This window comes from Rhamphochromis sp. 'chilingali', assembly GCF_963969265.1.
Source record: "Rhamphochromis sp. 'chilingali' genome assembly, chromosome: 11".
Taxonomy (NCBI): Eukaryota; Metazoa; Chordata; class Actinopteri; order Cichliformes; family Cichlidae; genus Rhamphochromis; species Rhamphochromis sp. 'chilingali'.
Genome location: NC_137938.1, coordinates 23,220,108 through 23,343,216, shown reverse-complemented (window position 1 = coordinate 23,343,216; position 123,109 = coordinate 23,220,108). Strand labels below are relative to the sequence as shown.

General features: G+C 41.2%; 4 protein-coding genes across 8 annotated transcripts; all 4 read right to left on the bottom strand.

The window, feature by feature from the left end:
• Positions 1–3,702: 3,702 nt before the first annotated feature.
• arnt (aryl hydrocarbon receptor nuclear translocator) lies at positions 3,703–18,023 on the bottom strand. Of its 5 annotated transcripts, none has more exons than XM_080895469.1 (20): positions 17,662–18,023; positions 16,984–17,077; positions 16,766–16,804; positions 16,626–16,676; positions 15,513–15,726; positions 13,797–14,010; positions 13,599–13,701; positions 13,438–13,503; positions 13,228–13,313; positions 13,001–13,077; positions 12,456–12,590; positions 12,271–12,345; positions 10,389–10,540; positions 10,056–10,181; positions 9,521–9,596; positions 7,100–7,284; positions 5,303–5,498; positions 4,932–5,127; positions 4,696–4,817; positions 3,703–4,603 (listed from the first exon to the last, which is right to left on the bottom strand). In XM_080895469.1, exons 1-20 carry the CDS (start codon positions 17,696–17,698, stop codon positions 4,520–4,522), a joined length of 2,328 nt encoding a protein of 775 aa, XP_080751595.1. In that variant the 5' UTR covers positions 17,699–18,023; the 3' UTR covers positions 3,703–4,519. The 5 variants fall into 5 exon arrangements, with proteins under 5 accessions (XP_080751595.1, XP_080751596.1, XP_080751593.1 ...); XM_080895470.1 differs by having other exon boundaries at positions 10,056–10,178; XM_080895467.1 differs by having other exon boundaries at positions 4,932–5,130; positions 17,662–18,022.
• A 2,723-nt stretch (positions 18,024–20,746) lies between these two features.
• cers2b (ceramide synthase 2b) lies at positions 20,747–45,011 on the bottom strand. The gene is made up of 11 exons (XM_080897317.1): positions 44,581–45,011; positions 30,758–30,931; positions 29,862–29,979; positions 29,637–29,755; positions 26,483–26,540; positions 26,218–26,268; positions 25,385–25,477; positions 23,490–23,618; positions 22,353–22,459; positions 22,087–22,240; positions 20,747–21,836 (listed from the first exon to the last, which is right to left on the bottom strand). Exons 2-11 carry the CDS (start codon positions 30,928–30,930, stop codon positions 21,681–21,683), a joined length of 1,158 nt encoding a protein of 385 aa, XP_080753443.1. The 5' UTR covers position 30,931; positions 44,581–45,011; the 3' UTR covers positions 20,747–21,680.
• Positions 45,012–46,780: 1,769 nt separating this feature from the next.
• Positions 46,781–79,939, bottom strand: celf3b (cugbp, Elav-like family member 3b). Its single transcript, XM_080895685.1, has 15 exons — positions 79,246–79,939; positions 78,939–78,969; positions 78,238–78,481; positions 76,179–76,261; positions 55,711–55,759; positions 55,039–55,167; positions 54,872–54,951; positions 54,390–54,545; positions 53,805–53,949; positions 53,003–53,149; positions 52,654–52,719; positions 51,828–51,932; positions 51,531–51,674; positions 51,196–51,359; positions 46,781–47,815 (listed from the first exon to the last, which is right to left on the bottom strand). The coding sequence occupies exons 3-14, from the start codon at positions 78,380–78,382 to the stop codon at positions 51,232–51,234; spliced, it is 1,377 nt and encodes a 458-aa protein (XP_080751811.1). The 5' UTR covers positions 78,383–78,481; positions 78,939–78,969; positions 79,246–79,939; the 3' UTR covers positions 46,781–47,815; positions 51,196–51,231.
• A 4,209-nt stretch (positions 79,940–84,148) lies between these two features.
• On the bottom strand, positions 84,149–120,067 carry adamtsl4 (ADAMTS-like 4). The gene is made up of 17 exons (XM_080896681.1): positions 119,779–120,067; positions 118,213–118,276; positions 112,508–113,094; positions 111,026–111,716; positions 98,952–99,054; positions 91,779–91,918; positions 91,116–91,320; positions 90,499–90,683; positions 88,352–88,517; positions 87,563–87,829; positions 87,287–87,416; positions 86,689–86,893; positions 86,275–86,448; positions 85,854–86,033; positions 85,538–85,717; positions 85,292–85,439; positions 84,149–85,209 (listed from the first exon to the last, which is right to left on the bottom strand). The coding sequence occupies exons 1-17, from the start codon at positions 119,799–119,801 to the stop codon at positions 85,079–85,081; spliced, it is 3,579 nt and encodes a 1,192-aa protein (XP_080752807.1). The 5' UTR covers positions 119,802–120,067; the 3' UTR covers positions 84,149–85,078.
• Between the last annotated feature and the right edge of the window lie 3,042 nt (positions 120,068–123,109).

Sequence of the window (123,109 nt, the reverse complement as noted above, 5' to 3'; positions counted from 1 at the left end):
TACAGCACATGCTGTCACTCAAGTGCAACCCAAAGACTGAAGAGGTGACACAGTAAACCTCTCTTAGAAGAGTTGTAGCATTGCTACCATCCGTTTTCACCCCCAGCCTGTGAAAGAGAGGAGGGAAGGACGAAGGTGGAAACTGATCCCAGGAGATACCTGCAGATATCTCAGTCTTCACTCATAAACAGAAAGGCGAAAGAAACGGGATACAATCCGGGCAAACGTGGTTTTTGTTTTTCCTGCAAATACGAACACAAAATTGTTTAAAGGAAGCTCAAGCAAGGATGGATGTAACTACAACAGGGACTGCTGTGTGAATAGACCAATGCCATAAACTGTGGAAATACAGTAACCCCCGGGATTATTTGGACAGTCACATAGTACTTTTGCCTCTGTGCAGCATCACGGTACATTTTAAATCAAGTGATGTACTTGCAGACATCAACAAATGAAATAAAAAATAAAAAAAAAAATGACAAAGGATGAACTGAAGCTCTGCCATCACGTAATGTCGCATACTGCTGTTTCTGATGTCATTTAAAAAAAAACAAAAAAACAAATGAAATAGCATTACATTAAATATTTTGGAATTACAGTCCTTTTTATACACAATCCCCCATTTTCAGAGGCTCAAAAGTAATTGGATAACTGACTGATACACAGTTTCATGATCAGGTGAGGCCTGTTTCCATGACAAATGAAGCAGATAGAAAGATCAAAGTGATGATCTTGCATTTGGTTGCTTTTTACAATAACCCTCAATATGAGGTTTAAAGAAATGGAAAATGGTTCTTATATGGCACCTTTCTACTCAAGCACTTGAGCAAGTGTTTTATACAACATGCCTCATTCACCTATTCATAAAAGCACTTTTTCCCCTACCTAAGTAGGTGATTTCTAGCTAACAAGCACACTCCAATGCACCCATTGTACCGCAAGTTGGGTTTCAGTATCTTGCTCAGGAATACTTTGGCATGCACACCTGGATTGAACCACCAACCAACCTCAGGCCGACTAATAAATGACCTTCTGAGCTACAGACACTACTAGATGTGGGTGCAAATGAAGGATAACAAGAGGCTGAAAACCCCAAATAAACCTACCTGAGAGACAGCAAAAACTTTAGGAGTGGCCAAATCAGCATCATCTGGTTAAAAAGAAGGAATGTTATAGGCATGTTATATTGTAAGTTAAAGACCCTACAGTAATACAGAGAAAACAGAGACGATCCCCACCATCAGATGAGCATGCACTTGGTGAAAGTGGGAAGGAAAAACTCCCTTTTAACAGGAAGAAACATCCAGCAGAACCAGGCTCAGGGAGGGGCGGCCATCTGCCTTGACCAGTTTCAGGTGAGGGAAGGAAGACAACATAAAGACATGCTGTGGATGACAGCATGAGATTAATGATAACTAAATGCAGACTGATGTATAAACACAGTGGTTGAAGAATGAGGTGAGCGAAGAAGAAGTACTACCTGATCTAGTCCCAACTATATGCTTTATCAAAAAGTAACGTTTTAAGCCTGATCTTAAAAGTAGACGCTGTCTCCCAAATCCAAACTGGGAGCTGGTTCCACAGAAGAGGGTCCTGAAAGCTGAAGGCTCTGACTCCCATTCTACTTTTAAATATTCTAGGAAAATATTCTACTTGTAGTAGGCCTGCAGTCTTAGAGTGAAGTGCTCTAAAGGAGTGATACGGTACTATGAGGTCATTAGGATAAGATGGGGCTGATTATTCAAAACCTTGTATGCGAGGAGAAATATTTTAAATGTCATGGGTTTAACAGGGAGCCAATAAAGAGAAGCCAATATGGGAAAAATATTTTAGTAGTACTCTTGTAGAAACATTTTACATCAACTAAAGGCTTTTCCTGGAGTTTTGAGCACATCTGATAAAATTAATTAATTGCACAGATTAAAGAAAGCAGTGATAAATATTTATAAAGACATCCTGGTCAAAAAATGGGAAATCAAGGTGTGTCCTATCTGGCATTGTGGATAGACAGAATCGGGCCACATACGTGTTTATTGATGATGTGACTGCTGATGGAAGTGGAAAGATGAATTCTGAAGTGCTGCTCGGACTCATCCAAATGCTGCAAAACTGAACAGACAGCATTGCACAGGTAAAATGACTCAAAGAAAACTGCAAAAGGAACCCAAGAGATTCTCAAAACAAAGAAATTAGATATTCTTCAAAGGCCAAGTCAGTCACCTGATCTCAACCTAACACAGTAGCTTTTAGTTACTGAACTCAAAGCTAAAGGCAGAGAGACCCACAAAAAAGCAGCACCTGAAGGCTAGTTAGCATCTTCAAAGACTGCAAATGAATTTCATCACATTAAAATACTAAAACAATCCACCAAGTTAAAATTATGGTTTGCTCGTGCAATTAAAATGCCTGCAAATGCAAACTTGAGTCTGCACAATCCTGAATAATACATTTAACATTGACTGTGGCAGTACACAGATGCAAAATTTACTACAGTATATCTTTTTATAATAAGAAAATACTGCTAATTAACAAAAAATTAAGCAAGAGAGAGCTTATCTCATGCAGTGAACTTATATAAAATAAAGATTATACTGAACTATGAATAAGGATAAGTCACTTTAGTAAAGTGAAAAACATAATAAAATCCAAACCCAGTACAATAAAACACTTTCATTTTGGACATTGTAACAATTTAATACAAAAACCAAAACATATCTCTCTCATTTAAAATTTCATATACCTCTACAGTATATTTATATATGTGTGTTTCTATGAGTGAGGGAAGAAAAAGAAAGAAACAAAACTGGATACAGAGTAACCAATGAGATTTTCATCAATAACGAAGACAACACAGTCACCAACAGCATAGCATCCTCTGGAAGATGAAGCCTGGGCGTTATCTACATGAGTTTACATACATTGACATAATCTGTTATCATGAATGTGTGTATGCTACACACAGAAAAGAGAAGATAACATCAGGGGTCAACTTTAAACTCCACATCTTAAAACTTAAATCATCTTAGAAGCACAGCCGTTCATTGTGAGACATTCTGCTAGAATGCAAAATCGCCAAAAAACAGACTCAGTCCAAGTCTAACAAACAACAGGACAGGACAAAACACTGTTAAAAAAATACACATACATGGACATTCTCACTGAATATCATACCAGTTTTGTCTCTGTTGATTCCATTTTAATCCTGAATACCCTGATTAAACCATTAGTAAAATACCAGTCAGAGAACGGTTAATGGATAGATCAAGAGTTCAAACAATATAATACTTTGGAGACATTTCAATAAAAAAAATAAAAAATAAAAAAAAAAGTCACACGTCTCCATTTCAAAACATTTAGAGGAAACATTTATAACAATGATAAAGAATGGCTTGAAAATTACACAATTCCTGCTTGTTAATTATTGCTGTGTGATTTTTTTTATTTAATATTTCTCTTATAAAATACGTACAAAAGCCTGTAATTAAAGGGTAATCAGGGTAGCAGAAAGAAGCAAATTAAGCAAGGCAGAAACCCAATAAGCTTGAGTTGATTATGATACTGTATGCATCCATTTTACAAACATTAACACATGTATATTGTATTTATGTCTATGTATGCAACAAAAAATAGATTGTTTACATTTCAAATGGACACCTTATAGGAAAAGAAAATGTATATAAGTCATTTTAAGGTGTGTTGAAGTACATCACAAAAAAAAAAATGCTTGCATGTTTCACAAAAAGGGGGAAAACAAATGAATTCACAGGGGAGGCCACCTTTGTACATGGAAAACTACTTGATAAAAATCTGTGCTATGGACAGTTCAGTCATGCAGAGACATGCTGTGGATAGGAAACAGAGTGTGGTTAGCGTGCAACAGCTGAGAATTGAGAAAGAAAGGAGAAAAAAAAAAAGGGGAAAAAAATTAATAAAATCACCAAAGCTGTATATCCCTGCAATTTCCCAAGAGTTTAAATCAGTGACTGGAGTGATTAGTCTACATGCCAAAGGCTAAAACAGCAAAACACACTCTTAAAAAATGCCTGAGAAAAACATGAATATATTAGAATAAAAGGCCTTTGTGTGCAAGTGTGTGCTTACTTCCGTTTTCATTTCCATTTACCAGAGTTAGGAGGGTGTTTTGTGCAGTCTATTCAAGTGTGGTTGTGGGATTGTGCGTTTTTATATTTATATATATATTTTTTATATATATATATATATATGAACATATATACTGTATATCACATATCTACAACATGGGTTGTTGAGCTTTGGGCAGTGCTAGCTAGAAAATTCTCTTACAATGGCGGTATATTGTTAAAATAATCTTTTAGTCAGTAGCAAATTCTTGATTTTTCTCCCATTCCCCTGCATTCAACTTTATCCCTCCATCCTTAACTGTCTTGTAGCTGTGCAGTTGAAGCCATGCAAAGAAGGGGAAGAGCAGAAAGAACAGACGAGGAGAAGAGCTAAATATAAGAAACCGTGATTTAGGCAAGACGACAGAAGTATTTCCAGGTCACTCGTTAAATGGCGTGTACATAGGAATCTCAAAGTCCTCGTTGCTGAAGTTGGCAGGCTGGTCCAACATAGACAACACATCCTGAGTCAAATAAAAGAAACAGATTTATTTAATGTGACATAGAATAGAAAAGTAAAACAACATCTAAAACTGAATGAGCTTGTGTCACTCACAGGAAAGATGTCTTGCTGGTTGCCCTGCTCTGAATTACTCTGTGAATGCTGCTGGCCTTGCCACTGGGGCCACACTGCCTCTGCTGCTCGAGGAGGGAACTGTGCCCCAGACTGAGAGCCATCTGGGACAGGAGTGCAGAAGAGATTGAGACTACAGACCAGTACAACTAACGACAAAGAAGAAGACGAAAAAAAGAAGAAGAAAAAACCCCACACACAATATACACACAACCTACCAAAACCGTTGTTGTTGAGGCTTGCACGAGCATTCATTTGCGAGTAGTTTGTGCCGCTGGTGGCGGTGGGAGCAGCACCTGTAGGCATGGGAGCAGCACCTGTTGGCATCTGGCCAAAAGTGTTGGTAGGGCCGCCTACAAACCCTCCCATGGGAGTAAATTGTGGCGACATGGTCTTTGCCGCCTGGGGAGCCACCTGCTGGGTAGAAAAGTAACAGAGATTTCTTAATTTACTAGCCCTTAGGTAGTATGATGTGATCAATAACCAAGCAGGCATGTAAACATATTCCTTATAGTGTCTTTTTTTGTGAATATAAAATGACTAAAAATGCCATCAAACACAATCACACAATTTGGTTATACTAGTTTACCTGGTTATTAAATTGCGGTCTGGCTGCAGGTCCAGCCCCAGGCCACCCGCCTGTTGGGCCTCCATGGAGGGGGCTTGTCGTACTGGATTGGTTAACTTGCTGTGGGGCTACGTTCTGACGAGAAATCTGAGCCAAGATCTGTCCTGCTGAGGCTGAGTGGGTGGGCTGCGGTATCTGTGGATTCATATTGACTGGTCTATGGAGAAAAGTGACAACATGCATAGGGATAAAATCAGATCAGAGCCCAACATTCTGTCATAATCTCTGTGGAGACAGGTTTCAGATGTGTAAGTGTTTTGGTGGCATTGTCTCGCCAATATTGTGATGGAAATACATTTGATGGACAATAATTCCTGACAACATCACTGCATGTCAACATTTCACTGCTTCATTTCCACTTTTTGCCAGTGTTGGATTTGGCAAACAATTTTTTTAAAAGCTTCTAAAAGGGAAAGAAAACGTATTTGCTGAGAGTCTGCAAAGGTTAGTGGCAAACATAAGAAGGCGTGCTAACCACAGAGGTTGCTGTTAAGGCTCTTTTCCACTAGCACCTGCTTGGCTCGATATAATTCCAATTGATTTTTAGGATTTTTTTTCCATTAGGGGGTAGTATCCGGTACCAGGTATGATGCCATTGGATGGGGCATGAGAGTGGAACAAGAATAAAACTGGGCATTTAAAAAAACAAAAAACAAAACAACCAGCAGCGAGGGACATGGCCACACATGCTTTTTGGCTCTCTTCTTTTACCCGGAGACTGACAAAAAGCCACAGACCGAGCAGCATTTATACCATTGCCTCCATGCCGTCCATTGTTGTGTTGCGTCTCATATGAATGACATGACAGGACTTTCAGGTTCCCTTGCTATAACAACCACAATTGTAATGTGGTACTCAACTGTATTGGAAAACGACTAAAACGGAGAAGAGAAGAGTCGAGTAGGTGCAAAGGGAAAAGACGCATTAGTGACATCTTCTTGCATCTACTGCCGGTCATAAGCATTCCTTTTACTGTTTATGACACTCCCAACTCTCGGGAATACAATGAGTGATAACGGAGTTGCACTAAAGGTAATTTTGCTAATTTGATGGTGGGATGAAACTAAAAATGTTAGAAAAGCTTTTAATGGTATTCCATCATCTGACTTTCTGATTGTAGTTCAGTTCGGTCTTGCTGTTGCAGGTGCTGTATTCGTGCTGACCCGCTTCTAAGGCCACACACAGTACTTTGTTAGGACATGATATACAAGTTATCTTTTATGTTATGATTGATTCAATGTGATTGGAAATCTACTAAATAAGACATGACAAACATTTACAACAACAAAAAAGTATAGCAAATTTTAAAGTCAGGAGAACAGGGAGTATAGCTACTTCAGTCTGTGCTTTGAAGAGCAGATTTTGAAGGGACCTATAATCTTTGCCAGGCATCTTCTGCATCAACTTAAAGCTTTTATTACCTGATTTCCAGACACAGTGGAAGATTTACAACTTAGTAACTGGGAGTTTTTCTCCTTGCCTCCAGTTGGTAGATAATAAACATTTCTAAATTTTTACTACAGTAAGGTTCACAGCATTAACTTTACATCATCCCAAGGTGATAATAAAACCTAATTTAGTCCTATATCAACTAAACGAAGCTACAAAAGTGCTTGTTTATGGGGGAAATAGCTATGCACTTCTAAGTAACTGAAATTAAATGTCTAAGAGTAAATATATTCACAAGCAACAGCACACAAACACTGAGCAGCCCTCACAATGACTAAGGTACACATACGGACACAGAACACTTGCTACCTGTATGCATCGCTGGAACGACCAGCAGCAAAGTTGTTGTTTGGGGCGTAGATCTGGGTGGATGGAGTAGGGGTGGAGGAAGGAAGGCCTTTGGTCTGATCTTGCCCTTGGAAAAGCGAAGGGTAGAGTTCTGGTTTCTCAATGCTCTTGCTGTGGTCCGGCCCTGCTGCAGTGACTGGCTGCATCTGAAGCCAACCCAAAAAAAAGAAAAAAAGGCGTGAGTCTAGAGTTACACTAAAGAAGAGCAGGCTCAAAACATAAACTGTAAACATTCTGGTGATCAATAATGAAAATAACTGATGCCTGCAGTGCTGGGCAAGTTAAAGGTCTGGTTTGTAACAGACCAGCCTCTGTTCACAGTAGCATGAGGACAACAAAAAACATTAAGGACATTAAAACTAGCAAAAATGTCCCACACAATACAAACGGTATCAGTAAAACCAACTAAAATGTTATGACTGAACTGTTTTTCTTTTATATGTTCATATGTTGTTAATCTACACATGTTCAGTAAGTGAGGTGAACGACTGGCCCGTGCTGCAAGTCTGCAAGTCTGTAAAACTGCACACTGAGGGTGATGTAAAAACTGCTGCTGCCAACACAAAAACAGCTGCTTGTGAACGTGGACCATCTAATAAACATTTGTGTGTACCACTGTCGGTTGTGAATACTCTGTTGCCCTAGTAACCGCTACTGGCAGCTTTCCATGGCAGTTACAGTTTAACTGACGCCACTGCTTCCACCATTTGGTCAGATCTAAGAATAAGCAAATATTGACATGTTCTCGCTGCTCCCTGTGGATACTTTACTTCTAATTGCAATTGTGCATCTGCTGCGCCATTTTTCTATCCTGCAGTCAGTTTAGCTTTCACAGCTTTGGCACTAAATTGACTGAAAAGCCTAAAAGTTATGAGGGACCCAGAGTTGGAATCCAGTTTATTGCTAATAGTTGCTTTACCACCATTGGCTATCTTGCTTGTAGTTCACCTTATTTCTGATTCATAAATTGTGTTATGTTTTACCTATTGCCGTTTTCATAACCAAAGATTAAGAGGTTACATGATAACTAAATTAATTCCTTTTAGTTGTGAGTTTGAATGAAAACTGATCTAATGTATAAACAGAGGTATGAATTGCTAATGAAAAAATAAGGAAACTGCACTGTAAAGAGCAGCAAACTTCCTCATATCTCACATGTCAATTAGACAACACTCCCTGGTTTAGAAATGGCTTAGAAAAAAAAAGAAAAAGTGCAAAGCTTTTGTTTGGCGTATACAGAAAATCCAGCGCTTTTTGGGTGATTTCTGCCACTGGTGTTTTATGATGTAGCCCATCTAATAAGAATGTCCCGAGGTTTACTATCAATGCAATTCTTAATGGTTTCTGTGATCAATTATTTCCACTTGTCAGACACTGAAAATACGCACAAACTTACTGAGACATATAGAAACTACACGCCCATCACCACATGCTGATGTGCTGCTTATATAGGTGGCTAGCTGATGATGGCTGTCGTAAGTCCAAGAACAGCACAAGCAAATATAAACACTTAAAAGACTAATCGTAAATATGGGATAAATAAATATTTTCTTTATCGGAAAAATATATTAGATGTAGCAGACTAAATGCTGTGCCTCTCTTCAAACTCACTCCTACATGCTGCAGGTATCACAGCTAGAATGGCAAACTTTACAAGAAAACCTTCCAAATTTACAGATATAGCAGGTGATCTGCCTACAGACAGCTTTGACGTTTGCTTATTATTGAGTCAGTTGTGCTCTTGTTTTGAAAACCAGATGGCAGTGGATGGAAGCAGCTGCAAAACATTTTCTTATCACACCGTTGGTTAGATTAAGGAATTTGACTTTTACTTTAATGTCACGTTCCACATATAGTTTCACAGGTGAAATTGTTGATGCGGTTTTCACCAATCAACTTGTCCAGCTATGTTTTGCTGGACTATCTATGGCACTGTCCTGCTCACTGCTGTCTTTTTGCAACTAGGAGGTTAAAGCTCAAGATAAATGCAAACAAACATCCTTGTAGCTTCTCAAAAAACAACAACAACAAAGAATGCAGCACAAAACTGTGCTCAGACCTACACCATTTCATTTGAGAAGTTGATATTCTCCCACTGCCCTCAATATTTTCTCTGTAACATATCTGCACAATTCACATGAGTCATGATTAAAAAAAAATTTCTGCTGAAAATGACTAAGTGCTACAGCAGAAAGCACTGCAGTTGACTCAAGCAAGAATAGCAGGCAGTTGTAAGGAAGTTGTGATGATTCTACCAACATCCGGATGTGCTTTCCTGGAAAGCAAACAATCTACATCCTGCCACTGTTTCTATAAAAAGAAACTCAAAAGAAACAGGAAATGTGTATGCTTCAGTCAAGTGGTACAGTCGTGTTCCCTGACCTGTGGGTGGGTCATTGATCCTGGTTCATATGGACCATCTCGTCCTTCCAGGTCAGCCTGCTGTTGTTGTAGCTGTCTGAAAAAGTAGAAGAGAGGGTTTGTTATTTGAAGTTGGCCTAATATACCATAACTTCCACAAACCCATGCTCTTAACTGTTGCATTAGAAATCCCAAACACCTGCTGACAAACTAGCACTCAGCCCACCACCGTCAACCACCGTGGGAACACAAAAGGTGTCAGGAGAAGAATGTGAGAGTACATACAGCTAACATGCCACACCACCTATGCCAAAAGCTCACCTCTTTAAAGTATATTTAATACTCAGAATAATAAAATAAGACATGCTCCATTTTACCACTTCTATTCCATTACTACAGAAATGAAGAAAGGAAGAATCACCCAGAGTGGGAAAAACACAAAAAAAACAAAAACAGAAGAACTATAGTTTGCTAGAAACAGCAGAAGTCTCCCATGAAGAAGCAGCCCCTGTTCTCCCAAGCAGGGAGAGGATAGGGAGGTCAGGTCTGGTCTCACCTGGTGGCCATCTGGCCCGGACTGAGCACTACAGGAGGACCACTTGGGCTGCTCTGACCCAGGGAAGGGGGCATCGAAGCCCCAGGGGAGGAGATGGGAGTGAGGGGGTCCTGAGCTGAGTTTCTACTGCCCCACAATCATTGGTGGGTGCAGAGGAGAAGTATTGGGAGAGAGTGATGAGTCTGTGGTTTATTAAAAGTGGCTGTGGTAGTTGTGGATGTAAGAGGAACTGTAAGCATTCACACAGAGGAATGTCTCACAGACACGGTGAAAAACATCAATGCTTTCGTTCTTTGCTGGATCTGATTGTGTAATCATGTCTGCTTGACTCACTTGACATTGACATTGGTGCAGATGATGTACTCGATCTCCTCCGAGAACGGGTTCTGGAAAGTGAAGGAGCTGGTTCGCATCCAGATAAATTCTCTCGACTTGGTGCGAAATCGAAACATCACTGACAGAACCTGACCCTTCAGCTTAACCACCTGTGGACACACACATCCAACAAGCCAAACATTCATACTGTGGTGTTTTCATAAGCAATGAGCGGAGGATTGCATGCACACATAGAAACTGAGTGACTGGAAGATATCGGGTTACAAAGGTAATGGGACAACAGTGTCTACTGCTGAATCTGGTGTTGCAGAAAGAACATTTTCTCTTGCAGCAAATACAATCAGACAAGTGCTCTTCAGTGGAAAATGGACAGTTTATACTTGTATGGTCAGTTTCAGTTTTAGTCTGACTTTGCACCATTAACTTTGAATGTTCTGAGATCTTATCTTCCATTTTTGCTACATTGCTCTTGCAGCAATGCTTTCCCCCATTTTGAGCCTCTGTCATCCACACACAGACATGTAAATTAAAATTTATGTAGTTAAGGAAATAAATTACCAAAATGCAAATAAACTTTCAAGAGAAATCTCTCTCAAACATCATCCAGGTTAAATAACCTGTGTTTCTCATATACAACAAAAGAAAACAAGGATCCAACTATTTAAAGTTAACATCCAAGTGGTTTTGGACAGGGCTAAAAGTTCTATGAAGTTTTCTGTTGCTCAAGATCATGCTGATAGCAGTTCATTTATACTATAAGATACTTTTATTAGCCTCATTAGTGACTTTTGATTTGTACAGTTTTACGCCGGATTGCTTTCCTGATGTAAACCCAAAGGTATCTGTGTCTCCAGCTGGAATTAAACCAGCAACCTTTTGCTTGCCAAGCAAATATCTAAACCAGTATGCAACAGAACCGTAGCCATTTATTCACACCACAAATCTGAAAATAAACAACATTATCAAACCATTTGGCATTACAAAGAATTATTGTTAAGCTATTCCTCAGCCTCATGTAGACATTCATCATGTCCACTTCCATGATGAAAGTCCAGGTGCAGCTTTTCTTTATGTGGTTAAAAAAGTTTTGTTTTTTTTACTTAACTACAAACTGTATTAGCGTGACTAAACACAGCTGAAAGCCTCAGACTGCAGCTCTTTTTCTTTCTCGCTAAGGAGCTGTCATCAGATCCATTGAAATTACGACACTTTTAATGGCAAGCCAAACGTGAAGTGTGTGTGTGCATGTGTGCGTGTGTGTGTGTGCGAGAGAGAGAGGGAGAGAGCAGGTGAAAGTAGGGAAAGGGAAAAAACAAGCAGTGACAACAGAATTCAGCAAATGAATGACTGACACTGCACTGAAGATGGCAACCACGTAGCAGCCACTGGTAGCTGAAGGGAAAAAAATATGTATTCCTTGACTGGTTGACAAGTGATTGCTTGTTACAGCTTGAGTGAAATTGGTTGTAAAGAGGTATACATCATTGCACGGACAACCTCCTTGCAATTATTTTGGTCACTAGCAGGCTGCAATAGCTAGACTAATAGTGGTGTGCATGGAAAACACCAAGATGTTTGCAAACACTGTGGTGGCAAAACTGTCCTCCATGCAAACTAGGGGCAACCACGACAATCTGCTAGTGACAAAGCAATTACAGCCAGGTTCTTGGTGTAACACCCTTTTTCACCCATCTAACATAATATGATTCCCAATCTCCTTCTCAAAGTCAGGAGTACAGTTTATAAATCTAACAGTGATACCCCATTGAGCTGGTATTCTGTATGAGCAGACACCCAAAGGCAAAGTGTGTTTCATATTTGAATTGGAAAATGGTGGATCAATGCAACCACAAATATATTAATAGAGTTTTTAATTCACCTGTTGAAAGCTGTCTCTTAGTAAGCCCTGGTCTTCAGGGTGGGCGAAGTCTAGGATACTCTTCCCCAATAAATCCTGCAACAAAAGAAAATGTGGTTACTCTACAGGACATGAAAACTAACTTCTGATAAAGACTTTCAGAGGAAATGCAATGCAACCCTGGCACTTTAGCCAGCTATGTTCACCTGGGGTTGATATCCGATAGCGGGCAAGCAGCGATGATCTACAAAAGTGAACATGCCCTGACAGTTGTGTCGGGAGATGAACTCCACAGGAACACTGATACTGTTCACATCTGTGTCACCAGGACAACAAGTAACCTGCAGAAGAGTCAAAAATAAAAGGCAATAAAAACCCAGACACAAAAACTTAGATAATGTCAAAGTTGCAATGAGCATGAGTAAGATTAGATTTTTTACATTTTCAGTTTCAGATCAGTTTTTGTTCTAGCAAGAACAGAACAAAACGCAGAAGTTCTTAATTATATCAGTGTTTCACAATGACTTCAACTAACTAGTGCAAAATCACCTTCAGATAACACACTAATAAAAAAATAAAATGCAGCTTTTTCCACCTCATAAATCTATCTTCCACCACTCGCACAGTTAATTTTATTTATGTTCTGATGATTTGAGGATCAAAGGTTACTGCACTTTGATATCAACGAAACATTTGCCCGTTTACTTGACCTCACAGCAAAAGACATGGGACCACAAGACATCCACTGTACCTGCAATCTCCCAATAGCAACTAGACAGTAGCGACTCCCCTGAGTATTGTCTGCTTCATCATCTGTTAATGATACTCCTGAAAGACAAAAGACAAAATATAAAGGATTAAAGTTTTTTTTTCAATCTAGCTCTGTGCTTTTAAGCATTGTAAAGAGGTCTTCTGCATATAAGTAAGCAAATATAACAGATGCTCATGTATCTAAAGACTGAGAAGGACTAGTTTTACCTGCAGGGGGCCAGGACTTGATGTATCCTGTGCAGTGCACCACTACATACTGTGGTTCCCCTTCCTTGGCTGCACCCAAACCATTTCTTAGGTTGAAGAAGTAAAGACAATGAAAATAAGAATTTACAGCTGGTATATGTTAGGTATGCTTGTTCTCTGCACAGTAAGTTCAATAAGATTGTAAAAGAAGATCTTTTTGTTTTTGGTCACCTGTTTCTGTTCCTAAGAAACTGCAGTCTGTTCATTGACATTGGTTCCACTGGACACGTGCCACACCTGCAAACACAAACAGTCCAACACACCACATGAAACTGTGCATTCTGCTACACATTTCAATACAATCATAAACTATATTATTAACTGTTAATCACCTCATTCTGCAGATGAATGATCGACGAGCTCCCATACTCATCCTCGCTGATGACTGCTGACTTTCCTTCTTCACTGTTCCTGTCTTTAAGTCCAACATCCTCCCTTTTGAGGACAAAGACAACACTGAACTGTGCTCACAAAATGAAACACACATGTTCCCTCATGACTGTGAAACTGCTCCTAGAATGTGTTTATACCTGTGTTGTTATTCTCTGCAGTGGAGAGCTGCTCCTGAAGCTTGTCTTTGTCGTCTGGGTGGAGCTGATCATACAGGGAGGATCCGAGCCAGTCAGACTGTGACTGGTTGAGGACCGGGGTCAGGGAGTCAGAGACATAAACAATGCGCCCCGTCTCGCATGACACCACAAACAGGAAGCCATCAGCAGCCTCCAGAATAAGATGCTTAAGCTCCTACAGACAGACAGTGAGCAGTGAAGGTCAAAGATCAGTTGTGGAGGTATCAATCTAAAGTATTTGTAAAAATGCAGAAAAGTGTTAGAAGTGTAAACATTTCTATGGGAAGAGTATATAGAAACATTGGCTACCTGGCTATTGGCTTGGTAGAGTAGAAATCTGATGGTTTCATTTACGCATTTACAGCCAATAAGTTTAAAAGTAAGAAAACATAAGGCAAGAGAAACTGTTGAGCAGAAATCTAGTGGATGAGGTTAAACAATGTTCATACTACCACTATATACGCATTTTAAAGCCATCAGAAACTATCAAACCATGATTGGCTTGCACTTCTGTTTTACTTTTTGTTGCTTGAAAAATACTGAAAAATCTTGACTTGTGTCACATTCAGGTGAAAAATTACTGCTGCTGGATATGAGCCCTGCAACCAGAACACAGCTGCCTAACCCCTGGAGCGTTTGTCCCTCAGATAATATCAGCCATTTGTTTCACGTGTATATATCTTAGTCTTTCATCTTGTCACCCCATTGTTGTATTCCAAACCTTTGATGTTTCTGTCTCTGTTTAACCTTTACATGTAAATCTTAAACCCCACTGATTGTTGTGTCTTCCTATCCCCTTGCATATCAGTATTAATGCCATGCTTTTTCAGTGGTTCAGGGTCAGATTTCTAGTCCCACTCTCCGGGTTGGTAAGCCCACCAAATTCAGAAAACTTAAATAAAACACCACACAACTCTTGAAATCATTTCTTCAACTATAATGATATCAGCAATATTTAAACATCTAGTCATCTAATTGTGCACATCCCTAGTTTCATCACTTGCATGCATTTCAGATGTGAACTTTCATATTTCTAATTCACCTTTGATGAGATGACATAATGCACTGCAAAACAGTATTGTGAGTCTGTTGGTTTGCTTGCAGCGCAGAGGTGACAAAAGTTTTACTTTTCAACCGACAGCCAATCAAATCCGATTCTACCACTGACAGCAGTGTGGAAGCTGATGCAGCATGCAACTAAGCTTTACAATGTAACAGATACATACACAACACACACAAGTTCTGCATAATATACAAGTGTACACGGCTCACTTGAACACAAGGCATATTAATAGTTGGGTTTTTGAACAATTAACAAATTAAACAAGTGTCTAAATGAACGATGGTTAAAATAAAAATGAACATAACCTTTGACATTACTAATTTAAACTTTACCGACTACCTAATAAGGAAAGTTACTGAAAGTAAAAGCTAACCAACAGCCACAACGTGAGAAAACAAGCATGTTTAAAAAGGTGTTACTTTCAGTATCCTTTACTTCTATTGATTTCAGTGTTACACAGTGTGAGGTTAACTGTGACTGTGAAACCTTTATATTAACAACTCTTACATAAGTAATACTGTCACATAGTCACAGGTATTGCCTTCCCTGAATAGTAAGGGTTTTTTAAATTTTAGCAGGCATTTCAAATCTGAACTTCCTTCCGTTTCTCATACCTGGTCGGTGAGAAATGAAGGTTTGTACGACCCATCTGCATTGGTATTGCCGCTTCCTCTAAGTGACTTCATATGAGAAACTGCCATTCGCAGGATGGTTAGTTTGTCTGGTTTCCGCGCTAGTGCACTGCAGGTGGGTACCATGTCAGATAATTCTGTGATGTAAGCAGTCATCTTATTACGCCTCCGCCTTTCAATCTCACTGTGGTTCTCCCTGGAGTGAGGAAATGAATGAGACAGAGGTGGAGAGGAGGGATCGAGATGGGGGAAACAGATGGGCGGGTGGACAACGAGTATAGTTTAGAGTTTGTCGCAATGTAAAGATGCCAATCAGGAAGAAGAAGTGGGAGTGCAAGAAGGTGAGACGTGTAATGAACGTATCAAACAATAATGTGAAGTCAATGATCTAAAAAGAAATTTAAAAAATGAACGTGAGAAAGCAAAAGAGTTTGGTCTTTCAAGGCCAGTTTGTGTGATAAAAGAGAGCAAGTGCCGAAAGAGAAAGACCCTTCAGTTAACCTGAGAAGGGAGAGGGGGACAAAACAGACAGAAAGGATAGTTGCTGAAGAGGAAGGGGTTATTGAAGTGAAAAAAATCCTTAACTTGCACAGTGTAGCAGTTAGTGACACATAAAATAGTGGTGGGTTGAAAGGGGAAACCAGCCTCTTTGGGAAAATAAGCAAAACATTCTGAAGGCACCAAAACAGACGCAAAGCAGCAAAATATACGGGTAATTTTGTGCTGTTGAAACAATAATGCGCTGGTATCCCAGCAGGATAGGAAAGTATTTGATCACTGCATTCAATATCAATATGAATACAAGCAGGAGAGAGAGCCTTCCACAGTGGTACAGGCCATACCTGGCTAGTTTTTCCTTATCTGCAAAACTCTGATCGTCTTCCAAAAACCTGGAAATGAAACCAACCCACTAAAAAAAAAACAGGCCCAAAGTCACTACCGAAACGAAAGAAGTGCAAGATGACCTCTCCCCTCCAAAAAAAAAAAAAAAAACCTGAAGTGGGGAGACAGGCATAGGGGTTGCTCCTGCATCTATATTAATGTTCTGCTATATTCCCTTGCTATATGTCCATTCCTCTAAATTCATCCTCCTACCTGGCAAAGCGCTCTTTATCATTGCTGGAGCCTCCTGTGTCATCATCAAACCTGAAGAGAAAGAAGAGAACCAGATTGATTTTTACTATAATGCAGCCAGTTTAAACCCTCGATGCCCAGCTTAACTCACACAAACATACCTGCTTATCTTGTCTCCATCAACATCATCAAAGTCTGGCCTGTGAGAGAGGAGAAACAAGACAATCTGACACAGTTTCACACATTTTTTTCCCACCAGAATTTTCAACCACGACGATCAGAAACAAAAGTCAGCCAGTCAGCAAATGTGCATAGCACAATATGGATACATCAGCACAAAAATTAACAGTATCTCTCTCACACCCACACACACACTTACGCAGCTCGTCTTTTGTTGCTCCCTTTTGGTACAACAGCCCCACCACTTGTTTGGGTCCCACTGGCCCCCATACCCAGATCTGGGTCTTGTAACTCTATTAATAACACAGGGCAACACAGAGGCGCAATAAACAAGATGACAAGTGATTTCCTATTATGCCTGAAGCACTGAAAAACAAACTCAACCACCGCCAGGAGCCTGTAATCGGAGCTCAAAATAACATCAGCGTACATGTGTCTGATTTCAAGGCCACATTATAGAAAATTAACCTCATCTGCTCTTGGTTCGTGTTCGTTACGATTCGGGGCTAACCTCAAAGCTACACGTAGCATACAGATACAATCTTGTGCACAGAATTGTCTAAAAACGAAACATTTGAACAGCGTCAGCCTATTGCAACTTGACAGTTTGCTCAACTCAGATTTGGCTTTTCAGCCTAACTCTTTTAGTGGTGCAAAATATGAAAGGAGAGCCACAATAACCGTTAATGTGCGCTAGTTAGCATGTTTGTGCAATAACAAGTCTAGCCATGCTACGGAGCTAAGTTAGCCGACGCTGTCACGCTATCATTGGGAAAGTGTCAGCTTAAAGCTCCGCTCAAGAAATCCCTCATAACTGGTTAACAGCTGCAGTGTGGGGTGTGACTACAACGTCCCTGTGGCTTAAAGTTGACCTTACCTGCATTTGAAGAAGACATCTCCGCGTGGAATAACATAAACAAAAACTTCAGCTTCACCCGAAAAAAAAAAAAAAATCCTCAACTACCCCGGCCCTCCCCCTTGCCTGTTCGCTAGGTAGCTAAATGGGTAGCTAGTATCTTGCTGATTTCCTCACTTTCTCGCCCTTTTTCCTTTTGCGTTTATGCAGGCCCTCAAACCATGACTAACACTAGTCCGGGTGACTCAGATAATTTTAATCATAAAAAAATAACAGGTTCACCTCCTCAGTGCCTGTCTCCCTGTTTTCACTCCGTTTAAACCCCCCGTCAACTTAAGATGGCGTTTTTCTCGCTAGCAGGGCTAAAGCTACCGTGTAAACGACACCAATGACGTCACTACCTCAAACCCTGCTGGCAGCAGAGGGAACTGCAGCTCCACCGCTTTCCAGACAGAGGTGCATGATGCAAATGTGACGGGGTTTTGATGCATAACCAGTTCGACTGAAACTTGTGGTTCACACTAACGCCTACAATATTTTAACTGCACGGCTGTGAATAGGAATCATCTCTCCTGCTCCTCAAGGTGGCAAATTTTACAACTCGAAGGACGTGAAATAGTCCAGAAATGCTTAGATCAAAGAATTAAACGGCGATTTAATAAATTTTGTGTTTATACCCTGCTACCTGTTTCTAAATGTTGGATTGTTTGTTTAGTGCTTCAACTTGTCCTTCTTTTTGCTTCCTTAAGGGGGGTCACCACAGAAGATGATCTGCCTCCCTCTCACCTTTTTCCAGGTATACTCTGTCTTACCAGACATCTTCATCTCCTCCATCACTACATCCACGAATCTTCTCCATAGTCTTCCTCTTTTTCTCAGCCTTTCTTAACCTGAGCAGTCCCTTTGGTACTACTGTTTTATGTGTGACACAATAATGTAAAATATGGATACATTGCTAATGAAATGAAAGTTGATTAGTTATAGTTATACATAAGCTCCAATACCCCACAATTAAAACCATCCATTGCACATAAAGTTTTATACATGCAGTGGATACAACTACTTTATTCATTAGCAAAGTCACAGTGCTCAACAATGCACAGTAAAAAATGTCTCAATTTCTTAATATTAAACTGCATAAACCCTTGAGGATGTCATTATGAGGTGACAGCGCCACCTAGTGCACGACTTTATCACCCATTTTATTATATCATTTTAGTTTGTACAGTGTTTGCACTGCAAAAACAGAACATTTCTGCAAATAATCAGAAAATGCAAGCTTTTAAATTATAGGACAAAGTTCAGGTAGTTCAGTTAGCTGATGGTGCATTTTCTTTAAATGTTTACATCTTTGGGCAAATTGGTCACAGAGCAGTGGTGGATTTCTTCGATTTTCTAAACGCAGCACTTATTTTTAATGTGTAAAAGTGAGTCTATTGCACTAACTTTTTTTTTTTTTTTTTTTACCTCAGGGACTAACTGTAGTAGCTTTATTATGCTCAAAGCTTTTTCTTGTGTGTGTAAATATAGATTATTAGGTGAAAGTTTGACTGGTCCAGCCCACTTAAAATGAATTTATATTGTCCACGATGTAATTAAAAATGAGTGTGACCCCCTTGTATATATAATATACTCTTATTATAAAAGGACTGATTTACTTAGGATTAGCCGTGATGAATGCGAAAATAACCACAAATTCAACTTGGTTTCATTGTGATTCATGATCTTTGATTTTACCATTAATAACAATACTTAGGCATCATTAAACAAAAAAACAGACAAAAAATAATAATAACACTGTAATTAGGACACAGCTGTTTCTTCTGTATCACTGGGGAAGAGAGGCTGCTGGTTGGTTGGGGGTTAGTTAAAAAGAACGTGGTAGTGGAATGAGGGTGAGTTTGAAAGGAAGGCATTTTATAAAGAAGAGAAGACGTGAGAGCATGTAGCAGGTTGGATCTATGATGTGAGGTGGAAACAGGAAAGAAAAGGAGAGGGCATGAAGACAAGGAGAGCTTCCCATACATTACAGATAAGGCACTTGACATACAAAGCTTTAGAGCAACAAAACTCTGTAACACTCATTTCATGATTTCATCTAAAAACTAAAACAAAATAAAAGTTTCAAAGAACATACCTGTAAACACATTTAATACCCAGAATGATACTTAAAAAATTTACTCAGATCAACACTTTAAATTTGCAGCCGGGTTAACAATCAGAACCCAGACTATTGGGCAGTGACCTCGGGAAATCTGAAATTGCGAAACCGTCCTGCTCCACTGTACTTAATGAAACTCCAGCATTTCAACAGAGCAACGCCCATTCGCATTGAGTCATCGCTCTTCAGTGGGTGGCATCGTCAATGCAAAACTGCTTGAGCTGAAGAAGAGAGGAAAAAGTTATTTAGCAGTTAGTTCAAGTTTTCTATCGGAGTTTATATTCATTTCTGGCTCTTTTATAGCCTAAACACCAAAGAACTGTTGAACTCTGGAGATGACTCTACTGGAAGCAGGAATTGTACAAAGTGAGCCTTAGTGGATTAGGAATGAACAGAAGTTAAAAGGGGACATATTATGCTCTTTTCCATCACCATATTTTTATTCTTGGGACTCTGCTAGAGGAGCTTTGCATGATTCACAGTTCAGAATAATCATGGGTTATCTTGAAAGAAGCGGTTTTAGCTCCCTGCCAGGTCCCTTTGAAGCATGGTTTATAGTACTGCGCTGAATCTCCACTGCAGCGGGTGATGCTCGCGTTCATACTCGGGCACTGTCACTGTCAACATGAGTAAAACCGAGCTAATAAATCTGGCACAATACTAGATATTTGTAATAGTATAAGGGACAAGCTAGATACAATTAAGGCCTATTAGATGCTGTTCAACTAATGCTTTATCCTTGTGCTAACAGCATGCTAAGTTTACACTGCGTATCACTGCCAAACAGATGTGTTGCAGTTTCTGAGGTTTTTGGCTAGGTCACACTTTTAACACAGTGCCATAAATCAGGTATGAGCCAGCTTTCTTCTGATTGGCTGCCTCTTGTAAACAAAAGATTTTAACACTAAGTGGGTAGAGCTGTGTGCCCAAGATTACCATATTAGGGATAGCCTCTCTTTGTGACATCACACAGATGCAGGGGTAGAAAAAACTACCTGAAATAGAGCATTTAGAGTAACGCAAAGTCTGAGCTTTTGGCTCACAGGGAATGCCTGCACATGCACAGACCTCATTATCTGAAACTTGTTTAATGTTTAATGTGAACATCCATTATTAAAAGTTTATGACAGAAAATATGGACCAGCACGATAGGCCCCCCCTTTAAAAAAAAATCTTGCTGATTACTAAACTCAAACCAGAACACTTTACAAATGGCACAAACCACACCGGAGAGCAGAGGAGCACAGTCCTACTGCAGGTTATTACTTTATATGAGAGACTCTGTACTTTTGTGCAAAGACATTGCAATAGCTGAACGGATAGTTGCATAGACAGAAACCTAGGGAAATAAATGCCCTATTGTGTCACCTTCACATAACCCACTTTCAGTTGTTTTGTTCTGTTAGTAAAAAGCAAACAAAGAATAAAGCAACTCAATTTCAAAGCAGAAGGCTTTAAAATGGCTTTTTCGTAGCCGTCAGCTGGCTCTAAGGCACACAGTCAGAACATGAAAGCTAAAGTAGAAGCAGCATCACCTCCTCCGCCCCCTCATCTGTCTTCTCCAAACTTTGCTCTTCTCCATTTTTTCTTCCCCGTCTCATTGAAAACGTTTGGGACTAACATCAAACAAAAGGCAGTGATACATTTTTTTCCTCTGATGACAAAGCGAAGAGCCGTGCCACTTAATGTAGTGTATGTCATCTGCTGGATCTCTGTGCCCTCTAAAAAAACATGAATGTGTGTTGTGTAAAAGTAACAGTGCCAAATTTCCTCAGATACCCGCTGTTCTGGGTTTTAGGGAATCACTGGTCCCTCCCTCCTGCTCCTCTACTGAGGGATATAAGTCCTTCTCATGTTTCTCCATCCCGTGACTTTAATTTCACTGCCTCTTGCGGTGGTTGTTGTTGTGGACTGTGTGACCATTCTGCACCGGGCCATTTTTCTTCATATGCTTTTTCTCTCCTGCCTCCTCGTCGCCCTCCTCTTCTGATTCGTCTGTTTCATCTTTGTCGCTTCTTTCATCATCCACTTTTTCCTGAAGAACACGAGGAAAAGCTCATGAAAATATATAAACATCATCATTAATCGGGGAGACCTCCTGCTCATGCTCTCCTGGAGCTCTGCAGAGTGTCAGAACAAACTCAGACTTTCAAACGCCTTATTCATTTTTGATTTGCAGCTTTTCAGAAGAGAGTATGTGCAAATTTGACTCACAGAAATAAATGTTTTGCAGCATTATTTAGTTTTTCCTGTTTGACCTAATTGATCTCTTTTGGTTTGCTTACATTGTTGGTGAGGAATCGGATTGCTATGCGTATAATGAGAATGGCCCAGAAGATATGTAGACACTGCAGAGTCATCAGCAGCCCATTGAAAAAGTAGTAGCCGAAGAATGGCTTATAGATGGTGACTGGATACACCCACGTGCAGTAAATAATCCTGCAAGAGAAACGGCGAGGATTAAGGAGAGTGAAGCACGACAAACAGTGGTATACTGCAGCAGTCAAAATGACTGTCTCAAATCTGTGTATATGTATGTGTGTGTGCTTACCAGAAGGGGAAGATAACAAGGCGGGTGACAATGAAGACTGCAGCAAATACAATGAAAATGTAGTTACAGGCATTTCTCCACCCAGCATAGTTGAACATCTTTGCAGACTGTTAGTGGAAAAGATAAAAATAAATTATCAAAAGGGGAAAGTTTCTGGGGGAAAAAAAGCATTTAAACTTCATTCATAGCTTTTTCTGTTTGTAAATGGGTCCTCTTGGGCTTGACTGCATGAATGACCCGCATGTAATAAAACCAAAGAGTATTCGTGGTATAAAGGAGGAACTTAGCCAATGCATCTGTAAAAGATTCAGAGGCTAAAGTGAAAGCGCTTTAAACACGCATTCTCTTTAAAGGCCAGCAGGGGGCGATCCTGTGATTACAAAAAGACTTCTGGTCTTCAGATTTCTTCCTCTGTGACCTCAGTGACACTTTTCTGGTGGTTTTATGGTCTCGGCCAGTAACTTCAAACCATGCTGAATAAAGCATGAAGTTCATTTTATAAATTATGTGTCAGATTATTGGCTAATGATTTTTGTGCTTTGTCCCCCATTTTCACAGTAAGCTCCACCCCTCGCTCGTTGCGTCTGGCAAACACTCAGATAAAATCTTCCTAACTTTTAACTGGACTTTGCTAACAGTGGGTGACTTCATGGCATCTATGTTCACCACTTATACAGTCTTTGGCAAAGAGTCAGTATCACATTCCTGCTATTTATGGTCCTTTGACAAACTAAAATACATTTAATGCTTAAGGGAATGACCCGAATAAAAAAACAGAAAAAGAAAAAAAAGCAACAGGTTACAAATATTTCTATTACCTGATAAAAACCATGCTAATTAATGAAAGTCTAAAGTGTTTATATCCCACAAATAATACTTAAATTGCACTTTCCTCCACAGGGGGCAGTATGTGATCAGTGTAAAAACATCAGAATACTCAAAGGCCAAAACATCCTGCTTAGTGGTGGTAGGGATAAATGACATCAGTGCAAACTGTGCAACATTCAAACACAGTTCTCACACCTCACGGAGTAAAATATCTCCAGGATGACAGGATGTAAATATATGTCGAGCTACAGGTTAGTTGATTTTGGGCACGTGCTTTCCATCAGTGTATAAAATGAGGTGAGGCTTTACCTCGAGGAGGTAATCGGAGGAGTCGTGCACCAGCATGATGAGAGTTCCACAACGGATGTAGTTAACACACCAGGAGAAGCTGATGAGGAGGATTGTTGCTACATGGTGAACTATCTGCTCCTTGAAGTCCTGGAGAGGGGGAGATAGATGGTGGTGGTGGTGGTGGGGGGGGTAAAGATGCTTTTGAATTAATGCCGTGTACATGAAACAGAACACATATATATATAACCGTGCACTATTTTTTAACCAGGTACATGAGAATGCAAGTACATCCAGCTTAACATTATCTGGGTTAGACTTTGTGCTGCTGAAACACACTGTGAAAGAGTTTGGCAAAAGTTTTTACCCCACTGTGCTCAGCTGACCAGGCTGAGCAAAGTCCAAGCCAAACACACTCAAAGGCGCACAATACACACGCACACATGTCACACAAAGGCACACTGAAACACACACACACGTGTCACAGCAGCCTAATGTCCACTCACAGTCCATGCCAGATGTGAAACTGATCAGAGAAGAGTGACGAAAGACTCTTTGTCAGCCTTGTGTGCAGAATTATGATGCTATATCCACACAGATTCAATAGTGGCTGTGTCTGCACAAATGACATACTCATTTTGCATGCCCCCTCTCCTTGAACCACCACCTTATCATGGTAAAGGGGTTTGTCTGCCCTAATAATCCTAAATGCCACGTTGTCAAAATTTGTCCCCAGTAGGGTCTGCCAAGGCAAATTGGTTCTAGGTGAAAGTTCAGGCCAAGTGTGATTCACAAGACGCTTATGGAGCCACATTACCTCACCTGCATTGGGGTTACTGGAGCCCCGGAGGCAGGACTGGTCGATGGGCTCACCCTTAGCCCTTAGATCATAGGGCTTAGCTGGGTTCAGTATGACTTAGTCTCATGGACCACGGGATGAGATTCTCTCTGAGTTTCTCAAGGTTCTAACTGTTGTGGAAATGTTGTCGCTGATACGTCTCTGCACTGTATGGAAGTTGGGGACATTGATTTGGGACTGTCTTACTGTCTTACCCCCTCTTTAAGAAGGGGGACTGGAGAGTGTTCCAACTTCAGGGGAGTCACACTCCACTAAACTAACAGACTAACTGACAGAGGAGAGTCTGTCTGTCAGTCAACCTTAGGATTCTGGAGGAATGTTTGAGCGTGAGTGTGAAGCATATGGGATGAGAATTAGCACTTCAAAGTCTGATGTGTTCCCAAAGTTCTCAATTGGAAAAGCGTGGAGCACCCACTCCAGGACAGGACTGAGTTACTGCCTCAGATAGAGGAGTTTAAGTGTATCAGGGTCTTGTTCACAAGTGAGGGAAGAGTGGTGCAGGAGATTGCAGTGATGTGCGAATGCTGTACACAGCAGAAGGAGCTGAACATGAACACGAAGCTGTGTATTTACTAGTCAGTCACCAATGGTCACGACCTCTGGGTAGTGACCAAAATAATGAGAATGAGCTCCCTCCGAAGGGTGGCTGGGCTCTCCCTTAAAGGTAGGGTAAGGAGCTCAAAGAACAGTCGCTACTCCCCCATACTGAAAAGCGCCAGTTGAGGTGGTTCCATCTGAATAGGATACCTCCTGGGCACCATCTATGTGAGGTATTCTGGTCATGTCCCACCTGGAGGGGGCTCCAGGGCAAACCTTGGCTCGCTTAGCAATGTCTTTGTGCTCCACTGGAAGAACTGGAGGAGGTGGCTGGGGGGCAAACGGTCTGGATATCTCTGCTTAGGCTGCTGACTCTGTCATCCAGACTGGACAAACAGCAAAAAATTGATGGATGAATGGTTGGGAGGAAAGACAAATGTCTTTTCCTCCTTTTCCTGTTCAAATCCTTTGTACTCCTAAATAAAGAAAATCTTTGTGTTCTTGAGATAAATTCACTTACTTTGCGTTTGACATCAGAGGCGACGCTGAAGAGTAGAGATCCATAGAAACCCAGTTCAATCATATAGTACCAATATTGGGACGGCAAGAGAGTCTGAAGGGGAGGATACAGATCGTTAATTTTAAAGTCAATATAACAGTTTGTGCAAATCACTACTGGGAAGTGGGGCTGTACTTTTTCCTATATTACAGATTAACCTTCTAAATGTTCTCTGATGAAATTGATTTTGGTGTAAATTTAAAAATGACTAATGTCTGGTTTAACTTCAGAGAGTGCCAGTTAACACATCCAAGCTGCATGATTGTCACAGCAACTGTGTGAAGATATTATGTCAATATAGACCAAAATCTCTGAGGAATGCCTCCAGCATCTTGGTGAATTCAGGCTAAGAAAAATTAAGGCAATTCTAAAGACAAAAGAGGCTCCAATCCAGTATCAGCTGAATCTATATGTGTCACGCATCCCAACCGAGGGAGTATAGTTTACTAAACCAAAATAAAAAGCCTGAGGATCTTTTGGCACAGATATTCACAGAGTCTGGGATCGTCAGTGAGACTGTGAGAGAAGTGTTTATGTTAAAACACCTGCTTTAAAGTCCTTAAATCTGACCTTGACAAATGTCACCCATTAAAGACACTAAAACTAACACTATAACTAATCAAATCTAAAGTGAAACCGAAACGAAGAAAAGCCACTCTAGACATGTTGCTTCCATCATTTCAGGACAGGCAGGGAGAAACTTTATTACCTTCCAGGACCTTTTTGTTCTGGAGCTTAATTTAATGAACAGATACGCAGTGCATTTATTGTACTTAGTGATTCTAGAGACGTACCAGCACAGGAAAGCCTTGCCACATCTCCTTCAGGTCATACAGCCAAGGTTTCTGGAAGGACATGCAGGATGGGAATGAGACAGCAAAACACGACAGGTGTATTTATAACAACTGACTCAGCACAAGGATGAGTCAATGCTTCCCCCTCTGACAGCGCGAGAGGTGAGGTTATCACGGCAAAGGAAAAGGCTGGACAGGTCATGAATATACATAAAAGCATGAGAGGAGGAAGAGGAGTGGTCGAGGTTAACATGGCAGTACTCACATCGATGAGGGCGGCCAGGCCAGCAATGAAAGCAAGAAGGTAAAAGGTAAATCTCCAACTGCAAGAGAACACACACACATACAAACACACTTTCTACTCAGTCAATGAGGAAAGACAGTAGGCACATTTTCTACCAGCAGACACATAAATGCATCTCACTCACACACACACAAATTCTCGCTTACAGTCACAAACACACAAGTTAAAGAGAGATGCCAGGCTGCGTGAACTGCCTGGAAAATCTGCTGATAATGTCAAACACAACACACACACGCGGGAACACACAAATGCACACACAGAGACACAGACACAGTCAAATATGTGATAACAGACAATGAGAGCCACTAGACAACACCCTGTACTGGAGACAGTGATAAGTCATTGTCACTGCTCATACAGGTGTAATGAGAAGACGCTACAGAAAACGCTGCAGCAGAGACACAGATACAGAGAAGGAGTGGGAGTGTGGGAGATACCCCAGTGGGGGGAATAAGGGAGAGATACAGAAAGCCTGTTGTGTGCACATCCACAATACATCGATTCACAAGAAAAATGCCTTTACGCTGTAGCCCGCATAGTGAAAGACACACCATGACCAGAGAGCGACAAGCATGCAGTCACATGCACGCCTGCACACACCCACACATACACACCCACACATCACATATGCACACACATCACTGTAAATTGGCTGAAATAATGTAAATGCTTGGCCCATACCTGACAATAAATATTATTTGCTTTATTTGTTTGGTTTTTGTAGTTATTTTTCCCATCATGTGTACCAGGAAAACAAAATCACTTCAAAAGCTATTTTAAGCTATTTTTGAGCATTTAGCCCACTTAAAGCTGTTGTGACACACACAAATTCAGCATCACATCACAGTTACTAATCGAATTTGTGTTACAAAAGCTCTTTAATGATGTGTGTGATAGGCAGACACAAAGAAAAAAAATCATAAAACATGCTGTTTTCTGCACTTCCACTTAAATCAGATCACTTCAGTTCATGTGAAGGGAGGTGGGATACAGAAAACTATTATTTTCATTTTTCTGGCACCAAAGGACAAAAATGTGCCGCTAAAGTGTAAAGCACAGCCCGCCCAGAAACAACTGCTCTTAACGTGACATCAACTCCTGAAAACATGTGCAATAAGCTAAACCAAAGCTAAAGCGGCAAAGAAAGAGTGAGGTTAAAGCTGAGTGTATGGTGACTCCAGCCAAGCAGCCAAAGCCTGATTTTGAACAAGTAACAAAAATGCTGATGAGCAGTCAGGCTTAAAGCACTGCAGACTCCATTTCCAGCGGCTTCAGGCAGGTGTTCTATTGTTTCTTTGAGCTAATACTTAAAACAGTAAAATACAGATCATGCGTGTGACTTCATTAAAGATTTGAGTGGAAGAGACTTTGACTACAGCTTAAGCTTTATGTTGCTAACGCATGACGTACGGCTAAGTAATGCAAATGTAATGAAACAAATGAGTTTCTTCAGGGAACAAACAGGTTCAACTTCAACCCATCCGAATACTTGGCAAACATATCGGTTAGGGCTGTTCGATATAACGATATATATCGCATGACGATATAAAAACGTCTATCGTTTCATTTTACGCTGTCGTTTGTTTCGTGGTGTCGCAAAATAAACTGTTTACGCCAATATTTTTTCATCGTTTTGATGGTCACTGTAGTGGCTATATTAATTTCTTAAAGTTCTCTCTTTCTCTTATATTTTATATAATCACACTACTGACGGACAAGCGCCTGTTTTTATGCGTTGTGGTTAGCAACAACGACGGTAACAGCATCGCGTGTCTGCTTGTTTATGTTCCACATAAACCTTTCACAATAAAGCTCAAGATCCTGTTGAGACTTTTCAAAATAAACTGAATCACGTGAAAGAGCAGATTATTTACGGATGAGAATTTAAAAAAAGAGCCGCCAGGTGCTAAAAAATAAACGTTAGAACAGGCTTTTCCCAGCAGCACGCCGTGTAATAAATACTCATAAAGAAAACGGCAGCGGCAACTTATGTCTAAAAATGTATAGTTTCATGCATCGGTTAAAACACTCGACTCCAGCTACATGACGCGCAGCTGGAAACACTTCACGCAACACGAGCTTCCCGAGATTCACAGAATTTACAGAAAATGTTACATTTTTGTGATTTATATTGTTATCTGGACGATAGAATTCTTATATCGGGATATGAGATTTTGGTCATATCGCACAGCCCTAATATTGGAGCCTCCTGATTTTACACTTACAGTTTTGTAATTTTCATATTTATCAGCAACATCTCTGCAGGAAGTGCCATCATTAATGTCATTTATGTCTTTACCAAGAACTGACGGAAATAAAGGGTGTGAGAGAACCGGGTTTGAAAAGGGTTTCCAGGGTGAGCGTGCACTGAAAAATGTCATGTCTTTTGAGCTTTGTAGGAAAAAACAAAGCTGTAATACTTCTCCTACAACTCCATCTCATGAGTGATGCAATCAGAGGCTCCAGAGAAGCTACAGAGACCCTGTGGTGGGTACAAACTGTATTTCTGTCTCACTCTTTATTACAGTGACTTTTTCATCCACTGTACACAGCGTGTCCACCGTTTTCTGGGTAAAAATGGTAAACTGATCTTTTGAGTTAAAAGCTTTCACAGATCTGCATCAAACATAAACAACACCCAAGCCAACAGATCATGAAAGACTTACAAACAGGACACATGGGATAATATAACCATAGGATTTCTCTGCATCCATATCAGTGGACAGTATATCTGCATGCTGTCAGTACTAGTATCGGTATCATGTTATCTGCTGTCTATTGTACTGTACGTATCTGTGAATCCTGTCAGCTGGTAGTAGCTGGCCTCAATAGCCTTGTAATCAGGCTGTTGGTTTAACTCGGCTTCTGTTACAGTAAATGTTGGCTTACAAATAAAAATAACCAACAGTGGTGACAGAGCCCCAGCTGCAAAGGCCCTGTGCTAATAAGCATGGTTGGATGTGTGAGTGTGTGCGTGTGGAGAGCAGGGGCAACATTGCAATGAGTGCAGAAATAGAGGGCTACGTTTGCCCTCAGAAATGTGCTCATATTGCCAGAGGAACACTCTCTGGACTCTACAGCAGTCATATATGTTTAGAAGAGCACGGATGCATACCTGGCCTCGCGAAACTTTTTGAGCAGACTCGGTCTGTCCTGGTTCCTTCGTCTCCTGAACCATCGCTGCACTTGTCTTTCTGAGTAGCCAGTCTTCTTGCAAAGACTTGCTACTGAAGACTGAGAACAGCACAAAGAGGTCAGATTTGATTATTTTCCCAGTGATTCAGTCGAGAGCTGCATTAGAGCCTTTGTGATGTTGCAATAGAAGGCCAGAGGTATCTACCTGTGTGGGGTTTTTGGTAATGTTACAGTAGTAGGACTCCAGTGTGGGGTTGTGTGGGACCTTGAGCCGCACCGTGTCTTCAACCCCGAGCAGCGAGGCCAGAGGCGTGGCCACCATCCTGCAATTGTGACATGTTGGGATTAAAAAACAGTGACAAAGAAAGGAAGCATAGGTGTGATTATTAAATATTATATAATCCGATATTCAAGCTATTATATATATACACACACACACACACACACACACATATATATATATATATATGGGGCAGGGATAGCTCAGTAGGTAAAGTGGTCGCCCCATGATCGGAAGGTCGGCGGTTCGAATCCACTTAACGGCTACCCTGAGGTACCCCTGAGCAAGGTACCGTCCCTACACACTGCTCCCCGGGCGCCTGCTTAGTAGGCTGCCCACTGCTTCACAGAGTGAATGGGTCAAATGCAGAGAAAAACAAGTAATTTCCCCATGGGGATCAATAAAGTATCCATTATTATTATATATATATATTTTTTTAAATGTGTTGTCTTGATTACACTGTTTCTTTTATTGTATATTCTGACAGTTCTGTGGCTGAATAGGAGGTAGACATGAAAAACAATGAGGAACAGAGTCTCCTGGCATTAGCAGGGAAACACAGATGAACGCTGATTAGCTCCTGGAAACAGGAACGCTGTTTGCACACTTATGTGGAAAACAATAACAGCTGAAGAAACAATGGGAATTTATTCATCATAGATCTGGGCACAACAAAAGAAGGATTAAGTAACTACTGAGGGGAAAAAAGCATAAACTAACTGAATACAAAGTCAGGAGAGATTAAAGACATAAAGAAATGCATAAACGCATTAAAGGTAAATGTCTGAGATAGAATAAGACAGAGTGAAAAATGGATCGACCTTTCAAAGATCTGACGGATAATGAGGAATATGAGGGCAATGGGCAGCGCCACCCACAAGTCGCGGGCCTTGGCGTACACTCGTCCATCCCGATCCTCCAGGTCAGCCCAGCCCAGGCCCTCCGGAAACCACCGCCGCTCCTGCCAGAACCACTCACTGAGCTCCGACAACATCCTGAAGCACACGGACACAAACGGAGTCAACACTTTCAAACAGCGTGTAACCCAAGCTACAATACAATAGCTATCATTTAGACCCGCAAACCCTAAAGTTTGTTGGTGTAAAAATAGGTGAAGAAAAGACAGCTGGATGGTTGCTAAAACTCGCAGGTCACACCTATATTTTTGAAATAATATCCCATCACAATCCTGGTGGAAATCTATTTGAAGAGAAGCTGCTGGGCAGTGGAGCCAGTTTTAACCACGGCTCCTACAGTATGTTCAATGTAGGGCTGGGCCATATCATACCGTTCACGGTAATACCGGTATAATGTTGGGCAACAATAAGAAAATGAAATATCGCGATAGAATATGGGCATGCGCAGTGCCTTTGTTTTCATACACACATGGTGGAAAAAGCATGGCGGCGACGCAGAATGAGAAGGGCGAAAGTGGATCGTTGAATGAAACGGATGAATCAGAATTGGTTTGTAAAAATGCTGCAACTACAGTGGTGTGGAACTGGTTTGGCTTTCGTCCGTCAGATACACAACAAAGCACTATTTTTGGTAGAGCATGCTAGCGGGCCGTCGTTATTACCGTGTTTTTCGGAAAATACGGCACACTTAAAATCAATCCTTTGATTTTTCTGAAAATCGACAGTGCCCCTTATAATCCCGTGCGCCTTATGTATGAATTCTGGTTGTGTTTACTGACCTCGAAATGATTTTATGTACACGGCACTCGAAAATCTGTCAAATGTTTTAGTGGGACTTTGCTAAGCTACGAACCCGCACCGCTTGATGGATTGTCGGAGCATTACGGCTATCGTAGGCAGGCGCCTCGCGGAGTGATACGTACTGTGCTTCAACATAATATTACCGTATTGTGTGTGTATAACCTCTTTTTAAGTTTTGTGGATATTATACATGGTTATGCTGAGGATATGTCGGCCAATTTCCACTGGAAATGGTTAAACTGTCAGCAAGGAATTTGCATTTGCACTGTTAAATTTTTATATAACTGTAATGCACATAAAAAAACAGCTGCTTGTTTAAGTGAAAATACATTGATGGGGTTTCTTGCACTAATAAAGTTGTGGAGTTGTAAAGTATTTTGTCTAGTGTCAATTATATCGTCAGTTATATCGTTATTGTAAATTTTCAAATGTATATCGTGATAAATATTTTTGGTCATATCGCCCTGCTCTAGTTCAATGCGTTACTCTAAAGAAAACAGCCCAGTGAAAAAAGAGAATACAACTGAATGTAGACATGACGCTGGCTGAGAAAACAACAGGTTGTTTACAGTGTTTGTGCGTATTTGTTTCCATGAGCCGAACAGAAAAACTTTTAGGAGGTTTGCTTTATCAGAATGTTACCACTTAAAGATGTTCTGACTGAGGATATGACCATCTTACAAAAAATATTTAACATGTTAGGAGCAAGCTGCAGCTTCAGCTGAGCTTTCATGATTTTATTTTTATCAATTATCTTTTAAACTAAAATCCCTTTAAAAGTAATTTGGTTTAAGATGTAAAAAAACAACAACCCAAACGGACCCAACAGAGACTAAAGGAGCATGCTGCTACTTCTGTTGCTCATTTAAAAGTAAATACGTTTTCTAAAAATATGCCTTTCTGAGTCATTTTGAAGGAAATATCTGCTGATGTGGGAGATTCCCTCATGAACAGCTGCAGTAGAGTAATTTCTGCACATTTTACTAATAAATTTGTTACGTTAAAATATGATCACTTCTCTATTATTAAAGTTCCAAGAGCTTTAATAACAGAGCATTTCTCCTATATCTCACTACTAGTGAGAGTAGGAATGTTGATCTTTCATAAATGAGCATCTCTTTCAAGTACAGTGATATTGTTCTTCCTAAAATCTGTATCCATAAGCAGGGATGAGCAAGCAAAGAGGTAAACTCTGAATAACTGAGCTAAAAAGTTTTGTAATTTTTCATCATTTTTAATTTTTATTTCATTTTGAATCTTTCTTTGTTTCTTCCAGTTTAGTTTGAGTCAGTTTCGAGAGTGGGTTTATTTGTCTCAGTTCAGTTTTTACTGTTTCAAAAAGTTTCGTTTTTATTAGTTCCACTGTTACTTCTAGTCTTTTTTAATTATTGTTATATGGGTGGCAATTATCAGGGGCCTGCCAATCAGAAGTTAGGTGGCTTGATTCCTCCAATCTGCACTGTGAAGTATCCTCAGGTAGATGCTTAACCCCTGATGCACCTATCAGAGTTTGAGTGTTGTAAAAAAGCGACATGAAAATCAGAATTTCCCAGGTTTGAACTTATCGTGTAACAAATTTACAAACCGAACATGCTGTGTTTTTGTGGAAAATGTTGACATCAAGCGATGATGAGCTGGTGGTGCGGCTGCTTTTGTACATATTTCAGGATGTCAGCGGCATTTTGAGCTCTTGCTGGGGTCTCCTCCCAGCCTGACATGTCTGAATCATGTCATCAACAAGGCATTCTAGTTAGAGATTGTGAATATCACCTCAACTTGCTCCTTTCAGTGTGAAGGAGCAACACCTCTACTCCAACCCATCCTCAATGGCCAAGCACCTCACCCGTAACTAACATAAAATTAAAGTGCTATTAGAACACTTACATTATCTTACATCAGTGAAAACATGTCTGAGTTGCAGGACTCTCATTTCTTAGTATAATGCTGGCTCTTAATGATTTGGGGTTTTTTTTTCTTGTTTTCCCTTGAGGATGTCATGGGCTGGACTGAGATGGTTTGTGAGCCTCTCCCAGCCCTCAGGCCATATTTTGCCCTTATGTGGTCTATAGACTGGCTATACACGCACCCACTATACATCCCTGGCTATGTATATAGGAGGACAACTGTAATCGGATACATAATTTGGAGAATTGGATGATTTCCCCCTATGCGGAAGCCTTCCTGTGTGTTTCTTACCATGCATATAACAGAGCAAATACAACATGCATAGAAGTCAAGAGGCCCTCACAGGAGAGGAAAAGGCAGAGCAACAACTAAGCAAATCTCTCCCTCCACATGTGCTTAGTCGAGGGCAGCACTTTCTCCTCAGACAGTACATAGCTGAATATTTCTGATGCAAAGTTCAGGGAGTGGCAGAAAGAGAGAGTGTAAAGAGGTTTGAATGAATATCTGTGGGACGTGAGTCATGAGTCAGTCGTAAGTGCTGAGCAGCGGGGGCGCCCCAAAGCACTCTATCTCCGGTGTCCCCCTGCAGATCTACAGTAACTCCCCTCCCAACAACTGCAGCTGTGAATGCCAAAACCTCGTAACCACTTCATCCCCACTCCCATCCCCACCCTGCTGCTCCCAGCCAGTTATTTGAAAAGGATTCCCTCCTTAGCTTAGAGAGCCAAAACCATGTGTAATGCCTCCTTGTCATGACTATCTTTAAAATTTACAGCCTAAACCCTACTTAGCCATCAATTTTGATAGAGTTTTACAGAAAGAGAAGCAGAAGCAGTAAAACAACTGTGCGGTTCATAAATTTTTTAGCATGTCCTTATCTGTGTTTGGAGCTGTGTTTGGTTTTAACGTTTCTGATAAGAGCTCACATGAAATACTTTAATATCAGAGCAGAAAAAGAGTTTCTCTGAGAAATAAATAAGCGCCTTTTCTTTAAGTTACACCCTTATAATGTGGAAAACACCCATTAAATGGATACAAAGGGGACATCTAAACATTACTTGTTTCTCCTGACCAACAGATGGAAACTGGAAAGTATGCAGTTTTTCTATTACTGATTATCTATTATTAATCCAGCATTTGTCATATAAAGAAGAAGTGTACTGTTTGACAGATCTCCTTCCTCTACTGGCCTTTTATTGGTGTACTGAACTCATCAGACTGATTAGAAGTTGTTTACATATTTAAACACGTGAAAGATTCCTAGTTTGACCCCAGGAGGAGACACAAATCGATTTGTAATTGGGATCGAAATAAACACACTGGAAGCGATTTGCTCGAAGCTGCTAGCTTGTCGTCAACGGACAGCCAAACCTCTGGTTGCCCAGGTAACACTCTAATATAGGGGTGTCAAACATAAAGCCCAGAATTGAGTCGGCAAAGACGCCAAATCCGCCCACTTGACAGGTTTGGAAAATGTGGGCACATATTTTCCACTTTCACTGATCTGACCCACTTAAGAAAGTGGGCAGTATGTGGCCCTTGATGTAGAATGACTTTCACGTATTTAACGAGCAGATCATATGCCAATCAACAGTATTCTTTGCTTTCATTGGTAGTTACCTCTGTTGCTCACCTGCAGGTATTTCTCCCATAGTCACAGGCTTTAGGAGCAGCCAAAAGTAGCAGCTGATAAGCTCATAATTATTCCACTTAATCACACAGACTTTGGGAAAATGAAAACACCACTACAGTTATAATTTCAGCTATTATCAATTACTAAAACAAACATTGTGCCACTTTCTGTGTTGCAAGACTCCTTCTCCTTTTTTTTTTGCTATTCAGCACATCCTTTCCCTTTCCTGTTGCCCCTCAATAAAACTCCAGATTCACTCCCAGACAGACCGTGGGAGTTTTAGCTCAGTTAATTATTAATTTATTCAGTTTTTCCATTTGGATTATAATTAAGTTCAAGTCTTCTCTTAAATAAAGACAAGTTTCTTTAGTTTCATGATTCCACAATTTTCCTGATTATTTAGATTTTTTCATCTGCAACAGAAAAGCCATAAATGATCTTTTATGTTTAACTTCATAACTAGTTCAAGAAATTCAGCTTCACTTCATGTAAACTGCAGCTCACTGACACTGTTGGCTACGTCTCATGGTTGAGTGCTTCAGTTATTTTCCTCATCATGTCGTGTTAGTCATGGCCCCAGTTTCCTGTTGCAGGAGCACGGCTGACTGAGCATTGGGCTGCCCCTTCTCGCACCCCACCACCCCCCTTCTTTTAACACAGGTAGTGGTGGATGGGAAGGGTGACATATTTTTCCTGGTCACTTTGCCAGCTCTTCCACTTCGGTAGCCCTACATCTCACTTCTCCCAGAGTGCGCTGCCAGATCTTAAGAGCTTCGCTGAGCAGGGTTTTTGCATGCATGTCCGGCTCCATTATATAAAAACAACAACAACAACAACAACGGTGTAATCTCATTGAAATCCGATAACTAAATGAGCTTCTGAGCATCACTACGGATGGCCAAAAGAGCAGATGGCACTTATTCCCCTGTATAAATATGTGATTTCCTATAATTAAAAATGACTAAACACTGTTTATGAGTGTGTCCGCTGTGATTAGTTCACCAAACACATACACACAAAAGCAAACAAAGGGGGGAACAAAGTTCTTTTAATTTCTCATTATTGTAGCAGTATGTGGTGAGTTCAGCTTAGGATCCCAGAGGGTATTTTTAGGGTGACTTGTTGAGTTCATGCAGTGAATTCAGCATGTTAAAGCACTTTCCCCCCCACAGCTTTCCTAACCCTTCATGCTATTGGCTCACTGGGTCACATGATCAGACTCTGACCATTTTAATGGTCCAATAAAAATAAAGGAAGCCTCTGGCAGGGGAGGGAAAAGGAAGTTGTCTGTGTATGTCCCTTTCCTTCTGTTTTTCTGACAATGAATGTACAGTACAAGCATGTTTGGTGATTATCAACAGCTCTCTCAGTTCACCAGCTGTCACTGCTGTTTCTTTTTATATTTTCCTGGATCCTGGGTTTTCAAACAAGTGATGTAGTTTCTCAGAAATTTTAGCAAAAACCTACACAGACACTCACTGGTTCCTGGTACAGAGTACAGGAAAGTTTGGGGAATGTAAACATGCTGCCACCACACAAAGGAAGCACTCCAGATTTCCCATTCATCTCCACAGATTAAGAACATCTCATGGAGATTTACAGTCAGCCTTTTCTGGATGGTGGAGGGCTGAGTCAGCCAGAGGAACATAAGTCACAAGACAGTAGTGATGTGCTCTAACTGTGAGTCACTTGTACCAAGCCACCTATGATTGTACAACCATTCATTTACTCATATCCATCCACACATGACACATTCAACAGCAAATGAAAATCCAAAATCAAATTTAAAAGTCTTGAATAATCAGGCCTCCTCTTATCTTAAAGACCTCATAGTATCGTATCACCCCATTAAAGCACTTCAGTCTCAGACAGTTCTTGGAGTATTTAAAAGTAGAATGGGAGGCAGAGCCTTCAGCTTTCAGGTCTTCCTCCCCTCACCCCACACCTGTCGTGGCAGATGGTCGCCCCTCCCTGAGCTCGGTTTTACCGGAGGTTTCTTCCTGTTAAAAGGGGGGTTTTCCTTCCCACTGTTTCCTTCCCCCACTGCTCTTGGGGGGATTTAACAAAATAAAGCACATTGAGGCAACTGTTGTTGGGATTTGGCACTATATAAATAAAACTAAGCCTTTAACTATGAAGTGAATGAATGGATCACTCACACGATAAGCTATAAAAACTACTATTGGAAACCAGAAAGAATGGTACACTGAAGGTAATTCTAGCAAAATTGAAAAGACTGGAGTTCTGCTGTTGGACATTTTTTTAAACATGGGTTGTTCTGAAAAGCTAAACTAAATTCAAGTGTGGTACTTAACAGGATGTCACTGTTGTAAAAAGGCAGTTTGTGAAATTTCTTCCTTCCTAGATTTTCCACCAGTAGCTGTAAATAGTTTTATTGAAAAGTGGAAGTGTTTAGTAACTACAGGAATTCAACCACAAAGTGGAAGACCACATAAAGTTACAGAGAGGGGTCGCCAAGTGAGTAAAAATCACTAACAAACTGCAGACTCAATAACTGTGGAATTGAAACCTCCACTGACATTAACATCAGCACAAAAACTGAACGCCAGGAGCTTCAAGACATGGGTTTCCCTGGCTAAGCAGCTCCTGTCGCTGTAATGTGTTGGTGGCCCAGTACTTTTGCCCATATAGTATATTTTAAATATTATATATCTTTAAAAAAAAGTGGCTGTTTTTATTTTAAACAACCATATGGAAGTAAAAAAAAAAAAGGATGAAATAGTAGCTTATTATAATACGTTGCTGATCAAAGTATCACCAGTTCATCTATATTTATATACAGCATACTGCAGTACACAATTCATTCCAACATACTTTAAAGTTTAGCATGTATTTTTTCCTGGTATTACTCACACAAATACTGTGTTTTTGTTAAAGGAAACACACAAGGATTCACTAAATAAATCTTTTTCGCAGGATTAGTTTTAAACTTTTTTAACATAAAAATGTTAGAAATTTGTAATTAGAATATAAACAGGTTATACAATATCTATCACTGATAAACAAAACAGTTTACGTATGATAAAGTAATAACGTGTAAAATATAAACTATCCCACTCATTAGTTGATAAAAAAACCTTGGTCACTTCATAGTTAAAGGCTCATAAACTGCTGGGCCTGGTGATTTATTACAACTGGTTTGATAAGGATATTGAGTTACATCTCAGTCACTTGGCACTAAGTGTTTGCTCAATGCTTATTCTCTGTTTAAGTTATTTAATGAATTTCCTAAATTTAGACTGCTGTAAATCTGATATTGACTTTACACTGAAGATCTATCCATGTATATATGTAGATGGACAGATGGATGAAGTTACATTTTTATCATAATCGCATGATACGTCATCATTGGTGGGGACGGTGTTAAGCCATATTGAAAAAATTATCTCTACAGATATTGAGGAAAACATCATCTATGATTTTAAGGGTCTGATATAGGCAAAAGGCAAAAGGTCCCGAGTCTGTCACAGTTCACGCATGCAGTCAACTAATAACAAAGCTCACATTGATGTGTTTGGATTTTCGGAAGAAAACCACACAGCCACAAAGAAATCCTGCAAACTCAACCCAGAAAGGTCAGCAGGTCTGAACCCAGAACCTTCTTGCTGTGAAGAAACACTGCTCACCACTGCACCTCTGTCCTGCCCTTTGGCATAGTCACAACATCTAATCTAATTATCTTCTATTTCTGGGCACAACGTTTTTTCATCTATATGGTGTTTTAAGTACTGATTCGTGTTCATACACACATAATTTAAACTCACCACTCTTAATTATTAATTGATTGATGATTTTATTATTGTGCTATGCATAATTTACATTTGTCCATTCCCAACAGGTTTATAAGCCACCAAGAACAAATAACCAGAACCAGGGAAGCCTCGTCACTTACAAGTACTGGAGAAATAATCGGACCTGACGTCTTTTCTGACCTTTGGAAACAAAGCTTTGGCAAGAAGACTTAAAAGGGCAGAAAAGTCCACATTTTGAGCCCTGCACATGACAGATTTCTAGGTTAAGGAATTAAAAACCACTTGGTTATGTTCTACCAGCAAAACTACTTGGTTAGGTTTAGGAAAAAAATAGTGGTTCAGGATAAAATGCAAAGGCTGGCACCTTTTTTAAAACTCAGTTTTCTTTGCTGTCAAGGGGACACATAACCTGCTAGACAGTGTGGACAGCATAGATGCTGCGGACATATTAAAATACATTAATTGCAAAGGCATACTGTCATATAAACACGAGACAGTTTGTGTTTTGTTATGAGACCAGAGTAGATTATCAGGCCACATAATCTGCTGGGCTGATAATCAGGCAAACCCTAATATCAACCCCTAATTGTAGCGCAGTGTTGGATTCATACAATTTTTTTGCAACTCAAACTCTTCAAATACTTTCATTTCAGCCGTGGACTAAATACAGTATGTCAAGCCTCCCTATATACACTGTTTATGTGTTATGGTCCAGGTCACAGCTACGGATTAGGAATCGCAGTACAAACCATGAAAACCTGAATGCACACATTGTGGGATGAAGTGGCAGTTCAGGAGGCTGACATGCTTTCTGCACATGGTTCATTAGCTGTAACTCAGGTCATGCTTTGGATATTCTGGGCCAGAGAGTTTTCAGGGTGAGTCATACACATTGTTCACATTTTACACATCCTTACACTGGATAAAAAAATAGCTTTTTAAAATAGATATTTTTATTAGACGTAGCAAATAAAGAAACACAAAAAAGCATAAATGTGAATTATATCTTTTACGTGTAAGAAAATGCGAAACCATCCTAAAACAGACGGACAGCTCAACGTTTCATCACTGTCACGCAGTCTGTGTGTTAGATAGAGATCACAAGTCGCTCGGTTTTAGTACCACCGACACTGATCTGTGACACTGATGAATTATTGATGAGACCGTTCAATCAGGCAGCAGACTGATTTGAACAGGCTTGTTCAGGTGGTGTGGGGACATCGTCATACTGATTTTCTTCTCCTCACAGTTCAATTCGGCCCCTTTGAGCAAGCACAGCGCTCTCGCTGAGGCCAAGCGGTTTGCCCTCTGGACATATAGGACGCTCAAAAACAGACAACAGAATTACTGATTACTCATTGAACAGTTTGGAAGAAGAAGAGGTAATCATTGACAGCTGACAGCTGTTATCTGTCCAGGTTAGGCTGAGGTTAATGAAAAACTGCATTGTCTTTTATTTTCTCTGCTGTTGGACTTCTGTGATGTTTAACTTGGATGGATGCAAAAATTCAGTCTGTAAGAGCAGCACAGCAGTTATTAATTGGATGACTGATTAATCATTTAAATTAACTGCTGCGTGAAATCCTTCAAAAAAAGTTACAGATGGTCATCAACCAACAGTGTGGCACAGGCTAGAAGCAGCCTATCTAAAGCAGCGCTTATGGTCACAGTAATTGTGACATCATCATAACCCGGAAGGGGGGCTGGCATAGCTCTATGTTGGTTCTATACAGAAATTTGCAGACCCTATCTACATGCTTTGCACCTAGTCTGAGGGCTACTCTTGCTTGGTCATGTTTGTGGTGTTGTTGTTCCTTTAGTTTAGCTCCTCCCACTAAGGAGATAATAGACAAAGATCTTCTTTATGGGGAAGCGAAACCAGGCATTAAAAATAATGAAAACTGTCCAGTGCGGCCACTGTTTGTGGTACTCATGCTGCTTTTTTGATCTTTGATGGTGTTTCTCCCTCTTCCTAGTGAACTCCACTGTCACTCCTTTTCCTTTACAAGCCCACTTTTTCAACCAATCAGCATTTCATCTACGCACAATGTCAATCCTGAAAGACTAGGCACAGTTTTTTTTTTTAGAGGACTGCATGGAAGCAAATCATCAGAGTCAATCCTTTACTCAGCATATCCTAATGGCAGCGCAAATAGACACAAATGCAATAGCTGGGAGTCACGTCACTCCCAAGTTGAGTGCCTTCCAACTAATAAAATCAGAAAAGTAAATTGATTATTAGTGTAAATTAGTGTAAACACTGATAAGTGTAAATGGTAAATGGACTGATTCTTATATAGCACTTTTCTACTCTCCCAGAGCACTCAAAGCACTTTATATAACATGCCACATTCACCAATTCACACAAGCACTTTCTCCTATGCTTTGTAAGTGCTTTCTACCTCACACACATTCATACTCCAATGAATGCACTGGAGAGCAACTTGGGGTTAGTGGGTTACTATCTTGCCCAAGAATATTTGGCATGCACATTGGGGGAGCCGGGGATCGAACCACGAACCTTCCGATCAGTAGATGACCTTAAACGAAATTAAATGTGTGTAATTAAATCTTCCAAAAAAATTTAATCATTCTCATAAACTTAGAATTAATCCATTAAAAATACACAGAAGCAGATACCGTTTTGTGGAAGCGGCCATGTTACCCTTCCGTCTCAAATACATTGGCTGTGATGGACATCGCTGCTCCGCCCAATCACATTTTATGCATATAGCTAGAGATCATCCCCATATATAGTATACCATAGACAGCGGAGAAAAGAACTAGACAACGTGCATATGACCAGAATGATATAAAAGTGGCTGATTTCACAGTGTTCATCAGAGTGGCAAACTGGGGCAAGAAACTGTGTCTGTGGCAGCTGGTTTTAGTAAACACCACTCCGTAGCACCTGCATGAAGGCAGCAGTTTGAACAATCTATGTTATATATATATATATATATATATATCGCCCACCCAGGGACGCCATGAAGGTAACGGTGGTCCCCGTGGTAATCGGAGCACTAGGTGCAGTGACTCCCAAGCTAGGCGAGTGGCTCCAGCAGATCCCGGGAACAACATCGGAGATCTCTGTCCAGAAGAGCGCAGTCCTGGGAACAGCTAAGATACTGCGCAGGACCCTCAAGCTCCCAGGCCTCTGGTAGAGGACCCGAGCTTGAAGGATAAACCGCCCGCAGGGGCATGATGGGTGTTTTTTTTTATTTTTTATATATATATATATATGTATATGTTAAGTTAGTTTATGTATAGATTAGACATACAGCCACCCTCCCATCTCGAGACAACTGACAATGAGCCGGCTAAACAAGAACAACAACAGCTGGTTATAAGTTAATGTTATGCCAGCTACTGTTAGGCTCAAATGTCATAAAAATGAAACTTTCTCTCTAATAAACACTTTGATTACATTCTCACATCATAAGAGTTAGTCACGTAGTGTCCAACAATGAGCTACTTCGAAGAAAGTTTCACTAACACCAGCTAACAGCAGCTAACAGACACGGAGGCTTCAGAAAAGTTCAGGATAATGCAACAGCTCATCTCAGTATCGCTATCATTAGATACAAGTAAGCTTCACTGACTCGTTGACTATTGGACTCCTTTCACAAATTTTTTACAGCCTCCTCCAGAGTAAACACAAGAGGAGACACAAGGGGACACAAGCTGAGGTAAACAGCAGACTAACAGCCTATACTAACTACAGATAGTCAGTGGCCAGAGATATTTGTCCTACCTTACCAAGATTTATCAACATGAATTGGAAGTTGTTGGAAAAAATAACGTAGTTGACTGCAATCTGCAATCTACTGACATCTAGTGGAGAGATTTTACACACTGTAACTCTAAAAACACTGCTGCAGCATGTTCAGACATAGAGCCTTCTCAATGTTCTGCATACAGCTTTTTTAGCGAGTCACAAATACACAACAGCTGCCACACTGTTTTAAAGCTTTACAGTTTTTTTTACTGCTTACAGTCACTGATCTTGGATTGTTAAGTCGGGCTTGTTGGAGCTGCTCTGGAATGCACTATTGTGCTGGTGTGCACACCAGCCAAAACACTAGTTAGCAGTAGGGTTTCTCTCTTCAAACTGATCTTTCAGACCATCAAAAAGAAATGACAGTGAAAGAATAAGTAGTTAGAAATACATAGGAAGAAACAACAATATCAAACCATCTAGTTCCAGTTTTAGGGAGTTAAATGTCAGGTTATAGCATAGGTTATGGTGTAGATTTAACGTAGAAGTGCAAATCCCACTTAATGGTCCCTTTTGGACCACTATTCATTTTATTTTCACTGCACGGGAGTAAAAGTCTGTAAAGTTAAAAGTACTTCTATCCCCTCATAAGGTGACAGAACTGTAAATGTAGTGTCTATTTAAAGTACCACTGAGTGCACATCTTCTCAACACGTTATAGTTACACGATAGCACAGTCAAAAAGATGTTTGCCTTGGCAACAGGCAGCACCTGTAGCTGCTGTCCCTTAAATACATACACCTAAATAAGCAGTAAACACAAGAGGTGCCAGCTGGTAGCCGGAGCTGCAAACATAAAACAATAGTGGCTCCTACAGTGAAGCCATATATATACACTATGGTGGTTAACTAAACAAGAACTGAATATGAGAAGACTTTAATGACATCTCATTCTATCAACGGTTTGTTTTGTTAATAAAATGCTAATTAAATGTAAAAAACAATTTAGCAAGAAACAAAATATTATATTATCTGGCCATTAAAGCATATAGTAAAGTGGGGGTTTCTGTTTATACAGTATCTTTCAACTTATTAAATGTGGGTCTATATTGGCTAAGTGCTAAAAACATCTCCAGAGTGGACTTCTTTACATTAAATGGAAAATGTTGTACAAATTGGTTTTATTGGTCTGACTCACATATGGCACTCCTCTAATTAACCTACTTCTTGGATATTATAACTGTGACAATATATTATACATACTTGCCTGCTGTCACGTATTTACACGTCTGAGTATGAAAGAGTCATTGTGGTAACATCAACAAAACAATTATTTCCCGTACGGCAGCTACAGCTGCCTCCTCTCATTCTAAAGCTTTAGTATTTATGTTTACTTAGCATTCTGCAGATTTGCTTTAATGTAGCTACTGCAAAGTGAACCACATTAAAGACTGCCTGAAGGAGAGGGTGAAACGGAGATTATTAAACATAGAAAAAACGATATATATTATTTAAAACTATATTTGTATAGTGGGGCTGTGACTTGTGTGTGTGTGAGTGTGTGTGTGTGTGTGTTAGTTACAGTGATAATGTGGCTAGTTAGCAAACTTTAGCGATCCACCGTTCAAGCGCCAGACTGCCCTCGTGTCATCATATTACACAGCCACTGGCAGGAATAATCAACCATCACATATGAACCCAGCTTACGCCGCGTTTTTATTCTCTTTCTTTTGTTAAGAGACCGAAAGCGGCCTGTTATTTTTAATTGCCCGATTCCTGCACGAGTGCGTAATGACGTCTGAGGTGAGCGAAGATGCGGAGCGTGCGTCTCCCGCAAACACTCAGGCGCACAAAACGACCAACGTCTACCACCGACATGAAAGTGAAACGGTACTTACTTTGGTGTCCTTCTCGCGCCGTGAAGAAGAAGAAAAAATCTTCTTTCCACCAAAAATTGTCAGTTGTTTTTTGTCTTTTTCTCCTGGTCCCGCGTAGCTCACTGGAAAAAAAAGCTAACGGTCCCGTTGAGTGTGCCCAGCCCGCTGGTTGTGCTCAGAAGGACGCAGCTTACTGATTTTTACATGTTTCCATTGGGAACAATGTGCGAAAAAAGGGAAGGAAAGGGGAGCTACAGATGGGGGAGAATGTGTGAGATGCTGCAATGCGATATCGGCGGCTTTTCTCCCAGCAGTGTTCAGGTAGTTTTTTTCCCCCCTCCCTCGTCGTGTCCCAGCTAATCCCCCCTCGTGTGTCCTGGGAGTCGACGGGGGTCTTTGTGGCCGGACAGAGGATGGGGTCGGGCCGGCAGGAGAGCGGACTGAGAGGCGCAGACAGAGAGGGAGGAGTGAGGGAATAACGGAGAGGGAGGGACGCAGATGACGTCCAAGCACATGAGAGAGCATTTGGCTCATACACACTCACACACACATCCGCGTTTTGTTTCCGCTCGGAATAAGTTTTACACCCAAATCTTTGTATCCGTGTTAATCCAAAGTGTCTGATATTTGTTTTTGGTTTTTTATCTAAAAAGCTATAGTTTTTTTTTTTTTTTACATTTCGTAACTTACAATACTTTTCTGATCGGCTGGAAGCTTTGCCGTGGCTGACCTTTAACCTCGTTATTTGCGGACGTAGCATCTGCTGTTGACTGAATGTTTACTATAATGTAGAAATCTTTTGGTGATGTCCCACTCACTCGTGACCTTTCTGTTACATTTTACTGGGCGTTTAATCAAATATTTTTTAAATAAATAAATAAATAATAATAATAATAATAATAATAATAATAATAATAATAATAATAATAATAATAATAATAATAACAGGATCATTACAATAGGATATTTTATTTTGTATATTTTCTACAGACATAACTATTTTCCTAGTGACACGTGAACTATAAGAGAAGCAGCTGAGGGGTCAAAGGATCTTCATATCTGACTCACAGCCAGCCTGTCAAACAGTTTGTTCCAGGCAGCCAAAGTTCAGATCAGATCAATAAGGCTGTGCTTGAGTTTAATTATATTAAATACTATATTTGGCCCACAAAGTGAGGGCGGGGGGTGGGGGTATGTCTTGGTCCTAACTTAACTTTGAATCATACAAGTATTTGAATTGGTCACAAAGATAAGGTTAAATAACATGAGATGTATTGTATTTACCAATTTTTTGCAACAGCTAAAAGTTTAATCAAACACAATCTATGATAAAAGACCTTCAATAAATAGAATATTTTATACTTGAATAACATAAAATATTAAGAAAGCCCATGCGGTAATGAAAATATCACATCCTGGAATATTCCCAATTTGACATCTTATCTTTGAATGGGCTCATGCACCATAAAAAATAAATGTAGTATAATAAAATTGATGAGGTCTTTTTTGGCTGCTAACCTCAATCAATATTGTAATAAATGTCAGAATGATCTCTTCCTATTAAATTATTTACTTGTTTTGGCCAGAGAAACACTTTTGTAGCTGTAGATCTCAGTGGGAAACATTAGCAAAGCATAGGGATTATGTAGACGGCTGTGTGTGTTGTGTGTGTATATCCCCTCATTTAAATCCAGATATGTCCACCATAGACTGAAGGATAGAAGGAGTTAAAATCCAAGCACAGGAAATTAAAAGTCTGATGCTCAAAATTTCCTCTACTTAATGTATCCTCTCAGTGGTCTAACAAATCCCACACCTGTGGACTCATATTTAGTCAGCTTAATAATTTTTTCTTAAAAATGTGCTCTGCACACATCACATTATTATTAAATAGTTTTCTCTATTGGTAAATTAATCATTAGAAATAATACTCTTGTATACTTATTCCTGAGAAAGACAAATGCATCTACTATTAGAAAAGTAGCCTGCTCCCATAAAGAATGAAATGAGATCACAAGCTGTGCAGCTTAATTGGTATTTCAATTCTCTCCTTCTTCTCTGATTACTGTAGCGATGCCCCCTCCTGGTGAAAAGTTGGATGTGCGCTCTCTTCCTTGCTGAACCTTCCAAATGCAGATTTTCATTGGACCAGTCCTGCTCCCTTTCTTCCCCTCCCACATGCATGCAAACACTCACATGGATTACACATCAGACATTTTAGTATGATACTTTTTATTTAAACTTAAAAAGAGAGTGGATCAAAAACAGGATTCAATAAATTAGAAATAAATATAATTGCTGTAATAATTAATACATACATTATAATTACTCGATTGCAAGAAGTGAGAGAGACAGACCCTCAAAAGTTGTTTTTTTTCCTCTAGAAAATCCTAAATCAAAATATTGCAACCCACTCAAACCCCCTTTTCTCCCAATAAACAAAATAATTGATAAATTAGTAAATAAATAAAAAATAGCTCAAATATTAAAACCTCCCGAATAAAAGTGCAATCCCTCCCTCCCCCGTGTTTCACCTAAAGTCTAAGTAGAAATTTAAAATAGGTTAGTGATTTCCCATTTTACAATTTGGAATGTATTTTCCTTTCATGAAGATGATGATGTTACTAGTGGTAATAATAATAATAATGATAATAATAATAATAATAATAATGTTGCTGTGTCCTGCTCAGTGTTTATCTAAAGTAGTATTCTTTTTGCATTTTTCTTGTTTTTTAAATGCTGCTCTTTGTAAACTAAACTATTTACAGGTCATTAGGATCTTCTCCAAAGTCTCTCTAACCTACTCATTTAGTCGTCTTTTTTTGTATTTTCTTGGGTTTTTATTATGAAACATCGGTCCCTCTATATTTGTCATGTATTAGACATGGTATAGACAAGTTAAAGTCTATTGGAGTGATATATCAGCAGGTTGATTTCACCCTTCTCACTTGGTCTGAGTTGTCTTAGCTGTACTAAACACCCTGTTCCACACAGACTACGGTCAAACCAAGGTCTCGGCCGTATGGGTGAGATTACTGACTCGCGTGTGTATTTGTGTAAGTGTCAGCAAGTGTGTGTGTGTGTTTTTGTGCATTTTATGTACATATCAGCCACGAACCCTATGAGGTTCGGTGTTGATGTATGTTTGTGTGTTTGCGTGAGTGTGGCTGCAGTCCGCGTACGCTCACAGGCAGCAGACAGTCTGAAAGCACAATGAACCCTGGGATTCCTCCTCGGCTGGACTCTGAAAGGTCACCTGTGAAGGCAGGAGAGTTGGAGGGTAGAGGGAGTGATAAAAGGAGAGAGGGACAGAGAAGGAGGGAGGATCTGTTAGAGTTATAAATACTCTGAGGCTCTGCGTTTCTCTCTGATCTTCACAGCTTGTCAAACAAGACTCCTGTGTAGGCCTGACTGCCACACTTCCTGCAGAAAACTGCACCTCAGGATGCTGCTAGCTTCGCTTAGCTTCAGTCTCAGGTGAGTGCGTCAAACAAGAAAGCATCATTCTGTCTTTCAGCAGCGGTAACTCATGGTGCTTTAAACACATACACACACAGTGCCTGGATCATGCAACTCAATACAGTGAAAATCACTCAAATGTGTTACTGTGGGACTGTAGGTGTGTGTTTGGATGTAAATGTGTGTGTGTGTGTTAGTAAGTCTACAGAATCTAGAAGTATGCACTTATGTCTCTGTGTCCTTATGAACATGTGCCTCGATTCATAGCAAGCAAACACTACTACCAACATGCATCACTCTCTGGCATTTGCAGTATAGAAATTCTGGGTGATCATTTTAATCAGGATAAAGAAGTGGCCACAACTTTTTGTATTATACCGAGGTATTACATGGCCTTCTTATTACCCACAAGGATTTGTTATGTAAAAGCTTGTCTAGAAATAGAAGCTGAATCCTTTATTTATAATGTGTGCTGCCATTTGAAAGTGCCTCCAAACACCGACCTGACAGCAGCTACACATTTTCTGCTCTCTGGTAAAGGTTACGGGTTTGTGGAGGATTACATTTACGTCACAATCTCTCTTGTTATTTTTCTCCCAGAATTCCTATAGTTGAAGGCTGTTCTCCAATAAGCAAGAGGCACTTTTTTTCACAGTTTTTTTTTTTTATATACCACCATGGTAACCACATACCCTTTACCTCAAAACACGAGCTAGAGGGATAGAAAGAAGAGACTGGAGGGGAGAGAAGCAGAAAGAAAAAAACCTGACAGAGAGAGGAGGGAAAAGAAGAAGAGGAGCAAGGAGGTGGTGAGGGGAAGAGGGAGAAAAGAGCACAAAAGAAGTGATAGGGATATATATAAAAAGCTGTTTTCACACATGCACCGCAGCGCTGAACTTTTCTAGAAATGACGCGGAATAGGTGCAATGTGAAAAATTGAAACAGTGTTTAAATTGCCTGCTCTCCGGTACAAAGTCCATGTCAATCAAACGTGACGTAAGCGGATTTAGTGTGTTGCAGGTCGCTGCTTTTGTAATTGTGTTAATGCTCTTTGTGTCTGTATGAGAGTTTTTATAAGTGTTTAATATGTTGTCTTTCTTTGTTTATGTCTTTGTTTTATCGTTCATATGATTATGACTCTTACCTGTGCTTAGGTGCCCTTGGATCTTTGCTTTTTTTTCCTGCCTATGAATGCCCTTAAACTGCCAGGGACTCCAGATGAAAGTTAGCCTGTATCGCAAAATCTGGAAGACTTACATAATGCACCTAAGTGCTCATCTTAATTATATAAAATAAACATATCCTGTAGGTATAACTATAGAATGTAATTGGCCAGTGAATTCACCATCACTACTACTAGTTCCAGCGAGTCCTAAGTGGCCTATGTAATGAAGGGCATGTTCGGAAATGTGGTGACCTGTTTCTCCCGACTCTGTCTGGAGTTCATGTGTGAAAATGGCTCAGGAGAGAAAAACGAAGGAGCAAAAAACTAAAGTGGCACATCAAACACTGTAATAAATCACAATCCAGGATTAAAAACTCAGCCTATCAGAGCACAGCTCAACAAAATGCATGCTCGCTCCAAAGTACAGTGTGCCTTTGTCAGTAAAATGAAAGTAACCTTGTCTGTCTCTCTTCTGGCCTGTGTAGCCCATACTTTGGACCAGTCTGTGGCCATATTTAGAGCTCTGTTCAACCACATCATGGCCTCTGTTCCAACATGTACGGCCACTGTATGTTGCATAATATAATAAAACAAGTAAATGTAATTTGCAGTAAACTGTATTTCTGCTCTAGCTTTCTCCAGCAGTCCACCGTGGAAGCCTCTGCACACCTTTCTGTACAGACACCAATACAACGAGGATTACGCTCTCCTGTATTACACGCTAACAGTGTAACACAGACACATACGTACACACAGATGCCCACGCTCACTACTTTACCCAAACCATTTGTTCAAATAATAAACACACCAAACAGAACACTACAGAAACTGATCAAAAACGAGGCTGAAAAGAGTAACGAGCGTTGCTACAGAATTGATCAAATTACTATAAAATGATTCAAAGTATCAAGTATCCAATCGAATCAGTTGATTCTGAGTACAGTCCGGGCTATTGATAGTTATTGATCAGTATGTGCACAGGTCAATACAAAATAAAGTCACAATGCACCAAACACAGTCTGTGGTCACTACAGCAACAGGACATGCAGGTCAACGCATGGCTGGTTGCTCGAGGTGACAGAACAAAAATTGCCAAGGGCAACCAACACAGGCAATCAATCGCCACAGCAACCCAAACACAGGCCAACCAATCAACTTACAACAATGTGAGAGGAAGGGGGGGTCGGGGCTTTATCGGTCACTAGGCAACCATTGCCATAGCGATGGGGTCCTCGTGAATTATGATTGGACGGAAGGTTCTTGGGTGTTTCAGGAAAAGATCAAAACAGCAGGAAAGAAAATAAATAAGATTGTCAAAGAAAATAAAAAAGGGAAACAATATTTTAGTATAATTACTCTTCTTGAGTTGATTAAGCTGTTTTTCTGTAAGTTACCCAAAGCATATTTCACTGAAATGTCAGGTTAAAGCTTTCCCCGTCAGTTAGCTGTGCACTGTCAAGTCTAAGTTACCTTGTACACTTTTTTTCCTCACTAACCCAAATTTATCCGCTTGCTCCCCAACACAGAGACAGAGCGCAATGCGTCTTACTCTGAAAACCACGCCCACTGGACTCGTCATATTTATTATAGTTTTTTATTTTTTTTAATATTATCCTTGGTTTTAAATATTAAATATGTCTTTTAATTTTAATTTTCTTTTTAATTTAGTTTAATAAAGCTGTCAAACTGGGTTTATTTTTTTCAGTTAAAAATACACTTTAAAAAAGTTATTTCAGTATTAATTTTAGTTTTTTAAACATTATATTGTGTAAAAGTAATTGTATATACAAATGCAGCATTTTCTGAATATGATTCACAGTCCTGTAAACATCTGAGGAGCATCCAATAAAACTGACACTGGATATCAGTAACAATATGCCTGCACCACACTAACGAGTTTCACTGTTTTAGCCTTAGTTTGCTTTGGGCGGGACTTGATTGCACTCTGTCTCTATACTAAGGCTCACTTGTCTCATATTGTGCCACTCTTCACCTGCTCTCCACCTCCTCACCTCTCTTCACTTGTTCTTCATCCTCTCAGTAGTCACTTAGTATGGGCGGTTGGCATCTTTCGGCCTTTTGAGCTGCACTTTCAGTCTCTTCATGCCAATCTGGAAGCCATTCATGGCCTGGATGGCGGCCTGAGCGCTGGCTGGGTTGTCAAAACTCACAAATCCTGAAAGACAGGCAAAATGCTAACTTTAGTCATTTTGTCAGGCGGGTTTACACGCATTAATTAACACAGTATTTCATCAGCCAATGACTTTTTCCACTTGTCCTTTCTTCGCTCTGATAAACCGGTCCTCCCCCATTCCCTCCCCCTTTCTCCCCCGTCTGCATTTCTCACCGAAGCATTTGCTCTGGTTGGTGGCACGGTCCACAAACACCTTGGCTGAGATGACATTGCCAAAAGGCAGGAACATCTGCAGCATCTCAGAGTCACTGAACTCCTGAGGCAGGTGGTAGATGAAGATGTTACACCCCTCTGGACCTAACACACACCCACACACACACGCACGCATCCACACAGTAGACAGAGTTTGATAAATGATCTCAGGCTGTAAAAACTTTGCAATAAAAAAAACTTTAAATAAGATCACTGGAGAGAGGGGCGTGGTCCCGGCCAGAAAGGAAACCACATCACCTTCTCTCTGCTGCTGTTGCTGGGGCTGCTGGTGTTGCTGGGCAACAAGTGTTGGCTGCTGGGGGAACGGCTGCCCGACCAATCCGTACGCAGCAGGGTACGCCGCTATTGGGAGAGACAGGGAGCAACAAAATATGATTGGACCACAACAACGAGTGGCAACATAGGAGCGTCCAATAGAGTCACTCTGTTCGAGCTGAAACGTCTTCTGCTGAAGGTGAAAACTATTAACTGTAACATACGAGTGGAATAAGTTCACCAGACAATGACACTGTTGATCTGAGCCTGTACACGCATTACATCTCCCCTTGATATTGAATCATGTACACATGATATGTCCTGTGTTACATTATCGCCAGCCTTTTGTGTCTTAATTAAATTGGATAAATCAAAACAAAATGAATTCAGTCAATCAAACTGTCCTTTTATCCTTGACAGTCTGAGAGCAGACACATTCATAACAAAGTCACAAGTCTGCTCATCTTGATTTAACCTCCTCCCTGAGACGTCGGCTGGGAAACACACATATGCATTAATAATAATACGGCTGATTATGGATTAGATATGTGTATGACTTCACTGAAGCTAACGTGATTTTTAGAGCCACGTGTAATTGATCCATATGTGCAACTTTGATTTACAAGGACATGCATATGGTGAACATCTGTCACATCATCTTCAGTGGCTTTTGAGCAGATGTATTTACTACTGACTTTGTTTGCATGCCTCGTCTATCTTAATGTAAGCAAAGCACACAGAAATTAATATCTATGAAGAATTCAGATGATTATAAGTGATCAGTTCTGTGATCTGCGCATACACCAACCTGTGTAGTGCTGCATGCCTGCGTAGGCCTGCTGTAGTGGGTCCAAGGCTGCTGCTGGACTCTGAGCTGGGGATATGAAATTTTAAAAAAAGGAGAATTTAAAAAAAGGCAATATATTAATAAATTCTTGTGATTTATTTTATTTCTATATCTGTAATGGACCTGGAGTTTATGTAGTGTTTATTGAGTTCTTGGTTTCTGTTTGTATTTTTATTTTCTATGTCTCTGTTATTGTGTTTAGTCTTATTCACTTTGTCTGCTTTGCGTCCTGCAATTTGGGTCCGGTCCTCATCACAACATCACAGTAGTAAACATATCTCTACACTCCATAATGATTTGATCAAAATACCTTGATATGGGTGAACGCCATTGGTGTATAGTGTTTCTGTTTGTTGCCCATTGGAGGGAGCTGGCACGCTGCTGTAACCATTCACTCCTATTGGTGGAGGAAGCGCTGGCACAGGTGTTGCTGCAATAGTTGGGGGGGTGTTTGTACCTACAGACAGATATCACAGCAAAACAGAGTCTCTGTCATTGCAAATATTTCACTATACCAGAGAGATGAGAGACACAGCTCTTAAAGAATAAAACGTTTAGATTTATGGGAGAAATCTGGTGGTAGAAAGATGGTAGTAGAAGTACAACTTTCAGGATTTTAAAACCCCATTTGGGGGCAAAGTCAGGGAACTAGAATAAGTCTTTGTTCTTTAAAAAAGATAAAACTTCCCTGGCAACACTATGCATGCAGTTTTTATGTCTCAGTGACCAGCGAAATTAAAATGAATTAAAAATAATACTTCAAAAGAAGTGCCTTGAGGCCTTTTAAGATAGCTACCAAGAGGCCTATCTTGCATCTCGAAGGACATTAACTATATTTCCTATGTGAGTACAACTGCTTCAATAACCAAACCTTCATTCAAAGATTCATCTTGCTAGACTTACACTGTAAAAATATAAACTGAATGCTTTAAACTCCTAGAAGCAGCAATCTAGACTTTTCTTTCGATAACATGAAACATTAAAAGGAAAAAGGGTTGTGACTATTTTTCTAATGCATCATGTTTGATGTTATAACAAACTGACAAGTACAGCTAGAAGATACATCCAATAATCCAAGAATATATTTAAGTACGCATGGCATGTAAGCCTACCCGAGGATGGTGTGATGGGTGTAATGGGTGTGGCAATGATTCCATTGGCATTGAGTGCTGCCATCTGCTGCATCTGTACGGCGGCAACTGTTGCCACAGGAGACAAGTACGCTGACTGGGCAACCAGGGCCTGCTGTTGGACAAGCTGTGGACAAGGAAGGAAGCAGAGACAGGAAGGAGATGGAGAGGTAGAAGAGAGGAGGGAGAAAGAGGGGAGAAAAAGTGAGGGTGAGAGAAAACAAAGACACAGTTAAATGGGTATGGGAAAAAGAGAGAGAGTGGGAGAAAAAGGGGAAAGAAAAATGAGAGGAAGGGGCAGGGAGAGGGAGTGATGGAGGAACAGATGAATAGAGATCTAATTACAAGGCCATTATGTCCCGAGTCAGTGGGTTAATGGTTGTGTGTTGCGGGAAAGCTAATGCCAGATGACGTATGTTCTGTTGTGTGGGTAATAACATTAGCCTGAATTAGACCACTGATAGCCTCTTCAAACTTATTACATCCTTTCATAAGCACAGCACTCCCCTTACAAACTTGGTGCATGCATGTGCAGCACAGCGAATGTTTATGTGTGTCTGTGCTTGCCTGTGCGTTGACCGCCTGCGTGTAGGCATTGTAGGCGGGGAAATTGAGGGTCATGGGGCTGAAGATGCCGAGTTGGGAGGCCACCTGCTGCATCCTCCTCAACCCCCGCTCCTTCTCTGTGTCTGCAAACTTCACCACCAGACTGGACGACGCCCCCTGCGAGGACAGAGGTGAAGACAGAATTAAGTTTCAATTGCAAGTAATTTTCGGTGTTAATGGGCCCAGGCTTCGTGTTGATTCATTCATTTCCTCTATCCAGTTAATCCTTTATGAGTCTCGTGGGACTCACGCTTATCCCGGCACAATGAGCAGTGCAGGGCCAAAGCAAATACATTTACATTACATTATTACCTACAAAAAATGCAAACTCTCCCCTGCGGTTCACTGTATAAGCCTTTAGAAGTACATACACATATTTGGTTGTGTCTGTTTGTTTTATGCGTATGGATTTTATCCTTTGCGATCATGTGCATGCTGCTTACAGGCATTGTGCGGCTCCCGTGCAAGCTGTTGATGGCAGCTTGGGCTTCGGCATGTCCTTGGAATTTCACAAACGCGCACCCTGTAACAAACAGTCATTGAATTAAAAATAAAAATGGCACTGCATGAAATGAAGCACTTTGTGGTATTATATTTGAGTGCATTTTACCTTTGCTGGTGCCATCAGGCCCTCTCAAGACAGTACACTCATCTATGCTGCCAAAGGGCTCAAACAGCCTTCTGACGTCCTCATCGCTTTGCTGCTTTCCCAGCATGCCCACAAATAACTTCCTGTCCTCTGAGAGGCCAAGGATGTGTGGAGGAAAGGGAAGAAAATGTTATGAATTCAATGTTATATTCCCAATGCTGGCGACATGGCTGGTATAGAGTAAAGGCTGTCTTCAGTAAAAGAAAAAAAACAATCTTTTTATGGCAGATTCAATTTATGTCCACCAGGTTGCAGTATTGACCACAGAGACCATAAACCAGGAAAGTGGCATGAAAAGAGTGTGATCTGAATGTGTATGTATGTGTGCGTATTTATAGAAAGCAACTTGCCAGGCACCCCGCTGACTACTTTCCATCTCTATCTGATCCAACTTGACACCTACCCTTCTATCTGGCAAACAAGGACATCTGTACACTGTGAGGACCTTTTGGCCAGTCTTCACAACGTCAAAGGTTTATTACAGGCTTGATTTTACAGTTCTGGTTAGAGTGATTTAGATTTGGATTGGATGGTTACGTTTACAGTAAGGGGAATGCATTATGTCATTATGTCACATAGACAGAAAGACATAATGCAGGAGTACGTGTTTGGATGTTTAAGCGTGTTTCTCACCGCCTCTGCCCTCGCTGTCAGCTGGTTTCACCTGGATTGGCCGATTCATCTGAGGGACAAGCAAGCAGGAATACGGATGGTCAACATAAACAAGCCTCTCCTGGACATATTTGTTTTCTAAGACTGACTTCACTTTCATTACATTTTAGGTAACATATTTTACTCAAACATTAATTGGTATTTTGTAAATCAGCAGGTATCCATCAAAGAAATTTTGACTTTCCACCAGAGTAAAATCAATATTTTGAACCTTTTTTTTTTTTTTTAAAGGCGGGTTTAATTTACTTTAGCAAAAAAAATCATTTTTGTTCACCAACTGGGCAGCAATACCAGGAAAATGCACAAAAATCTCTTAAACAACATAACCCAGACTCATTACTGTAACTATATGCTGAATATTCACACCTGTGTACATAACCAAGGTCTGATATTGAGTCAGGGAAAACATCGGTTTTTGTGGCATGTTTTGAAATCCAGACAAGCATCAAGTGTAATGACAAATCAGACACAAATACTAATATTGTTGTAAAAGTAAAGATGAATAGACTGTAGCTGATATTTTTATGTGGCTCCTGTGTGTATCCAAGTGGGATTTATTTTTAGCAGCAGATAAATGAATGTTAGCAGGTAACAGGTGTGTCTGAACTCTGTCCGAGGCTGGTTGATCCCTGCCAAACGCACACAGTCTTACTACCTATGATTTCTCACTCTCTCTCTCTCTCTCTCTTTCAGCCTCTCTGTCTCACACACGCATGCAGGAGTACAGAGGAGGATTGAGAAGTGACGAGATTAAGAATGCAGGCCAGCTGATCAGGATTACTGAAGAACTACGGATTAGATGAGGGACAAGAGGAGGTTGAGATACGGCGACGAGGCGGGGGAGGCAAGGGAGAGAGAGAGATTTTGTAGTGGGGTGAAATGACAAGTGTGTAACAGGACCAGGCGCAGTCAGCTAAAAATAAAAGGATGTTGAACGAGAGACAGAAAGAGAGAGACCTGGGGGACCCTGCCTAACTTCGACCGACTGAAAGGGCAGGTGGAAGGCCAAGAGGAACCTGGGGAATGAATGGAAAGGCTGGAAAAAGAAGTAGTACATGAAGAGCGAGAAAGAGAGACCGAGTGTGGGAGGATGAAAGCAGAGCTGCCCCTGAGAGGATGATTCAAAAAGAATAGAAAGAGAAATAGGGGATGGAGGGAGGGCGGGAGGGAGGAGCTGGGCGTGATTCAGTCGTGACTTGCTCTATCTTTAAAAAATGTCACGACTACACCCATCCACTGCCATGAATGCTAATGCACGCGTGCAAACACACGTTCTCCATGTCTCCCCCTATTCGTTCGCTATTTAGAGAAAGAAACACAGGTCTGACGCACACACACACGTAGAAGCACACATAGGCACAAAAACATACTAAACACACACAGTGCTTAGTCATAGCACTGAGGCAATGAGGCACAGTGTTAATGCCAGGGGAATGGGCTGGGGGAGGAGGAAGAGGAGGAGAGCTGCAGAATGATGGCGGTGAAAAGAGGAAAGCAAGAAGAGAAGCAGGGGGGTGGAAGGAAGGGAGGAGGGCAAAGCCGCAAAGACATAGAAGACAATTCTAGTTTCAAAATAACTTCTAAAAGTTTGAAATAAATAATGTTAAAGAAATCATGTACTTATGTCTCACTGCCAGTCAATATGTGATATTTCCTTTAAAATAGGTACTTTATGTCTATGAGGAGTTACTGAAAGATGGGAATAAAAACACAGGAAGAGAAAAGGAGGGCAGAGAGACAGAGGATCAGAGCTGCAGAATGAAGGTGATGAAAAGAAGGAAACAAGAAGAGAAAAAAGAAGGCTGGATCAAAAGGAGGGATGGAGGTAGGAGACGAGGCTAAAGGAGATATGAGCCAGTGAAGTGACATCTAAATATACAGCAAGAAAACACGCTCATCAAGTACAGTTTCACATTTTGCAAAATAAATTCACAATGAGTTCTAAAACTATTTATTATTAATTATATACTTTTTTGATTGTAAGCAAAAGATTAATCAAAATAGAACAAATAAAGAACATAGAGCAAAAAACAAAAGGTATTGAATAAAAAGGAACGGAATGGATCTCACCAAAAAGCTCTTATCTGTGGGTACATTACTCTAAAAAGTGGAGGAATATAATCTTCATTCATATGCAGAGATTTGCTGTTTGTTCTTTAACACATTAATAATAATAATAGTAATGAGGAAATTATAATAATAGTATTATATTATTATATATAGGTCTCAGAAAGGATCCATGTATATATTAATACCTCCCTGCCAATCAAAATAGGATTTTAAGCTCAATAATATGTAGTTTACAGCTATAGTTATTGAAAGACGGTGATAAAAACAGAGGAAGAAAAAAAGATGGGAAGAGACAGAGAGGAGGAAGACAGAAGTACGGTGGAAGAAAGCGAGGAAGGGGAGAGAAAGAATGGAGAGAGGTCCCAGTGGGGTGTTAAGGCAATGTAATGAAGCTGGTAATTGAAGAGAGGGAAGAGCAGCGAGAGACTGATCCATACATTTGATTAATCAGCTCTTAGCTGTCACCACAAAGCTATTGATCTAAGACAAGGCCATCACACACACACACACACACACACACACACACACACACACACACACACACACACACACACACACACACACACACACACACACACAAACATGGGCACACAAGGGGTGTGCAAAGGAAGGAATGATATGTACTTTTAACCCCACACTTTTATCGACTCAAGCTGTCAGCATCATCATAACCTTATGGAAAATACACATAAACTTCCCCCTAAACTAAGCTGTAGTGCCTCTTCACCTCACTGTGCAATACCTTTTGTGCAATACTTTTGTAAATAGTCAACAGTGCAATAGACTCAATACTTGAAATGTGCAATTCACTTGTATTTTTATTTTTTATTCCTATTTATTCTATTTATCCCCTTCGTATATTTTATTTATATTGTCTCTGTATTATATATATGTGTGTGTGTGTGTGTGTGTGTGTGTGTGTATATATATATATAATATTCTGTAACTCTGTAACTTCTGTCGGTGCTGTGCTTTTTTGGAAATCGAATTTCCCAGAGGAACCCACCCGAGGGATTAATAAAGTTCTATCTTATCTATCTTATCTTATCTTATCTTATCTGACCGTCTTCCATAACCTTGAATCCATCCATCCATCCATCCATCCATCCATCCATAACCTTGCATCCATCCATCCATCCATCCATCCATCATAATCCTAGCCCTGCTCAGGGTGCTTTTGCTGTCCATCTAAGTTGCCATCCATCTTGTGATACAAACTCATTGATCAGCTCCGTCTTGTCCATTGATTTCGGATTGTGTTGTAGAGCAGGCTGATTGTAGCAGGATCTACATCCACTGACCCTTTCCCTATCCCTCTAGCCATCCATCACTTCTTCCATTTGTTCATTCATTAGGCCTATTCAAGCTCATCCTTGAAACAGACTGAACAGAAACACCTCCTGATTTCAAACTAAGGCCTTTGAATCAAAGCTTATCAAAGCATCTGTGCGAGTGTGCGTGCGTGTGTGTGTGTGTGAACTTTAATAGAACCATATAATATGAATCCCACATGATGTACTGCAAAGGATGAGAGGAAGAATCAGAAGAGATGAGGAAAAGCAGCAGGTGAAAGGTGCAGTCGGCCGGCATAAAGACACAATAGCACTGGAAAATTGGCATAGCAATGAGATCGTTGTCATGGCAATCATATGACGGCACACTGGGTAGGTAAACAAGAACGCTGGTTGCCAAGGGCGACTCCTGTGCTCTTTGAGTAAACAAAGAATTTGTGCTGGAGGAGCGTTTGCTGGCTTTAACATCACACATTTTTCCTGCCTTGTAAAATAATAAGAGAAAGATGAGCATTTATCATAAGGACATAACACACAGAATATCATGAAACCCTCAGAATCGGCTGATTTGTAAAATAACTTCAGTATATTTAATGAAGCCCTACATGAAAACGCTTCAAAATTTTCATGTAGATGTACAAAGGGGTGGGTCAAAATTTGGTGCTTTTTTTAAGTCACCTTATTTTTACCAGCATTTTTTAAAGCAGGATAAGTAAAAAAGGAGGTAGCCACATGAACTTTTCAGGGCTGAAATTCACATTTAAGCTCATTCAAAGACAGCAAGAAAATCGTGTCTCAATCTAAAACAATCTAGACTAAATTCTTCCCACCTTTGCGCCATTGGTATAGGATATATAACAAAAGCAAAAGTGCACTTTAATGTCGCTGACAGTGAGTAGCAAAAAACCCCCAAAAAACGGTACCCTGGATGCTTAATCTGTTTTCACAGAAAATCACATCTGTGAGCCACATCTCCACGTGCGATAGGTGGCTTGTCAAAAAAATACCATCTAAAAGGTTTCCTGTTTACCTACATTTAAATATGAGGCTCATTTTCTAACTGTGATTTCTTCTGACACAGGAGAATCATGGCTATCATATGCTCCAAACCGCTTTGATGGTTAAGCCTTAAAATAAAAATACCACTAAAATTAGATTTTGGCGTTTGTATGCAAAGTTATCACATGTAAAAGGTCTGCCTTTTACCTACATTTTCATACCAGACATTTTTTAAAATGTAAATTCTTCTTTCCCCTGTTCAGCGTCCCTCTAACACATCCTCTTATCGTAGCATCATAGAGAGAAAAATGAGCCCTGAGTAAATGTAAATATATATGAGCAATAAGATGAGAATAATGGAGAGATAAAGGCAGTCTTAATAAGTAAGGGTGAGGGATTGAATCTACATTGTAGTAATTAAAATTCCCTTGAGCCCCAGTGAAAAATTCAAACATAGTATAGCCCCCGCTAGTCATTCACACTGTATTTCTGTCTCCTTTACTCCAGCACTCATGAACAGCCACATGCTCCTTTCGAGTCGAATTATCCTCTAATTACTCACGTTCCAATTAGGGCTTAATTAACAGTAACCATCTGCAAACACGTACAAGGAGCTGGCTTCATACTGGAGCGTGGTTTGATCCGTCCTGCTGCATACTAAGAAGCCCTCCCTGAGAGGCAGAGTTTCTATATCTCAGAGGAAAGTGAATTCATATGTGAGGCCACGCATGAGGGTGAGATATGTGATATACGATGGTGTGCGTGTGAGGCACATCCACACACACAAACGCACACATGCACGATCATGTACGGCATGCAAACACAGCCCATTTGCATGCTGAGGTGACAACACACGCACACACATACACTGACACACAGTATCCACTACAGTTTTCCCCCTTCTCAGAGCATCCGCCCTTTGGCACACACCGAAGCAAACACATACTACACACATACTGTTAATCTTACTCCGTGCAGTAATGCAGAGAGGATTGTGCCAGGATTAGGGGATATTAAATCCTTGGATTATCCAATCAAATCGTATTCTCCCCCCCTCCCCCACCTACACAAAATCAGTGGAATAAACCATTGCACAGTGTTATGAGGGAAGGGGGTAGTGTGTGCATGTAAATGTGAGCGCACAAACACTATTCGGGACATGGATTAAACGACGGCGCTGAATCAATGTTATCATTTTGTTCTTTTGACCCTTTTTTGTCATTAAATCGCAAGAAGAAACAAATGTTATCACAAACAGTAATATAAAACTGATTACAGAGCACAGAATCACAACATTCAATCGTGAGCGTGCGCGTGTGTGTGCATGTGTGTTTGTCCACCCTTCCCCCCTTTCAATCTCTCTCTGGAGCACTCCATCCACACAATTTCAGATGTCTATTTTCCAGAGTGCACAAGAAAGGAAAACTATTTTTACCCCTTCTCCACGATCTAGCATTATTTCTCTCCCTCTTCCTCTCGCCTATCCTCAATTCCCCCTGACTCTCAGCTCCATAATCCCTTCATACCCCATGACGTAGCCATCACGGCGTTTTTTTATTTTATCTTTCTTTTTCTTCTTTCTTACCATTACGTCTTACTTTCTTACTCTCTCCATGAATTTTAGTAAACCCATCCTCATCATCAGCATGCAAAAAACTAAGCTAGGCACAACTGTTTCTAACTGTGAATATTGAAAAAAATATTTTAGACTAATCCACATGACTGATTTATACGACTCTACCTTTATTCTGGACTCAACAAAGTTGAGGGCACATTGTAAGTCTGATTAAACAAATTAATTGTAAAATTAAGGACAATTGATGGTGATCACGCAGGCATTTTAAGCTAGAATGCAAATTTTGAATTTTAAACATTTTTAAAGAGAGAAGCATCAATAATTCAGTGAGCGTAAATTATTTTGCAGTTATTTTGGCAAATGATTAACTACTTCATTTTTTTTTTTTTAAATCCATGGTTTCAACATCTAGTGGCCTAATGTTAAAGGCACCAAATAACTATATTTTGTATCTCTCCTGAATCTATTTATTAACAAAAAAATACAAAGAGGATGTGTAGTTATAGAAAAACATGCTGAAAATAATTAAATGATAACGGATAATTTGAGTAAAACAATTCCAATTGTCCAAGAACAAAAGCAATTGTTTTGTTCTTTTCTTATTTGCTGTTCTTTCATCTTTTGCTCACAGCGGTGCACATATTTCTCTAAAACACCAAACTTGCTCTCAGAAAAGACTGCGGCAGGTTTAGCTCAGCTAAAGTCAAGATGAAAGGAAGAGCGACTTTGATTACCAAGAGTAGTGAAACCAATTCAGCTGTTTGGAAACCCTTTGGTTTCGAGGAGTCTGAACTAGAAAATGCAATTTTCGTTATGTTTCAAAAGTGAAGTTAACTTATTAAGCCATGGTGATCTAAATAGTGACCAACAAATCTTGGAGATAATTGATCTGAAATTCAGGAGCGGAACGACACCCGTTACAGTTCCCTTGCTGTCATAAATCTATAAATGCCACGTCCCCCCCCCCCCCCCTCTTTTCACAGATATCAGAGGGCTTAGCCGGGCCCACACGCTGCTCCGGACCCTCACTGAGGCCTTGTAATTCATCTATCATCTTTGCTATTCTTTTTCTTCTTCATAACCTGCTTCCATCGAGGTCTGGACTGATCAAGTGTGGAATTATGGTGATCTGCATATTTGATTTTTGCAAAGATTTGATGCCCTTTGCCCTTCCTGACACATCCCTCCTCATTTTTCCAGACTTGGGACCAACACAAAGCATAGATTGACTTGTGGGCCCCTTTTTTTCATTTACCTTCAGTTTTGCGGTCCTTGCTAATGAATTGTGATTCTAATTTTTGTCATAATCAAGCCCTAATTTTAAGTGATATTAAAATACTCCATGCTAACCAAGTTTTCACTTTTCCGAGGAAAATCATCAGGACTGTGACAAAAATTCTACTCGCTGTAATAGTCTTAAAATATTTTACTGTTACTCAACAGTGAAAGATGGTCCAAAATGTAAGGAAATCGCATAGACATCAGCTTCGCTTTCACTACATGTGGCCGGTTATGGTTCCATGCATAGCCACCCCGGGGTGTCACATGTAGGATATGGTAAATGTGACACCCTGGCTCACACCTCTCATTCACAGCTGGATGAAGACACTGAAACGCGAGAAACAGATACAGTGAGCGCTGAGGTGGAGCAGCTCGGCAGCACAGCTCCACCCCACCTCGTCTCTCTATCACACCACGTTAGGCTTTGCATCCCTCAGGTTACCTAGCAACCTGGCATCTCAGCTCAGCTCCGTTGCCTGGTAACGGGGGCCTGCAACCACAATACAAGCTCCTGAGCGGCCCATCCCCCTGCTCTCATCCCTCCTCCCTCTGTCTCTCCCTCATTCTCTTCTTCACACCTGAGAAGTCCGCCCTCCTTCTTCTCCACTCAATACTCTGTGTGGCAGTTAACCCTTCACCAGCCTCTCGGATTAGCAACATATTCTCTTTTCTTTCTCGTTCTCTTTTTCTCTTTATCAGGCTCCATAGTAATGACACCAAACCATCCATAAAGCAGAACTAACTACCCTGTTGATCCCTATAATATTATATGCTGTTTTTGTCAAACCCCAATGAGAACATTCTGCATGCAGCAGTGGAGCACTCACTGAAATTTGATCCTCTGGATTTAGTCCAACATAATCCAACAGCACTATAGCGGATAACTGCTAGACCTATGCACTTGGACCTTCTTTCTATTTTAGGGAGTGTAAGTCTTTTGAGAAACGAACGGCTGAATTAAAAAGGCTGCTCAGAGCCATAGAAATTCATGATTGCAAAAATCTCATATTCACTGAGATTACATTCAACACGGAGCCAGCGACACGTTCTTGAATGCTCAGATAGTTACAGCATGAGGCAGGATCCCAGAAAATTAAAGCAAGAAAAACATGTAAATGACTTGTGTGTTCACATAACAGCCTAACAGAACTAAAAACACCACACTGACTGGTGATGATTTAGCTTTTTTGCATGTCACAGGAATAAAATAGATGTATGAAATTGTTTTTTTTAAACTTCTCTTTCTTGGAAAACAATTCATAGTTTACACTTTAAATTTTAAAAGGTATACCGCTTTAGCCTTTTTTCACTTTATCGCTTGTATAACAAATCTCTTTAATTCATATTCTTCTTTTACAACGTTTCAAACTTTTTATATGAAAAATAAAGTTGTGTGGGGCCATTAATAATCCCATAATAGTTTTTCATTTATTTCATTATTTTAAGTGTTTCTCCACAAAATATTTTAAATAGTCTTTTTGAAAGATGTAATAGAAACATGTAACAAAGTTGTAATAAAGGGAAACCATCCAATCCTGACCCAAAAACTTGAAACAAAACTAAAATTTGCTGTTGCTCACACTATTACTATTAATATTTTGTGTTAAAGTGATACTAGCATAGTGTAATGCACATTTTATTCAAATATACTTTTTTTCTCAGTTAACTAACTGTAACTGACTAAATAAATATCATTTTATTGGTACAGGAAACTTGAGTGAAATTACAAAAACAAATTTAAAATGTATTCCTCCATAAAATATAATTATATAATAAATAATTCCACTGAGTCATAGTCGTTGCTAAAATAGCTCGGTTGCTTCGGGGTAAATAGAGAAAGGATTTTACTCATTTTGATTAAATAATGTTGATAGAATTTAACATAAGCAGTGTATAACCCTGAAGGTTACATTTCAAGCTAATCCAAACCTATATTTTTCTAAATGTAAAATGTTCTAAATTCCCTCTATATTCTTCATTCTTCAGTGAATTTTTTTTTACATGCTGAAGAGTCTGTGGAACGACCCTCAACGGGATCACTTTTCATTAAAGCCATAAAAAAGCTTGATAAAAGGTCATTTTAAATTTACTTTCTGGGACATTTTTGAAAGAACAAAAGGTTTCCAGCTTTGAGAAATAAAAAAAACAGAGCCTTTTTTATATATAAGAATTTAAATGCCCTCCCCACCTTGTATAAATGAATTTATTATACAAAGAACTCACTGCGAGGTGCCTCTAGGCAAAACCACGTTTGGACAAACTGTGCTATCAGTGAACAGAAGTAAATATTGGAATAGCTTACCAGTTATAACAAAGGAACATTCTACATGTTCCACAAAGGCTTATAGCAAACCAGAACTGTGATCATATTTAATTTAGTATGATTGTATTTTATGTATTTGTCTTTTGTTTGTGTTCTTTGTTTTGTGTCTATATGGTATCTGAATAGTGTGCAGCTTCATATGATGTGGTCCAGGGACTGTATGTAAATGAGTAGTTTACTAAAATGTGGCTTGTTTATATTTATATGAAGGCACAGCTCTATCTCAGGCCTGGCTAAAGCAGGTGACTAAGAAATATCTTATAATCAACAAGTTACTACTGCAGTACTTTTAAAAGTCAGTCAACCAACTAGTATTTCATGGCTGTTGTTTTTTTTTTTTTGCACATATACATTTTTGGATTCCCTAAAGAGATTTCAGCTAGAACCAAAGTGAAATCACCAGCATGGTAATAAAATAATTTTTGTTAACTACTTTTGTTAATTGGAATTTAATCTACTCAATCTACAAAGACATTTTTGTCTGACCTCAAATTGTCAGAAACAGCAGAAAAAAGCATAGATTTCTGTTAAATAAGGCACAACAGCCTCATTTTCACACCACATTTACTAACAGCGCGTATCCAAAAATCTGTGTGTAAATCATGTGTATGAACATATCACACACAAATCAGTGTTTTATCAATATTCTCATAGCGGAATTTGTTCATACTTTATGAACAATTTTTAAGTGCCTTAGACCAGGCTGTCACAGGAAATTAGTTAAGTAATTCAATTCAGTTTTATTTATATAGCACTAAATCACAACCACGGTCGCTGAACTAAAAGCAAAACCCGGAGCCCAGTTTTCTCTGTCTCCCGTATGAGGCTTGTTGTCCTGTTCCCATTGTTTTCTGTTGTTGAACGCAGCATTATTAAGTGTGGTGATTTACGTTTGTGTAATGTGGTCACTTAAAGCTCCAGTATTGCCCTGTGGTCAGAGGAAAATGGCCATTATTCAGATACGAAGTTGGAGTGTGGCTAGAGGGGGGACCTCAGAGCGGAGGTCATACCCCAGGTGCAACCAAAGTCCTGTCATCCCCTTGCCTGCCTAATCACATACACACATATTCAGACACACACCAGTGGCCCCCTCTGACAGATGTCTCTGTTTAAATTGACAGAAGTGCGCCCTGACTCCCTCCCACTCCTCCACCACCCAGAAAAAGCCCTTTCTTCTGCACACCACCCGCCTGCCCCTTCCTCCACGCTCATTATGGGAAACTCTTGTCTTGTTTCCTCCTTCTCTCTAACCCGAACTCCTCTACTCCTCCCCTGTCTCACCCTTCCCCCCTCCCCGTCTATACACCCCTATTCATGCCAAACCTCTTCACGGCCCTCCTCCACTCCGCTTAACCTCCCCTTTCATTCACACAAATTCACACATTCATTCACCCCCCCCCCCCCCCCCCCCCCCCCGGCATGGTCCTGTTCTATACGTCCGCCTCAGTATAGACACATAAATATTACATGCTGAGACACCATGTCTGGATTGCAAGCTGTAGCTTTGAGAAAGACAGCCTCACATGGACATGGACAAAATAAAAGATGCCAACTCATGCCAAAGCATGCCATGCCATGAAAATCTATGCAAGACGGAGTGTTAGGAAGAGTAAATTAATTCAAGTAAAAAAAAAAGGGGTGATCACTGATGAAAGCCCGATCCAAGAACAAATGCTGAGATCTGCTAAGGTCACCGCATTTAAGTGATCCTCGCATACTCTGATTTCTGACAATTGTTTTCTACTCTGAAATGCATTTGTTTTATTCAAATGGGAAAGATAATCCTCTTGTAAGCTTACAATAATCAGTCAAATGTATTTCCAGTTTCTATCTGCATTAACGTGGAACATCTATCTTATTTTGTAAAGGTTTCTGCTCACTAAAGCCTTCCCCCCAAGCAAAGTCTTTTTTTAAGTGGAGGGAATTTACTCAAGTATAAATTTATTATGCCTGCAAACCTGAATTGGATGAGTGGAAGAAAACAGATGGATGGATGGATAAATATATTTTTCTATATGCACCTTTAATATATTGCCTTGACACATCATGCTTACTTGCATAGCCGCCCTAAAGGGCCACTTTCAGCCAGGAAAAAACAGTTCTCTATTTTAAATATGAGGATTTTAGTGTCAGTGGGCAGTTTACAATAAGCCAATGTGTGAACCCAAGATTTAAATAGCTACAAAAAAGCTGTGCTTGTGCAAGTTTTGAAGCAAACTTCACAAAATTACAACTCAGGTCTTTTCATTCAGTGAACATGGACACAAGGCTGTGCTAAAGCTGTCTGGCTTTACAAAGCAGATGGTGTGTGATATGGACTCAACTTTACTGCTACTTTAGAGTTCAGCATCTGAGAGACACACGGCCTGGTAATCATCCATCCACACAAATATCATTTTACAAACAGGCCAACACATGAAGGTCCTTCTGTGTTTATTTTGTTCAGGTAGTACTTATGAGGACCAAAATCTGTTTACACTGGTAAATCACAGAAAGCAGCCTCTATAGCCATGTGCCAATGATTTTCATTAGCAGAGCCTAAGATTAGAACATTTATTGCTTATGGTTGTGTGGTTTTATTTTAGGTTTTATTTCTTTTTTATGATGACATTAAAGTCTGTGTGTAAGCTCATAGGCAAAAATAATACTAATAATAACAATACTGTGACATAAAACGAAACCACCAGAATCTTAAAAACGACCATACATATTTCATACCACCCAGCACTAGCTTAAGGTTAAGGTAAGTCTCTAGGAAATGAATGTAAGTCATTGTAATGTCCTCTGGAGTCATGTATAAACAACAGTGTGTGTTGGAGTATGTGTGCATGTGTGTGTATGTGTGTTAGGTCTTAAAGAGGCAGGCGCTCTCCAGGGTCAGGTTTTTATTAGGCTATGATTAGATTCTGCCTCATTTTTGTTGTGAAATATGAGGCAGGCACTTTTTCTCTGCCCATGTTTCATGCAAAAATGTACCCACATGCACACTTACAAACACACACACACACACACACACACACACACACACACACACACACACACACACACACACACACACACACACACACGCATGCACAGAGCAAAGACTTTTGTTTTAAACAAACAAGCCAAATCCCTCCCCTCACAAACACCCTTCTGCTCTGCATATCCCCTCTGCATCACTCTCTCCAGCTCCTCCTCTTTTTGTCTACTTCTTGTACACACACACACACACACACACACACACACACACACACACACACACACACACACACACACACACACACACACACACACACAATTTTACACCTGTCCCTCTACTCCCTTCCCATCCCACACACAGCGAGGATAAAAATAGAGAAACAGCACGAGGGAGGGGGTAAGCGATACACATCACAAACCCCATCAGGAGGGGAGAGATAGAGGGAGAGGAGGGAGAGACAGAGAGGAAATATAGAAAGAGAGAGAGAAACTGAGAAAGAGAGAGATTTGGGGTCTGTTCTAAATTGGAAGTGTAGCAGTAAGCAGTGAAGGGGAATAGTAAACAGTGCTGCTGACCACATAAATATGCTAAATTAGCCTACAAAGTCGCCCTAGTGGATAATTGCTCATCATAGCTTTGCCCCACAGGGAGGCTGTCTGCCAAGCATCTTAGATTCCACATGGAAACACACACAGGACGTACACAACATGGACACATTCTAAGTGGATCTGATAAACATCAACTAAAAGTAGTGGTTGATGTATACCTGAAGAGATCGCATCTATCTTCCCAGGCACACTACTGACATACTTAAAGGGAAAAGCGATTATTTATGGTGATATTTCCAATGTTGGTTCTTTTTCTTGGGCTGCCCTTAAAAGAATGAAGTGACACTAATTATTAAGAAGAGGCTGCTGTTTCTGCACCGTCTAACCATCTGTGTCTGATCTCATCAATACTATACATACACAGGATGTTGTGGAAGTCAGTTCAGTTTCCACGGTTTTGATTTTTGATTTGACTTAATAAAATGCTTAGCAGCTATAGACGTGTTTCCAGGATCAAGCCTTAACCCTGAAAATACTGTAGTTAAATTTACACCATCAAACAGCATATTGCTTATAACCCTGCCAGTGTCATTATGACTGACACCTGACAAACCATGTTTTTGTTCTGTATTTCTCCACAACATAAGTTTAGGGGTGCCAGCGAGAGCTTAGACCTCACAGAATTAGTAAAATCCCAACACTTTTCCAAGATCCAGCATTAACTCTAAAACAACCAGCGATGCACCGGTGCATCATGCTGTTCACATCAGTTCTCTGTTGTTCTGATTTCCAGCTCATGCATGACGCAGCAGCACACTGTTTGTTAGTGTGAGACCTAATGTGGGGAATGGGGGAAAGTAACAGCAAAGCGTTCAGAGTTTGGAGGGATTTCACACTGCTACACTCTTTGTGTGTTTGAAAAAGTTTTTTTCTTTTACTTCACTGCTAACTTTGATGAAGTGAGTCAACATTTACAGTCTTGGACTGTTCTTTTGTTGAGAAAAAAATGTTTAAGTATAGCCTGATGTTATTTTATGAATAAAGGAAGGATTCCTAGTCTCTTCCTCACAGTGAGGATTACAGCTTATTAATTTAAGGCTGGTATCGGATCAGTGCTCATTATCAGTAGAAACCGAAAGCCAAGGTAACTGTGTCATATCGGAAATGAAAAAAGCTGGATCAGTGCTCAGTGTCAGACTAAATGTATTTAATCAATATCACCACTACAAACTTTTATTCTACTTTTTATTCTACTCCTCTGTAGTATCTCTTTTGTTAAGTACTGGTGGTGCTTCTTCTGGCTTTATAATAATTCATTAGACATTCAGTGTGTCACAGAAAGTACATCGTGTATGTGTGTGTGTGTGTGTGTGAGAGAGAGAGAGAGAGCTTCAGTTTGGCTCTAATCAAAAAACAGGGAGCAGAGTGCTGCCTTGAGAGCAGTGAAGCATGACAACACACACCTGGTAAGCTGCTTATCACACTTTAATTTCACCTACATTGAGATCTGCGGATGTCGGCGTGACCAAACAGATGTGTGTGTGTGTGTGTGTGTGTGTGTGTGTGTGTGTGTGTGTGTGTGTGTGTGTGTGTGTGTGTGTGTGGGTGTGTGTGTGGGTGTGTGTGTGGGTGTGTGCAAGCAGGTAGACGTATGTGTGTGTACAAACAGTTGTGTTTGAAGTAGCACAAAGATGAAGGGAGCGATAAACACAAAGAGAAGAGAGAGTGCAGATTAAATGGAGAGAGAGATATCGACAACAAAGAACAAAAGAAGCAGATAAGAGGAGAGATATGGGAGGAAATACAGCAGCAGTAGGGCTGCAGAGAGAGAGAGCGATAGATGGAGAGCAGAGGGAGATACGAGGTTAAAATCTAGCCAGGCTGGGAGGGAAGTGTGGCCTGATGAACAGCGACAGAGGGAGGGAGAGATGCATGGGGGATTAGGATGAAACAAGGATACTCTAAATTTGATGTTTGCATGAGCACGAGTGTGCCTGTGTGTATGACAGTGTCTTTTACCGGTGTACGTGTAAGCAAACTATGACTGAGCTGTGTGTCTGTTAGTGTCTCCAATGAATGTACAAGAAATACAAGCTTTTTAACTTACATAAAAAACTGTCAAAAATGAAAGAAAAGATGTGAGAAAAAAATTATATAACCAGGCAACAAATCAACATGTCAAACTAATTATACTGTAGAAATATTCTGACTGCAGGCATAATTATTATTAAGGAGAGAAGAATATGTATCCAAAATGTCGCCTGTGCATTGTGCTAGATTGCAGTGGTCCACACACTCTTTGGGGATGACATGTCCTTCTAATGGTTATCCTGGATTTGTTCACTGGAAGCTGAGCCTTCACCTCTGACCTCGGACACATGGTATCACCCAAGTGCTACAATCTCTCTGAAATAACAAGACCCACACTAGCTGCAAAGCCAGCCAACAGTGTATTTCTGTGGATTATCAAAGCTTTTAACTTAAATAAATCCATGAAATATATGTACTGAGGTTTTGTCTTACTATTGTATGAATTCATTTCAGCTATTCTACTTTATTTAAGCTATTTTGTGGAATTTATTTGGCTGCTTTGATAGAATAATTTCTCGGCTGTTGATTTGATATATTTTAGCCTTTAAAATCGAGCATCCACTACAGTATGGCTCTTTTTGCAGAAGTAAAAGTGGTTCCTTGAATGAGACACCTTTAATAAGATATCTACAAAATAAGACCAGGAATACATCTGTGGGGGCAGGCTTTTACGACACTAAATATTTATATTATTTGCATTTGGGAATAATGAGGAAACCCCTGCATGCACATATGAATTTAATCTTCATGTGAAAACAAATGCTAATATGTGGCGGATAAACATAAGCGCTTTCACATGGATGTATCCCAGAGGGAATCTTTGCACCACATCTAATACACCAAAACATCTGTGTGCTACAGCAGGACTTTAATAGTGGTTCCACTGTTAAATTTCTGCTACTGTGACAAATATCATGTACTATCTTGCTCCCTCCCTCTCGCTCTCTTCTTGTCATGCTCCCTCGTCGCTTCTCATTCCCTCTGTGTCCAAATTAAACACAAGGCGCAGGACACTCTGATAAGGCCATCTGTTCGTATCTCCCTCTCTCAATCCCTCTGCACTTTTTCTTCTTACTCCGTCTGACAGTCTATCGCCCCTTGCTGAAACTATAGAGCACACCTCTATGCATTTCTCTTCTTCTTTTCATTTCTCTACTGGCTGATCAGAGCATTAAATCCCATCGGTGAGTGGCAGGCAGGAGCAGTAACACTCTGTAGCGTTGGACTTGTCATCGAACGTTTAATTGCTAGGCCGTGGGTGTAAAAGCAACACATCAGAGTGTGTGATGCTACAGCTCAATTAAAGTTGTATGAGGTGCCCGACGTTCCTCCGCCGCCTGCAGTTTAGAGTGATCCCGAGATTCACACGCATACACACATATACACACAGACCTCAGCCCTTGTGCCTCACAGGGAGCTCAGAATCTGACTATGAAAATGAGTTTGTGATAAACTCATCACAAAGCTTAACAAATAGAGCCGGCAAAGAAGAAGAGTAGGGGAGGGGGGGGGGGGGTTGAAACGGTCAAAGGGGTCAACTAATCAAGAGGAGGGGAAATGAGACGAGGGGTAGAGGAACTGCGAGGGGGAGGGTGGAGGAGGGAGATGGCGCGCGCGTGAGAGAAGGAGGACTTAGAAGGGTTACCATTAATGACTGTGAAATGAGAATCCAAGGAGGAAGCGCTAGTGTGCAGTGAGAGAAAAAAATGAGTAAAAGACAGCAGGGAGGGAAAAGGAGGGATGAGAGAGGAATACCATGAAATGAAAGGGTTCAGGCTAGTGTAATATTCTACTGCTGTAGAGAAACTGGAAGACGTCAGGAAGAGGAGTTGAACACAGGACAGAGGGGATTTGAGAGTGGGGGGGGTGCGGAGATGAAATTGAATGAGAGAGAAAGCATATGGCAGGTCTGGGGAAATAAAAGGAAGAATACGGAAGAGATGAAAAAGCATTTCTTAAGGAGAGAAAAGAATGGGACAAAGGGAGGATGTGTGAAAGAGAGTGAAAAATCTTCTTAAGTCATTTCTAAATCCCGTCAAAGAAGTCAATATAGGCAAGGGAACGGAGACGAGGGAGAAGGGAGACATGCGCAACGCAGTCTCACGGCAGTTCCCGAAACAGTCACAAGCTCTAATCTATTAACTTGCGTTTCTGTAAACGAATTTTCCAGCTTTTCTGTGGTCCTGTACTCAGATTTCCTGTCCTTACATTTTTGTTCTGCTAGTCTCGGACGTACTGATTTATGTTTGGGTACAAAAAGTTCATATTTTCCACTTTTAAAAGAAAAAACAAAATTTCACCGGTCACACCAGAAACTTTGTTTCGAATCTTGCATGTGACAGATTTTTAATCATTTGTCTTATTTTTTAAGATGTTATCTATTTAAAATACAATAGCTTTTGGTATTAAAAACAGCCTGGTTAGGTTTAGCGATTTAAACTGTGATGCGCCAGCCAGAGATTTTCAGAGTTTCAGAGATAATGGGAGAAATAATCGCCGGAAGGTCAAAGTGGCCGGATCCCAAATTGTCACTTTCAAGGAGTTCTTTAATGTTTTTAGTAACCAAACGCCACTTACAAAGAAATGCACAACTAGCGAATTGGATATTTAAACTACTGGGATAGGTTTGGAAAAATGGAAAATTTTCTTGGATTTCACACAAAGCATATACTTAGCACTGAAATACAATAGTTTCAAAGTCGTGCTGACAACAATATTTGTGTCCATGATCAGGAACAAACAGATTTTTCACAGTTTGGCACGAGACCGGGTTGACACACAGGTTTCAGTGGTTAGTGAAATGTGATAGCAGAGCTAAACCTTAGCTGCTCTATACAAAGTTACCAAAGCCAAGAATCAAAGTATAGAATTAAATGGAGACATTTAATTTAATTTAGTTAATCGCTTTAAAATGTTATCATTCGTTAGCTGTAGTCACCAAACCAGTGTCATGGCTCTGGATATTTGTTAAATATGACTGAGCTGTGCTTCTTGTTTTGATTTCATTACTATATTAGTATTGGAGACAATTTTGATTCATTTATTTTAACTGGGCTTTGGGTCCTCTTTTGAGATTAATACATGTCTGTTCGTGTGTTTTTAGTTTAGGTAGTGTTTCTTCATTTTCTCTCTCTCTCTATGTCTTGATGACTTTTTCCTCCTGTGCTTTCCTGTCTCTGTCTTTTTGTTTAGTACCCTTTCATACTCAGTCCTATTTGTCTTTTGTTTATTGTTTTACTCTGAATGCTAATTTTGTGTCTTGTACTAGTTTTACTTTCTGGTCTTTTCCCCCCTAGATCGCCTGCCCCACCCTAACCGTCCTCACCCATCGTTGACCGTTTTCATCTGTGTATATTTGTGTAGTCCTGTCTTCCCCTTCTTGTTTCCATATTCTCTTGATTGATTCCCAGGCTCTTTGAGTTTATTTTTTTGAATTTGCGTGTCACTTCCCTTTTAGGGCTTTTTATGTCAACCAAACTAAAGACTCGACTTTTGTTACTTCCCTCTACTTCAGTGGCTGCACTTTGGTCCTCATTCCAACCCCAAACGACATCCAGAGTGATTAATGAGGCTGCTGATGGAAATATTTGTGAGTGCTTCAACTAAAGGGAAGTGTTGATGACAAACTGTGTCAGCCCCTCATTTACTGCTATTCATGAACCAATTCACTGAGCTCAGACATGCTAAAATTCTTGCAAGTGCTTCATTATGAACACTTCTGGCTCAAATTAGACAGAATAAGTGATCCAACCGGAAACCAAGACACACCAAATGCAGAAAAAGTTATGCTTTTCATGAAGAGTCCAGGCCTATATCAGCCCACGAATGCCACACCCTTGTTTCAGCACCAGCCTTCCTCAGGGGAGTGGTGCTTCTGATTGTTACATGCTGACTCTTTAGTAAATCTTTGCAGCTAATGAGTATCCGCCCTGCAAATGTTTCCTCTGTGTGTCCAGAATATCTATCACAATTTATCTGGAAATTTGCAGCAATTATGTTCTTGTAAGTCAGCCGTATAGATGATTTCCCTTTTGCGCTTAGAGACATCACAGAGGAATGTAGAGAAACTAAGAATGAGTTAAAGGACAAAGGGCAGTGCACACAAGAAAAGGGAGACACAGCAGACAGCAGAAAGGTGATTATGAAAAAAGGTCAGGCTTCTTAGCAGTCTCTAATTGGATTACTGTCACTATAGTGTGTTTGTATAGGTGACTGCGAATGTGTGACTGCATAGAGGTTCAAAAAAAGCATGCATGACTGCAATATGTATGCAGAGATTTCATGCTTGTGTGTGTCACAACACTTCCCTTCCCCCAACGCCTTTTCCTCACGCTCTTTTTCCACAGTTTTTTTCACACAGATCTTATCAACACTCTGGCTCAGGAAGAAGGTGCATGAAGTGAAATTCTGATCATTAGCAAGTCAACGAACAGAGAATTCGAGAGAATGCTAGCGCCTCAGAGATGGTAGAAGCACGCTTACTATTCTGTTCTAAATGGTGGAAATTGGGAGTCGGATAAAACTGGGAAAATGCCATTTCGATTAAACGCTTCGTATTTTAGCCACACAGTGTGCAAAAATACAAAATGCTCCAAAACGCATACTGTAATATCTGTTTTTAACTGCAGTGGAAATCAGGTCAGAGAGGGAAGAAAAAGAGAGAGAGAGAGAGAGAGAGAGAGCGGGAGTGACAGAGAGGTAGAGCCTGCGAGACAGACACCGCTCTCGCAGTTTCCCATCCATAATGAACACCGTCCTACCCCGGCCCCGGTGCAGCGCACAATCCCTCACTGGAGCGACCGGAGGGAGACTGGGATGAGACAAAGGGGAATGGCCACATTAATTACATACACTCTCTAGGCAGGAGCTATCACCGGAGGCTAACGCAGGAGCCGACAGAGAGATGGAGCGACAGAGAAAGATAGAGAAATGGAGATGATAATGCTTACGGAGTACCCTATGTGTCTCCAGCGAGAGGGAGTGTTTGTCCTTAGCAGCAAGACGCCTGCCGGCTGCTGAGTTATGTCAGTGTTACTAATGGGAGCTGAACCTCCAATCACACAAACGCACACTGATGCGAGGCCACTTTTGTGTGTGTGTGTGTGTGTGTGTGTGTGTGTGTGTGTGTGTGTGTGTGTGTGTGTGTGTAAATTGGATGACAGAGTCTGTATGTTTGCTACAACAGGAATGTACATGGAAGCTTGTGTGTATTGTTACATAAGTGTTAAGTGTGATTTATCTGGGGATGTTTATGTGTGTGTATTTATGTCTGTTGATGTGCACTTACCCCTGGTAGTGTTTTCTGCTCATGAAGAGCGCTCTGGGCTTTCAGCGCAGACTCTCTCGCACAGTACGTCAGAAACGCACATCCTGTCAGACAGAAAGAGGCAGAGAACGAGAAAGAGAGAGGGAGAGAGTAATGGTAGAAAAGGTCAGGGTACGGCTCTAATATTTGTCATCCTCTATCTCTGTCTTTATCAGCCGGGTCTCAGAGCAAAACGTGAAATAGTCACCAAAAAAAGTAATGTATTTGTTCATGTTCACGGACACAAATTGTCATTGTTTTTCAAGACAGTTGGCACAACTTTGAAGGTAATGTTTTTTTAATAGGAGGTATATTTCATGTCTGCAGCCCCGAGTCTGGACTGGGGCTTTGTCACCCTGGCAACCAAGACAACAGGGCGATGTGATGCACTTTAACCCAAACCTTGATCTTTCTCTAAACATAATCAATTCGGCTTTTAAAGACAATTAATAATGTATGACACAAATTAACTGTAAATATCTGTCTCGTTTCTGACTTAAACTGTGATCTCTGGTATAAGCGGGGAAATGATTCCCTCTGCCACAAACCCCTTCAGTCTCCGAATGTGGACAAATCACTACACATGACACCAAACAGATTAAAAACAAAAAATGTGTGCAAGACATGAAGAAATGAAACATTGGTGTCCAGGAACATGAATAAATACATTAACGATTATGACTACTTCACCACTGCCTTGAGACTGTATTGTTATATTGCACCCCCCCACACACACAAACATACACACACACACTCTCCGTCATCATCCATTTAAATCTTTTAAATGTTGTCTTTTCTAATACCTTTCCTGATTACTTGTCATCATATATTCTGGATATACGCGTGAAGATTAAAATATTGATATATAATCATGCATTGTACGGTAACTATGCTCCCTAATGATGTTACTCTAGAGCAGAAGAGGACACTCCACGGCACGGCACATCTCAGTACGGCACGCCACGAGTCAGCACACATGACAGCACCACAGACGTGTGCGTGGGGCTAACAAGGCCTTGCAGGCTTGCCACTGTCAGGTTCTTGCCCTATACCAACCACTATGCATGCCTCACGATCACTCCAGATACACTCCCTCTGTTTTCCTACGTGTTGTACCTGTGTCTGTGTGTGTGAGGGAAGGGTGGGTAGTAGAGCTGGCTGCCCAGAGCTGTTTACTACACCTGTCACCAGCACTAAGACAACAAGATTAGCAGCAGGTTAGCATCCCAGTGACATCTCAGACGGGCTCATGTAGATTCAGATTAGAGAAATGAAGTTAACATTCACGGAGTGCGCATCTCGGGATTTAATGGTGCCATGAGATTAAAAACAAAAAGAAAAAAGAAATACAAAGAATGATAAGACACACACCTGACATGGCACTCGGATCAGTACATGGCACACACACACATAGACACACATGCATCTTATGGTCCATCTCATTGCTTTTAAGAGCGGCTTACTGTGGCTGTGGGGAATCTCAAAACAACAGATTCTTTCCCTTGTGTCACCCTAGCTTACAGCCCCATTACACTGATTGGAGCATACAGTCTAATCTGGCTCATAACACAAAGGACCCCAGGTCAGTGTGTGTGTGTGTGTGCATGTGTGTGCCTGAATGGGTTTTGCTACAGTAGAAAGTTATTTTTCATTCATGGCATCTATCAGGAGATCCTTATTTCCACTCTTTATCATATATTATAAAACTTTTTATCACATTCTTTTTCCGCCTGTGGAGCACAAGCTTTACAAATTGGAGTAAATTTTTAAATACATTAGGCACCCGATTGTTTTATGAAGCATGCTGCTGCAAAACAGCGAGTTCGCTCGCAGTGTACGGGCAGTAACTGAGTTTGCTTGCTCGTCTTCGGGATCTCATGCCTGAACTCAAAATGAAGACACGAAGGCACTGTGACAGTTTCCATGGATACATGTGACATACACGCAGAAATATTTTCACTCATCTATCTGCCTCTGTGTCGCACATCTATCAAGCACCGGAGGCATCTTTTTAACTCTGGGTTACGAAGGCAGATCCTACCTTTGTGCATGCCAGTGTATTTGTCCTTAATCACAGTTAGCTCATAGATCTTGCCGAACTGCTCAAAGATAGGCTTGAGGTCCTTCTCCTCCAGATTACGGGGAATCTGCCCCACAAACAACTTGATGGCATCAGCCTCCTTCATCGGGACAAAGTGGAGAGGACAACTGGGTACTGCAGGGCTCAGGGGCAAACAGATCGGGAGCAGCTATCCCTGGAGAGGAGCGACTGATGCTGGAGGAGTCTTTGGGACATAGCCAGAAACATGGGAGAGGAAAAGAAAACAATTGAAAAATAACTATTATTATCCTTAGAATATTTATTTATATAATAATAATTCATTTTCACAGATTTATATTACAGTAGGATACTTTCCTTGGTTATTTTACCCTATAAAACATTTATCACATGTGTTATAGTATTAGCCAAATTGCAATTGTAATTTTGTAAAAAGATTATAAATTCCAGATCAAATGTCTTCATGAATATATTTAATAATAAAATACATGCATCCATTACGTTAAAGAAAAAGAAACTATAGATAATTTGTGTATTTAGTGCCCACGCTGATGACAAAGGGCCCCAGTTGCTTCCGGTAAAACAATTATGCAAATGTTAATTAGCCAATCAAAAAACAATAATAGCACTTTTTGCTCCAATTAAAAATATATGAAAAGAAAATATGTATGCAGATGCGTTACCTTTCCGTGGATAAACGGCGTTCAGGATCCGCTACACATAAAAAAAAGAAGAGGAAACAGTGTGACTGGGGATAAAACATTGCAATAGAGCGGTTTCTTTGTTTAGCCAGCTGTAGGTTACAGCATACACACGGATGTCATGGGGCTCCCTTGCTCTTTGTCCGATCACCCACCCACCCCCCCCCTCCTCAATGTACACACACACACACGCACACACATATATATAAATATATTTATATATATAATACTCTCGTCATAACAAAACAAGACGTGGGAATATACAGGCTGCACACGTCAAAGCTCTTACCGTTTGTACTGTACGGCCGTGCAGAGTGTTTCCTGAGCAGATCAGAAATTAAAGAGGGATGCTCAGTCGGGTTGTTGTCCTCACACCGCGCTCTATCTCTCCGTGCGGTCCGCCTTCTTCCCCTCTCTGGATGCTCCCCGCTCTTTGTGCCTGCCGTGCTGTGTGTGTGTTTGTGTTTATCCTCCTCCTCTCTCCTCGGTGTGTAATACTATAGATTCGCCTTGTGTTTTTACAAAAACAAAAAACAAACAAAAAAAATCCACAAAAAATCCCGGTGTTCCCGGTCTTCGGGTGTGGAAGTGACGGAGAAGAAGTCCTGGCAGCAGGTGAGCTCGAACACCACCGCTTTCTGCACTTAGTCCCAACCTCTCAGGGTTTACAAATCCAGAGTTATCACTTTCACCACTCTCAAGTCCTGTTATATTATAACAAAGTGATAATGGACAAAGCAGCTTCTAGAATTTGGCTAGCTTAAAACTGTTGAAACTTGATCGGTCACTCGTAACGGGATCTTTCAGCCTTGTCGTTATTGTTCTAACCGTTAATGGGGAGCTGCTCTTACTATTTTCTGTTTCTTGTAGCGACCGGCCCGTCCGACGGTTCTATGGCTTTTAACGTCCTAAAGCTACCGGTGTCTCTCTACTCTCTGTCTCCCCCTCCCCCTCCTATCTCCAAAGCGGTTGCTAGCGCGTGACGTCAGCCGCGGGGACGGTCAATAACAATCCTCTCGTACACACACGAAAAATAAAAATATAAATCCAGATTAAACGTCTCGGTAATCTTTTCAAGCTTTACTCAATAACTTGTGGATGTGTGTTCAGTATTTAAAACAAAAAGATTGTTTTAGCATTTTTAGCGCCGTGTTATCTTAGCGACTAGTTCCAGGTGACCGCTTTAAAGACGATGCCTAGCCAACTCTGTGCGCGGAGCCGCCTATTGTTCTCGCCGCGAGCCCTGGCCTTGGTGCTGAAACGAAGCTTCTTGACGTGAAGCCGAAGCGCGCCGCCGTCGTCGAGCACGCAGTCACGACTACTACAGCTGTTCACGCCCGAGCCCGAAATTCACGCTCACACCCACACAGAGTGAAATGTGTGACAGAGGGAAGAGAAATAGCTCGAGGTTGGAGTTGGCCTACTTTACAGCCTGTATTTTGGAAAACCGGCAGACACTGGGCTATTTAACTGTGATATCCCCCAAAACCCCAAACTTCCAGAGTTATCGATAACAGCACGCTCCTTATTCACATCTTTGAATTGAAAGCCAGTGTGCATGCCCGGACCCTTTAAAGGAGAGAGAGATTGAGGGAACAGAGTCATAAGGTTCATGGTAATTTACTCCCAAAGGTCACCATCTGCCTGTCTTGCATCGTGCCCTCTGTGAGCCACATTCATCCAACATATATACCCCGCCCACGCAGGCTTGCATGAAAACCCCGGTGTAAAGGGCTGTAGCCCTCTGGAACTCATAGGTCTTCCTTGCAAAAAGAAAAAGAATGAGAAGAAGAGAGTACATCCTGATTTTGCCTCTGTTCCTTCATAGTTGAGCTAAAGCATTATGAATGCTCTACCTTGCACTTGTTTGAAAACTGCTCCAAACTGTTCCAGTACCACTGGATTGGAAAATCTTTAGCTATGTTGGAGGACATAGAGAACACTTCCCCCCTAAATTAGTGGGAACTGGGGGCATGGTCAATCTGAGGGAGTTTACATTCCACAATTTAAAACATACAATCACCAGCCAGTTTGTTAGGTGCGCCCGTTCCACTGTTGGTTAACACAAATATTTAATCAGCATCTACATGGCAGCGACTAAATACCTTTTCTGGCATGTAGTGAACATTTTAGTTAGTCAAATTGAAATGGCTACTACAGAAGAGCACAGTGGATGCTCTTGTCAGTGAAGAACAGGAAACTGAGGCTACAATTCACACGGAAAACTTGACAAGAGGAGACTAGGAAAATGTTGCCTTCTCTGATCAGTCTTGGTTTCTGTTGTGACATTTGGATCACAAGGTGAGAATTTGACATAAACAACATAAAAGCATGGATTCATCATGCCAGTTCAGACTACTGGTGGTGGTGTAATGGCATGGAGAATATTTTCATGGCACATTTTAGGTACTTTGGTACCAACTGAGCATCGTTTAAATGCCACAGCCTGCCTGCTGTTGTGTCCGTCCCTTAATTACCACAATGTAGCCACCTTCTGATTTATGCTTCCAGCAAGATAACACGCCATGTCACAAAACTCAGATCATCTCAAACCGGTTTTTTGAACATGACAGTTAGTTTCACTAAAATTTCCTCCACAGTCACCAATCTCAATCCAATAGAGTATCTTTAAGATGAGGTAGAATGGGAGATTCACATTATGGATGTGCGGCCAACAAATCTGCAGCGTGTATGATGCGACCATGTAAATATGGACCAAATTGTTTCCACTGCCTGGTTGAATCTATGTATTGAAGAACTGAGGCAGTGCTGAAGCCAAAATGGGGTCCGAGCCCATTATATCGTCCATGGGAGGTAAAAGTATACATTTACATCACAAATTTCTATGTGAAATTATCACTTCTCCACCAAAAAGTTCTGAAATTATTAGAAGTTACTCGGGCTGACATTTCCAGAATTGCTGATACGGAATCAGGAAACTACACCGGCTTAAGCGATATTTAAGTTTAATGAAGGTCCTATAGTTTTTAGCATCCACTCTCTTCGTTCCTGGTTTGATTTTGCCTTATTGATAGTCCTACTCATTACACAAGCTCGTCCACTCCTAGATTTTCATCTCAGACAGCAGCTGACCTTGGCAGGGTTTCCTTAAAGACACTTCCTATCTGAAACATCACATTACACACACACACACTCACTCAAGATTTTATAAAGAGTATAATAAATAAATATGTAAATAATAATCTTTGTGTGTTTCCATGATTTTTCTGCCTTGTAATACTAATTGTACTACAGCACATATATGATTAGAGTGTCATTTGTGTTATGTTGGTCAGATGTTTATTATTATTATTGTCATTACACAAAAATTGGAATTTAAGACTCATCTAGGGTGAAAAGTGAAATAAAACACTCGTGTTCATTCAATATTTCGACCACAGCATACATTTTATAAAAAAACCTTTCTTTATCCATAGATGACTCACTGTGGAAGACAGCTAGGCCTGACTAAGTTGTGTAAGAGACTCAATAGCGCCACTGTTTGGACAAAAGTGGCAAATTCACCCTTGTTCAGTGGACCAAAAAGAAACACACACGCCTTGATTTCTCTGTAATTTCCGTTTTATTTAAAATGAAGCTTCAAGATAATAACTCCTCCACGCTGTTTCCTGTTTTTGCATCATAAAATTGTCTGTATACTGAAAATAACAATCTGATAATCTCTTGTGGTAACAAAAAAATTGCTACAGCTCCTCAAAACAGCAAATAAATTACATGTTCTTTAGATAATAGATAAATTACTATCCTTTTTATGTTTATATATAAAATCTAATTTCTACTACAAGGGATAAGAGACAAGAATGACACATTCAAAGCCACATATGCAAAACTCACAACCACACACACACACACACACACACACACACACACACACACACACACACACACACACACACACACACACGCAATTTAAGAGCAAAAACGATTCTTTCTTCAAATGCAACATAAAATAGTTATGTGACAGTTAGATGTGAATAAATGGATTCTATAACAACACTTCTGATAACTCTACTCAGTTATAAACATAAGCACCGACTATCTTCAGAGAAATTATAGACATTAAAACATATCTCACAAATATACAGACTCTCCACCCTTGACTGGGTGTCAGTATATGTCAGAGTGGGAGGTGAAAAAGAAAATGGGAGCAAATTAAAAACAATCAAGGCCAGAGAAAGAGCATTAAACAGTACACACACACATATACAGAGGCTGCCACTTCGATATGCATTATTTATGTTTCAGGTTAAAGCAGGATCATTGCTTATGATCCCATCATATCTAGAAGCCTACATGTAAGAAAGCAACTTTTTCAGTCCCCTTAAGGTTTCCTATTATGACTTCACCTGATTTCACTAGACAGATTCAACATTCCCTCCCAAAAAGGTAATGACATAAAGATATTTTTAATAGCTTAATCATAACAATTGCAAAATCAATCATTTAGTAATTACTATTGGTTAAAGGCCACCTTCTGTATTGTCTATTAAACATATATGATCACTGGCTTTTGTTCAGCAAGATTATGCAGAAACTATGAAGCTGACTTTATGATATTGTTAAGAACTTGTCAAATTTTGGGGAGAATTTAGGTCACTTTATTTATAACTGTTAAAAATAAAGAAATCAGTTGACAGAGGATGCACACTCTGAATGTCCTTCTGGTTTGTACCGAAAGGAAATGTCATGAAAAGTACAAAACCACCAATGACTGACCAAAGAAAGCAGCAAATGCTAAAATGGATGCTAATATTATACATAGCTAACAAATAATTAAAAAAAAAAGATTAATTCAGTCAAAACCCTGAGGCTTCAGAATGGTCTAAACATTGATTTAAGGCAGATTTTTTACTCTCTGCTCTGTATGAGGTCATTGGAAGGAGATATCCTTAATATGTTCATTGTAGGCACACAGCAGGTGAAGTCCCACCCACCTGCTGTTCATGCTTGTGTTTGCACGCGGCAGCCAATCAGAAGAAAGTTGGCTTAAAGGGAGAGTGGAGCGAAACCAGCGGGCTGAAGCTGGTCCTTTAGGACTGTCAGCGTCCTACTGTCAACACTACTCTTGCTTAAGTAATGCCCTGCTGTTTATATTTTAGTGGCAAGTTAAGGTTTACATAATATCTTGAGTATGCCTAATGCATAGTTGGGAAGTGAGACTAACAATGTGATATGATACGCTTGGTTCTTGGTCAAGAAGACAATTCTACAGCAACAGCTGTCCTGTCAGTTTGTTCTTTGATATATATTTATAAAATTAAAAAAACAAACAAAGAAACAAAAAAAAAACATTTGCAATTACAAATCTTTATAGCTAGGTTTGAATTTAAACAAAAATTTCTTTGTGGGCAACCTTTGTTGTGACTGTCCCATGTCAGCTGACCTTCTTGTTCGGGAAGAGTCTCATCTCTGTCTTCCCACCCTGTTATATTTGGTCACTAACTCTTATGCCCACCCCAATCCTTTGGTTCATCTGTCCAAATACTGAGAGGACACTTGAGGAAATATTTTTGGCAAAGAGAAAAAAAATAGATAAAATATGTAAATAAAATCCTTCTAGTCTGGGAGGGTTTTTTCCACTGTAGCTCAGTGGGGCACTTGATAACAGATCTATTCCAGTAGATCTTAGCACACATGGTAATCATTCGTTTAGCACGTAATTAGTGGTATGCATGTCTGCTTGAAGATCCCGTAGATTAGGAGGAATCTTTAAATTGTTAAATTTGCTGCTGAAACACAGCTGTGTCCTCCTTTCTTTACAACCTGTAAGTCACAGAAATGAGTCTCCGAGAGTGAAAATAAGGACAATGAAATTCAATTAAACTGTGTGTGGGAAATCAGCAAACTGTTAAAGCTAACACACATAGTATATTGAAGCAAACTCAGAGGAAGGTGCAGGTTTAAGCGACTGGTACTGATAAGAGGAACTTTCACAGTGTTTTATGTTAAGATTTAGGACAAAAAAGCTAAATGTCATCCAAACGCCTTCACGTGTCTACTCTGGGCTGCTCATTTCTACAGACTTGTCATTTCTGGAGTGATTAGCCCTTTTGACCTAATCCTCCACTACTTGCGCACAGGGGCTGTCTGCCATTGGCTGGTCAGTGTCTCTTGGCACGCTGAGCACTCTGAACACAGGAGGCACAGCAGACTTTCTTGTAGTAGGTGTAGACGCAGAGTCTGGCTTGCACCACCAACTCACACTGTTGACGTACGTCTCTGCAGTTTTCATCTGTGAGCAGACAGAAGGACAGAGAGGTTGGCAGGGAGATCAAAACACACTTGATCACAGTTTTGTTGACACACGCACCGACCTGAGACTTGTGGGCTGCAGGGTATTGTGTTGCAGATTTGTTCCTGGACTGGTTTGGTGCTGGAGTCGCATTCATGGCTGTGCTTCTTCTCTGGTGTTAGACATCGAACTTCCCTCATCTGTAAGCCCTTTCCACAAGACTTTGAGCACTGAGAACAAAAACGCAGGCAGGCCAACAGTATAAATATAATCTCCACAAATCTCTGATTTTTAAAAAATATCTCTTCATTGTCCTTTCATCTCTCACCGCGCTCCACTCTGTGGTGAACCACTGTGCCTGACATGCTCCCATCTTGCACTGCTGGACTGATGCAGGCTTGTCCAGCTTAGCGCACTCAGCGTCTGGAACAACAGTAAAATCGTTCCCCATCTTCTGGACACAAATGATGTCTCGTCGCTGAGTTCCATCCCCGCATGGGACGTTACACTGGAAAAAAGACCACAAATCAGTGACATACCCAACCCTAATCAAGAATAAAGCAGCTATAGGACACAAAACACCCAAACTGTTGTGAGACCCAAACTCACAACACAAAATAAGTCTTTAGACACCACTCTCCTACCTGTGTCCAGGGGCTGCTATACCACATAGCTACTGGCACACAGGGGCCTCCGTTACATGCCTTCATCTCTGCTGGTTTGTCCCCAACACAGTCTCCTCCTTCTCCACCCTCTCTGACTCCTCCTCTGGTCAGACACACCACTTCTCTCTTTTGCACCCCAGGGCCACACTGCGCTGAACACTGAGCACACAAAGTCAGGGAACATGTTGAGGACCGATGCTAAATGCATGTTTTATTCTTTTGTTGCTGTGAGTACATAAGTAAAATTCATTTATATAGCACCTTTTAAGATAAGAATCTAATACAAGGTGCTTTACAAGGATATTAAAAATACTGCCTGTCTAAATAGATGTGTTTTCAACTGTTTTTTTTTTTAAAGCTGAAAAGTTTTTGAAAGCTGAAATGCGTGTGCATTACTTACAGTCTTTAACCAGTCTGTAAAGTACCAGTTGGTCACACAGGGACCCATGTTGCACTCCTCACTTCCCTGTGGACGGGCCCTGGAGCTGCACTCCTTCTCGTTCACCACGTCACCTTGATCGCTGACACAGCGCACACTCCTTGTTCTCTTCCCTACTCCGCAGTCCACCGAGCACTGAGGCAGAAACAGGACAAACATGAGAATATGCAGACAAACCACGAAACAAATCTTCTTTTTCTTCCCAATTATATCTTTTTTTGTAGTATTAATTATAGCTTTTTGAAATGAATGATAGTGTCTTGTTGAGACACTATACTATACAAGTGTCCCGCTTGCTGACAATGTGAGAGGGTCTGTTGTTTCCAGACAAGAACAGAGGCTGTTGCTAGCTGCATACATGTGTTGTGGACTCACCTGGCTCCAGTTAGAGCTGACCTCCCAGTGGGAGCAGAGGCGGAGCTGGCAGGGCTGTGTTAGCACTGGCTGGGTGAGGTCGGCGCAGCGCTGGGGGTGAACCATGGTGGAGCGATCGCCAAAGCTCTGCCTGCACTGAAGCTGCCTCTGCTGGACACCCGGGCCGCAGGATACACTGCACTCCGACCACGAACTTGCCTCCCAGCTGTGACAGAGGAGACAGGATCCACTTAAAAACATTTACAAGTCATTCAAGCAAAGAGACTTTTGTAAGCAGTTAGTTTCCATTCATAATTATGTTATACAGTTTGTGGAATTATCTTTAATTCTTCACAGTAACTCTTAAGCATGGCACAAAATACAGCCAACCCAAACAAATTAACTGCCATGTAGCTACTACTACTTTTTGTATGCAAAAATATGCATAAAATGTCCCTATGTTCAAGTAAAATAAAAAATCTATGCTTTCAAGCCAAGATAAATGAATATCATTTTAAAAATAAGCTGTTAAATAAGATTCAATGTATAAAAAATGCAATATAGAAATTAATTTTCTATATAACCTGTATATGAATAAGTTTATGTATAGGTTGCTCACAATGGAGGGCAGGGGTGTGTGTTACAAGGCTCCTCCTCAGGAACAGGTTTGGCTGCAGAGTCACACTTGCTCTCTGAGACCTCCTCGTCTGTATCACGGCTCACACATACGATGAGTCTATTCTGAGTACCTTAAGAGAGAGAAAGAGATGGACAGATTCTTGTACTTGCTTCCAACAACCAGAGGAGGGAGACACCACCTCATCCAAAGTAATTAAGCAGATGAGAGAATTTTTGGGGTGTAACACGTATGAAGTCCCACAATCAGAAGTCTTACCTTTGCCACAGGATGCAGAACACTCGGTGAGGCCACTTCTCTTCCACACAAATGGCGGCAGGGTGTCCAGTGGCAGGTCGGTGCGAGGGGGGATCCGAGCATTCCTATTGGGCGCAGATCCTCGTGGGCGTGACCGCTCAGGTGTCCACTGGTTCGAAGTTGGGAGCGAAAACACAGAGGAGGAGGACGAGGAGGAGGAAGGGTAAGAATGGACTGAATTGGGAGGAGGAGCAGGAACAGGGTCTTCAACTGAGACGGTGAGAGGACCTGTGAGAGAATGCCAACAAAGATGGACATTAAAGCTCAAATATAAAGGAGAACGTGACTGGGAAACACACAAGAGGCGTTATTAAGAGCGGCGAAAGTCGAAAAACATGTTGAAATGATGGAAATAAGATGAAAACATTAATGATGTCATGACGAGGTCAGCATCTCATGACAGCCAACATATGGATCAGATAGCCTCCCATCTAGGTCATCTACGCACACAAATACACACAAACACACACAAACACACTCGTGAAATAATCCCTCCCATTTGGCCCACAACCGCACCCATCATAAACCATAAAGACGTCAGTCATTCTCCCAGAATCTGCATTACAGTGATGTTTCCTTTAGTAACTTGGAAAGAATGAGTCTGGAGAGCTCCACATTGACACGGTTCAGCTATGTGCTGCACATGACTGCTGGGAAAGCTGCCATCTAGGCTACTGTACACAGCATAGAGAAAATATGGTTGTCAAACAGAAGAGAGGAGGTCAGAAAGCCGGGGTGTCATAGACTTACTGCGAAGGGGTGCCCTCGCTGGCTCTCGCTCCCTTGGTCTCTCCCTGGGTGCCTCTCTGGGCGTCTCCCGCTCTCTCTCCATTAGCCTCTCGGTCTCTCCCTCTTTTTTCTCAACCGGAATGTAATACTCATAGTCAATGCCTGGGTTGTCCTTGTGGAAGATTATCTAAAGAACAAAATGGAGCCAAAGAAGAGGGTGAAAAAAAATGCCTGAAAATCGCATTATTGATTCCCACAGAGAAATGTTCTTGTTACAGGTCAGAGGTCAGAATGAACTGGCAGGAGCTTGATATCATGCTCAAGAACCCACCCCCTACATAATCCTACAGTCTTATATATGAGATATAATCTAGTCAAGGTCATTTAGACTTAATCAGCAGGGGTCTCATTTCAAAAACATTTTGATCTGCTATACTTTGCAACTGATCCTGAGGGCCTTCAGTCACTGCTTTAGTTTGGCGGCGTCACATCTGCTTGCAGAGTGAAATTCATCTGGAAGAGCTAAGAGTCAAAATATGCTTTCTTTAAAAAAACAACAATAAAACAAACTCTGACACCTAATTCCTAGAAGGATGATTTAGAGATTAACTGAAAAGTTCAGATTTAAATATATAGCTGCTGTATCACCATTAATACACCCACGTCATTTAACCTTTTGGTGTTTTATCTGTGTTAAACAAACAAGATCTAAATGTCTGAGTTTTAGGGGTGCGAGACATTTGATTTGGCTGCTTTTGAAAAGAGTCAGAGCTGTTTCCCCTAGCTTTCAGTCTCCGTGCTAGAGTATGCTTTGCTGTCTAGTTGCTCAGTTGGCTCTAGTTGGCTTTTCCTTAACCCCCTTCATTCAAGAGCACAGGATTCATTTCCAAAATACTAAATTACCACCTGGGTCCTAAAGTCAAACAGCTGGCCTTGTGATGGAAAATCGAGTGCTGTCAGAGGCATTTCTGGGATTTTTTTTTTTTTACAATGAGGTGGCAGGAAATATGAAGTTAAAAATGTAAGGTAAGTTTTCATGCTCATGTGCAGGGCCTTAATAAAGATGTGTTACATGGAAAGGGAGCTCTCTGTGACTGTAAAACATTTAATATTGAATAGCTATTTAACAAATGGTGAAACAAACATTTAGACCTATTACTTAGGTAAGTATTGCTTATTTAAATATAAGTATTATACAAAATTAAATGTATCGTATTATTGGATTACAATTACTGGATTATAATCAGTCATGCACTTACCTTAATTTTGTAAAAGCAGATGATTTAATGACTTTATTAATTCTGTGTAACATTATCTATAATAATATAGCACAATATAGAAAACATGGAGTGGTTTCAGTGCCACTCCATGGCCTCCCTTTGGACAGGTCCCTCAGTGCCTTACTGCCTAAGACACCACTGACTATTTTTCCTAATATTGGAAGGTGTATTTAAAACAGGGATACAACCTGTGACTTAAAAAAAAGAGGACATTTGGGGCCTTTCTCCCCCTCTACTTGGAGTGCCCTTGTGAGTGGAGGAAAAAAAAAAGTTCCTGGAGTGAGGCATTTTAGTTTGTGGTCTGTGTGTTAACTCAAATCTACAGGGTGTGCCAAAAAGTTGATTAATTTATATATTTATTTTGCAACACTGGCAAGGATCTAGAGGGAGCACATATTCTTAATCCATCTAACAAGCATGCAATGAGCTACACGGCATCACAGTGCCGCTGCCATGGTGACAGCGTTTTAATCTTTTTATATCTTACTTTTTGTATCCCGCTAAACCTTAAAAATGCTGGTGATTCTTGGGGAGATCAAACCAGAGCTATTTTCTTTACCTCCTCTGATCCTGATGTTACTGGATGTGAAGCTACACATGACTCCTGATCTTTAATAAGATTTTAGCCCGAGGTTAGCGCTGTTATTATTAAGCCTTGGATAGTTTCAGGTGGCTCAGGATAAGCTTTAGTATATCCTTCTTTATCCTGCCATAATACTAAAATAATTCCGTCTCCTTGGAGGATCTTGACACAGAGCAGAAGAACACAGCTTCGGGCACAAAACAGTGACATGAAGATATATTAGAGAAATATTCTGTACGTATACATGTTTCTCTGAGTAAATCGTAATTTTGTAGTGCTGGTCCATGTGTTCTTTCAGAACTTACATATAGCTGTAGCTGTGTCTTTGTGGGTCCTGGTGCCCAGAGGGACTCGCCCTTTGCTTCCTCCCCCTCCGCCTGTGCTCTAGGCCTGGTGTAGGTGAAGGTAGTGCCCCCTGCTTGATACTCCCCTGGGGGGTCCACAGCCCAACGTCCGTTCACCACGGAAGCTCCTGTTCCACTCCTCATGGCTGGAAAAAGGGAGGAGGGAGTGGGAATGTCAGAAGAACTGGGGTGAATTTTTCTTTTCTTATTAGGACCTTGTTTAGTCTGGTGACTTCTTAGAAAATCCCCCCATATGCTCAAACACATTCCCAAAAAAGACAAACACAGACCCTGGAGTGCTGTGTGGTGAACAAAAAGGAGGCTGACAAGAAACACACGCACACACAGAAATCTACACACTTGACTGATTCTTTATGAGCTCTAACAATGCTAGCTTAGAGTCTGTGAGACCACAAAAATCTCAGGTCTCAGTCAAAGCCAGCACACACACGATCACGGGCCAAATCTCATTCCCAAATCTTCACTATCCTCGCCAGTATTTCACTTTTACTGGAGCTGTAGGCCAGCATTATTCAAGAAACCCTAAACCGAATGTGTGCGTGTGCAACTCAGCTTACCCAGGTAGTTAGGGCTCGCTCGTCTCTCGGTGATGTTGATGAATGTGGCTCCGGGTGGGATGTCCAGGATCTTGTGGTAACCAAGAGGAACCGTGGTATTGTGGAAGCTTCCCGTCACCTTTCGACAGGATGTTTCCCGCCCACCACACACTCCACATTTGTCAATCACAGAGCCGGAGCCCAGCACCCCGTCACAGCCCTCCGTCTGACAGGAGAAGGAGTTGAAAAGATGTGAGTGATGGGTCGGACAATGAAGGAAATGTGGCTGGGAAACAATTGAGATGTTAGAGAAGGGGTGGGGATGGAGAAAAACGGGTCCAATCTTGTTGACATTTCGCATCCATTGCCAGTGTTTATTTCAACGTTGCTTATTTAAATTGGTAACTGATGCTCGCTAGATTCCTGCCAGGAGCAGAAGGGTGGAACGAGGGTAAAATCAGAGAGTGAAAGTGCAAATGAGAGAAAGAGGGAAAGATGCAAAGAAAAGAGGCCCCGAGAAGGGCCGTAAAAAGAGCCTGACTCTGAATGCCAGTTTAAATCAGCTTCCAGACGTGAGACTGAGACAGCCAGATTCTGGGCTTTGTCAACCTCTTCGAGACAGGAGACACTTGGACTCAGACACGTGAAACAAGAAATCTCGCACACACATTTGAAACCACTCACCAGACATTGTCCTTCCACACACACATCATTGGTGCTAACATTGAAGCAGGGCGTCCCGTCTCTGACACGCTCTGACTGACGGACGTAGAAACGATAGCCAGCGGGTCTGCAGGTCAGCTCGCACTGCTTGTCTGCCCCAACTGTAACACAGAAACACAGGGCAGCAGGGTCACTAGACAGCATGTATGTTTTTCTTAACTCTGTGTGTGTGTGTGTGTGTGTGTGTGTGTGTGTGTGTGTGTGTGTATGTGTGTGTGCGCAGAGTTTTTTTCTCTCTCTGACAACCACGGAGAAGAAACAGCTGGAAGGATGAACGTCTTTCCATGTGGTCAGGAAACTAAGGCCAGACCATGTAACCCCTGAGAGGGAGAGTGATCAGCTATTTCCCCGCTGTTCATGGCTGCACCTTCCCAGCGGATACATACGCAAAAAAGAGGTGTAATCTTAAGCTTGAAAAAGGCAAGATTTATGAGTGCGACCCAAAGGATGCACGCAGCAGGGCGAAGTGTGCGTGGAAACACAGAGTCGAAGAACTGAAGAAAAAGGGCACCTCTTCAAGGTAAAAGAGAAAATGAAAGTCATTCAGTGCAGAGAGGATAGGGAAGATAAATAGTGTGGAGAATACAGAAAACTACACAGGGCAGAGTGGTAAAAGGAAAATGTGAAGAAAATAAGGAGCTTTTTTTGAAGAAAAAGAACTAATATATTTGAGGGCATGGCATGAGCACAACATCAGCAGACCGTCTTCAGTCCTCCATTCGTCCCTAAACATGATGCTTTTTCAGACTGCAGGGTGTGTAAGTAACCTGTATTTTATGAAAGACTCAGAGTTACTGTAATTCAGCATGTAAAACACCAAGGAATAAAACAGTCACCCACAACCAAACTCCAGACAAAGTTAGTTGCTGGTTTCCTCAAATGTATGATGTAGCCTACAACTTCTCATCATAGTCCTAGGAGAAAGAGTATGGGTCTGTTTCCCAAAAGGTTAAGATCTTCATTTAAAATGAAGAGCAAGACACAGAGGAAGGGCTGGTGATTGGGTCCACTGTTTGGCAGTTTATTTAAGAAGAAGCTGTAGGGGTATGTGAATGTACAGGCCTGTGATCATGTTTGTTTGAAACAGGGCTAATGACATGAGCTCACTCCATGAGAAGAAGAGGTAGCTGAAGAGAGGAGGGAGGGGCTCGAGGTTAAAGGGGAAAATTCTCGTCTTCTGAAACTGTAAAAACCATTAAATTCTGTACATATATGAACACTGTGCCACTTTGCCTGGAGCAGTCAAAACAGCATACAGATAAATAATTTTCTTCTTAAAAGAATTTTCAAAAGCCTGCGTTAATCTTATGATGCAACCAAATGTTGTTTGTGATAATACAGCAGTGCTGCAAAATGGTTACACTGTTGCAGAATGGAAAAATTTCCACTCCGAGTCATGACATCAGCAGAAAGTAAACCGAGCTTTCCATCACCTTCGAAGTCATGAGGTTCATAGGAGATAACGGAGAACAAAGGGTAAAGGTCAAATACCAACGCCCTGCTTTCACCTTGTGAGGATTCAAAGAGTGTCGTATGACACACATTCAAAGGAAATCCATATGCTTTCAGGGTCCTCAAATCTCTCAGAGTACCACATTGCTCAGCCAGGTGTCACACAAGCAGGAAACTAAGCTATCTTGTGCCGGGATCAAAGCAGCTGTGACACCGTACACCAGATCACTCAAAAGTGACTTACAAAAGCATTAAACTGAAAAAGAATGTGTGACAAATGTGTGATAACTGGGGTTGAGGGAACGGCCACGTGGCCCTCTTACCTCTACCATCGTTTACTCAGTCCCGATGGCCCAGAGAGCAGCTATCTTTAAACTCAACCTTTAATGTCAGCTGCACACCTGTACAGTTTCATGACTGCATCTGGCACGACTGCAAGGCCGTCGAGTTCAGAAAGGACAAACACCTGCCGAAGTACTCAAAACCTTCGTGGTAGTTCCTGTTAAAGGAACCGAGGCTCCGGGATCACATTTTGCAATGATCACTGCACAGACTGAGAGAAACATGGGGTGAAAACCATATCATAGATGAGAAGTCGTTAAAAATATTAATGAATAACCTCCACTTGGAAGATAAGGGCAAGTTAAAGTAGACTGTTAAAATGTCATTTCAAGCTTGGGCTGACGTGCAGATCGAGATCTGTGGTTTTTATGTTTCCACAAAGGGAACACATGTTTCCAGCGTTAAGGAGTGAATTTCCTCTCGCTAAGTGGGTGGAAGTGGTGAGGAGGGCATTAAAGCAAAACAGTTGAGCTAGACTTGATGTTTTAACAGTTTTATACAGACACAAGGCAGGAGATTGCGCATAAGTTTGCTTATAAATACACTGTGATACTGTAGCAGCAGTCCTTCAACACAGGTAAACATGGAGTTCGAGGAATTTAAACAATTTTTCAAGGGACTAAAGATGTAGAGACTAAACAGCAACAGATTTAGCGATGAAGGGACTCAGCAGAGTTTCCAGAGAAACTGTATTAATTCTCAGTGAAAACAGGACAAAATAAAACACTTTATCATGTACAAAAATATTTCATCGTGTCCCGAGATGGATCCCTGTTGGAAATCGAGAGAGGGGCAGGCCTAAGACCACATGATGGAGGACATCATGTGGTCTTAGGCAGAGTTGGAGGAGATGCTTCAAGTGGGGAAAACTTATTGCAGACATATGTCGCATTGAGGACAATGTGATCTAGACTAGATGAATGGAAACTATCTAATGCCAATGGGAAAAAAGCTTATTTATAACCAGCCATTAACAAATATTCAAACCAGCACATTTGAAAAATAGATGAATAGTATAATATAGTTCTTATATATTATATAAATAAGAAGTATACTACTGTATATTATATACTTTTCATTCCTGGAACTAATTTCTTAAGGCTAGCCTTTAATTGTCTTGCTGTAATTGTAATTTATTCTGATTTCAATATATCAGAAAAGTTTGCTGTTGACATAAGGTGGTAGAAAACAATCAAATTGCATCAAACTGTGCAAAACCGTCCTTTTTTCAGCCTCGGTGTGCCCCTTGTTTACCATCTGATGACTGCAGAGAGATATGAGAAGATATATGGTACATATTTAGAAAGAATGAGAGAGAGAGAAAGAGATGGAAAAAGAGAGGCAGCGTTCCCACCCTCTCTCCCTCCACCCTCATTCTCTCCATCTCTCTGTCATAGTTATCTTTGAGAGATTAGACTGGAGACAGTGACAGAAAAGAGAGGGGGAGCTAAAAGCGGGATACGTGTCGCCACACATGCTCTCTCTGCCTTCCTCATCACCTCCCTCATTCTCCGTCTCCTTAAGCCACGCTCGAGCGCGTCTCAGCTCCAAACTGTCTTCTTTAAATTTAGCCTTTATCTTCCATTTGTTTCTTCCTACTCGTCTTTGCCTCTCATTCTCTTCCACTGTCGCTCTAACTCTCGCTCCCTGTCTGAGCTTAGTGTTCAGACAGTGGAATATATGGTGCCTAAATATACTTCCCCGCTATCGCTTCATCTAAACAAACTCCAACGGGGAGAGAGAAAGAGAGAGGCAGTGGGACAGGAAGAGAGGAGGCTGGGTGTGCACAGAGGGGATGAGGCCTGAAAAAAGGAAATATTCAAGTAAAACAACACCTGCACGTGCAGCGCTTACAAATCTATAGAATCGCTGCTAACCAGAGCCGAGCGTGTAGCAGGAAATTAGTCAGGGCCCATCGCTTGCGTGGCTTATAACCACGGTGGCAGCTTTACTGTTTAAACGTACACTTCTAAACCCGAGGCCGCGCCACTCCGAAGAACAAACATAACAGAGCTCGTCACCTTGGAGGCGAAAACGTTCACAAGCTGACTGCACCGCGTAACATAAATACTGACTGGAAATGTATGCAGTGCTACAGAGCTTTAAACAGATGAGAGCAGCTGGAGAAAAATGACATGCAGCAGTCAGTGTTCAAACACACTCAAGCACTCCATCGCAGCCTCCAGCGTGTTGATAGGAAGCCAGATATGAAAATCTGGGCTGTGGCCAATGGAACCAGACTGAAGTAAACAATGTGATAGAGTTTACTTAGCGGAGTGGGAAAGGATCATCTCCGGTGCTGATCGAGTGTGACGTCACCTGGCTACAGCATCTGCCCCCCACAGCACAGCAGCATAGTGCAGCCAAAGCTTGGACTTTGGTGAGTGTTTTTGACTATTTTCCCATAAACTCCCCCCTACCAGAGGTTGCCCTTTTGTCCCCCCCCCCTTATCCAGCCCTCTCCTCTTCTCAGCAGACCTCAAGGACACATCAGTTTAAAACAACCCAAAGTGAAGCAGAGGGCAAGGACACACAGCAGCTCAATTCAGGATGCAGCGATATCTCCCCCCCCCCCAATCCCGTTTCACAAACGCACAGAAACCTGGTAGTGGGTAAAAGGAAAGCTCCCGTGTGTTTATGCAGACAGTTTGACTCCAGCTGATACCCCGCCGATGACTTCTGGTGCAAACACACAGAATTAATCTGTAGATCCGCCTCAAACTTCCCGAAGTCTGACTGAAATCTTAAACAGCCTTCATGGCTGACATGTTGTATTCCCCTGGGAAACACAAGGCATTCAGCTGAAACACACTCTCTGACCTTTCCCTCAGGTAATGGGAAAAAATGATCTGAAGCCATTCATGGGCTTATTTTTTCTGGCTGCAAGTACAAGTAAGTATGCAAGTATGAGTGTTACAAATAACAGACAAAAACTCATAATTATCTTTTTAAACTATGCTCAGACAGTATGCTTTACTGTGTTACTTTTTCATTTCACACCGATTTAGGGTTTTTCCAACACTGCAATAGGTTCACTGAGGAGGATTTTTATCCATGCCCACCCGCTCCTGTCTGCGGGCCTTTCAAGAGGTTTATTGTTTCAAGAGAAAGTCAGAGCAAAAGCACTAAATTCATACTTTCTCAACAAAGTATACATTTATCAACATGCCAAGTGATGGGATCTGCACACCTTCCATGCATCCCATTGGTAAATGTCATACCTGCCATGCTATTTAATTATTTTAGCCTGCCTACAGTTACGCTATATGGCCAAAAGCACTGGGCTGCCTACAAATTACACCTACAGGAGCTATTGAGGCATGGAAACCCATATAATTTCTGTGCTGATGTTAATGCCAGAGGAGGTTTGGAGCGCTGGAGTTACTGAGTCAGAGCGCTGGTGACTTTTACACGCTCTACGCCTCAGCACTTTACGTGGTTTGCCCCTCTGCTGTGGTTTCTAAATGCTTTCGCTCTTCAATAATACCACTTACAGCTGATTATGGAATATCTGGGAGGGAAGAAATTTCACAAACTGGCTTGTGGTGAGGGTGGCATCCTATTACAATATCACACTCGCATCAAGTGAGCTCTTAAGAAACAACCCGTTTGTTCACAGATGTTTGTAAAAGCAGACTGAGTAGCTAGGTGCTTGATTTTATACAGTTGTGGCAAGATTAGGGGCTGTCCATGTAGTGTACTTTAGAACCTGCAAGCCACCTTGCAAGCCACCTCCACCCCAGCTACGCACATGAAAGCATGGCGAGGTCCCAGAACAGAGATGGATCTCCAAATTTAAATGACCCCAGCTTGAAAAGAAGTTTCTTTTGGCCATAGGGGTCCTTGCTCAATCAAAAGTGCATGCAGCCTATTTTGATTCCACGACTGCTCCACAGTATTCAGCAGCTCCATAAACAGTCGGTTTATGGAGCTTTAAGATTAAAAACAGCTTCCTGCTGCGACCAAAAACAAGAGTGATAACAGCAAACTTAAACAGGATGGAAAATCAAGATAGTGGGCTGGAAGTTGATAAAACACTCAGTGGGAGAACTCTTTGAACTGCTTTCATCGGCTCCATTAAATAATCTATTAACTGGAGCTACTTTAACTTTTACTGTATCGATCGCGTGTCGTGCTCCGCTTTAATGAATAAACTCTACTGACTCGACGTTCTCAGCTGTGTGTGCTGTCTATATTTGGACTAGTGTGCTAACTGTGTATTTCTTTTTGACAAAATTTGTCAAACTAATGTACTTGTGTGCAGGCCGGGTGGTGTTGCTGATCTACTGTTACTGGGTCTGTGCTTCCCCCAGTGTCTGTGTGGGTCAAAGGAGTTCATCCAGCTCATCCAGTAATCACAAGTGCAAAGACAGACGGACACACAAACACGAATGAGCAAACGCTTTCTCCCCTCCTGTTTCTGTTTTATCTGAGATCCATTAAGCTATTCATCTAGAGCACAAGCACTCTTGCCAATATGTTAATAGCACAAATACACACAGGCTCAAGCACATATTTCTAATTCTAATGACAAATACTGTTGATATCATCCCACAGCTGTGTTTCTCTCTTCTCTTTCCCTCCTCGATTCCCTCAGCTCCATGCAAGCAATATTCACCCTTCCTATTCGTTCAAATTCCTCAAATATCCGCTGAGCCTTTTCTCTTTCTTTGCCTCCAGCATTGGAAAACAAAGACAAGCTCCACTGCTGCGAACCTTTGCACACTTAACCAAAGAGTAAACAAACACACGGAGCTGCACACTTCTGTGTGAAGAAACAAAGACACGCACGCACGCACACGCACGCAAGCCACGTTGTCTCCGTTTGCTCCCAGCGGTCATGTGACAAAACACTCGCATCCCATCACCTCTCACCTCCCTCTCCCCGTCCTTCTTTCTCCTTCTTTATCTCACCCAGTAGGAATCCGTGTGCTTAGTCAGAGTTGGGAGGAGAAACTTGGCAGGAGAGGAGGGGAGAAAGGGAGATGTTGGACAAATGAGAAGAAAAACAGAGGAGGGAAAGTGTTCGGTGCAAAGAATCAAAGCAGATTGGGTTCCAGTCATTCTCTGTTTCTATTGACTCTCACCACCCTCGAAGCTGCATGCAGATGTTGGCCTGCTCAAACGACAGAGAGCAGGGATTGCGGTGGGCTGGGCAAGCAGCGCAGGTCAGCCGGGACACACTCATACCAGAGACATATTTAACTCACTCAAACACACATTCCCCCCCAACCCCGCCTCCCCCATCATACCATTTAATTCCCCCAATAAGCCTTTTATAACATTGATGCACTGTGCAGCTCACCACTAAACTACCATGTGTGTTGACTCAGTTCTCACCCTCAGTGAAAGGTTCCCAGTTGTACAATCGACCTATGAACTCATTGGTGTTAAAGGCCGCACACTGCTCCGCCCTGGAGTCCAGCGCACCTCCTCGGCACACCTGCAGGACAGAAACACCAAAGCAGACGGAGAGAGAGAGAGGTAAAACAATTAATGCCGCAAACTGAACTGATGTGAAAGACAACAGATTACACAGAGGGCTGTTTCTCTCCTAGTCCCTGGGGGAAGTAAGGGTGGAGTGAGGAAAAGTTGAGGACAAGCAGCTAATAAAGAAGGGAAGAATTAACTTGACATCACAGAGGTAAGCACAAACACGCTATGCTGTTATGGAGAAAAACTCACACAAGCACTCCCCATGCTGCTTTGGCCAGTGTGCGAGAGTATAAGAACCATATGGAAATAATAGATCTTTTGGAAACGGCTGCTCACATAAATCCACCGTGGCTTTCGGTGCATGGCCACAGAATGTGAGTGACTGTGTGAGCACATGTACGAGTGTGTGTCTATGCGTGTGTGTGTAAGAACACATGTCAAGCTTGTGCTCGCTTAAGAAGGGTCCTTGTGGAGCCGTATAGAGGAAACAGTTTTTATCATACATGCACTTAAACGACAGCTGAGACATCAGGCAGACACAACTCTGCTGGTTTACGCTGCAGCGGCTATGACTCGCTGAGGTTTGCTGTAGTCCACACACAAGTGTTTTTAAGAAGAAAAACCATTAAATGCTGCGCTAATCAGGAAAAATATTTGGAGTCAAAAAGTAAATTCAAATATTTGTATTAGACTGTAGTTTCTTCTTCACTGTAGCACATTTATCATCTTTACTGCCTTACGAAAAGGGCCTCAGTCCATGGCTCACATTAGAAACCTGCCTGGTTTAAAATGGTTATACAGTAAATGCTCAGCCTTAACTTGTCATAACTTTAAAATGCCACTAACTCATTGATTCAAGTTAATTAATAAGAAGTCAGTTAGCCCTACTTAGAATTAAGACTATAAATAGGAGGAAGTAGCCACAATAAGTGCAATTACTCATTTCCAGACATAAAGATTGACGTAGCTTCCAGGTTGTCTTACAGCTGCAGTCTTTTTAATGACCAGCAGGGGGCGACTCCACTGGCTGCAAAAAGATTTCCAGTTGTATGGAAGTCTAAGGGATCATATAACTCTTCATCTCACTTGCTCTTTGGCTTCAATAAATAGTTTCCAGATGATTTTGGGAATTAAGCCACTGGTTTAAAGTTGTGCTCGATATGACAAAAAGCTCATTTTTAAAATTATGATTCCCACTGTAGTCAAAAAGGAGGAGAGTTTGCTTTGCTATCAATCCATCCGTTTTCTGCTGCTTATCCGGGTCTGGGTCTTGGAGGGAGCAACCTAAGCAGAGATGCCCAGACCTCCCTCTTGCTGCCAGCTCCTCCAGCTCATCCTGTGGGGGGAGCCAAAGGCATTCCCGAGCAGGCTGAGATAATCTCTCCAGTGTGCCCTGGGTCTACAATGGGGTTGCTTCGTGGTAGGACATACCTGAAACACCTAAATTAGGAAGTGTCCAGGAGGTATCCTAGTCAGATGACCAAACAACCTCAACTGGCTCCTTCAAATGGAGGAGTAGCCACTCTCCTCTGAGCCTCTCCCCGAGCTCCTTACCTTATCTCTACAGGAGAGCCCACACAGCCTTCGGAAGAAGCTCATTTCCACCATTTGTATCCACAGTCTCATTCTGTAGGTCATTACTCACGTCTTGTGGCCATAGGTGAGGGTTGGAATGTAGATACTTAGACCCCTGCACTTGGGGCAACTCACGGAGTTGCAACTGAAACCTTTTCCAGCTGAGAACCAGACTTGGGGAGGTGGTTCTCATTCCTGCCGCTTCACACTTGGCTGAAAAACTGAGAGCGTAGACTCGCCACGTAATCCAGCCAAAAGAACCACATCATCCTCCAAAAGAGAGGTGATCCTGAGGCCACCAAACCAAAAAGCCCATGCCACTTGGCAGTGCCTTGAATCTCTGTCCATAAATGTTATGAACAGAATCAGCCTTTAAAGTGTGTTTGATAAGTTACTTGCCAGCAAGATCCATAATTTTAAGATGCCATGTAATGATTTCCTTTGAACACAGTCCTGTGATATTTTGTTTTAAAAAAATAATCCTTATCACTCTGCATTTATCAATAGTCCTTCAGAAAAGTGCTGTAAAAATGAAAAAAAAAAAAAAAAACTACACCCTTTGCCTTTAAACAAGTGCCACTTGTCTTTGGTACACTTGCACAGCTTTTGAAGGTATTTGGTGAGTGTGTTAAAGTTGGAGAGCTCACAATCCCAGACTGACCGCATCACGCTGAGACCAGGGCTCAGTGAGGGCCAGACCATCTGCTACAGAACTAATTTTTCTTGTTTTTGCTGAAGATAGCTCTGTGTTTGGCATCACTGTCCTGTTGGAGAATAAATCAATGACCACAGATACCATCAACATCTAAAAGATGTGCAGTGCAGTGCATTTAGTCAGTAATATCTCTCTGCTTTTACTCGTACTCGTACACTGTTTTCATTTTTAGTTAAATAACAGGTTTTAAAACTCCCACCAGCTTCATCAGGTGTCACTTCTGTGGTAAACCACAATCACCCTGCCCGAGGAGTGTGCACACACACACGCACATACACACGCGCACACACACACACACACACACACACACACACACACACACACACACGCACGCACGCACGCACGCACGCACGCACACACACACACACACACGAAGCTCTCAGATTTCCTTGGAACTCTAATCTCTGTCAGCTCTGCAATCTTCTTGTCTTTCATTTCTTACTTTCTTTGATTCGTTCCTCTTTTTCTTTCTTGTATTTTTTTTTCTGAACCTCTCGTCATGCACACAGCTGTCACAAACAGCTGGAAAGTTCCTAGCAGCTCGTCTGGGGAGAGCGAATACTAAGGTTCAGACTCACACACAGAGCAACATTTCCCACGTGAACCATCCTCTGCGACAAAGTGTAAAAGATTCTCATGGATAAACCATCAAAGCATGCACTCTCTGATGCTGAACCCCCCCCCCCCCCCGCATTTTCATACTGGTGTGTGAGTGTGTGTATCTGCGATGTCTCGTATTTCCCCTCTGTCAAAGTGTGAAACCAGCTCATGAAACTTTATGTGGTACGGCTTAACGCATGTCCTCGCTGCTCAAAAAACAGACTTAACCTGGCATAATTTATGGGTGATATGATACACATTTGGTTAAGGCCGCTTATAAAGGAATGTGTCGAGCCACAGCCACTGAATTTAGAACTGAATACGGGCTCCTTAAAGGTCAGCGCACGTATGCGACCTTATGTTTTCAGGGGACCGTGAAAATCTGCCCAGATTTGTGTGTGAAACACGGTTGGTTCTGGTTGTAAATATTTCTGCTGCACATAAACAAGCAGAGCCCTGTTTTAAACTGGATATGCTCCATGTCGCAGGGCATATGTGTTCGCCTGCAAACATTAAACGGACAACAGCCCCATAAACAAACACACATGTGCACAGGGTGTAGTGTGCAGACGTGGGATGCTACAGTACAGAAAAAAAGGGAAAAGGAATGTAAAAAGAAAGAATGTAAGACGGTAGGAGTGGATTCTGCTCTAAAAAAAAGATGTCTAGGGTGTGTAAGGATGTCAGCAAAGACAATGGACCGAAGGGAGAGGGGAGGAAAGCGGAGATGGTTTGAGGGGAAAAGCAGAAGAGAGAAGGCGACGTGCTCTCTGGTGTTTCATGGTTCTGGAGGATAATTTGTGTGTAATTGTAAGGAGTGGTATACTGTGAGCACAGGGCGAGGGGCGAATCTCCTCATAAGGGATGGAGGGGGGAAAAGGAGGTTATTAAATGGGCCAACAAGGCAAAAACACTTTCAAGATAAGGAATGATAGATGGAGAGATTCCCACACAGATCAGGTTAACCGGTGGGTTTGTGTAACACCTTGATTATCATCTGATTGCTTCTGTTTCTTTGCGTGTTTAATTTCCTTTGCAGATTACGGATCTCAGCAATTAACTTAAGAAATGCTGTGTTACAGAAATGAAGGCCAAAACCACTAATATGAGACTCAAATTCTACCAGAGTGGACTTTCCCACTCCCTCGCTGCTGAGTTTAATGAAATACTACCAAACATATCTGATAAAGTCAGAGCAGCTCAGAGATTGTGCTGTAAACACAAAAGAAATGAGGCAAGAGATCAAAAAAAATGTCTGCGACTGAGCGACAGACTAGCGTATAGCAGCAGGTGAGAGTAAAGTGAATGCAGCTGGAGAAAGAGGGACAGTTAGTGTTTTTTGTACGGTAGCTGTGAAGGTTATAGATGTGTTTTACTGCCCAGGCTGGGGGGGAGATCTGTGCGCAGCATATATAAGAACATGTGGAGCAGACGGGGTGACGGCTTTGTTCTGCACACACTCACAAAAATGCCACACAAGCCAAAGCCTCGAATGTAAAACAAACACCCAGATTACACTAATGAGTTCTGCAGAGGAACAAAATATGGAACCTTTTGCTTTTAGCCAGCTCGCGATATTTTGTAAAAGAAATGCGATTATGAAAACCACAATTCATTTAGTTCAGAAAGTTAAGATTACTTATACGCATTCTTAGGCCCCGTAGAGGAACGCAGCTTTAATTAACACGTCAACAACGAACCTGGAAGCTGAACACCGGCCAGAAGACATTAAATGCTGCAGGAGTCTCGGTCAATATTTTCTGAGCCACAGAAACACATCACACATTCACAACAGCCGAAGCCTTAACAGAACACAGCTGAAACACACACTTACCACGGCAACGTGACTTAATCAATGATTTCATCTTTGAATACTTTGTTGCCTGTAAATGGATTGAATGAGCTGCAAAAACAAACTCTGTAGCTACCTTCTCGGATTTCACTGAAACATCTCAAAAGGTTATATTTATTTATCTGCAACTACCCTTACACATGTTTTATTTGTAATCACGTATAATGTGTCGTTTCATTGTGTGGCTGTCGGTATCGGTTTGTGTGTGTGATTTCTGTACACCCGCCTCTCTTGAAAAAGAGATCTCAGTCTGTTCAAACAAAGGATTTAAATAATAATAATGCTCATTATCATCATCATAGTCATCATTAACAGTCCCTGGAACATTTGTGCTCAACTTTCCATACTCGGCACGCATTTGTTAAAGGAAAGTAGCACAAAAATACAGAAAAGTCTGTGTATCCAAGTTAAAATTAGAAGTTTTAGAAAAGCAAAACGTGATGTTTAATTTTAAGTGAGGATGTTGTTTAGGAATTAAGGTTTAAGGAGCCCAACTGATCGTTCATGAATAGGTGGTGGTGGTAGTTGGGGGTTGTGGGAAGATTGTCTGGCACCGTCCTGACCAACGCCATTGGACTATAGTACTGTTAACCCTACACTGGGCAGTTCCATTGGATAAAAGCTTGGACAGGACCATTAGGAATGCCACTTAGTAGATTTTCTATTTAGTACAGGTTTGAAGTACTTTTCCTTTAATTGGGTAATCTTTGCTGTGCTACTTTCTGCTTTTACTTCAAATGTTGTATTTTCTTCTCTACAGCATTTATTTTAAACCTTATTTATTTATCTTCTGTTTATTACTTTGCTAATCCAAATAATCCAAATCCTGCATTATTTTAGATCAACCTATCCATTAAGATACTATAGTACACTTATTGATATACTATAAAAGCTGGAACGTTTAAGTGATATACACATCAACGAATACACATAAATCAATAATTATGATCTGATTATATACTGCATATGAATCTAAAAAGTGTCATTCGGCATAAGGGGTATGTTTACTTTAGTCACTTTAAATGATTGAATTTCTTATTAAATATTCTGATCCTCGACACGTCACCCCAGTTCAAACAAATCCTGGAAACAGCCCTGTGACCAATGCTGGATCCAGATGCAGGTTTCTGGTGTATCAATATGAATGTTCATACTTTATTAAGTTGAAAAGGGTGTATATTAACTTTCCAATGTCTCTTTGTTTCCGTTATTTGTCTTTTAGTTGCTTTCACTTTCACTTTAAACGTTAATTTTCTCACATATCTTGATTTGGTTTTACTTTCTGTTTTTGTTCTTTTCCCTCTTTTGCAACTGTCTGACTTTAATTACTGCCTGTGCCTGTGTCTCACCTCTGTGTGTATATATAATATGTATAATATATATAATCCTTTGTCAGACTGTCTGTTCTCTGTGCCTTCTTCTTGCCCAGATAATTAGATGAAGTTGAAGGCTGGATAAATACCTCTAACACCTTTCACAGTTTTGTTATGTTTAAAGAAATGTTATACTGCTGCATAATGGACACGATATACTCTGACACTGACAAGTGACAGGTCGAAATCCACCAATAACACAGGCCAAACCGCAGCTTGGTCGGGATCTACCTTTAGCGCCATGCGTGTCTCAGCAGAGAAACCTCTGAAGACACACTCCTATCATCTTGCTCATTGCTCATTTATTCACCACTGAAGCCCACGCCTGCACAGCTGGCAAAATCGCCTGAATACAGGTTAAGGCTGGCCGGTCATTCCTCAAGCATGACTGCAGCACAATGCAGACAAAACAACTGACGGCCGGCCCCTGCAGCCATGAATCACCTCGCAGCACGACTAATCAGTCTCTGCGTGCATGCAAATCCGTGACATACGCTGACATATGTGTGTGTATAGGTTTGTCCCGAGTGATTAACATTCTGTGCCTAATCTTGTGACCGAGGCCGTGTGCCGCCTCTTCATAGGGAAGCTTTCAGCTATGACCTGGCGGGGCGGGGGGTGTCATGAGTCCCCTAAAGGAAATACTTCTCACTAATCAAAAAACAGGCAACGAGTGAAGGCAGGAGAATGGCGAGTAACATTGATGCTGTCCTCGGGAGAAATGTGGGTTTGAGCAAAGAAAAGAAGAGAACACTGTGGCCACAAGATCAATAAACAAGTCCAAAGCTGTGCTCAAATGCCAGTTTCCATGCTTCACTTTCCATGTAGCAGCTCTACAAATCCACAACATATTTTTTAAACCAGAATGTTTTTAATACCTAGAAATCACCCTCACTTTCTTAATAACACCTGGACCTCAGAAAGAGAGAGCGACAGAGGCAGCAAGAGTCCAACCGTCTGAACCTGGAAATATTTGATCTCTCTGTGAATTCACCTCCGAGCTGCTGATGCTTAATTTCATTCATCTTTAAGAGCTGAGATGTCCCTGAGGGTGATGTAATATGGCATTTAGATTGTTTCTACTGGAACATCTTCTATATGACTTTGTAATATATATTTATGTCCTTGTTTTTATCTAATGAGCCTTTCAGCTTGAATTCCTTCAACATTTACTTGATTATCTTAACAAAGACGTAGATGGTGAGATTATTACAACTCTCTCTCAACTCTCGCTTTAGCTTTAAGTTTAGTTCTAGTTATCTGAGGACTGATGCTAAAAGTCATCTTGAGCATGCTGGGAGATGAAGGAGGCATCAGACAAAACTGCATTTCATTGGATGACCGTGCAAATAAGTGCGCAACCCAACAAATAACAACCTACATCGTTAATTAATGTTGAAATTCTTGAAAGCATGCAGCCATCAGCCAAATTTGATCAAAAAAGGCTTAAAAAGTTTATTGATTTGCCCCCAAATAAAAGTTTCTAAAGTTATATTTTTTTCTTTGGCAGTTGTACTTCTGTGGTTTTAATTCACAATTCTTCAGCTAACTAAACACAGACCGAAAGAGATCAAAGGAACATGAACGTAATCAGGACGCAGTAGCTGTTAAAAGCAGGCGAAGCAGGCAGCACCTGCTTTTCTGTTGTTTTCTAGAAAAGCAGGTAGCTCTGCTTGCTAATGCACTAAAGCACATAAAGCTCAGATCCCTGTGAATGAGTCTGTGTGGTTTCATGCCACAACCCACCACATCTGGGCCCGTTTGTCACTTCCTGGGAACCGCAGTGAGCGTGGCAGGGCCAGCACACACTCATTAGAGCTGAGGAGTGTGGCCCCTCAGCTCTGTTAGTCATAATATATTTTCTGTTTAATACCACTTCTGTAATGACAGAGTGTGATTAGATCATCTGACTTGCTGCAGCAGCCTGAAAACAGGAGTGTGCTTGTCTTGATGGCCAGAACGCACAGTGCTGTGTCTGTGTCGAGTCTCGAAACACCCCTCATTTCTTTATATTTTGCTTCCAACGAACCAGACTACTTTTTTTTGGTGGTTTTGAGCGATAGTTTAGAAAATCTTTCAAAGTTCCCCATTTTCATTCCACTCCCTGTACCAGATCAGTTTCAGAGGATTTTTTTTAGTTTGTTAAGACACTTAACACTGACCTATGAATCATTCAACCATAAAAAAAAGCCCCTAACTTAGGATGAACCAGTGTTGTGTTTACGCATAACACACAAAATGGGAAAGAACCATATTAAATTATATGTTTAGGGACTTTGTTTCCAGCAGCCTGTTAGAAAACCATCTTATTTGTTTCTATTTCTTTAATTGACAATACAAAAAAATGCAGTTTGACCAGAATAAAATTGTACTTATTTGTACAGCAAACAGAAGAACCTAGCTGAAAATTACTGGAAACTTATGGAGTGATTAATCTAAATTTGAAAAATCTGTGTTTCTAATCATCATAATATGTACAGAGGAGGTCAGGAGAGAGGGACGACAGCCGTCTATGAAAGGGCAGCATTTCTGCCAGTGCTGTTGGGGATCAGTACCAAAAGTATTCCAGGCATGTTTGTATATGTTGTAATAAATCAATACTATTTTGCATTTTCCTAGCAAATTGTAAAGAAATGAGGGGTGGTGCAAGACTTTTGCACAGTGCTGTGGAAGTGGGTCAGATATAGGAGTGAAATCAGTGAAATTTTAATACATAAAAGCATTATATGCATTATCTTTTGTGTTATTGTCTCATCAAGATGAAGAGTTCGGTTTGAGGAGGGTCATAAATAATGTTGCTTTAAGCCTGTGGTTCTCAAACTGTGGCTCTGTAACCGACGGGTGGGCACAGAACCACTGCAGGAGTTTTCTGATTTTACCTTAAATCTCACCTCAGAGCCTTTTGTTGGTGAGGACTGAAGTTTATCTTGGCTTCCAAATTGAGGAATACAGTAAAGGAAGAAACACTGGTTTAGGTCAATGACAAGAACAATAAATTAAGAGGAAACTGGATATAGAGAGAGGACACTAAACTAGGACTAATAAAACTGTGTTTTTTGGAAAGTGCGAGGTGGATGTCCTGCCGGTCGTGACTATAAATGACATCATTGGGTCTGAGGAGCGCTTCCTTGACTTTCTGGTGTAGAAGTATTCACTGTTAGTCATTCTACGTAAATATTTACACTCATGTAAAGCACAGAAAGAGGAACCGAGACAAGATGGAGCACTTAGACGATCGCAGAAATTTATTAGAAAGACCTCGGACAGGAAGGGACAGGAGGTGTCTTTGTGACGCGTCTGCTTCTAACTCTTTTTCCCCTCTTCTTCTTCTCAAATTTCACCTTCTCCTCCGCTCTTCCTCACACAGAATAACTTCTTCTCCTGTTACACACACACACGAACCCAAACTCTTTCTCTTGCTCACACACACACACACACACACACACACACACACACACACACACACACACACACACACACACACACACACACACACACACACACACACACACACAAAGTTTTCCATGAATCTGTTTCTTCCTTTGACACAAACTTCGTCTTCCAGCAGAATCTTTTTCTTCCTCTCCATCCAAGTCAATTGTTTTGCTTCAGTGAACCACGCCTCCTTCTACACCTCTGTCCCCATCCTTCCACACCAAAACACTCATTCATTTTCCATCTCTCTGTCTTCACTGCCTTGCTCCCTCCCCACCTTTTTACTTCCCTTGCCCTTTGGCTCGCCCTCCCACTACTATGGGCACATTTTCTAAAAACAGTACTCCCTTTCACTACTACTTAACTGCGTCACTTCCTTTACCACCCTCCCCTTATTCCCTCGCTCTGACACTTACGCACACATCTTGCACATCTGACCTTTGGCCCTTCTCGCTTCCTCTGTCCCTCTCTTGGTTCCCCATTTGCTTCACTGCAACAGCCAGTCACACTTGCAATGTGCCTCAGGCACACCGTGTTTTGACAAACACACCTAATAGATAATAGCATGTGTCATTCTCCAGATCTGGCTCACTCCCTGAATTACAAACACACACATTATATATACAGTTCATACAAGCCTGGGCAAAGTCTTGCATTCAGCAGGACTTGAACCTATTTTTAAGACACATAAAACCAACAATCTACTGGAGCAGCAAGAGAGGCTGAAACAGAGGCTAATGTTGGGTAAATATGTAACCCAATGAGTCAGGCTCAGCCATCACAGGACTGCTATTAGCACTCTTGGCACACACAGGTCATGTATTCTGCCAGCTACTAAATCTGTTTTAAAATGGGGACGACTGAGCACTGAACAGGACACAGACAGAAGGAAAGAAAGATAGGGGGATAAAAGACAAGTGCAGAGAGGCTGCCAAATTATCTGCAGAGGGAAAAGTCAAGGGATTGTGAGTGCCAACATGAGTGCCCCGTTCGAGTGTCTACTTCCACTCTGATGAGAGCAAGCTGTAGATGTGGACTGTGGGGGCAGGAGGGTGTAGGTGCGCATGTGAGTGTGGCGTTCATTGAGCCCAGTCTTATCACGTCCTCCTGCGCGCCCACTTAAGATAGACCTGCTGGAATAAATAACCCAGTCACATGTCACCCTGGGTATTTTTGCCGTGATTCGAGTGCTCAGTTTTGTTTAATCGTCTCTCCATCTGCAGAGGGAGAGGTTAGCTTTTACGCATGTATCTAAGGTTTAGTCCTCATATAATTCCAATCATTCTTTAAAGCAGCTGAAAAGCTAAGAAAACTGAACAATAGCTTTGGATACTTGTTGCCACGTGCACGAAAGCATTTTAATTTGATCCTCAGGTATCACACAGTGTCTATAAATCAGGTATTTTTATAAATGCCTGACTACAGTTAACGCTTTTTGGCTACTGGAGCTGAAATATGTAAATTTCCATGTGCTGTCGCCCTCTCCAGAGACCAGATTTGACTGATTGATAGTTGAGAAATGGCAGCGATGGCCGAAGGTTGTGTGGAAGTCTGCTGTTAATTTACAGCAGCCATAGCAAGAGGTGGAAAACGTCTAAGCTTGCCAATTGTAATCCTACCAGGCTGAATGCAGCTGATGGCTGAAAATACTATCATATGTGCAGAGCCTTTGTGCTTTGAGTTATTTTCCCTTTTTAAACAAGTAAGGTCAGCTTGAAATGGCACCATAGATACACCTAATACCTGCTGTACTGCTTGGAAACTTTATCCGCAATATTCACTCTAAATCTCACAATTAATTGAGTGAAATCAAGTGCAGCGTTCTCGCCTGAGTGAAGCCTGATTTGCTGCAAGGTCGACCCCAGATTCTCACCTGTGCGTTGACAGTGAGTTGGCCCATCTGGCACGAGCAGCCCGACGGTGTCTCTGGCTCCTCTTCTTGGCAGCTCTCTGCTCAGATAAAGCTCTCACTGTGCTGCACTGATAGGTATGGAGCAGGTCGCAACCCCAATCATAAGACGGCAATCAATGCAGGGCCCGAGCCAGATGTGCATTTGCCCAGAGTAACACCCACAGTGTTTATACTCACATGTATGTGTGCTGTAAAGACATGCACATGTGCTTAATTTTCTTGTGTAGTTTCACTGGAGTAAATGTGTGTTCTGGTTGTATCCCAGAATACACAAATGGCATGGCGTAGCGGAAGCAGTAGGAGGCATTTTCCGTCTCAGTGCTCAGAGACAACCAGCTACTGTTGGAACTGGAGAAACTGGAGAATAGTCTACCTATCAAATATTCACTGCACGCATACGAAGCGAGCGCGACTGTAGACTGAATGATTGGGTGTGAAGCCGGTATATTAAGTGGAAAATTAATTGTGTGTTGAAGACTCACAGGTGAAGATTTGGACACAATCTTTAGGTCTTACCTGCGAGAAACACCTGCGGTACTCCTTCTCCGGCCCTGCGCATGTGTACGTGCGAGGAGCCCCACCTTCTCTGCCTGACTCCATCCCCAGGTGTGAGACGTGCGGGTGCTGTAAGGGGTAGATGCTTCCGGCAGGTGGAGCTTGGGGACTGAAGGCCGGGTGGAGCTCCCTGTCTCTGTGCACAGGGCTGCTGCGGTGGAGAGGTGGGGAAAAAGGTGAACCGGCTGCAGGGGAGTAGGGCTGCGACAGAGGAGGGACAGGTGGAGGTGGGGCAGTGACGGAGCTCCAGTCAAACCGTTGGCGGCTACTGAAGACAGACGGTAGCGAGGAACGTGATAAGGGACGAGAGGGTGGGACTTGCCCTCTGGCCCTCCCGTGCTGTGTATGGGTGTGAGAGGGTCGCAGCAGAGGGCGGATGGTGGGAACTGTGGGCACCTTCTCTGCGGCAGGTGTCTCAGAAATCTCCCGCTCTGCATTCTCCTCCTCCTGCCTGTCCCTTTCACCCCTCTCAGCCTCCTCTTCCTCTCCCCTGTTACTCTCTGTGATGTCCTCAGGAGCAGCCTGTTCGGGCGCTACTGTGGCATCTTCAGTGCCGTTCACAGTGTGGCGAGCTTGGCGGTTTTGACGATGCAAAGGCAGAGAGAAGGGAACTCTGCCGTATCCAAACTGACCTGGACGGATGCTGGAAGACCTGAGGGTCAAAAAGAAAAGGCAGATGAAGAAGAGGAAGGAGAAGAGACAGAGAGGCAGAGTAAATTTATTATAAACGACACACAACCAGCAGCCTGTGGTGAGCGGGAAGGGTGATGCCTTGCCTGTCTGGATGACAAAAAACAGACGTAATGATGTAATAATACAGTAGATACCAGAAACAGAGATGGGCAAGTTCCCAAAGCTTGAAACATAATAACAAACCCTGTAATGCTTAAACAATGTCAGCGGTTTAACTAATGGCACCTGAATGAAGCCTCAACATGTCAGTCGAACATTACTCTGAAAACAAACCGGCAGTTTCTTTCATCTTTGTAACATCACACCTTCCCTCACGCCCAGTGATCAATCTTTTCTTGTGTTTTTGTCCACGGCGATGCTGTTGTTCCCCATCCAAACAACCGAGTCCGTCTATTTATCCTAAACAAACCGCCGTTGCTACTGCCAGCGATGCAAAACTCACTTCCTTTGACATTTTCCTGGAAAAAGCGAACTCAAGAGTGCTGAGTAAGGCAAAATGTAAATGTTCTGTTTTTTGGGTTTTTTTGATACGTGCCATAACTGTGATGGAAAGAAGCTTACGTAGATTAGCATCCTTAAATTTGGACCTTGTTTTTCTTGACTTGGTGGTTTATAGGTCATCATCCTCAAGGTGTTTTGTTACGCTGTTACGTCACAACTGGGTGGGTTACAGGTGCAGTGGTGCACGCAAACTGTTGCTCTTTAAGTAAAATTAGCTGTGTTTTTTGGTCTTTTTTTAAAATCACTAACCTTCTTGTAGGTAAACCCTCCCGGCTGGTGGAGACCGACCTTCTGCTCCCCCCTCCTCCTGCTCTCAGTGCTCCAGGATTGGTTGGTCGCCTGATGACCCGTGCTGGCTGGTTGTAGCCGTGTGCTGGCGCCCGGTAGGGAGATCTGAAAACAGGAGGCACGGGGTCTTGATTGTTTGAGGAGAATTCTGGCTGGTACAAAGGAGGTGATCGATTGGTTTGCGCTGGTATGGGAGGCCCTCCTCCTCCTTCAGCGGGTGTGTCCCGATAAAGAGGCAATCCTGGGTTTTGATTGGTGGAGACTGACGTAGAGCGATAAGGCAGGTGGTGCTGCCCAGGGTAACGAGGAGGATAATAGGGACGCACAGGTGAGACGGCAGGATCTCCGACGCCCCCGGGAAGATAACCTGCCCAGTTTGGTGGAGAGTGGGATAGTGGAGGGGCCTGCGGAGGAGGTGGAGGTAAACACTTCCTGCTCCTCTGTGAGATGCCCACGCCACAGGTTTGAGAGCATTCTGACCACTCCCCCCATGTTGACCACACGCCCGCTGCAGGCTCAAACACCTGTCTGGACCTTCGACCTGCCACCTGAGACACAAACACACACAAGCTGTCAATAAAAAGCGGTGTCAAGATCAGACAGACATCTTAAAATCTCATTCAACGGAAGAAAATCCAAACAGGAGTATCAAAGATAAACGATGATGATAATACTAATACTACTACTACTAATATTAATAATAATTGCATTATATCAAAGAGGGCAAGTGTGACATATATGAAGCAACAATTTATGATTTAAACAAACATAATAAAACTGTTTCTGATGAAGTGATCACCTTTACTGACATACTCAAGCTACTCTTCCAAAGAGCAAAACCTTGTTGTCAAATTTTAAAGATGTCTTGAACAAAAGTTCTCTGGTCTTAATATCTTAATAGAATTATGAATGCAACAAAGTACCATCCGATTTTAATCCACCATACAATACCATCAGGTAAGGATCTGATTGGCAACAGCTTCGTTTTTCAGCATCACAACGATCCCACACTGCAAATACACTAAAAACCCTCCCCACAACCCGGACCTCCACTTTACTAAAAAGTGTTGGATCATCTTGACAGAGAACAGAACAAAAGGCAGCCAACATCCAAAGAAGAGCTCTTCAAGAGTCCTTGAAGAAGTCTGGAGAACTATTCCTGAAGACTACTTACAGACGCTGTGAGAAAGCTGCCTCAGAGAGTTCATTCTGTGTTTAAGAATAAAGGTACCAAATCTTGACTTACAAGCTCATGAGAATTGCACAAACTCTAATATACTGTATTTCTACATTCTATGTTTCAATAAACTGCTGCAGCTATTTAGTTTTTTAAAGATTTGAATGTCAAAAAAGTCTATAAAGGTAAAAGAAAATTTGCTAAGTATCTAAAGTGCTCCAATAAACCACTGCAGCAGCTGCACCTCTGACTCAAAGGGTGAAACTTGCAAACCCTGACAATAATTTAAAGAAGTTCTTAACTCAGTAATAACTGCCATTGCAAAATCCAAACTGTCTCGAAATCCTTTTTCTTCACAGAAACAGAGTTCACTGATGAGCTATAGTCTCATGAATTTCCTTCCTCTGGGGCCAAAATATAAATCCTACACATACTATCCTTCGCCGAGGCTTAGGAGAGACTCGGGCACCTGCCAGCAGCTTGTGAGCAGGAGGAGCCGGCGTCGTATGGACGCACTGCAGAAATGACAAAAATCAGGGCTGATTGCTCTGTGCAGTCTTGTTTGTACATATGAATGTGTGTGAATGCATGTATGTCGGTGCCAGTTCAGGCTTTGCTCTCTTCCTCTGTGGTTATAAAGAAATGTTTCTCCTCTCGTTTCATAACTGAAGCACTGGCCTGGTTGGCAGACCTGCAAACATGCGAGCTGAACAAAAGTTTCCATTGAGAACGAATCAAAACGTGAATCTGTGCTCTGCTTCTCTCCTCTCTCTTTCCAAGTGTGTAAATGCATGTCTAAATTGGCAGAAATGTGCAAGTAAACATCTTGTACAAACTGTTTGTGGACAGAGGAGAGAGGGGACAAATGTAAGCCTGAGCGCATGTGCGGGCATGCTCTGATCCTCCAGTTCGCCACCAGATTATAAAAAAAAAGAAAGTTCCTGTCTTGGTCTGGGGTAACATGGCAGGAGGGTGGGAGAAAAAGAAAGAGAAAGAAGTGAGGAGGATGAGGAGGGGGTCGAGACGCGCATTTGTGTGTGTGGCAGTGGGGAGGCGTGCGCTGTCGTAATGAGTGACATCAAACACAGCTGCCACATAACTGGGACCATTAACGAGCTCCGTGCAGTGACCCCCACAGCAGCCACCATCGACCTCTGGAGCTACTGGTTAAACTCCAGCGACACTGCTCCTCTACCAGGCCTGGACCAGTCAGGGGTGCAGATATGTCTTCCCTCCGCGCAGTCATTTTCCAAGATCACATTGGTGGGACTTTGCCCTTTAAAGCCGTTTTTTTTAAAACAATATTCACACGGCCAGATTACAGTTAAAGAGTGGCTTTAATCATTAGTGGCACTGTGGGTTTCCAGTGGAAGAGAACTTTTTCCTCCTTCTTTCATCTTACGCTTTCATCTTATTGCCAGAGAGACACATTTTGGCTTGTGGCCTTCAAGATAAAAATGCAGCTCTTTACAAAGAACATTCACGTGAATAAAGTGCTAACAATGATGCTAAAAAAGGGAGAAAGAAATGTGCACATGTACAATACAGTACAAATGAGAGGAATTTGACACAAAGGTCAACGAAGCGACGCACAAATTGGACTACTGATTGAATATAACACTGATCATTATAAGTCAGTAAGCTTTGGTTCTTATGGTTGTTGTATGTTTCAAGAGACGTTCTTTCCAAAGATGTGCTGCTTCATAGGTAGAGAAGCATCTTTGTCCTCCTGTGTGGTGAAACGCAGGTGTGATGTTCACCTGAAAGAAGCTAATGCCACAGAGAACTCATCCAATAACTAAAGCTGAACCTGGCTCTACTTTTACAGCTATGCAACAGGTCCATCATCATCATGCTTGGCATTAAAAGCAGTTTTATTAATAATGTAGGTTTTTTTTTTTTTAATTCTTTGTAACTGCTGGACCAAATTTAGCAAGAACAATCACTCATCCTGGGAAAGCACAGGAAAAACCCGATACACTGATTGACAGAAATCCATATTCTATGTTTCTCACAGCCGTTGATGAAAATGAAGTTCTTGAAATTGTCAAAAAATGTAAAAATCACAAATCTTTGGATTGTAATGATATTGATATGATAGTGGTTAAAAGAGTCATTGAGGCTATTATAAAACCATTTACATACATCTGTAATTTATCATTTCAAACTGGTCGATTTCCAGACAGAATGAAAATAGCAAAAGTTATACCTCTATACAAATCTGGAAACAAACACCATTTCACAAACTACAGGCCTGTCTCTTTACTACCTCAATTCTCAAAAGTTCTTGAAAAACTGTTTAAAAACAGACTGGAAAAATTTATAGATAAACATAAACTACTCACTGAGAGTCAGTACGGATTCAGATCAAGCAGATCAACATCATCGGCACTATTAGATTCAATAGAATACATCACAAATTCCATAGACAAAAAGCAATATGTGGCTGGGTTATTCATAGACTTGACAAAGGCATTTGACACTATAGATCATGATATATTAATAAGAAAACTGGAACGTTATGGTGTCAGAGGGGTAGTTTTAGATTGGGTCCGGAGTTATTTAAGTGACAGAAAGCAGTTTGTGAAAATAAATGGTGGTTGCTCCTTATGTATGGACATTGCTTGTGGTGTACCCCAAGGGTCAGTTTTGGGTCCAAAATTCTTCAACTTGTACATTAACGACATCTGTAAAGTGTCCAAAGTATTAAAAATGGTTCTCTTTGCTGACGATACAAACATTTTTTGCTCTGGTGATGATCTGCAGAATTTATTGGAGGATATGACTAATGAAATAAGTAAAGTGAAGTTCTGGCTTGATAAAAACAAATTATCATTAAATTTGAATAAATCTAAACTTATGTTATTTGGAAATAGTAGTTTAAATACAAATGCAAAGATTCAAATAAATGGTGTTGATATTGAAAGAGTCAGTGAAAATAAATTTCTGGGGGTAATAATAGATGAAAAACTTAACTGGAGAGCTCACGTAAGATATATTCATTCCAAAGTATCACGAAGCATTGCAGTACTAAACAAGGCAAAACAGGTATTCGACAGAACATCACTTCATATTCTCTACTGTTCACTGGTTTCACCATACTTAAGCTATTGTGCAGAGGTCTGGGGCAATAACTATAAAACCACATTACATTCACTTTTTACTCTTCAAAAGAAAGCAATTCGAATCATCCACAATGCAGGTTATAGGGAACATACAAACTCACTATTTTTGCAGTCTGAAATATTGAAAATTGACGATATAGTGAAATTCCAAACAGCACAAATTCTATTCAAAGCAAAAAATAAAGAACTGCCAGGTAATATTCAGAGTATGTTTTTTTTGAAAGAAGGAAGTTATAATTTAAGGGGTTTTTGTAACTTCAAAACAATGAAGGTACGTACTACAAGAAAAGGCTTTTGTGTTTCTGTTCAAGGAGTGAAACTATGGAACAAACTGAATATGGAATTAAAGCAATGTCCAAACATAAAACTGTTCAAAAAGAGTTATAAAAATATGATCTTCTCGATCTATAAAGAAAAGGAAAATATTTAAATTAAGTGAATGTCTCTATTTAAAAACAAACAAACAAAAAATTCATGATGTGATATTATAGTATAGTATATCAGAAATCTGTTCACTATTTTTATTACAAATTATATCAGTAAGGAAGCTGACTAAATATTCACTGATAATTTATGGGACAGGGGTGGGATTAAATAAGTGTATACTTCTTCCCACTCCCTTTCAACATGTAAATTAATCAGAATGTTTTTTTGTATGTAATTTGTATAGTATATTTTTTTTCTCTCATTTCTTTTCTAAATGTACTTGTATATTGTTCACATGTTGAAATAAATTACCAATCAAAAAATCAATCAACCTATTTAGCTTGCAAATGTAGCAATAAAACAGTAATGAGCAACTAGTTTCCAATGTGGTGCTGTGTGTTGCTGAATCTGTTTACTCTGTAATGAATTTTTGGGCCAAGCAGCACATGTCCGCTTTGGTCTTAGCCTGATCATCTGTTAAATTCATCTTCAAAGTGCTAAAAATAGGGTTGCTGTTCTTGTTTAATTAAAAGATGCTGAGATCTGTAGTGAATTGCAAACTTTAGGCTCCAGCATTTCTCCCCTGACTGCCTTTTCTCGCCTAGTTGCAGTACGAGGATGCTAAAGTAAATCATAGAGGGAATGTTAATCCCCCCCAAAACTCTTAATTTGTTCAGTTTTGACTGGTAAAGTCTCACAATAGCTGCATAAAGCATGATGACTACATATTTTGCTATTTGTCTTTCACTGGACGTCCTCACGGGCAGTAAGGACAGGATGGACGCCTTCATGTCCTGTAACTCTTTCAGTGTACATGAGTATGTGAGTGACGTTTAAGAGAAGGTGAACCTGTCCTTTCAACTGCTGTCACCTTTCACCCCTCTGAAGTGAAACTGTTGTGTTGAGCTAACTTAACGATCTAATGGCTCATGGCTCACCTTCCTCTTGGCAGTCCTGGTCACGGAGGTCGTGACCACCACAAAGCTCCACAGCACATAGAGCCTGGAGGGACAAAGAATAGAGGGTAAAAAAGTGGGAGATATACAGGATTTAAAATATCAGCAGGTTGAATGAGGTCTTTTGTAAAGCACGCAGTTAATCCATGACCTGCTATATAATGTTCAGACTTAAAGACTTTCATTAGTCCCTGTTGAGGGATTGTCAGCTTTCTTAAACTTTTCCTTCAGTGTACATTTGTTTTAAAAGGTGTTACAAGTGTTACCCAAACACCTTATTAAATGTTCCAGTGACCTAAGTGTACTTTACCAACCAATTATGCCCCTTTCTCCCCCACTCTGGGTGGCCTGTGGGCTCAAATGGGTGTGAACAAAAGTTTCTTTTTCCCCCTTCAAGGATCACAGGCAAGCATCTCAATCAATCTGGGAAAGCCTGGGAGGTGCTAACAAACTAATGGGTTTTAACAGCAAGCATGTTTTCCCTCTGCATGCCTCTCCCTGCGTGTGTACACACCCTGAGGATGTGGTTTTTAGAGACACACACACAGCTGCCACGCTCTCGGGCTCAATAAGTTGCAACATCCGAAATCATCTTGTAATTTCAGCTACTTTTAATTCGAAGGTGTGACGTTCAAAGACGTGCTGTATGGCTGGGGTGGCTTTGGAGTTGTTGAATTGGGCATGAAGCAACAACTGGGGATTATGTTGAGTCGCTGACTGGGCTGGGCAAAAGCTGTTCACCTGAAAAAGTAGTTTAAATCCTCACATGAGTCGTAGAAGTCTCACTATTCATTGAGAAAGGAAAAAGGAAAAAAAGACAGATAATACACTTGTTTCAAAGTCTGTCTATAATTATCATAGAAACCGAGACAAGTGTATTGAAACAAGAGGGATAAATTCTTTCCATCTGACAAGGAAAATAGCGAGAACACGATCCTAAACAACTTGCTAAGATGGACCTTTCAGCGCTCACCACCAGAACCAAACCATCCCCACAATCACCAGTCCGCAAGCCACATGTAGTCAGAGTAATTGGTCCCTTCTACCCAGTGTGGTGCACCGCCGCGGTCTCTGGAAGTTTCCCCACACCAGACTACACAATTACCCCCGAAAAACACAAAGATCCCGCACAACAGAGCCGCTCAGGCCGAAGTAAAGACCCCCTACGCGGGTCCACGTTTCCCTCGCCGCTACAGTGGCACATTGTAGAATAACCTCAGAGCAGCGGGGACAGGGGAACAGAGGTAGAAAGAGAATTATATCAGTGGAGAAAACTCCCAAAAATCTGCCCCGAGGAGACAGAGGGAACTCCGAGCTAAAAAAACAAACAAAACAGTCGCCTTTGGGTGAATTCCTTTCAGATTACCTGGACAGCGCCCAGTGCGCAACAAGAGGGCATCGTGCGTAAAACCGCAAACTTTACCACAAAACAAAAACAACTTTCTGAAACAACTCTGCGCACAAAGTTGGACTCAGTCTCCCATGTGGTGTTTTCTACGGACAGACCGAGAGAAGCAGCAGGGTGCAGCAGACGTGAAGAAGTTTTACCTGAACAGCAAACCGAGCTGCATGCTCCAAGAGTCTCCCGCACGGTCCCGACTCCGCTCACAGATAATAATTATCAGTCCAGTTTAGTTGTCTAATCCGATCTGCGGAGCCCTGAAAGAAACGTGATAAAGTCCTGCGAGGACTTCAGCTCTCTTCTCTCTCTCTCTTCTCTCTCTCTCTCTGTCCCCTTCCTCCTGTCACAGTCACTCCCCGTGATTTCTGGAGAGTGGGAAGAGTTTCGTTTTTTTCTCTTTCAGTGCCGTTCACTCGACAACTTCTTTGGGTTCTTAATATAAACTAGTGTGACGCCTGACAGCGCCAGGGGGGGCACGGGAGAAAGAGAGACAGAGAGGGGGGGGGGGGGGGGGGGGGACAAAAAATGGACAGATTACACAACTTTCTCACACACTCTCCCTCTCTTTCACACATGAAAAACAACCTCCCCACCCCACCCCCACCCAGCCTAAAACGCGCTCATAACACACACTCACTATGGGCCCTGACTGAGCTATAATAACTCTCAGAGCCGCTTTCTTAGTTGCTCAATCTAACATAAGAATGCCCCATTGTGCTTGGTCACACTGATCAGTAGTAATGATCTAAACACTGTCAGGAACAACCCTGAGCTGGCAGCATCTGCAGCAGCAGCACTTTAAAGGGGGAAGTACAAAGAATTATGAGCTTACTGTTGTGCCAACACAAACACTAATTGTTGTCTGACAAAGTTACAGAAACAAATTCCAAGTGGGAGATATATGTGTGTTTTTATTTTGCGTGGATGAAATATGGCTGTTGACTTACTGGAGCAAAAAAGAAAAAAGACTTTTTCTCATAACTGTTTAATCACATTTAAAGACTGTAACCAGACATGCTTCACCAATTTGGAGCTCAGATAAATAGACCCAAGAAACACGGCTCCCCTGAGCACAGATCTCACTCTGTGTGTGTGCATGTGTGTGTGTGTTTGAGAGAGAGAGAGAGCAGGAGCTTTGGTTGGAAGCAGATGTGAAAACTGTATGTTTGGTTGCAGTCCACCAACCTTTCCAGTCGGTACCAGGAGGCGTCTCTAAAGGAGGGGTTACTGCTTATCTCCCCCCCCACCGGATTATTCAATGAGCTCAGGCCAGAGGTCCATGCACAATTAGGGGCACAGCCAAGAGTTATGAATGAAAAAACAAATACATAAACAAGTTGGTCTTTATGCCACTAAAATGACCAATAAAACAACAAAAAAAACATGAATATGAGATATATTATTTATCTTGAAATTACACAATTGCGAAAATTCACTGATCCATAGCACATTGTTGTTGTTGTTTTTCTTTTCCACAAAAATGAAAACAGTTCAAACATTAAAGCTGTTGAGAAAATGCTCAGCAAGCTTAGCCAGAGGGTAGCTGCTGCAGGGGCTCTCGGTGAAGTGACATCTGACTCCAAGTCGTGGCTGGAAGTAAATGAAGAAGCAAAGGAACAAGGTGAATACAGGTGTGTCTCTCTATGTGTGTTGGGATACTTAACAGAGCATTATAATTATGAATAACAATGTTAAAAAGATTTTTCTGGTCATTTTCCATTTATTATAAGAGAACTCGCCTTTAGTGAAGATGCATTATGACAGTTACATTTCAATTTCTTTGGTCTCTATAATCAAAGATTTAGGGTCACCTGATCCAGCCCTAACTACATTATCTAAAATAGGAAAGCATAATCTTAAAAGTAGAGAGGGTGTCTGTCTCGCAGGCCTGAAAGCTGAAGGCTCTGCCTCCCATTCTACTCATATGGATATATGTATATATGGATATATGGATATATGGAACCACAAGTAAACCAGCAAACTGCTCTATTGGGGAGATACGGTAGTTTTAGGTCTTTAAAATAAGCTGAGGCCTACATTTGTTCCCAGGGTAAGTAAGATGACACCTGAACTATGATCGCTTCCTAACTCCTTCAATCAATAACTATTGGCAAATACTTGAAATAATGATCTTGATCACTTTTTTCAATATTACTATATTAAGCTTAGCAGTAAATAAGGTAATTAAAATGACGCCATTATATATTGCACATAGCAAGTACTTTTACTTTAGGTACTTTAATATATTTTGAAAGTAATACTTCTGTACTTTAACAGAGGATATGAATGCAGGATTTTTGCTGTAACAGAGTATTTTGACAGTCAGCTGTGTGGTGGAGGTGGACTGGGTGGGTGGTCCACCAGCTGTTAGGTTGGTGGTTTGTTTCTCCTGCAATTCCTGCAAGTCTAACTATCCTTGGGCGAGATCCTGAACATCAGATTGCTCCAGATGCCTCCATTAGTGTGTGTGTGATTGTGTGTTAGCTTAAAAAACACTATATGTGTAGAATAAGTGTGCACTGCTGTGTATGTGAATGACTGGGTAAATGGAGTTTGCTGCGTAAAGTCCAGTCTATTTTTCGTCAAAGATTTCAGTAGTTGTACCACCAATTCAACTTCATTACTGTAACCTCTACTTCACAATAACAAGAGTCTAAGGTACTTAAATTCTAAGTAAAGATGATCAAACAATAGTCAAACAATCACGTCATCCACACTGAGGGAGGACTTGGCAAAAGTGGGGGGTAAGAATTCCCTTCAAAGAACACAACCAGGGTCAGGGAGGGGCAGGAATCTGCCTCAACCAGCTGGGGATGAAGGGCACAGAGAGACGTTAGCATTATTCATTAAACATGCTAATAAACAAAAAGTAAAAAGCAACTTTCAGATTCACGTCCAGGGCCACTTTTAATGTTTTATGGCGCAGTGCACTGCAAAAGAGCCTGAAAATCATACCCGATGTTTACTTCTCCAACTTGCAAAGGTGTATTTACTTCTGATTGGACTTTCTGATTTCCCACAAGGAAAAATGTGTTTAAATGTGTCACCATATTTAAAAAACAAAACAAAACATCCTGGTTGGTTTGGTTTTCTAAAACAGAACACACCAAGCAGCCAAGCAGCTCACAGGGTGACAGTGGGAGTAAAGAGTGTCATTTAGATCACATGCAGAGGGTGTATATATACAAACACAGCTATTACTTCTTTAGTTGCATGGAAAAGAACTGGTAGTCATCTGCTGTCTATTAACATTGACAAATTTAATAACAGTAGGGAGAGACATTGTTTTTCCTCATGTGCTGCACAAAAAGAAATAAGAAAGAATGAGTGTCACAAACAAGAAAATGGGCTTTCATTCTGTTTATTCTTTCATCGCTTATTCTCTTAAATAAGATTTAATGTATGAACAATATCTAAGGCACGAAAGCATTAAAATTATGAGTTTGTTTTGTGTTCTTTATTTTTGGGCTGTGCATT

What these genes read in the sequence shown, in the direction of transcription:
- arnt (XM_080895467.1), bottom strand. Translation starts at nt 17,698, where the DNA reads ATGTTATTCCACGCGGAGATGTCTTCTTCAAATGCAG. An exon ending in TGCACCAATGTCAATGTCAA is followed by an intron (nt 10,182 to 10,388) that starts GTGAGTCAAGCA and finishes ATTGTGGGGCAG; the next exon opens with TAGAAACTCAGCTCAGGACC. An exon ending in CCGGGCCAGATGGCCACCAG is followed by an intron (nt 9,597 to 10,055) that starts GTGAGACCAGAC and finishes CTACTTTTTCAG; the next exon opens with ACAGCTACAACAACAGCAGG.
- cers2b (XM_080897317.1), bottom strand. Translation starts at nt 30,930, where the DNA reads ATGTTGTCGGAGCTCAGTGAGTGGTTCTGGCAGGAGCGGCGGTGGTTT. An exon ending in ATCCGTCAGATCTTTGAAAG is followed by an intron (nt 29,980 to 30,757) that starts GTCGATCCATTT and finishes TCACAATTGCAG; the next exon opens with GATGGTGGCCACGCCTCTGG. An exon ending in CTTGTTATCTTCCCCTTCTG is followed by an intron (nt 22,241 to 22,352) that starts GTAAGCACACAC and finishes TTTCTCTTGCAG; the next exon opens with GATTATTTACTGCACGTGGG.
- celf3b (XM_080895685.1), bottom strand. Translation starts at nt 78,382, where the DNA reads ATGAAGGAGGCTGATGCCATCAAGTTGTTTGTGGGGCAGATTCCCCGT. An exon ending in AGCAGAAAACACTACCAGGG is followed by an intron (nt 55,760 to 76,178) that starts GTAAGTGCACAT and finishes CTTGTCCCTCAG; the next exon opens with ATGAATCGGCCAATCCAGGT. An exon ending in CGCAGGCGGTCAACGCACAG is followed by an intron (nt 53,950 to 54,389) that starts GCAAGCACAGAC and finishes CCTTGTCCACAG; the next exon opens with CTTGTCCAACAGCAGGCCCT.
- adamtsl4 (XM_080896681.1), bottom strand. Translation starts at nt 119,801, where the DNA reads ATGCAGCTCGGTTTGCTGTTCAG. An exon ending in GAGGGTTTACCTACAAGAAG is followed by an intron (nt 111,717 to 112,507) that starts GTTAGTGATTTT and finishes TTTGACCCTCAG; the next exon opens with GTCTTCCAGCATCCGTCCAG. An exon ending in AGCGAGCCCTAACTACCTGG is followed by an intron (nt 90,684 to 91,115) that starts GTAAGCTGAGTT and finishes CCCTTTTTCCAG; the next exon opens with CCATGAGGAGTGGAACAGGA.